This window comes from Harpia harpyja, chromosome 20 (assembly GCF_026419915.1).
Source record: "Harpia harpyja isolate bHarHar1 chromosome 20, bHarHar1 primary haplotype, whole genome shotgun sequence".
NCBI classification, from domain to species: domain Eukaryota; kingdom Metazoa; phylum Chordata; class Aves; order Accipitriformes; family Accipitridae; genus Harpia; species Harpia harpyja.
This window is the reverse complement of record NC_068959.1, coordinates 21,402,791-21,531,742: the sequence shown is the minus strand read 5'-3', so window position 1 is coordinate 21,531,742 and position 128,952 is coordinate 21,402,791. Positions and strand designations below refer to the sequence as shown.

Here is a 128,952-nt window from a genome sequence, read left to right as displayed (position 1 = left end):
CTCCCTTCCCATATGGGTGCTTCTTATCTTGCCCATCACCGTCTTCAGTCAGGTTGGGCTGAGATGGCTGATAAACTCAGCCCGTATTAGCAGGGGACAGGTAGAAAGACAGGTACAAGCCCAGAAGAAACCTGACAGTACAACCTTGTTCCAGCAGAAACCATGCTGCCAGCCAAAGGCTCAGCTCCTGCCACTGCTCAAGGGCAAAGCCAGAGCCAAGCAAACGGCAAGGTGAAAGCCTTTGCTAACAGAGTGAATTGCAGGCAGAGCTGAATCAGAGGCAGGAAAATCAAACCTCAGAAGAAGTGGAAGCTTGCTGCCCAAGCTGGCAAACAGGATAACCAGCTTCCCCTTGAGCTCCCTAACAGCACAAATCAGCTCAGTTTTTGAGCTAATTGCAGCGTTCCACATCAGACCTGACTCAGGACTCGCCAGCTGCTGGGGTGGTTGAAGGTGCTGCAGGGTGTCAGCAGCACAGATGCAGCCTGGCCTACTGCTGGCATGCACCAGCACGGCAGTGTCATCCCACCCCCCCTGCAGCCCCATGCCCTCATCCCCACTGTCCGCACCTCCATGAGGGGAGCAAAAGCCCTGGATGTCCCTGGTCATCACAGAGTGCTCGGGCACAGCCTTGCTTCAGCGATGCCCCATGCTCCAGTGCCATGGCTGCCAGCGGGAGACAGAGGTGTGCGAGGGGCACAGGCACTACCCCAACCTGGAGCCCAATCTGCAGGGACTGCCAGGGCCATGAGGGGTGATGAGTAGATTTAGGGGGCATCTTCAACCTGAGCCCGCCAAGCACAAGCTGTGGGGGACAGGAGCATGGCCCCAAGCCATCACGGAGAGGTGCCTGACACAGGGCTATGAGCCCCAGCTATAGCTCATCACCAGGGCAAGCACAGAGCCACAGGCGTGACTCATGGATGGGCTCAGTGCAGAAATGAGAGGTGGCTGGCACTGCTCTTGCCCTGCCTTTTTCTCTTCCCACTGCTTCTCCACTCGGGGAGGATGTATGGGATGAGGACCTGAGCTTTACAGCCAGCTCTGCGGTGGGATTGCTGGGTCCCAGGCACCCAGGCATCAAAGAGCTAAAGACTAAGCCAGTCACAGCCATCAGTCCCATCAGCAGCAGGGTGCTCTTGCCAAACATTTTTCCCCAACACCCAGACTGCTCCAGAGCCTGAGAAGCTCTTCTCTGCCCTCAGGATGAAGAGGTGTTAGGGAGGAGGAGCAGACCCATACCTGAGCCATAGGGAGCAGCAATGCCACCATACCTCAGCGAGGTGAGCTGAGCAGGTCCAAGGTCTACCACCATCCAGTAATAACGAGGCAGGTCCTAGGCCGAGCAGGGAGGCAGGTTCACAGTCAGGTCTGGGTGAGCAAGGCACAGAGCCAGACAGAGCAAAGCTGCACCCTCCCTCCAGCCAGGGCTTGGGCCAGGGCTGAGCTGGGATGCAAGCAAGGACGAGGCTTCTCACATCTTAGCTGTTTTCCCATCAGGTTTTGTTAGTGCCATTTGGATGTAAATAAGCCCAGCTCCTGTTCATTTGCAACCACAGAGCTGCCCAGGTCAGCAGTCCTTTCTGAGGCACACTTTGGTTTTTTCTCTTTGTGGGTTACCAGAAATCACTATTAACTGCCTGTAGAGATCTATCCATCCTGCTCCATACAGCAAAGAGACTTATTGTTTTAAATCTCAGGGTGGCTGATATGTGAGTTTTCTCAAAGACCCATTGCAGAACAGGTGCTCAGGCTTTTACCATGAACTTAGAAAAAATTATCTTCAGTTTTTCTGCAGGAGATGCATGTGCCTATTACAAGAGCGTCTTTACTCCTGCCCTTGTATGTCTTCTCCTCTTCCTCAAATGAAAAGACATCAGTGCAGTCTGATCTGCCATTTGCACAAATACAGCAATTGTCTGGGTCAGACAGATGGGGAGGATAGAAAAAGAGTGCTCTTGAATTCTTGCCTTTTGGTTTGGGCAAAAGTTAGGAATTCTTTTTATGGAGGTTGTATTCCCCTTACTGCCTAAAAGATCTCTGGAAGGATGTGTGTATTAAATATCGCTGTACTGGAAGTCCCAGGAATTTTCAGGCTAATGCCAGCTACATGGACCAATGTTTCTTTAAATATCCCCTTCTTTAAGGGGATGGAGCTGAAAGCTGCCTTGTCCTCATTAGGATTAGGATGAGAAATGGTTTTGGCCCAGGAGCCATTTCCATCCCACATGGCCATGGTGGATGGCAGAAGTCAGCAGGAGCGCTGAGCATTCATCACCAGCCTGGCGCCAGGCACACGAGCATCTTTTGGGAGGGTGAACACGTTGCCCAGGAGGCCGCAGTCTGCCGAAAGCAGGGCAGTACCTCTAAGGAGTTGCCTTTCCCAGGTGTCCTTTGGGGTTGTTTTTTTTTTTAGCTCTTACCTCTTTTGCACATAACTCCCAACTGATGCTGGCATCTTTGTGACTCTGGGTTTAAGGCTAGGAAGGAGAGTTCCTCTCCTTCTGTTTTACTGCTGGGTTTCAGGGTTGAGAGGTCAGTGTCTGTATGACTACTGAGAGCCTGACCCTGTAAATGACAGTGGTAGCAGGCACCATCATTCAGCTCAGTGCTAAATAATTTCAAGAACAACTATTGGCAATTAAAAGATGCCCCATGCCATCCCGCTTCCTGTACAAAAAAGTGCTGGAACATCAGCAGAGAAATTTCCCTCGTTTTTTCTCTGCTGCTTTGGAGAATCAGGAATGGTCTCATTCCTCTGTTGGCAAATGTTTGCTTGGTGTGGGAGGGCAGGGTTCCCTGCCACCACTGTGAGCCACTGATCTCTGGGAAGTGGCACCGGTCTGTCATTGCTGTTTGACTTCAGCAAACCTGGCCACTCACCTGGGCTCTGATTCATATAAAAGATAGTGAACTGTCATCTTTATTGCAGTTACCTGCTTCTTTTAACTGTGCAGTTTCCACTTTCGATGTGTCATGAACACACCAATAAACCGGAGATGTCTGCCTCCTTTCGCTAATCCCCTCAAAGAGGAGGTGGTGCAGAACTGCAGTTCAGCCTGCACTATGCAGGACCCTCATTGAGAGGAAGAAACTGTTGCTCGTGTGGCAGATGCTCATGGGAAGCAGTATCAGAGCGGTGTCACATGCGGCCATGGGAGTGACTGCATCCAGTCTGCTGTGGACCTATGGCCCCCCTGCTCTGGGATGCTCTCTGTGAGAGACACAATGGTTTGGGAGCAAGAAATATCATCTAGCTCTTCTGGGAAATCTTGTCCATTTTCTTGCTGGTTTGTGATGGATGTTGGCACCTCAGATGCGTTTGGGTTGCTTCTGCTCCAGCGCTGAACAGCAAGAAAACTTTAAAAAGATACCTTGTGTTGCTCATCAACAAAATGTGGCCCTTATTGCAAACTGGTTCCTTCAATCTGGTGACTCTTCTTGGCTGGCTTCGGCACTGACTTTAAGTCCTCTCAAACATGCCTAGATATCAATTCCTTGGCATCCAGCATCACTTAAAGAGTTTGGGGGTGCATTGCTACTTGCCACAGGGAAATGACCATTTTTGTCTCCAGATTTAAGCATTTGCACAGTTTCTCTGGCCCCAAGACTGTGCTTAAATCACTGCATTGCTCAAAATCAGAAGAACTTACTGAGTCATTTAAATTCATTCAGTTTGTGGAGGGAACCAGAGTTGATCCAGTGCTGTACAAAATGCTTATGTACTCATGTATCTTTATCAGCAGCTTAAGGAAAGACATGTGGCTTAAAAGAAGAAGAAAGAGAAAAGATGCAGCGGTCCTTGCTCTTGTCTATACTCTCACTTACTTATTTGTGAATCTGAGCAGCTGATCCAGATGCTGCTTTTCTCTGTCTTGCTGGCTGTGCTTATGGGACCTTGTCTCTGCAAAGGCTGATAAAGAGAGTATTCTTATAAAGTTGGTGGTTAACGACCAGATCGTGGAAAATGAGTTGAGATTTCTCATTTTTTATTACATTCCTGGTAACTACTGTCTGTTGTGTCTTGAAGTCTTATGCCAAGCATACACCTTGGCTGTAACATTTCCTTCTAACAGAAGAGCCAGAGCAAATTTTGACACTTTAAAAATTTTATGCAGTGGCTTGAATATAAATGCTGGCATTAACAAAACAGATCAAGAAGACCCCCAAACCTGACTCACTGTAAGGCCAACTCTGGTGCTGAGAGGCAGGAAGCATTCTCAGCTGTGTTTGTGCTCCCACCCCCGAGAGCTGCAAGCCCATTCTGACACTTGGGCTGTGAAGCCTTTGAGCACTGTTTTGATTTGATTGTTGGAAAAGGTCAAATTATGGAGCCTTGCAAATGCAGGATGCTTCTGTATCTGGGGCAGGAGGGGAGAAGAAGCCAAAAATAACTATTTCTGAAGCTTGACAATAGCTAAAAAGATTCATCAGGACCTACTTTTATTTGTATCCTTAAATCTCATATCCATGTAATTACTGAAGAGCAGGTCAGTTTGGTTGATAACTGTGCAGGTCATCATGCACAAAGAGTACTTTGTATGTGATGATGCTTTACGACCAGCTTGTGCAGTGTTGGTCACTTCAGGAGGCTGAAATAAAACAAGTTATTGGCAAATAGGTGTGCATGTCAGCCAGGGAGCGTTGTGTGCTTCGATGGAGAAAAATGTGAACATCGTCTTCTGCTGAGGTTGGCGATGGGTACACCTTTCACGAGGAAACAGCTACAGGAGGTGAGCGGCAATGACTGTTCAATAGTGCTATGCTGCCCTCAAGTGTTGCTTTTCAGCAATATCCAAATTTTCAGTCAGCCTGCACTAAGTTGCATTTTCCAAGTTTTGTGATTGTGCTCCAAGAAAGGCCTTTGCAATCACACTGATTTTTTTTTTTTTTTTTTTTTACCTGTCATGTAGTAAAAATCCTGCTTGAAAAGTGGGCTTGTTTGAAGTGGCTGAGGAAAATGCCAGGTTCACTAAGTTCGTGCCCGTCTGTGGTTAAAGTTTGGCATCCCGCAAAGCAAGGAAAACAGCAGCTCAGCTCTTCGGCTGTCAGCGATGGTTGGACTCTTACATCTCTTGGACTTAAACTGGCTATTAATTAAATGCCTCTGCACCTGCTACTGACTCCACAGTCCCTTTCAATTCCTCTTTCCAGTGACTCAGTGGGAGCAGTGTAATATATATGGGAAATGCGTACAAATTCGAGAGCCAGAAGCCTGAGAGTCCAGAAGCCTTCACAGAGCTGTCTCGATGCTCTTGCATGCTGCCTGTTTTAGTGCACAGCCCTGCCTGAAAATTCACAGTTTTAAATCCTTGAGCCCTTAAATCCCAGTGTAGCATCCATGGGGGTGACATATATGTAAAACCCAACATCCCAATTTTTAATTAATTTGTTAGCCAAGCATCTGAAACATGCATTTCTCACAATTCCTCAGTCTTGCTCGTAGTTCTGTAATGCCTGTTTCCCAAGCTGAAAGTGCGGCAGTTCATATTTTGCTGGCATTGTCAACGGATGTGTTAGAGTATGGTCCCCAGCACGACCACGCAGTGCTTAGGTCTCACAGAAAGGTGAACAGACAAAGAAGTGGAAAAACAACTTAAAGCCCCAAGTAGGGAAGAAGGGTTATTTCTGGGTGCCAGTCTGGGGTCACAAGTGGCTCAGAGGACCCATACAAGGTCCTTTTTTGTGGCAGCTGTTTACTAAGCCAAGCCTCTTACTAGGAAAGAGAGAACTGCCAGCTCTAGCCTTTAGATAGTAACTTCAAGGTGTTAGTTTTAGGGAGTCGTTTTTGCTCTTTCCTCATCAATTTTGTTCTGGCCTCTGGTGCTGGGGTCTGCAGTAAGAGCAGAAGCCAGCCAGCACAGCCAGGCTGCTGCTCCCATCATAGCTGCGCATCCCCCCAGACCTGGCCAGTATGGCACGTAGCTGTTGAGGGCAGGAGTGACCTGGCTAACCATGGCAGACATCGATGCAGAGAGGATGCCCTGAGTCGCTGTCTTATCCCCAGCAAAACAGCGCTGACATCTGAGCTGCTTTGACCACTGAGGAAAGAGCCCACACAAACACATCCTGCTCATGAAAGGGAGAGGAAGAGGGGTTAATTAGGTTGGGACACATTTTGTCTCTTTTTCCTGCGTTTGGTACTGCTCCTGGGCTGGACACAGCCTCCTGAGGCCAGAGACCGTTATCTCTGCCCTGAAATCAGCAGCAGGAGAGAATCAAGGGGGATTCCCTCCACCCCTCCTATTGGGAAAAGGAAGGCTGTCTTGGTACTATGGCCTAGGGCCAGGGTGAGAGTGGGAGGGATCTTGAGCCACAGGATGAGGCACCACACTTGGGACCAAACATGTCCTGCCACTTGTGCCTGATACCAGCCACAGGACCAGTCACTGGAGCCTCCAGTGCAGCTGTCTTCCAGGCGAGGGCTTGCCATGAGAGCAGGAGCAGAGATGGAATAAGACACAGACTCAAGCCCTTAATATTTTGGTACGGATCATAGAGTCATAGAATGGTTTGGGTTGGAAGGGACCTTAATGAAATTATCATCTAGTTCCAACCCCCCTGCCATGGGCAGAGACACCTTCCACTAGACCAGGTTGCTCAAAGCCCCATCCAACCTGGCCTTGAACACTGCCAGGGATGGGGCATCCGCAGTCTCTCTGGGCAACCTGTTCCAGTGCCTCACCACCCTCACAGTAAAGAACTTCTTCCTTACATCTAATCTAAATCTGCCCTCCTTCAGTTTAAAGCCATTACCCCTTGTCCTGTCACTACATGCCCTTGTAAAAAGTCCCTCTCCATCTTTCCTGTAGGCGCCCTTTAGGTACTGAAGGCTGCTATTAAGGTCTCCCCGGAGCCTTCTCTTCTCCAGGCTGAACAACCCCAACTCTCTCAGCTTGTCTTCACAGGAGAGGTGCTCCAGCCCTCTGATCATCTCTGTGTCTCTCCTCTGGACTCGCTCCAACAAGTCCATGTCCTTCTTATGTTGGGGGCCCCAGAGCTGAATACAGTACTGCAGGTGGGGTCTCACCAGAGTGGAGTAGAGGGGGAGAATCACCTCCCTCAACCTGCTGGCCACGCTTCTTTAGATGCAGCCCAGGATACAGTTGGCTTTCTGGGCTGCAAGCGCACATTGGTGGGTCATGTTGAGCCACCAACACCCAACATCAACCAACACCCCCAAGTCCTTCTCCTCAGGGCTGCTCTCAATCCCTACACTGCAAGCTGCTTTCTACTTTTCTGTGCTCTACATCACTCTAGGCTGGAGGTGCACTAGCACACGTTCACCCTCACACACAGCTTTTCACTAATAAACACGTTGCAGATAGCGATCCCCAGGGCTCAGCTCCCCTCCATGCACCAGGGACAGCACACCCTTAGCCGAGGGCTGCCCCATCTCCTGCACGGGCTGAGGGGACAGCACACTCATCCTGGCCAGCCCTATGGGGTCAACACCCCCCTGACCTGCTCTGGCGGTACGAGGATTGCACACACACATTGACAACTGTTGGCTACATTTGGGGGGTTGCCTTTGGTGGCCCTTGGCTTTTCTCTGCTGGCCTGGAGTGCCTGGAGGCACCATGGCATACACAGATGGAGAGGGGCCCCCAGCTCTGCAGCTTTCTAGTGCTCCCCCTCTGAGGGGGACATGGAGGGGTGCTCAAGTGGTGTAAAGTCCCTTTTGCCTGAAAAGGGATCAAGTCAGAGTTGGTATTTACTAGAAGACCTCTAAGAAGATCCATTAGAAGACTGTTAAGCATTTGCTATTAACGGACTCAAGCTGGTACCAACCACAGATAACCAGCCCCACAGTACCGTCACTGACTCACAGGGTCACTCACACCCACTCAGGCAGCAGCACCTGGAGGCCAACCCAAGCTGCTCCCCGGAGCAGAGCGTTGCACTGACACACCAGTGCCCACCAGGAAGGTGCTCGCAACATCCCTCAGCGGCTCTTCTCTCATCAGATGCTTGTATAAAATCCTGCTGTGTGCAACGTACCCGGCCCAAGTTACACAACCCCCAGCTGACGCTCACCTGTGCCAGAAGCCTCATGGTGTCCTACACTCACCAGCTCCCATGGATTCAAAACCACTGCCAACCCCCAGCCTCTCCTCAGTTCCTGGGGGACTTTCACAGACTGCGTCTCAACATGCACTTTTCCTCTGTGGCACCTATTTCTCCATCCACACCTACAGCATCCATTCCCACAGACTTATACAGCAGGGCCCTTAGGGACACAAGAGCTGGCCCATGTGGGCCTGAAGGCATGGTACCCTGCAACAGGCAACACGTACTGGCCAGGTGCAGCCCAAGTCACAAGGGAACATCTCCCTCTTAGGCTGGCAAGGGAGAAACGCTCATCCATTTGGAAAATATCCTCACTGCTGTGAAGGACAGCCCAAGTCCCATGTCACTGCTGTGCAGGAGCACATCAGCCAAGGCGTGTGGCCCTCTGCTCACCAGCACGGCAAGACACCAGCATCCTCAGGGCACGCATCTGCACCGAGGTGCCAGACGGTCCCCCATGCCACGGCTGCGGGCAAACCAGCAGAGATCTCCTCAGGCCGGTCCCCAGTCGTCCCAGGGAACAGACCCTGAGGGTCGAGGGGCTGCAGAGGGGCAGGTCCTGGCAGTCCAGGGTCACAGCTGGGCCCTGCCAGCCTTGACAGTGCTTCCTTCAAACCCCGGCTCTGGACTTTCTCTCTCTCACCCAGCTGCCTTCACTCCATTTCATACCTTGACATTTTCCTTCACATCCCCTCTTCTGACAGCAGTCCCTGCCCACAAGCGGGTCACGGCATCTTTGGGAGACTGCAGGTAAAGGCAAACAGACCAAGAAGTGATTCCTTCAGCCACAGCTCCATACAACTTGCTGTCACCTCAGCTAACTTCTGAGCTACGCCAAAAAGCCACGGCCCAACACTCAGAGGCATGAAGCACAAGGACAGAAGATGACTGAGATTTCTATCATCAGGGACCCCAAGTACCTCCCTGTTCAGCTCAGGCAGTGGGAGCAAGATGAAAGGCAGTGACCCAGAGGCTGGGCCCAGCCTGCTCCTGTCTCTCTGTCACTTACTGTGCAGCAGACAAGATCACTCCTGCAGTGATCTTTACTTCCCAAAACTGTCCCTGCGGGGCTAGCAGGGGAAGGCTGCTCCCACACCATGCTGCACCTTGTCCTCCACCAGCCGGCAAGAAACCTAAGGCAGCAGCATCCCACCATCACTTCTTCCCTGCACCCCTCACAGGACATCCTGCTCATCTTCTGCTGCTCCCTCCCCAGATCCAAACAAACAAACAAACACTCAGTGTCAGGATGTGTCTGTCCCACTGGGGTGTGACTGGAACCCCAAGGCAGAGCTTTGCCTGGGTGGGGTGTCGTGGTTTAACCCCAGCCAGCAACTAGGCACCACGCAGCCGCTCGCTTGCTTCCCCCCCACCCAGTGGGATGAGGGGGGAGAATCAGGGGGAAAAAAAAAAAGGTAAAACTCATGGGTTGAGATAAAGACAGTTTAATAGAACAGAAAGGAAGAAAATAATAATGATAACAACAACAATAATAAAAAAATAACAATAATGAAGTGATTGCAATATACAAACCAAGTGATGCACAATGCAATTGCTCACCATGCGCCGACCAACACCCAGTTAGCTCCCAAGCAGAGATCCCCCCCCAGGCCAACTCCCCCCAGTTTATATACTAGGCATGACGTCACATGGTATGGAATACCCCTTTGGCCAGTTTGGGTCAGCTGCCCTGGCTGTGTCCCCTCCCAGCTTCTTGTGCCCCTCCAGCCTTCTTGCTGGCTGGGCATGGGAAGCTGAAAAATCCTTGGCTGCGTATAAACACTACTTAGCAACAACTGAAAACATCAGTTATCAACATTATTCTCATCCTAAATCCAAAACACAACACTATACCAGCTACTAGAAAGAAAAGTAACTCTATCCCAGCTAAAATCAGGACACGGGGAAAGAGGGCAGGCGGGGAAAGCAGAGGGGCAATGATACGTGGGGCCACTCCAACACTGCAGCCAACCCCAGCACCACGGCAGCATCTTCTGGGATGGAGCCAAGGGGGCTCCCGAACACTGAGCTCTGACAAATGCTCTGCCAAGGCCTGGCAAGCCACCAGGACTTCTCTCTGCCAGCTTGATAGGCCAGGGCAAGGAATGCCCCGTGATGCCCAGGGTGGATGCTGGGCCAACACTCGGACCTTCGCAACAGTAACAGTCACACGAACGGATACCTCCGAGAACAGAGACACAGGCGTGCGCATCTATCTAGCGCTGAAGGCCCCTATGCCCCAGCTGTCCCAGGACAGTAACAGCACTTGCCCACACGCACGCACACACACCCTACCAGCAGCTCCCACCCACCCGGGACACAGCTGGACCGCAGGCACAAGCAGTTTGCCCCGACCCCAGCCCCACTCCAGGGCCACTGAGACCCTTCCCTCCCACACAGACAGGCCAAACAGTTCCTCTGTGGCTCTCCTTCCCCAGCACCAGCCACCGCCCCCCGGGGCCCCGTCAGCAGCAGCCAGAGCCCCCCCACCCCACCCCGGAGGCTGGGAAGGCAGCTGGGCCCCAGCAGGCCCTCTGAGGAGTCCGCACCGCGCTGGGGGCAGCCGTGAGGCTCAGCTGCCCCTCCCAGGAGCGGCCCCGGAGCTCCCGCTGACTCTGCGGAGCTCGGTACCGGCCTCGGCCTCCGCCCCCGGAGCCGGGCCGGACCTCAAGAGGGAAGCGACGACGACGCCGTCATGGCGGCAGCCACCCAGCCACCCCCCGCCCCGTCTCAAAATGGCGCCGGGCGGGCCGGCGGCGAGGTGCGTCAGGGATCACGTGCATCGTCGCGGCCCAATCAGCGGCGGGCGACGCCTGCGCGGCGGGCAGCGCCTGCGCTAAGATGGCGGACGATAAGGTGAGTGGGGCGGTGCGGCGGGCCGGGCTGGGCCGGGACGGACCCGACCCGACCCGACCCGACCCGACCCGACCCGACCCGACCCGGGGCTGAGGGAGCGCTGGGCTGGTTCCCTGTCCCCGGGCGCTGCCTGGGGGGCCGGTCAGCAGCCTACGTATCTCCCCCAGGACCCTCTACCCAAGCTGAAGGACCTCGCCTTCTTGAAGGACCAGCTGGAGAGCCTGCAGCGCAGGGTGGAGGACGAGGTGCACGCTGGCGTGGGGCAGGTAACGCGCTTCCCCCGCCGGTGTGGTGATCCGTGTGTCTCGGGGCGGACCAGTCACCCGTCTTGAGGGGGCTTAGTAAAAAAAAAAAATTTAAAAAAATCCCCGGGGCACGTCCCTGCTCTGCATTCCCTGCACAAGCCCACCCTGCCCCGTGGCCTCACTCTTTGCTCTTTTCCTCAGGATGGCTCTCTGCTGGCCTCGCCCTTTCTCAAAGGCTTCCTGGCAGGCTACCTGGTAGCCAAACTTCGCTTCTCGGCCGTCCTGGGATTCGTGGCTGGGACCTGCACAGGAATATACGCTGCTCAGAACTACGCCATTCCCAATGTTGAAAAGACAGTCCGGGACTATTTCAGTTCGCTGAAAAAAGGTCGGGACTAGTGAGGAGCCCTTTGGCAGCAGTGACTGTAGGAACAGTACTCCTTAGTTAGCAGGTGCAGAAGATTCCTAGGGCTTTCAGAGGCACGTCACATAGACCATTCTTCTCCACTGGAAAAGGGCTTTACACCACATCATTGCGAGACATCAGCGGGTCTGGTTATGGGGTATTTATTGGAGCATTGTGGCAGCAGTGATCACTCCACTAAACCACAGTAGCTTGGAAGCACCAGTGGCCAATGGTTTGCCAGCTGCCTTTCCCCCTCAGCTCTCTCCCTGTGCCCCTGCAAATTGAAAGGCTGCCTGTGGCATGTCATGACGCTCACCACCTGTATGCCCTTCTATTGAGCACACGCTTTGCCCTAGGAACATGCTTTGTGTGGCTTCCTGGGGAGGCTTGTAGTTCTTTCATTAAGAAAAGACAAAACCATTCTCTTCTACTGCATCAGAAATGTAGCAGGTAACATCCTGTTTTAATCAGGCTCATTAAATTGATGGTATTTGGTCTCTTCTTGAATGTTCTAGGGTGCGAGTCTGTCTGGCCTCTCTGCACTGATAGCAGCTCACCCTTGCTGGCTACCGCCTGAAAATGGTAATGTTTGGTAATGCTGCTGGCTCTGCAAACTGGGTGCTCCGGAGGGGACTGTGGGGACTGATGCTGGTCTTGTCTGTAGCCATATACGGCTCTCATGCTCCCCTCCTGACCCAGTGCAAGGTGGACGGGATAATCCCCTTCAGCTCCACATCTGTCGTGGTTCTTGTCGAGCTGACAAAGCTGGTGTTCTCCCTCCTGTTCCTGCTGACCTGGGACCGGGAGCTGCTGGGAGTCGCCGTGTCGTGGCGCCACATTGCCCCCTTCGCCCTCTCTGCCCTGCTGTATGCTGCCAACAACAACCTGGTGGTTCACATGCAGCTCTTCATGGATCCCAGCACCTACCAGGTCTTGAGTAACTTAAAGATCGTCACCACCGCGCTCCTCTACAGCCTCTTCCTGCGCCAAAGACTCAGCATGCGCAAATGGCTGGCTCTTCTCCTGCTGGTGGCTGCTGGGGTGAGCTACAGCTATGGCGGCCTGCAGGACCCTGGCAGCCCCTCCAAGATGCAGCTGCACATCACGCTGGTGGGCTTGTTGCTGATCTCGGTGTACTGCCTGATATCAGGCTTGTCTGCTGTCTACACAGAAGCCATCCTGAAAACCCAGGCGCTGCCTCTCAGCCTTCAGAACCTCTTCCTTTACTTCTTTGGGGTCCTGCTCAACTTGATCGGCTACTTCTGGAGCAGTGCAGAGGGCGGTTTCTTGGAGGGATTTTCCTCCTGGGTGCTGGTGATTGTGGTCAGCCAGGCCTTGAACGGTTTGATCATGTCCGTGGTCATGAAGCACAGCAGTAACATCACCAGGCTCTTCGTGATCTCCTGCTCTATCCTGGTCAACGCCCTCCTGTCTGTCACCCTCTTCAATCTGCAGCTCACCCTGCTCTTCTTCATTGCCGTCTCATGCATCGGCCTTGCTGTTCACTTGTACTATGGCGTCACGTAGCTGCTGCCTTCCTGCCCTGCGCGCACCAGGGCAGCTTTTGGTCGTTCCTCAGGGGTATTTAGTGCTTGTGCTGGGGCTGGTGTTACAAGCACAGCAGTGCTTTGGCTGTCGGCCTCCCCGCCCTGGTGTTTGCAGGGAGTTGTTACTGGTGAGTGCATGCACGACTAGCAAGGAGCCCCCGGAGGGTAGTGCTCAGAATGAGAGCGCCCTGTCCCTGTTTCCAGAGGGGAAGCTGGGCCCTGCTCCAGCCTAGCCAGGCTCTGTGCCACAGGGTTCCCGTGCGATCAGGTGTGCCCAGCTTCAAGGGTGCGTCCTGACCCCCTTGTTCATGTGGCGTCTCATACTCTCAAGCTGCTTCCCCCATCTTCCCTGCACCAGAGCCTGTAAATGCTCCTACAGCGGTTAGCTCCGCTGTGTTGCGAGCTCATCTGTGTGCAGGCAGCCCTGCTGCACAATCGCTGCCAGGCCAGCGTTGGTCTGACACGCTTTCAACTCCTGTGGATGGTGTTTCCTGCAGCCATCTGCACAAGGCTGGGTGCTACTGCCTGGAGAGCCCGGCACTGCATCCGGGGGCATCTCTCCCACCTCTGCAGTTTTCCAGCCCACCCCTTGCACCAGCCCCTGGCTGAAGGGCTGCTGTCCTTAGGCCCCATTTCCCCTTCTCAGACATGGTGTCACTGCTCTGTGCGGAGCAGATGGGGAATGGGGGGATGTGGGAACTGTTTCACCTGCTCCCCAAAAGGGAGACTGCACCCAAATTTGTACCAATGCTGCAGCTAGTGAGTTCCTGGCAGGCAGAAGTCACTGCTGGCTCTGGCTGGGATTATTAAAGTTGTGGTTCAACAGCATGCGTGTGTCTGTCCTCCCTGCAGGAAGGCATCTGTTGCGCTTGGCAGAGGTTTGGGGGCCAGGGGCATGTCCGAGCCTGACAACACTCATTGGTGAAGGGCACCCACTTTATTCCACATGGCAGCAGCTGGGGAGCCACCAGCCTTCTCACCGTGCCCACTCTGCTCCTGTTGCAGGGCTGTGCCTGAGCCCACGCTCCTGCAGGCAGGTGCCCAGCAGCAGAGCAGGGTTTTTCCCTTGGGGGCAGAGGGGTGAAGCGCTCCCCTGCTTCTGCCAGGAAGCACCCTCCCTGGGGCCAGGTTTCTTCAGGGAGCAGCTCTCGGCAGGCAGGACAGGAGGCCTTGCCCTGTGGAACGGCTGTAGCTGGGGCCGGCCAGTCGCCTGGCATCAGGGCTGGTGGCTCGCTCCAGGGAGGGGGGGTTGAGGTGGCAGGGGTCTGCAGGGACCCCGTCCTGCCTGCCTGCCAGGGCAGCTGTCCCCACCACCCTGGGATGCTGGCTCAGGGTGTCTGTGTGGCGGCATCGGCCGAGCCCAGCCATCTGGTGTCCCGCAACCGCTGATTGTGCGCGGCAAGCTCCACGGCGTCCCAGAGCACCTCCTGCAGCAGCACCCGGTGCCTATGGTCCAGGGCTTCCCTCTGCTCCTCTGCCAGGCGCTGCTGGTCCTGAAGCACCTGCAGGGATGCCTGGGGCTACCTGGCACAGCCCTGGCAGCCTGAAGGTGCATCCCCAGCCCTCCCTGCCAACCTGCAGCAGGTGCTCCCTGCAGGCCTGCATCTCCTGCCGGTGGCTCTGCAGCAAGGCCTCCAGGTCCCACTCGGCTGCCTCCCGCTCCCTCCGTGCTGCCTCCAGGCTCAGGCCCAGCGTGGCCACCTCCTTTTGCCAGCGAACTGCATCCCACTGTGGGGGACAGGGACGAGGACAGGGCAGCTCTGGGGTGTCTTTGCTCCCTTGGGGCTACCCTGCCCTGGGAGAGCAGTGCCAGGGAAGGAGATCCGGGTGCCCACCTCTCTGCTCGCCTCCTGGCCTGGCACTGCCCCATCCCCAAGCTCTCGCTGGAGGAGCAGGCAGTGCTGAGCTCGCAGCCGCTGCCTCTGCGCCTTGGCCAGGGCGTACTGGACCTCCAGGGACGGGCACGGCTGGCGCCAGCTCCCTGCCTGGCAGAGGGCAGAGCAGGCTTGGACAGCATCTGGGGGACCCAGTGCTGCTGGTGCAGAGGGCTGCAGGCCCTGGGCACTGCTCCTTCCCAGGAGCAGCAGGCAGGGACCCAGTGGGTTCCCACTCACTGTGTCACCCCTGGTCATTGGCCACGGCTGTGGTGCTTCGCTCGGTGAGGACTCCTCCGGCGGACCCTGCCCTGCGCTCGCCGGGGCTTGGCTCTCCCCTCCCCGGCTGCTCACACTGACACCCGGTCCTGGGTGGGGAAAGAGAAGGAGAATGACCGTGACATGCTGTGGCTGAAGAAAGCAGTTTAAATGAAGGACTGAGGCCTCTTCCAGCCCGAGCGAAGCTTTTTCCCACCATGTAAAGTGACGCTCCGTGCCCACATGTCAGCCACCCAGGCATGGGGTGTGTGCCTGTCCCCACGCTCCCGACCTGCTGGCTCCAGGCTGGCACTGGTCGGGGGCGTCTGGGTCCCAGGCTGCTGGCCCAGTGCTGTATTTCCTGTGGAGACCCGGTCCTGTGGGAGCAGGAGGAGATGTTATGGGGACGTGGCCAGGATTCAGGGCTTCTCCTGCACCTGGGTTGTCCCTGGATGGGGGGGCCGCAGCCTGACCTGTGCCCACCTTGTCACTGGGCTGATGCATCTGGCTTGTCCTGAGCACCTCGGCCGCTGCCTGCTGCTTCTCCCACCCTTGGCTCTTCAGCACCTGGAAAAAGGGGCTGGGGGTCCTTGCTGGGGTGCTGGAGACCTCCAGGCATGGCAAAGCTCCAGAGACACATCCCACCCCCACTGTCTCCCCCCCCCAGCAGGCAGCCCCCAGCCCCTGCCCTCAGTGCCAGACAAGGGTCTTGACACCAGGATGGAGCCCGGATCTCATCCAACCGGAGGGGTATCGGTGCCATCCTGGTCCCATCTGGTGGCCAGGGGCATTCCCCCACCTGCAGCTCCCGCAGGGCTCTCCGCAGCTGGGCCACAGCCATCTTCTGCTCAGGGAGGCCAGCTCCAGCCAGCAGCTCCATCCGCAGCCCTCGGATCTCCCTCCGACATGCCGCGACCTCTTGCACAGGGTCCCAGAATGTGGCTGAGATCGTCTTGGCCAGCCCCTTCACCCGCTTGGCCAGCTGCAGGGCCGCCAGAATCTCTTCTCTGGAGGTGTCTGGGAGAGCAGCAAGCCCTGGGCAGGGGCCATGGGGGTCCACCAACACAGGGACGTCCCAGTGCCTGGCCTGGGGTTGGGGCTGATGGGGATGAGTAAAGCTGGTGTCCAGCTTCCGACAACTGCGGGTATCCCCGGGCAGCGCCCAGGCACCAAGTGCCAGGTGTGGGGCGGGATGGGGGGAAACTTCAGGGAGGGGGCACCCCAAAGCGGCGTCCCAGTCCGAGGGGCTACCTGGCAGCGTGACACACAGCAGCAGGAACGTCAGGCTGTTCCCCTCCAGCATCCGCTCGACGATCCAGGGCAAGCAGCCAGTGTCAGGTGGGGGGTGGCTGGCAGCCAGTGCCCTGAATGTGGGGCGAGAGACGCCCCAGGAGAGGGATGAGGGTGGGACCCACGCATCGGGCAGGCTGAGCCCCGACCCGTGGCAGCCCAAGGATGGGTTGGCCGCTCTGGGAGCAAGCCCACGTCCCCAAGAGGCGGTGGGACCCCCTTGGCTCCCTTGGCTGGTGTGTCAGGGTCCCTCCTGCTTCACCTCCGGGTACCAAATCCCCCCCAACCCCGCAGCAGGGGTGCTGGAGGGGACGTGGCTCAGCCCCAGTGCAGAAGTGCAGCTGCAGTACGTACGGCTTGGGGCAGGGCCCAATGGCCCCACCGGGTGCCAGGATCCTGAGGGCCGAGCGCTGGTGCCTGCCGCCCTCCAGCTCCCGCTCCACGATGAGAGTGAAGAGGCTGCCGGCACTAGGGAGAGGCCAGCGCAGGAGTGGGGCTGTAGCAGTGGCCGGAGCCAGCCCCAGTGCCCCGTGGCCCGATCCTTCCCGACCCTGTGGGATATCTGCCGAATCCCTCACCCCTGCGTGGCTGAGCACCCGTCTGCGGGGGGCTGCTGTGCACACCCCTGGAACAGTGCCGGGATGGCACCCAGCCCCCACGTGTAGACGCTGATGGCGGCTTGGGCATCAGGCACGGCAATTTCTGTTGCCTCCTCCACAATCCTGGAAGCAGAGGGAGACAAGAGCGAGTGAGGACGGCCATGTCCACCCACCTCCTGCATGCCTGGGTTCCCGGAGGGATACCCCTGGCCATCCTCTGCCTGGGCACTATGTTCCCTGCCCAGCCCCACGCTTGATGTTGGGGTACCAGCCCCCCAGGAGTACCTGCCCAACCATGGAGCATCAGGTACCTACAGGCCCAGGGGTGCAACATCCATCACTTGCAGGGCTCGGCCGTTAGGACGGAGCAGGTCCCAGGCTTTGTCATGGGCGCAGACCTGGAATGGGGCTGCGTTAGGCAGAGGGGCAGGAAGAGGGGGCTGCTGGCATCCCACACTCACTGGGGACGCAGGCTGTTCGTGGCCAGGCACAGGTAAGGCTGAGAAGGGAGAGGTCTCAGGGTCACTCCCAGGTTTTTCAGCCCCAGGGCCAGGGAAAGGCAGAGTCCTGGGAACGTCCAAGTCCTGTGTGGAGATTGGCAAGTCCCTGGCAGCATCCCGGAGCCAAAGGGCAGGGCCCAGCCCAGTGGCAGGAGCTGGCATCGCTCTTGTGCCAACCAAGGACACACCAGAGGGACCTTCAGGCCACAGGGAGCAGTGGCTGGCAGAAAAAGCCCAGCCATGAGGTGGGCAGGAAGGTGTTAGAGGGCTCCTCTGTTCCCACCATGCTGCTGGAGCCTGGGAGACACCCTGTGGGCAGCCAAGGCTTCCCATGCCTGGGAAGTCCTGCGAAGAGGTGAGAAAACCTGGGATCCAAAGGTCTCCAGCCCCCAGTCACCCTCCAGCATAGGGGACTGGATTCCAGTACTGGGGCAACATATGCCCCTTGGCACAGCAGGGTCTGGCCAGTTGCAGAGAGGGAAGGGGAGCCCCCACCCCAGGGCATCGTGGCCAGCCCTGCTCCTACCCTACCTGGACCAGGCTGACCGTTTGCAGGCTCTGCGCATCGCCCCCCAAAGCCTCCAGTTCTTGGAAGATGGTGTCAATCACCTGGGGACAAGCTGGTCAAGCTGGGAGCCATTGGTTCTTGGCACCCGTGGCTGGGTCTCACACCCATACCAGCAGGACCGGGGTCAGCTGGACAATCCAGGAGCCCAGCACTGTGCAGTTGCACTGTCACCTCTCCCCTGCCATGCCCTGTGCCCTCACCTGCCAGATGATGCTCTGGAAGGGTAGCTGGGTCCCAGGGCCATGGGGGTCCCACAGCAGAAGGGACATGCTGTAGCCAAGGGGAACCAGGGCCAGCTGTGGTCTTGCCAACTCCAGGACCTTCTCCTGGGAGGACAGATGTAGCCAGCAGAGTAGGGAAGGCATGGCACAGCCGGCATGGCACAGCCAGCATGGCCTGGCACGGACAGCACAGTGCAGATGGCCAGCACAGAGGGCATTGGCATGGATCGGGCCCAGCACAAGGCTGATGGTATGACACGGGTAGCACAGCACAGATAGCCCAGTATGGATGGCACAGCGTAGATGCACAGCATACATGGCACGACATGGCACAGATGGCATGGCACAGTGGTGCACAGCACACCAGAGAGAGCACGGCACGGGCAGTAAGGCACAGACAGCATGGCAGCCACGGCACAGCACCCAAGAGGAAATGGGGAAGGGGTGAGAAACACCAGCAGACCCACACATAGGACCAAGCCCCAGGTCCCCAGCACTGCCTGTACACCTGAGGAGCCAGCAGCGGTGCCCAGTGCCCCCAGGACCACAGCTGGGTGCCCCAGCCCACAGCTTGGGCCAGCATGTCCCTGCCTTATCTGGCTGGGGACAGGGGCGCAGAAGAAGGATACCTGTCCTGCATCCAAGTGGAAGACATCATCGATAGTCAGGAAGCTGTCCTGGCACAAGGGAGGGAGGGTGATAATGTTCAGCTTTCCCCCATCCCAGTATGACCAGTGCAGGGTAAAGGAGGGACTGGGCACAGTGGGATGGAGATGGCAGGGGTGGCTTAGAAAGCCTGGCACAGGCAGGGGTGGGGGGAGACCCCCCCTCCCTTCCCCTGCAATCTAGTAATCCCCAGGAGCCCCCCACAAGAGAGGGGCCCATAGAGGTGTAGGGCAGGATCAGCCCAAGACCTCAGCACCCATCAGGGTCCCGAGCGTGGCAGGTAGCTGGGACAGAGGCCCCTGCTCCTGTCTGGTTCCCCAGGGACTCTTGTCCCCTTGATGCCCATGTCCCTGTCACTCTCACCTGGACCTCCTTCCCAGCGAAGAGAAGCTGCAGGGGGTCTTCGCTGCTGGCCACCCAGCTTTCCCCCGGCCCTGAAAACACTGAGCGTGGGGTGGTGCGGGGTGGGGGGGGTCATCCCCACCTACCCCAGCTCTGTTCCCTCCACCCCGCAGCCTGGGGCCACGTGGCAGGGCTTCACATCGTTCCGGAGCCCTCCCGCTACGACCATGGTGCTCAGAGCCACCAGGGTGGGGAGGACACCCCCTCCCCATCACCACTGCCCAGGCCAGGCCCACCAGCATGGCCAGCGGTCCCAGTGCCACCACGGCTGTGGCTCTGCCCCAGCCCAGCTCCCTGACATGGGGGTTTGGGCTGAAGGCACTGGGACGCTGCAGGTGTCCTGAGCCCCAGCTCTACCTTCTGCCTGGTGGAGTCCCACAGCTGTTCGTACGCAGATATCCTGCTCAGCCTGCTGGGACACAGGACGGAGGGGGAATGAGCCGGGTCCAGCTCCACGCACCCAGCACCTGCCAGGAGCTGGATGAGCCCCTGGGGAGCTGGGCAGCGCCTGGCCATGCTGCACTGAAGGCAGGGGACAGATCCCTCCAAACCACCCTGTGATGTCCCCCACGATGGCACTCACCTTCCTGGCGTCCATGGCCAGCTCAGTAGCAGCAGCCCTTGAGCTGCTGTTTCAGACAGGACAGGGGATGGGGTTACACGGGGGGATCCTGTTCCCTTGCATTATTAATGGATGTCAGGCACAGTTGTGTGGGCAGAGCCGGGCAGAGCCAGGCCCAACCCAGAGGCACCATGTTCTGGAGGCTGAGCCCTGCTGGACAAGGAGTCAGTGGGACCGTGGGAGGCAAGTGGGCGCCTGGACCCACTCGCACCATTGGCGTGCTCCTGGCTCCAAGAGGGACATCTTTGCAAGCTGGGGACGGGAGATGAGGGACGTTGGACTATCATGAAGGTTTTCTAGACACAAGAAGCAACCACAAACCACAGAATCACATTTATTGGAGATCAGTCATACCAAGCAAGCACAGAAGGAAATGCTGAAGCTGAGGATCTCTGTGGTCTGTGGAAACGCAGACTGTGGGAGACAAAAGAGAGATCCCAGGACAGCCCCTGTCCCTTGCATTTGGACAGGACCAGGCACAATGAGGAGATGCACAGGCGTCCCTCCGTCTGCCACCATTCCCCCCTATAGAATGAGATTACAACGCTGCCCCTGTCTCCCTGAGCCCCTGCCTGCCCAAATGTCTTCAGGCGTGAGGGTGATGCCAGGCTGGACATGAGCCATCATTGCTAATGGAGCAAGCAGCACCTGGGGCTCCATCAGGAGCAGAGCAAGGGGTGGGGTTGTGCTTCACATGGGTGCTGCTAAGGGAAAGCAACTCCTAGGGTTCTGGGACACAGGGATTTCTCCTTCCTCATCCATTAGACAGCAGCTGCTGCTCCCTATTCTCAGGTCCAGCCAGTAGCAAGGCTGAGCACCAATCTCCAAGATGCAAATGCAGACACGTGGTGTACACACGTCCACATGGGTCAACACAAGCTGAGCAGTGCCTTTGCCTGCACCCATCTAACCACCAACGGTGCTCCCACGAACACAAGCACACAGGCAGCACAGCCCCATCCCTCCTCTCCAGCTGCTCAGGGGTGATGTGGGCTGGTGGCACAATCCCACACCCCCACCCTCAACCCACAGGCAGGTGCACACCCGTGTGCCCTCAAACACGCAACAGACCCCAAATCCGTCACAGATCCATGGCTGGACCCAAGGCCCTGTTTAGCCACTCTCCAGCTCCAGCCTTGGGTCTTTCCACACTCTGGTTTCCCACCCTCTGGCTAGTCCCAGCCTGTGTTTGCTCACAGATCACACATGTGCACAAACAGAATAGAGAGTGAGGTGACAGAAAATACCCAGGAATGGATTTTAATGAGAAGGCAGGACAGACCATGGGGACAAAGCACAGGGCTTTGCCAGGCAAGTGTGGCCTACCTACCACCAGCCCCCTTCTTCCCCGTCCCCATTTTCCCATGCTTGTTCCTTCCCTACCCACCCACCATGACCCTCCCTTTGATGCTTTCCATAAACATTCCCCAGTAAGTTTTGCATTCCCCCAGTCTCCCTCAGTATCCCATAATCAATTTTCTCTTTCCTATGAGACATTTTCTGAATAACCCAGAACCCAGAATAAACCCGTCTTCTTCCTACTGGTTAAAAAGTTTCTGGGTGAGCCTCTTCAAGGTCACACTTGAGGGGTTTGTCCACCAGTGCCTTGAGAGCTCAGGTCTTGGTTGCTGTCTGTGTTACCTCCCGCTTGTTAGTGTTTGTGCATAGGGGTGTTTAATTTATTCATTTTCCTGTCTTTTGTGGTTTTTCTCTTATGCTAAACAGCAGTTAAGCAGACATCCTCACAACCCAGGTATCCTCACAGCCACGCCCAGCCATAGCCCCAGGTAAGGAGAGGTGGAGGATCAGCAAAGGGGCCACGGGGGCTGCAAGAACAGCTGGGCTGGGGGGCACAAGGCTACGAGGAGGGGCGGGGGGGGCTCTGGGTGGGGACCACCAGACCCCAGTGAGGCTTGGGGCACCTGAGCACCACCTGCAGCAGTGCAAATATGATGGAGCTGAACATCTCTTGTTCGGGGCAGATGATATCACAGCGGCAATGGGTGCCTGTTGGGGCTTGGGGAGTTAGAGCTGGCCATAAGGAAAACCCCTCTGGGAGGATGCAGCCCTGCGACAGAGCATGGCAAGGAGCTTTGCTTGGGGGTTTCCCTAAAACTTGGACAGGCAGAGCTACAGCCACTGTGGGATAATGCTGGGGACAGTCCTGCTCCACGGGGGAGCCTGGACTGGGGACATCAAGACAGCCCCTCACCAGAACTTGGGGGTCCTGTGAGTCTTCCCACAGAGATCATGGCCTTGCAGCCCCTGGGGCTGAGCCCCTGTGGGGAAGCACTGGTGGGAACGGTCACACATCGCCTTCACACTCTGCGGCAGGGCCGGGCGAGCCCAGGCCTGGATCTGACCAGGCAGATGGCCCCGGCTACCCCAAGCAGGGCGAGGGCAACACAGACAGGGGCAATCACTGCAGCACTGTTACACTGCAGCACCGAGACCGGCACGTCCTTCACCAGCCTGCCCTGGTAGTGAGGTGGGGAGTGACACATGTAGTCCTGGGGCCAGCCCTGCCCAAGGTGCCCCATGCCCGCCAGCGCCTGGAGCCCCCCGGCCCCAGAGCACGAGCAGTTGTAGGGGTTGCCGGCCACAGCCACGTCCCACAGGCGTCCCAGGAGCTTCACCTCATCCCATGGCAGCTCTGTGATCAAGTTGTTGTCTAGGTGGAGGGTCTCCAACATGGGGCAATTCCTGATGGAGGGGGAAGCCTGCAGCATGTTTTGGCTCAGGAAGAGCTTCTTCAGGGAGCGAAGGGAGATGTCTACAGTGTGGAGGTGGTTGCAGCCCATGTCCAACACTTCTAGACTGGGAGGCAGAGGTGTGAGGACTTTATCCAAGCCAGTGTTGGACAAGTTAAAAATTCGGAGGGACGCCGGCCACTGGCAGGAGGAGGACAGGTCTGCCATGAGCTTGTTCTGGCTGAGATCTAGATGCTGGAGCTCACGCAGCAGCTGCACGCTTTCACACACGCTGTGGTAGGATGTCAGGTTGTTGCGTTGCAGACTCAGTACCTGAAGCTGAGGGAAAGCCCCCTTGCAGAAGGCGTGCATCAAGCTCTCATCCCCAACACTGTTTTGTGCCATGTCCAGGGAGCGCAGAGCTCTGAACACCCTTCCGATGCCACAGGGCAGGTTGGTGACATGGGAGCCAGTGACAGCCAGCTCCTGCAGGGTCTCCAGCCAGCTGCTTAGACTAGAGAAGTCCTGCTCACGGCCTGTCAGCGGGGCAGATGTCACGTTGTGGAAGTGCAGGGACAATATGGGCAAGTCCTGGCGGGCCATTTCATCCCAGTTGCCTCTCCCCTCAAAAATGCAGCGCTCAAACACCAGCTCCTGCACCTGGGTGTAGGAGAAGAGCCTCAGGACTCGGGCAAGGAGTATCTCAGGCACCAGGAGATCACCAAAAATTATTTTCCTGATGACAAGGGAGCCCAGCATTTCAATGGCAGAGGGGTCCAGGTTGCCGATTGGGAAGGCTATGTATCTCTCCAGCTCTCCCCCCAAAAACTCCACAACAGAGGCTGGGAGGCACTGGATGATGCTGCTTACGCTTTCCTGGGACAGGTTATAGCACACACAGTGCTCCTGAGTGCGATTGAAGAAACACCTGCCTTCTGCCTCCAACAGCCCCAGCCCCAGGAGGAGGAGAGCAGCCACATTCATGGTGAACAACCTAGAGATGAGGAGAGCAATGGTGAAAGGCAGCACTCTTGTGACAGCTGAGGAGACCGTTCAGATCCAGCCAACTGGAGGGCTGGCTTGGGCAGGTTCGGCCCCAGAGAGCTGCCCCTCAGGCAGACGGCGCTGCCCTTGTCCCTCCTGCCCAACTGCCCTTTGTGTGGGTCCAGCACACCCCACCAGCACCCGCCTGGCTACTCAGCCATGACTCAGGGCAAAGCTCAAATCACCAGTGAAACACCCAAAAGCTACACCTGTGCCACCCGCTCCTCGGCGGGGAGTCGGTGGCAGTGGTCTCACCCCACCCCAAAAGCAGGGTTTCAGCGAAGCAGGGTGGCTCCTCCGGCGGCAGCAGCTACCGGGCTCTGCGCTTTCTGGCCTGGGCTGCTTTGCTGCAGACTCCCATTCCTAAGCGACCAGGAAATCTCATGGATCAGGAGAAACTAGAAATGTTGAGTTACAGACAGCGAAGCCAGTTATATCAGTCTGACCGCAGGATGGGAGAGCCACAGCTCTGTTTGTTTCTCTGCATGGTGCACTCTGTAATCTGGGGCAGGAAATTGCAACACAGGGCTTCATATTTTCCTTTTTCTCACTCAGAGATTTGATTCATTACCAGCCTCCAAGAGGATGGTAGAAAATAATTTCTGAGGGTCTGTATGCATCTCTGTCAGCACCGAGTATTGTTTTGCTGTCCAGCTGACGGGAGAGTCTTATAAAACAGATCGCAGAAAAGCAGCAAGCAAAGATTAAAGGCTCCTAAGAATGTGATGACTTAGCTCTGCCTGAGCACCCAGACGGGGCAGTGGCGAGGAGTCTTTGGGGGTCTCCAATCCAACCTCCCGCTTCCAGCAGGTCTGTTGCCAGCACTAGCCCGGATCAGCCACAGCTTTTTCTGGCTGCGTCTCAAAAATCTCCCAGGACGGAGCTCTCTGTGCTGTCGCGGGGGGCTGCACCACCCTCCCGGGGAGAAGCTCTCCTCCAGCACTTAGGTGAAGTCTCCCTCACTGGGGGGGGGGGGGGGGGGGGCAGCACGAAGCAGGGTGGGTTTGTCCAGTGACTCACCAGGCAACTCACACCGAAATGTTTCCTTGCCCCACGGCTGCTTCCTCTAGCTGCTGCCAAATCTACGGCTTAGGTGCCAAAGGCTCTGCAAGTGCTTGGCTCTCCCCGGCGCCTGAACCTCCTCTGCCTCCAGCCGGATGAGACCTCAGTGCCTGCAGGTGTCTTCCAGCTGCCGTTGGTGCTTCCGCAGCCTGTCCTGCCTGTGTTTAGATCCACGTGTTTGGGGCTGATGGGCACCTCGAGGCAGGCTCCCGGGCACTGCCCCTGCTCCCGCTGCGTGACTTCCTAAGCAGGACAGGGCTGGCTGTGCCACAGGAAGCAACGCTCCACGCAGCAGCCGCCCAAGTCACTTCTGCTTCGCTTCCCTGCAGCAAGGGACTCTTGCGGCTGCCCATGGCCATGGGCTGGGAGGGTTTTTGGTCCAAGTGTCAATTCTGCTTACTTTCCTAGGAAGGATGAGGGAAGGGAGTGCAGTCAAGGTTCCCTAAATGCACTCTCGGGACCAGTCCAAACACACCTTTGCTTCCAGATGCTCTGGGCTTGCTGTGCCTTGGAGCCTACTGGGTGCTGAGCACCCTGCACAAGGCAATGCAGAAGGGTATGGGACTGTCATACCCAGTATCCAGACCATCCCCAGATGGCTGTGTCCCATGTAGGGTGGGGACAGGACAAATTCCCATCTGCTGTGTGCACAGCCCAATGCTGCAAAGGGCACTTCTTCACCCAAGCTCGGCTTCCTTGGCAAGATAGCTACTAGGCTTGGCCAGGGAACTCAGATCACTTGCCCCATGCTCCTTTGGCAGCTGGTGGCTGTGCCTGCACCAAGATGTTAACGCTCTCCGTCAGCGAGCAGAGACCACCAGGCATTTGGAAAGATCTGTCAGGGATTTTTTCTTCCCTGGGGATTTCTCTGCCTGTGTTGGTTTCAGAAAGGCAACAAAACTGCACAGCTAGAAGATGCAATTCCCAGTTTGTTGTTAATGCGGCATTACAGAGAGACACTCTCAGTGCGACAACAGCTGGGGCCGGAGCTGCCTGTCCCACGCACTCTGCTGCTGGGTGGGTGAAGGGAAAGTCTCCTTTTGGTTGTTACATCTACTGCAGCTCATTTTCTTATTCCTGGCATCTCAGGTGGAGCGCTGCACTGCTTTGCTGCCTTTCCTTGAACAATTTCTTGTGTAGAGGGGTTCAGCCATTCCATGATTCCTCTTCTCCATCCTCAGGTTACACAAAACTGCTGCTGTGTGCATCATGGAAAAATCACAGCAGCCTTTCTGAGTTCTCCTCACTACTCCTTTTGGTGAGGTCGGCAGCTCTCTCTGGGCCTGGTACCTTTTAATTGCTCATTCCTGGCCACCAGCTGCAAATTCCCCCAAATGCCTTTCTGGGGAAAAATGAGCTCTTCTATCTCCTCAGTGGCCAGCCACACCCCGCTTCAAAGACACGTGGTGTTGGAAGCACCTTTTGGGTGACGACTTTCTTGTTCTCGTCACCACCGTGGAAGATCCCAGGACACCGAGACCCTGTTGTCTTATGTTTCTGGTGAGTCTCTGGGCTTTTTTTGGCTTCAACAAACATGCACTCCAGCCCTGTGGGGACAGAAACTGTGCCTGAGCCCACAGGCTGGCTGGTTTCAGCCCTGCAAGGCCGGAGGAGTTCATCCTCTGGTTCCCCCCCCCCCCCGCTGTGCACACTCGTGTCTATGTCCCCGCAGCCAGTGCCGTGACCGCTGACCGCACCGAAGAGGGTCACCATGCGCTCCCCCACGCAGCGGGGCCGCCCAAGCTCCCTCCTGAAGCCGCAGCAGCAGGACGGTGGGAGATGCCCCAGCAGAGCCCCTGCCGCGGGAAGGGCTGATCCCGGTCCTGCTGGGCTGGGAGCTGGGCAGGCGGGGGGGGGGGACACTGGGCCTCGGGCCCCGGGGCTCCCCGGGCTGCGGGCGGACCCCGGCGGCCGAGCCCTCAGGGGGAAGAGCGGGGCCCCGGCCTCCCTTCCCGGGGCTGCCCGGCGACCCCTCCGTGATCCGGCCCGCCTCCGCCCGGCCTCCCCCCCGCTGCCCTGCCCGCCTTTCGCCCCGCCCCGCCCCGCCCCGCCCTCCTCCTCCTCCCCCTCCCCCTCCCCCTCCTCCCTCTCCTCCCTCCGCCGCCATGTGGGGCCGGCGGCGGCGCGGCGTCGGGCCCAGCGGCAGTGGCACGGAGGAGCTGCGGGCCCGGCGGCGAGAGCGAGAGGCAGGTCCGCCCCGGGACCGGGGAGGGGGCAGCGCGGCAGGACGGGGCCGGGCCCTGGGCCGAGGTCTCGGGGCCGGAGGGGCCCGGGCGGTTTGGCCCCCCCCGCCGTGGGTGACGGGGCCGCTGGTGGGAGTCCCCACGGCCGCCGGCTCTGCCCCACAGCGGGACCCAAACAGAGCCCCGGCCTCCCGCCCCGTCTGGGGGTGCACAGGATGGTTGGCATCTGCGGGCAGCCTGTCCACTCGGGGTAGCATTTTACAGTGGGTTGGGTTTTTTTTAATCCACGTGAGTTTTCTGCCCTGGATGCCCCATTTCCTCAACCACCTCCCTGCAATTTGAGTTTTCCAAGGTCTCGCCTATGTAAAACCAGCCTTGGGTCCCTCCCGGTGCGGCCGCCCTGGTCCTCACGCCTCTGTCCTGCTTTCATGCCGGTTTGCCCAGCTGTGGCTTTGCCCGTTGGCGAGTGAGTGCCCGACCCGCAGCCCTGCGGCATGCAAGGTCTAAGTGCAGTCACGGTCTCGCGTGTCTCTCCCTGGCTCGCACAAGGAGGAACTGGCAGTTTTTCCCTCTTAAAAGGGATGAGGCTCTTTGGTGGGATGGAAAAGCATCTTGACCTAGGCAGGTGGTGACGGGGACCGATTCGATCACAGCTCTCAGGAAAGCCCGGCGGCAGGAGCAGCTGGTCAGCAAGCGGCTTCTGCGGGAGGACACTGCAGCAGAGGAGGGTGGACAGGATGGAGCAGAGATCGTGCCGGACCCTCTCTCAGAGGATGAGGTGAAGAGCATGACGTTCTCCGTGGTGATGGGGGTCCCTGGGGTCTTCCCCAGCCTCTAGACATGTGGAGGAGCCTGGGTGGAGGTGGGTTTGGGAGTGTTTTCTAAGTCACTGCCAGACATGGTGAGAAACAGTAACGTTCTTTGTGACCATCTTTGCGCCCTGCATTTCTCTGCATCCAGGATTAACGGGATGAAATCTTAACCCTGGCACTGCTTGAAATTCACCCATCTTTTAATTTTCGGATAGGTTCTTGAGCTGCTCAGAGGCGTGCAGAGGGCTTCAGAAGAGAGGAAAAGATCACTCGGCCGTCTCCGCTGGGCTCTGCAGAACAAGGAGACTCAGCAGAAGTTTGTCAGGTCAGCCCAGGTCTGGCACTGCATGGCTGTTACCAAGGGCATGTCCAGAGTGGCTCTTTGTCCCGGTTGTTGTGTGGGTGAGCTGGTGTGTGGCCGAGGGTGGAAGGCAGGAGGTGACAACACCCTTTGGGTTCCACCAGGCTGGACGGCAGCATCCGGACACTCATTGGGCTCTTCACCAGCAGCCTGGCTGACATGCAGATGGAAGCAGCCCGCTGTCTCCATGAGCTCTCCCACTCCAGTGACCCTGCTGTGGCTGAGGCATGTCTGCCAGTGACCTCCTATCTCCTCACCTACCTCTCAGGACACAGCGTTGAGTTCATGGTAAGATCCGTGCTTGCGTTTGCCAGGGCTCGGGCACCTGATAAGCTTTTGGTAGCGGCTGGGTGTTGACCTCTTTTGGCCAGCCTTAACCTAACATGGCTCACAAAGGAGTGCTGGTGGGAAGGGGCCCTCTGCAAGTCTCTAGTCCAGCCTTCCCCTTGGAGCAGGACTGTCCCCGGTGCTAGCCCAGGGCAGCAAGGCTTTGTCTGGCCAAGTCTTGGAAATATGGAGACCCCCTACACTGTGGCCTGTCCCAACACCAAGAGGAGTTTGGATCCATCGTGTTTGCACCTCCTTCCAGGTAGCTGCAGGCTGCTCTTAATGCTCCCAAGCCTCATCTGGGCCAGGCAAATCCTCCTGCCGCAGCCCAGGACGCACTGGTTTGCCCCACTTGCAGTGGGTTCCTCCTCTTGAGCTCCAAGCTCTGTTTAGGGAAGCAGGAACTTCCCTACAGGCTGTGGCAGTTGGACTCCATCATCAGACATGTGGTCTGGCCTCTTGATGCAGGCTGGACCTGGACGGGAGGTACCTTGGTGTCTGTGTGGTGGGTAAAGCAGAAATACTAGATGTGGGCCAGTTTAGGTGTTTTAAAAGATCTTGGAAAAGTGAAAGAGATGGGCAGCAGCAGTCTGGGATGCAGGAACAGCTACTTTGTCAGCTTACCTTCCTGCAACAAGCAGGCAGGCTTTCGGCAAGGTCGGGAGGAAGAGCAGAGCGTCTGTGGCTCCAAGCTGTGCAGTTTGATCTGGGCGAAGGAGCGAACAGTCAGAGTAGCTCTGGAACACCCATGTGTTTTTCCAGCTGCCGAGCAGTGCGCCTTCTGCAGTGCACTGTGCTCCTTTGAGAAGCAGACAGGATCAGAGCTAAGGACCAAGATGGGGAGCAACCCCAAGGTGATGATCACATTTTAATGCAGCACACCAGCAGTCTCCAGGAGAATACTGTGGAATTAGAGGTGTCTCAGAGAAATGTTGTAGCAATAATTAGAAGCCTGAAAAACCTCCAAAGTAGAAGTGATCAGATCCTGACCTGAGCCAGATAGAAAAAGAATAAATTGAAGCTGATACAGCTGGGAATGGGGTAGCTGGAGAATCCAGCAGTATCTGTCTCTGTTTACCCCTCTGGAGACAGCTTCTGCCCTGCTCAGGGGAAGTGTGTGCCCTAGTCCCAGGGTGCAGGGACCTAGAGGCCTTGCTCACTGGCCACAGTCCCCCTGTGGAGTGCAGAGGAGGTAACTTGCTCTCTTGGGCATGTTTCAGGAGCTGTGTTTGTACACGCTGGGGAACCTGGTAGTAGAAAGCGAAGCTGTGAGGAAGCAGCTTCTGCCTCAGGGCATCATTCCAGTGCTGGCATCCTGCATCCAGGTGGGTGAAATAGCTCAGTCACACTCTTCCCCTGCCCTGCCCCAGAAAGACGTCTTTTCTTATGCCCTTGAGATGCTGGCTGACAGTACTGAGTTACCAGCCCTCCTTCCAGCTGTGGCCACAGGCAGAGACCCCTCTGCAGAGGTCTGTTCCCTTGCAGGTGAGGGTCTCTCATGGGCTCTCCTGCACTCCATTTTTGGGGTCAGGTCACCACCCTGTGCTCTTCTGCAGCTGAATGTCTCACATCCGTAACTGCGGCTTGCCAATAAACAGTCTGTAACACGGGGAGCTGGAGGCTTCTCCCCTCTGCACGTCTTGGGTCCAGCAGGCATATGAGACCAACACAGTGAGCAGGGCTGTCGTTTGCAGATCTGAATGCTCAAAGCAGCACTGCTGCTGTGTTTGGGTTCCTGGATCCCTACAGCTGCAGCCCATGTTGAGTGTGGGGAGGGGGAACAGCTCAGCTTTGGTGTGGCCACAGGTTGCTCTGTCACCCCCAGTCCCCTGCTATGCCCCCTTTTCTCCAGGCATGGAGAGACTGCACGGATCAGCTGCTTGGTTTGGTGTGAAAAAGAGGTATTGCCCTCTCACCAGCACGGCAGCTGGCACCCTGGGATCCCCTGGCTGTGGCATGCAGGATTAGCTTTGTTCTGTTTGGTTGCAGTCCCCGCATGAGGCTGTGCTGGAAGGTCTGGGCTATGTCCTCTCACAGCTCCTCCAAGCCAAGGAAGCCCCCACAGAGATCATACCGTGAGTCCAAGCCTCTGTCCTGGTTTTGGCTGGGATAGAGTTAATTTTCTTTCTAGTAGCTGGTATAGTGTTATGTTTTGGATTCAGTATGAGAAGAATGTTGATAACACACTGATGTTTTCAGTTGTTGCTAAGTAGTGTTTATACTAAGGCAAGGATTTTTCAGCTTCTCATGCCCAGCCAGCAAGAAGGCTGGAGGGGCACAAGAAGTTGGGAGGGGACACAGCCAGGGCACCTGACCCAAACTGGCCAAAGGGGTATTCCATACCATGTGACGTCACGCCCAGTATATAAACTGGGGGGAGTTGGCCTGGGGGGGGATCTCTGCTTGGAAACTAACTGGGCATCGGTCAGCGAGCGGTGAGCAATTGCATTGTGCATCACTTGGTTTGTATATTCCAATTCTTTTATTATTATTGTAATTTTATTATTGTTGTTATTTTCTTCCTTTCTGTTCTATGAAACTGTTCTTATTTCAACCCACGAGTTTTACTGGTTTTTTTTTCACAATTCTCTCCCCCATCCCACTGGGTGGAGGGGAAGTGAGTGAGTGGCTGCACGGTGCTTAGTTGCTGGCTGGGGTTAAACCATGACAGCCTCTTAACCCTGCATCAGGATGGGCCCTGGGGCCCAGCATGGTATTTGCGTGCCAGGGACAGCGACGCCTTTCTCATCCCAGTAATATTAATAGTTCAGAGCAGAATCCTATCAGAACTATGGAGGTTCTGTTGCAGATCGGGGTGCGGGGCTTGACTTTTTTCCCTCAGCCTCATCTGAGCAGACAGCTCTGGTATTTCGGTAAAGGACAGTGTTGAGCAGAGAAGGCTCACAGGGGAATTCTGGCTGTATTCCTGCTGCGAAGGAAAAGATCAGCTTGACAGCCCCCAGTGCAAAAAATGTGACCCCAGCCAAGGTGTCCTGAGTGCCTCCAGGCCCTGCCATGGGCAGGGAGAGCTTGTGCTGGGCCTTAGTGGTGCCTGAGGCTGCAGCCCTTAAGTAAGAGTCTCCTCCAGGTGTGTTTTTTGGAGCATGTGGCCCCCAGTACAGGCGAGAGCAGCTCTCTGCTTGGTGGCCAGGGCTAGTGTCTTTCTGCCAGTTGTCTGTCTTGCTTGTGCTCTGGCCTGTGCCTCCATTAACTCTGCTGTTCTGACCCCAGCTTGGTTCTGGACTCTGTTCTCCCCCAGCACATGCTTCGACTGGTTTGCTCTGGCCTCAAGGCTGGGATAGGAACAGCCGTGGAGTTTGCATGGTGTCTCCACTACATCGTTTGTAGGTAAACATGCTTTTCTCCTCATTTTGAGTTCCCTGGGGGCAGCCAAAGAGAGAGGCATGAAGGCTCAGGGTCCTGTGAGGAGACCAGGATTGCCTTCCCTTGCCCCTTTCCCTTGCCCCTTTCCCTTGCCCCTTTCCCTTGCCCCTTTCCCTTGCCCCTTTCCCTTGCCCCTTTCCCTTGCCCCTTTCCCTTGCCCCTTTCCCTTGGGAAAGCAATTTCACTGCCATCCTGGGCATTCCAGCTCTCGTGTCTAAGCGCACACGTGCTATTTGCAGGATCACTGAGTTCCTTTACAGGGTAATAACAGGTGATAAACCTGAGAAGGCTGTTCCTAGTCCTCCAAAACCCCCCAATCGCCTCCCCATATCTGGAGTTGTCCCCTGCACTGCCCAAGGCAAGCTCCCTGAATCCTTGTGCTTCTGGGGTTGGCTCAGTGTCACCTGGCTGGGCTGGCTGCTGCCAACAGTCTCTGTCTGCCTTGGCATGGCTGCTCCAGTGCCATCTCTTTCAGCAGCCCCAGCAGAAAGGAATGTGTAGGTACTCAAAGAAGGATCGGGGCTGTTGTTTCCAGACCCGCACAGATAATTCCAGTGGATCTGGAATTTTTACCATGGGCTTTTAAACTTTCTCATAAACTCAGAAACAAGCTGCTATTCAAACATGAAACAAGCCCTGTGGTGGTTCAGGAGATTGCTCTGAATTTCCAGGCCCCATTGTTTGGCGACAGCTGCAGCAGTTTTCCCTCTATGAGTGCTGAAAGCAACCATGCTGTCCCTTCCCTTTGCAGCCATACAGCCAATGCGGCATTGCTGTCGCTGGGGGCCTTGCCTGCCCTCACCTCACTCTTGCTCGACCTGGCTTCTGAAATCCCCCAAGATGCTCCCGAGGGCCTGGAGCTGGTAAGACGCGGGTAGGGTGCTGGCTGTTCTCGGCACTGCTGTGGGGATTTGGTCCGGCTAAAGGGTTCTGTGTTTCCCACCGTCACAGCTCGTCTGTCCAGTGCTGCGGTGTCTCAGCAACCTGCTCGCAGAGGAGACTGGCTGTGAAGTCCAGATCCAGGACGAGCGCCTGCTCGTCGCCCTCTTCCTCATCCTGCAGTGCTTCCTCCAGCAGCACCCGTTCATCGTACAGGAGTGTCTCTGGCTGCTGAACAACCTCACAGGTGAGTGTCCCACAGGGCTGTCAGCAGAGCCGGAGCTGCTGCCGGGACCTGCCTTGATTGCTGGCAGACTCATGGCATCTTGTCTACAGAGACGTCCCTCAGAAACCTTGATTTTATTGACACGTTCCTTCTCTGCCCACCCTAGCAGACAAACCCTTCTTCTGCTCCACTCTGCTCTCCCTCGACTTGCTCCCGGCCCTGCTGCAGCTCCTGCCATGTTCCCAGATGGCCAGTGTGTTGGTAAGACCTCGCCTCGTGTCCCAGGTCTGGGGGGAAGAGCTGGACTTTCAGGAGCATGAATCCTGCATGCACAGTGCTGAAGTTGGAGGTTGGCTTGGGGCAGTAGCAACAGCTTGGCAGAAGGTCTCGTGTTGTGGTAGAGTCACCATCCGCCTCCCCTGAAGTCACTGCGTCTGTTTTTACCCTTCACGGAGTCCTGCCCCAGCAGAAAAGGGGTCCCAAGGCAGATGTTAACTTGGGGCCAGGCCTGCCAGCAGCTGCAGCAGGCCCAGGGAGGCTGCTGCCACCTTCTTTTGGAAGACCCTAAAGCTTTGACACTGTCTCTCATGGCATACTCCTTGAGAAACTGGCGTCTCGTGGCCTGGATAAGTGTACTCTTCACTGAAAAACTGGCTGGATGGCCAAGCCCAGAGGGTTGTGGTGAATGTGGTGAAATCCAGTTGGCGGTGGGTCACAAGTGGTGTTCCCCAGGGCTCGGTGTTGGGCCCTGTTCTGTTTAATATCTTTATTGATGATTTGGATGAGGGGATTGAGTGCACCCTCAGCAAGTTTGCAGACGACACCAAGTTGGGAGGCAGGGTCGATCTGCTTGAGGGTAGGGAGGCTCTACAGAGAGATCTGGACAGGCTGGATCGACGGGCTGAGGCCAATCGTATGAAGTTCAACAAGGCCAAGTGCCGGGTCCTGCACTTCGGTCACGGCAACCCCATGCAGCGCTACAGGCTTGGGGAAGAGTGGCTGGAAAGCTGCCCGGCAGAGAAAGACCTGGGGGTGCTGGTTGACAGCCGGCTGAATATGAGCCAGCAGTGTGCCCAGGTGGCCAAGAAGGCCAATGGCATGCTGGCCTGTATCAGAAATAGTGTGGCCAGCAGGAGCAGGGAGGTGATTGTTCCCCTCTACTTGGCACTGGTGAGGCCGCACCTCGAGTACTGTGTTCAGTTTTGGGCCCCTCACTACAGGAAAGACGTTGAGCTGCTGGAGCGTGTTCAGAGAAGGGCAACCAAGTTGGTGAGGGGCCTGGAGCACAAGTCTTATGAGGAGCGGCTGAGAGAACTGGGGCTGTTTAGTCTAGAAAAGAGGAGGCTGAGGGGAGACCTTATCGCTCTCTACAACTACCTGAAAGGGGGTTGTAGTGAGGTGGGTGCTGGTCTCTTCTGTCAGGTGTCTGGAGATAGGACAAGAGGAAATGGCCTCAAGTTGAGGCAAGGGAGATTTAGGTTAGATATTAGGAAAAATTTTTTTACTGAGAGGGTTGTCAAACATTGGAACGGGCTGCCCAGGGAAGTGGTTGAGTCACCATCCCTGGAGGTATTCAAAAAGCGAGTGGACGGGGTACTTCAGAACATGGTTTAGGGGGCATGGTTGATGGTTGGACTTGATGATCTTGAAGGTCTTTTCCAACCTAAATGATTCTATGATTCTATGGTTTAGGGGGTCCTGGAGGGATGCTTTGCCAAGGGGTGGGTGGTACAGCTGCATCTGCTTGGCACAGGGATGAACAGTGCCTTATAGTGGCGATGGAGGAGGCTTTTAAAGACCATTCAAAATCCAGCTGGTTGATGGGCATGTGGCTTTGGGGAAGCACCTGGCAGGACCTCCAGGGAGAACATGGGGAGTTCTCGAGAGCCCTCCTAAGCCTGTCAGGAATCTGCCCACTAATGAAGTGTTCATTGCTCACTCTCTCTCATGGCTTCTCTGTCCAGGTCCTGACAGTTCTGTGCAATATAGCGGAGAAGGGGCCAGGCTACTGCCAGCAGCTGCACCAGCAGCCTGCCCTGCCCCTGCTGCTGCCCACCCTCACGCTGCCCAACCCCGAAGTGGTGGGGCAGTGCCTCGAGCTGCTGCACCTCCTCTTCCTGCACTGGCCAGAGGTAAGAGCAGGGGGGTACCTGCCCCAGAATCAAGCATGACATCATAAAGCTGTGGATGGGGATGATTACCATTATTTAAATAATACTGTTTTCAGTCATTGCCACGCTAGCCCCCCACTCTTCAGCACCCAAACATGTGCCTGAAGGGGGGCACTTGTGTGATGCAGAGGGTGGAAACCCTTCTTGTTTCTCTGAGGAGTTCCTTTTCATTGACAATGACTGGTTTTTGGGCAGGTTGTTTGTACCCTTTGAGATTATTATGGGGGAATTATTTTGATTCAGTTGTACTGACTTCAAGCCCTGTGCACTCCCAGCCAGCAATCAGCATGGCTGGATTTACCTGGCTTGGGAATTTAGCATCTGGTAGGGCTCTGGGGAATTCCTTCAGCTCCGTTCCCTGGGCTGTACAATGGTGGCTCTGGGCAGACAGGATCAGCTGTAGCAGCTATACTCAGGTGGCAGGCAGCCAGGTCTCACCCCACCTCTCGCACAGGCTGCTGCTGACTTTGTCAGGCAAGGCGGGCACCGGGCCCTTGAGCAGCACCAGAGCACCCCAGAACTCCAGGAGCGGGCACGAGCACTGCTGGACATGGTTGGGCAGCCCCTGGGAGCCTCCGCCTTCAGTCCTTGCCATGCCACGTTGTCTGCCTTCTCCTAGGCCACACCACCTCCCTTCCCTCCCCCTGCACTCCAAGGAGGAGTAAACTGTTTGTTCACCCTGTGCCCTCCTTTCCCAAGGGCTGGTTACGGGTCTAACCGCCAGCTGTAAGCACCAATGCTGGCTGCATGGGGACACTGGTCCTTGGCAAGATATGGGTGTTTCCATCCTTGTTGCCACCTCGTAGCTACCAGCAGGCTGCCCCGTGCCTCCCCAGAGCTTGCTGCAGGAGCAGAGCTGAGCTGCAACCTGGGCAGATGGGCTCTTGATGATGGGGAGATGGTGTATAAACCCTCCTGAATTGGCTGTTCCCTCCAGCATCTCCTCTTGGCTTTAAACCCAACATGCGAAGCTCAGGGTAAGCACGTTGCATTTATGTGATTGATAAGTTAAAAGATACATGTTTTACATTAAAGATCATCAGTCAAGTCTCCAGCGCACACATATTTACTGTCTGTCTTCACACCTTGCTTTTCACAATGTTCTCCAAGGCCTTGGCCACTTCATCCACGGTAAGGTTGTTCAGCGGCACGCTCTTCTCCTTGCCAAACTCTGCAGGAAAGACAGAGGGTGAGAGAGGGGGCAGGTGCCTCGGTCCTTTTCTGGAGCAAGGGCAACCCAAAGCCCTGGTTTAGGTTTCCCAAGCGCTACTGGTGTCACAGCCCAGGTTCCTATCACCACCCTTTTGCACCCACCACTCCCCAGAGTGCCTCCCTGTGCCCAAGTTATTGTTTCCACCTTCTCTTTCTCAGCCTTTCCATTGGAGAGAAGCCAGTGCAGCCCAACACATTTCCTTGCCTCTTTTTGTTAACTTTTGCTGCGCAGCAGCTGGGCAGAGGCCACCACCACATCCCAAACCAACCTGATGGCTTTCAACCTGGTCACATCAAGATGCTCACCAACACTTCAGTAAAATTGTGCTGAAAAACTTGTTCCTACAGCAGGTCCTACCCAGGGGTATTATTTCCCAGCAAGTCACATACACACAAGAGACAGGCGCTATACCAGCAGGCCCGACTGGCCTGTGCACTCGCACTGGGAAACTTGTGCTTAAAGAGTCATTGCATCTCTGAAAGAAAGTTTCTAAGCTATTTTTGTCCAGCCCAGATGGCTTTAGGAAGAAAACAAAGCCTTTACAAATGAGCTTTTCTGCTCCCTCCTTGGCATTCCACTGAGAACGCAGGGAAAACAAAAACAGAAACATTTTTCTGTATAGGAATCCTACGGGGTGGGAAATGGCAGCCACAAGCTGGCAAACCACCTTCTGAGCCGCAGGTCCCTTTTTTACCTCCCACCAGGTCACGCAGCTGTAACACACTTCTCTGAAGTCAGTCTCCACCTTGCCTCGCAGACAGCTGCTCCCTCTCTGCCAATGTCCCTTACTGTAATTGCTGAACCCCCCCATTTGCTGCAGACCCGGCGGTGCTTCCCAGCGGGCGGCCCCCACTTACCGTATCGAGCCCAGAGCTTGGGCTGGACACCGGAGCACTCGCGGATCAGGATGGGGAAGTCGGGATTTGCCTTCTTCAGGGTCACGTAGTGCTGCTCGATGAAGTCTCTGGGGAGGGAAGGGGGAACGGTGGATCCCCGTGGCTGAGTCCGCTGGGACCGGGTAGGCTGAGAGCAGGCCGGTACCTCACGCTCCCCCCTCGCCGGGCCCGCCCGCGGAGCAGCCGCCCGGCCCCGACTCACCTGACGCCGCGGCTGCCCGGGGAGCGCTGGCACAAATGGATGCGAAGCTCCCGCAGGCTGCGGCCCAGCCCGCCCCCGATGCCCCTCACAACCGCCGCCATCTTCTCTCTACACCTGACAACAACACGGGGGCGCGACTTCGACGCCCGCCAATCGCGGCGCCCGCCAATCGCAGCGTCCGCCAATCGCAGCGCCCGCCGGCCAGCGGCCGGCCAATGCGGGCGGGGGGGCGGGCCGGCCGGCCGCGGAGGGTACTGGGAAGGGGAGCGGCGGTGCGGAGGGGCTGTGGTGTGGGGCTGCCGAGCGGGGAGCGATGCCGGAACGCGACAGTGAGTGGGGCGGGGGGACAGGGCACACCGCGGGGCTCCGGGACACCCCAGGGGCCGGGGGGTCCGACCCTCGGGGGAGCGGCATGGGGGGGGTGGTGTTGTAGGCCCACCCTGGGCCTGGGGCACCGGGCTGCGGCGGGGGAGCGGGGGGACCCCCCCGGGGGGGGGGCCCGGGCACACCTCCAGCCTGGTGAGAGGAACAGCCCTGCTAGGGGAGGGGGTACGGTGGCGGCTTTAGGAGTCGGAGGGAGGGGAGCTCCCGGGATGGGGCTCTGGGGCAGCTCAGGGGGTGAGGAGATGCTCGGGGGGGGGGGACTCGGGGATAAACTGGGGGTGTGTTTGGGGGTAAACGCCTGCGCGGGGCATTTACACTGTGGTACGCTCGGGATGGGGCAGTAGGGTGTTTCTGGGGGTGGAGGGGACGGGAGACCCCCGGGGAAGCACGAGAACAGCCACCGGGAGGGTGAGGAGTCACTCGGGCTGGGAGGGCAGCAAGGTCCCGTGGTGGGCAGTGACACCAAGACCCTTTTGTCCCATGCGCCCTGGTGAGGCTACCCCCGGGTGTCAGTAGCCCGGGCTTGGCAGAGGAGCGGGGTGGTGGGTGACCGCTGCTCCCTTCCCTGTTCCTGCGCAGGGACTAAGCTGGGAGGATTGTGGGGGCTGGAGGGGGGTTGAAGCCATGCAGGCAGACTCTGAGCGCTGTCTTTCCTCCTGTTCCCCAGATGAACCGTTCTCCAACCCCCTGGCCCCTGATGGCCACGATGTGGACGACTCGCACTCCTTCCACCAGTGAGTATGACACTGGGGCGCTGGGGCGGGACTGGACTGGGGCTATGGGGCCCAAGGCCGATTCCCCCTTCTAGAGGCTGGGAGTGACTGGTGCAATGCAGCCTTTGGGCTCCCTCCATGGGGACCCGGTATCCGACTCCATCGCACAGGACGTGTTGGTAAACCCTCTGCCTCCTCAGAAGCAGTCAGGCTGCCGAAGCCTATTGGGGGATGACAGTTTCTGTTTCCTCTCTTCCTTGCAGGTCTAAGCTGACCAATGAAGACTTCAGAAAGCTTCTCATGACCCCGCGGGCTGCGCCAACATCTGCGCCACCATCCAAATCTCGCCACCATGAGTGAGTAGGACTCTATTTCACAGGACTGGGGGACAAAGCATGTCCGCTTTCCCTCTGGGGCTCCGTTCCTGCCTGACTTTGCAGGGGGGTATCTAAAGGGGCTTTTGTTAGCAAGTGTGCAGACAGGGCCCGAGGAGCAGACCTCAGCCTTGCTTTGTACTTGGGTCCATGCAAGCTGTACATGTCTCTGTTAAGTGGAGAAACAGGTGGGTCAGGACTGCTGTAAATAACAGAGCGAGTCTTGCATGCCTGTTAAGATGCTTTGCACAAGAGGGAGATTTAGTTTTTCTGTGAAAATCAGTGCTTTCCCCTCATCTCCCTGCTGACAGAGTGGAATTAGGGAGAAATGGGACTGTACTGTTCCCATCTTTGAGCATCTCGGTGCCCTGCTGTGTCTGCGGGACTGTTCTGCCTAGCTGCCTGTGTTTGTATGGCTCTGCAGACTGTACATGTGGTTTCTCGCCCTTTTCCAGGATGCCCCGGGAGTACAACGAAGATGAAGACCCAGCTGCTCGCAGAAGGAAGAAGAAAAGGTAAATGGGGAAAGCAAGGCATCAGGACTTGTCTTTGTACATCACGTCCCTCCCTTGGAAGCAGCTTCTGAGCTCTTGGGCTACCTGAGAACCCCGAGTGGCCTGGATTATTTTGGGGCTTCAGACCCAAGCAGAGTGAGAAGAGCTCAGACTGAGTGACTGTCACTGCTTGTGGGAACAGATGTGAGAGGGTGGCAGCAGGATGGGGGTGAAGTTTCACCTCCAGAAGAAGTGGGAGAGGCTTTGCAAGTGTCTGGCAGAGCAGGGCAGTGGTGGGACATCTACACTGATGACTGTCTTTTGGGGCACGTCTGTGCAGCAGGACTGCGCTTGACCTCTTCCCTTTGGACGGGAAGACCAAGCTCCTCTTTAGTTACTCTCAGTACAGCAGTTTCATCTTGCCTGGTGTCCTCCAGGCATGTTGTGTCCCATGGTGCTTTAGTACGTTTTTGGGGAAGGGTTTGGGAGCAGAACAGGCATGTGTGGGGCCTTGGGGGCTGTTACTTGATGGGTGCATCAAAAGTGTGAATGTGTCACTCTAACACTGAGCTGTTTTTCCAACCCTAGCTATTATGCAAAGCTGCGCCAGCAGGAGATAGAGCGTGAGAGGGAGTTGGCCGAGAAGTACAGGGATCGAGCCAAGGAGAGGAGAGATGGTGTGAACAAGGACTATGAGGAAACAGAGCTGATCAGCACAACTGCCAACTACAGGGCTGTGGGGCCGACAGCAGAGGCGTATGTGAACCCGCGGCATGGCCTTGTCTAGCCAGTCTGCTCCAGAGGGGCTGTCTCGTAACTGGCTCTATTTTTGTTGCACAGGGATAAATCTGCTGCGGAGAAGAGGAGACAGTTGATCCAGGAGTCCAAGTTCTTGGGTGGTGACATGGAGCACACTCACTTGGTGAAGGGTCTGGACTTTGCGCTGTTGCAGAAGGTGAGCACACCTATCACTATGCTGCTCTTCTACCCTGTCCGCTCCCACAGGCAGAGGGGGTGGGCAGAGGGTAGCAGCTGCCACTTATGGGTGCTTCAATCTTGTCAGTCTGGGAAAGATTTATGAAGGATTGGGGAGTGTCATGGTTTAACCCCAGCCAGCAACTAGGCACCATGCAGCTGCTCACTCACTCCCCCCCCCCCCCCCCCCCCCCCAGTGGGATGGGGGAGAGAATAAGGAAAAGAAGTAAAACTCCTGGGTTGAGATAAGAACAGTTTAATAGAACAGAAAAGAAGAAACTAATAATGATAACACTAATAGAATTACAATAGTAATAATAAAAGGATTGGAATGTACAAGTGATGCACTATGCAATTGCTCACCGCCTGCTGACCGATGCCCAGTTAGTCCCTGAGCAGTGTTCCCCTCCACCCCCACTTCCCCCAGTTTATATACTAGATGTGACATCACATGCTATGGAATACCCCGTTGGCCACTTTGGGTCAGCTGCCCTGGCTGTGTCCCCTCCCAGCTTCTTGTGCCCCTCCAGCCGCCTTGTTGGCTGGGCATGAGAAGCTGAAAAATCCTTGACTTAGTATAAACACTACTTAGCAACAACAGAAAACATCAGTGTTATCAACATTCTTCTCATACCTAACTCAAAAAGATAGCATTGTACCAGCTACTAAGAAGACAGTTAACTCCATCCTAGCTGAAACCAGGACAGGGAGCTAGTGGAAGTGGGCTTACTGGTTCTGATGGGCAGCAGTAGCATGGATTTGTCTGTAATGCATGGATTTACTCTGTGGCCAGGTACGAGCTGAGATTGCCAGCAAGGAGAAGGAAGAGGAGGAAATGATGGAGAAGCCCCAGAAAGAAACTAAGTGAGTGATTGAGGATTTTGCATTCCTGAGTGCAGCTGCCTCACAGAGAGGAGGATGCAGGGGAGGCATACACTTAGCATAATGCTTCTGTTTCTTTTCTGTTTCTGTTCAGGAAAGATGAAGATCCTGAGAATAAAATTGAGTTTAAGACCCGGCTGGGTAAGACTGTGTGGATGTGGCTGTTCCCCACCTTGTGTTGTGCCATGTATGTGGGAGAAATCCTGGAGGGTGAATGGACCTTTAGTCATTGGAGAGGGAGAGTCTGAGGTATAGGCATCCTGAACCTGAGGGCTGGAGGAAGCATGTCTCTTAGGAGGTGATTCTGATAACTTAAATATGCTTCACTATGGGTTTGTCCATTGCTCTCGTAAGAGTAGCTCTCCCACGCATTTCCTTCCCCTCCAGGTCGCAACATCTACCGCATTCTGTTCAAGAACAAGGCCTACGAGCGGAATGAGCTGTTCCTTCCAGGGAGGATGGCCTATGTGGTAGATCTGGATGATGAATATGCCGACACTGATATCCCAACCACGTTGATCCGGAGCAAGGCTGACTGCCCCACCATGGAGGTACCCAGCTAGTGTCCAGACCGCATTGGTCTGAATTGGCCAGAGCAGGTCTTGCCAGGAGGGGTTCCCTGTCAAAGGAGTTGGATACTTCCTCGAGGATTTCTCTTTCAGGCACAGACCACGCTGACCACCAATGACATTGTCATCAGCAAACTGACGCAGATCCTCTCCTATCTCAGACAAGGGACCCGCAACAAGAAGCTCAAGAAGAAAGACAAAGGTAGAGCTGAAGGGAACAAAGTAGTAGGAGTTAATGCCTGAAGCATATACCAAGAGAATGAGATGTGTTCTGGTTTGCTGCATTCCCCTGTGCCATGAGGCGGTAGACTTAGAGGCCAGCGATTTCCTACAGCTCCCTGAGCACTGCATCCTGAAGGCAGGCTGTTCTGTGGCAGGACCACAGGGGACTGGCTGCTGAGAAATTACAGCTGTGAAGGTGCCTCGTGCTGCTCTACTGTTCCTGGTTAAGGCCCAGTTCCTTGGGGAAATGTCCCCTGTAGGGAGGGACAAAATGGCTTCCTGAGGGGGCTAGATATGATATGGTAAGCAAAGAGGAAGTCGGGACATCCTCCAGGCCTGCCGCTCTTGGGGCTTGGAAACCAGATTTGGGACAGGGAAACGGTGCATGTGGTGGAGTCGTTGATGTGCCTCTCACTGCTGTTGTGTCCTTGCAGGGAAGCTGGATGAGAAGAAGCCCCCTGAAGCTGATATGAAGTAAGTGCCTCCCTGCCCACAGGTTGCGGGGTCACAGCTCTCTGCCTTGAGGAATGTCTTTTGGGCCCACCACATTTGGAGAGGGCTGGGGTTAGTGCTTCTGCAGCAAGGTGCCTTTTTGGACCTGCAGTTTGTAGGACAAGGCTGGAGGCATGCTCTATTTTTTGATTTCAGGCTTGAGACAGGCAAGGGCTCTCTGTTGTCCTGGACTACAAGAAGCAGGTCCAGTCACAGAAGAGAGCAGAAATGCATCAATACCTCTGACAGATGTAGAGGCCAGTTCTACTGGGTGTCCTTAGCTCTCGGTGTTGGTGCTGTGTGCTCCTTTATTAGGTTCCAGTTCAAAGGGAGGTGGTTGTAGTCTCATCTCTTGCAGCACCTGTAACTGCAGGCTCTTTTCCGCTTCTAGCATCTTTGAAGACATTGGGGATTACGTGCCTTCCACTGCAAAGATGCCACGGGAGAAGGAGCGGGAGAGGTACCGTGAGAGAGAGCGTGACAGGGACCGGGAGCGTGACAGGGACCGGGAGCGTGACAGGGACCGGGAGCGTGACAGGGACCGGGAGCGTGACCGTGAGCGGGAAGAGGAAAAGAAGAGGCACAGCTATTTTGAGAAGCCCAAGGCTGATGATGAGGTGAGCCGCTGCTCGTGAAGCCTGGACTGTCCCACCTGGTCTCTGCCCCTTGGGGAGTGCAGCTGTGGGGTTGGTGGGGTCACCTCAGTGGCTTTGGGTGTCTCTGGTTGTGCTCCCACACATGTCAGTTGCTGAGCTCTGTCTCTCCAGCTAGGGGCTGGTGGGTGGCTGGGTGCTTGTTCTCTCCTTCAGCAAGTAAGGCAGGACTAGCATGAGCTAGCAGCTTTTATGGTTCAGCTGTGTGCTTGCCACAAAGAGTCTTAAGGTGGAGCTGCAAGTCTTGCAGTACTGTCAGTTGCCTGCTTTCAGCCCTCCTGGGTGACATGGTATCTCTCCCTCTTCTTTGCAGCCCACCGACATCGACAAAGGTGAGTCGAGTGGTGTGGACATTTGAATGAGGCTGGACGGTCTTGCTCAGATGTATGGGGTTGCAGATTTCAGAACTGCTTGGCTCGCTGGCCTGTGTGAGCTCCCTGTTCTCCCAGACTGCTATGACAGAGAGAATTGCCTGCTGTGAGGGTTTTGGGGTGGTCTTGTGCCTACAGGCTGCTGCATGCCAGCCTGGGTTGAGTGTGTGCGCAGATCCTTCCCTGGCAGCAGACCAGCTCAACCGTCCTTATGCTGGCTGTAAGCTGAGGAGGATTCAGGGTCTCCTAGGATCAGCCCAGCCCTGTCTATACTCAAATTGGTTTGCTGCTCCTTGGTGTTCTCCTGGCTCCTCCTCTTCTACTTCATATGCAGCCTGTCCTTCTGCCTGTTACCCTGTCCCAGTGAACTGGTCATGCAGAAGGGGGCTCTGCCCAGCCCCATGTGTATTGCGGTGAGCTGTTCCTCCCCCAAGCTCAGCCTGCTGCTCTCTGTACCCCAGGACCTGGGTCAGCCAAGGAGCTCATCAAGTCCATCAACGAGAAGTTTGCTGGAGCTGCTGGCTGGGAAGGAGCAGAGTCATATCCTTTACTGTCTGTGCCAGCCTTGGCCAGCTGTGGGGCTGGGCTTCTCTTGCAGGCAGGCCTTGCCTGAACATGGCTGCGTGGCTGTCCTTCCTTACTTGGGAGGGCTTTTCCTCTTGTGGCAGAGCAATGCCACCCAAACGTTGCTGCTCGTACACCAAATAAAAGCTCTGCAGACTCCAATTCGGTTGTGTTAGGGCAGGAGATGGCTCTTTGGCTGGCTGTGCTCAGCCCTTAGCTGTAAGGCTACGTGGTGGTGCTTTCCTTGACTGTTGTCACATTGAAGAAGCCAGAAGACAAGAAGCAGCTGGGAGACTTCTTCGGCATGTCAAACAGCTACGCCGAGTGCTACCCTGCTACGTAAGGAAGCAGCAAGAAGCTGCGGGATGGGAGCAGGGTGTGCCAAGGGAGCTTCTGTTCTCTGGCAGCAAGAACTTGAACATCAGCTCCGCTGCTTGTTGGGAGGAGCAGGCCTGGCTTTGTCTGGGGTTGCAACCTACTGTTAAAATGCTCCCCGAGTCCTTGGTTCTGGTAGACCTGGCCTTTTCTTAGCTGGTCTCTGCTATAAATGGCTACCTGGAGTCTGCTGCCCCTCAGTGCCAGGGAGAGGCCGAGGTGGCTGGGAGTCTGCTGGGTTCCCTGGTAATTCATGTGCTCATTGAGCTCTGGCCACAAAGCAGTCCCTTGGTGGAAGAGGAACAGCTTTCAGGCTGCAGAGTCATGTTAGGAACATTTGCAATCTTCGATGCCCTTGTGGTGCAGCTCACCTGCAGGGCTTGCAGTTGGAGGAACTTCTCTCTGGTCCAGGAACTGAGTGCGTTCGGTCTGAGGCCATGAGAGATAGCTCCCAGCCTGGCTCTGATCCATGTCCCATGGACCCACTCCGAACCTTTTCCTTGCTTTGCTTTTCTTTGCAGAATGGATGATATGGCTGTGGACAGCGATGAAGAGGTGGACTACAGCAAAATGGATCAGGTACGCCATCACCAGCTTTTAGGACCAGCCAGTGAACTAGGCATCAGTGCAGGCTGAGAGGATCCCACTAGAGAGAAACAGGCTTGTGCAGAGGCACTGTGAGTGCCTTGGAGCTGGGTGTTGAATGTGTTCTGGGGTTTGCTGATCTGCTGTGTGCCTGGGTCTGGGTGGGATCTGTTGTCCCAGGCAGCAAATGTGTGACACTCTGGCACTCGACCAGGAGATGTTGGGGAGGTGTGCTAGTCCGTCTCGACTCCCTCTTCCGTGGAATCTCCTGTCTGGGGCTTCTCGGGGAGGGGATCTTGGAGCCAAGGCCAGACGGGGTGCACAAGCCCATTGAACTGGGGCCACTGGGAGATTGAGATCTTGCCTGGGCATGTGGGGCTGCATGAGAAGCCCTGGTCAGCGTCGACTAAGGAGCTGCTCTCAGTCGTTCTTTCACTGCAGGGTAACAAGAAAGGACCTCTGGGCCGCTGGGACTTTGATACCCAGGAGGAGTACAGCGAATACATGAACAACAAAGAGGCTCTGCCCAAGTGAGTGCAGCCCTTGAGAAGGGTTGAGCAAGGATTCTGGGTTCAGGTGGCCATCCTGGCCAAACCTGGGTGCTGGGGGAGCTTAAAGCAATAAGGGGGTTCCCTGGTGAGGACCTGAGGAGGATCTGTGGATTCTGGGCCTGGTGGCTTGTCTTTGCTCTTAGTATCACTCTTGAGGACTACTGCACAGCCGCTGCTTTCAGGGGCCCAAGCCAGCTCTGGAGTATGGGCTTGTGGCTGGGACAGATGTGTCCGTTCCCCTGGCAGGCTGTGGATCCCCTGCAAGCGCTGAGCTCTTGTCTTGCTCCTTCCCCAGGGCGGCCTTTCAGTATGGGATCAAGATGTCTGAGGGACGCAAAACCCGTCGCTTCAAGGAGACGAATGACAAGGCAGAGCTGGACCGGCAGTGGAAGAAGATCAGTGCGGTGAGTGCCCAGTGCTGGGCTATCATCTGTTTGGGCTGTGAGCTGCCAGCGCAGCCCAGGAGAGCTCCCACCTAGTCCTGCCCTCACTGTCCTAGTCATGGCTCTTCGGTCCAGCCCACGGGCTGGCTCTCTAGAAGCTGGATTTGCTCCTGGTGAGAGCATCAGCCAAATACTTGAGGCTTCAGGACTGCAGAGGCATCTGGAGCTGCATTCAGAGCTGTTGCCCTGGGAGCAATCCCAAACGGGGGCTTTTTGCTGTAGGCTCTGCAGCAGATGAATGTGTCCAAAACCGGCAGCTCAGAGCCATCCAAAGGGGCTTGGAGGGGACAAGGCGTATTTAGCGGCTCCCTGTTTTCTAACTGGCAGAGCTGGGGGTTGTCCTGGCAGGATGAGCTGGCTATGAGCACCCCAGCAGTATGGGAGGGGCTAGGGGAGGGTGAGAACAAAGGGTCTTTGGTGGCCAAAATGGAGCAAAGGGGGAACAGCCCAAGCTTCTCCAGACTTTGGGCAGCTTGTGGACAACTTTAGCTCACCTCAGCTTGCTCTGGCCTGGCTACAGCTCTCACTGGGAGTATCTTGCACTCTACAACCTGTCTGCTGTGGCTGTGGGCAGCCAGCTACCCTGAGGGTAATGGGACTTTGTGCTTTCTTTGCAGATCATTGAGAAGAGGAAGAAGTTGGAGGCTGATGGGTTAGTAAAATTATCTCTGCTCTTGGCTCAGCTGCAGGGCAGTGCTGGGACCTGGCTGCCTCCTGCCACCTCACCCAGGGACTGCAGGGGGCAGAGACCTCCCTGCCGGCTTTTGGCAGTGGGGCTTGAAGGGGAGTGAAGAATATTTGGTTCCTTCGGGGTGCTCCTGCCCTGCTCAGCTCAGCAGAGCCTGCAGGGCATGTCTCCCCTGGGCCATGGGCGGGTGCTGAGCAGACCCCGGTGCCCTGTTGGGGCTCTTCCTTGACCAGACACTTCTGCCCCATCTAGCTGGGTGCCCTGAGGAGCTGTTGGGCCCGCTGCCCACTGTTCTGTGGGGTGAAACTGTGGACCTCAGTGCTGAGCTCTGGATGGGAGAGTGATGGAGCTGTCTCCCCTGCATCCTCACCACCATCCTGCCCCTCTGTCTCTTCCAGGGTTGAGGTGAAACGTCCCAAGTACTGATGTCTCCAGTATCTTCTCCTCCAGCTCCTGGAACCCTGGCCTGCTGGCTGCTGCCTTCCTGGAGATGGCTGGTGTGTTCTCCTTGCCCCCTAAGCCGTCCACTTTCTGCTCTGTGCTGGGCAGCACGTGTCCCTCCAAGCCGTGTGCTGTGGGGCTGTGCTGAGGCTCTCCCCTCCAGTGTTTTGATGTATAGCCCGTGATGTGTAATTGTTGTAGCCGTAATAAAACCACATTAAATTTGCGTGTTTGTATGGGCAGAGAGAAGGTGCGATCAGCAGGGGGCCCAGGCCCTTTTGGGTCTCATAGGGTGAGCCCTAGCTAAGGATGTTTATTGTGGGAGCCTTTTGTGTTGGGGGGTAGGCACCCCATGTCAAGCCCTGGATAAAAATAGCAAATAAGCCTATTTAGGGGAAATAGTCCCAGCTGAGCAGCCTCCTGTGCCTCAGTGTGTGGGGAAGAAACGGGACCTTTGTGTAGGGTACAGCAAGAGGAAGGGCCTGAAGCAGAGGACTCGTACCACTTCCCCTGCACAAGCTGCGGTGACGGGTGGCAGCGGTGGGGCTGCGTGTGGTGTGGGGCCGGCGATCGCCTCCAACCAGACCAGCAGCAGGGTGGGTGCGATGGGGCCAGCACCCGGCAAAGCTGAACGGGGATGTCACTGGTGACCCCTGGCTGGGCTGGGGCCCTGGGCAGGACCTCGGGGTGCCCTGCCACCCCCAGACTTTGAAAGGGGCTGAAGTGACGCCAGGTCCCTGGCCGCCCCCTCCCCTGTGATGCAGAAGGAGGAGGCCACGGTGGTGCAAATTCGGGAGCCCGTGGGGGCTCCCGCTGCTGAACAGCTAAAAAACAGGAAAAAAAAAATGAAGCGGCCGGGCCGAGTCCCGGCAAAATGGAGCCAGAGGCGCCGACGGGGCGAGACGCGACGAGGTTATGACGCAACGAGGTTATGACGCAACGAAGTCGCCGCGCGTCTCTGGCCGGCCCACTCGTGACGCCACCGCCGCGCGCCACTAGGGGACTGCGCGGCCCCGGGGGGGAGGGGACAGCCATGCAAATGAAGGGGCGGTGCTATGCAAAACGAGCACAGCGCCTGCGCCCAGCCGCCATGGCGGCGCCGGGGGAGGTGAGCAGGCGTGGGGGCAGCGCGGCCCTGGCCCCCACCGGCCCCGGCCCCACTGCCCCGCTCTCCCCCAGGGGTGCTCGGAGCCAGCGGGGAGGGAGCCGCGGCTGCGGGACACCCCCGAGGACATCTGCTTCGAGGCGACGGCCAACGCCATCGCCCTGCACCCGGCCCGGCCCTTGCTGGCGGCGGGGGACGTGGACGGCGACGTCTACCTGTGAGTGGGGCCGTGGGGGCTCAGCCGGGGCCTGGGGGGATGTCCCGGGTATAGGAACCACTGGGAACCGACCGTCGGGGCTGCCCGTCCTCCTACGGGCCCCGGCGAGCCCGACCCGGTGCTGGCAGGTACTCGTACTCCTGCACCGAGGGGGAGAACCGGCAGCTCTGGTCTTCGGGGCATCACCTCAAGTCGTGCCGGGATGTGGCCTTCTCCCAGGACGGGCAGAGTAAGTGCGGGAGACATGGGGTGGCACCGGGACACAGCGGGGGATGCTGGGGCTGGGGGTGCTGACACGGCTCTCCAGAGCTTTTCACCGTGTCCAAGGACAAGTCCGTCCACATCCTGACGGTGGAGGAGGGACGGCTGGAAACGCGCTTCCCCAAGGCCCACAGGTAGGTCTGTACGGGCGGCTCGTCCCAGACAGCGGCTGCCGGGGCAGTGTCCCCTTCCCTCCCCTGCTGGGGCCACACAGCCCCGGGCCGGACAGGCAGAGGCTGGAGCATCGTCCTTGATGTCGTGGGAGCCGTTGGCCCGTGGCGTGAGCCGTGACTGTGCCGGTGTGGGGCTGGGGTCTCTGCAGCTCGGCCCTCAACTGCGTGCTGCCCATCGATAACCACGTCTTTGCCACGGGCGACGACGGCGGAGCGCTGAAGGTGTGGGACCTGCGCAAGGGGGACGCCATCTTGGAGGCCCGGCAGCAGGAGGAGTACATCAGCGCCATGGCCGTGGATGGTAATGGGAAGATCCTGCTGACTGCCAGGTACTGGGGGCTCCGTGGGGTCAGGCTCCCCCATGCCCACGCAGGGCCTTCCCTTAGGGCTGGGGGAAGCGCCCTGCGCCGTGTCCCATGCTCACGACACACCTCTTCCATCTCCCGCAGCGGTGATGGCACCCTGGGCGTCTTCAATGTGAAGAGGCGGCGCTTCGAGCTGCTCTCAGAGCCGCAGAACGGGGACCTGACGTCTGTCGTGCTGCTGAAGGTTGGTGCTGGGCTCTGCCACGGAGTAGGACCCTGCGGATCCCTCCCCACGCCCCAGGTTCCTTCTTCTGCCTCTGCCTTACTGTCCTCCATCTTGCTTAGAGGGGGAAAAAAGTGGCGTGTGGCTCCAGCGAAGGCACCATCTACCTCTTCAACTGGGACGGCTTCGGGGCTGCCAGCGACCGCTTCGCTCTGAGGGCCGAGTCCATTGACTGCATGGTCCCCATCACGGACAGCATCGTATGCGTGGGGTCCCTGGACGGAGTCATCAGGTCAGGGGGATGGGATGGGGAGGCTGTGGGACAAGCTCAGCCTTGGTCAGGAACAAGGGGAGGGAGGGCACGCCGAGCCTGCGCTGGTGCCCGCAGGAGGGCTCGTGGTGGACCGGGGCCCTGCCTCCCTGCAAGGTCCTCAGTGGGGCCCGTCCCCGTCCCCAGGGCGGTGAACGTCCTGCCGAACCGGGTGCTGGGCTGCGTTGGGCAGCACCTGGGGGAGCCCATCGAGCAGCTGGCGGTGGCCCCGGGCGGGCAGCTCCTGGCCAGCTGCGCCCACGACCAGAAGGTGAAGTTCTGGGACGTCTCCGCCCTGGGGGGGCTGGTGGTGGACGACTATCGAAAGAAGAAGAAGAAGGGGGGGCCGCTGCGGGCCCTCAGCGGCAAGGCGGCGGGCAGCGGGGAGGATTTCTTCGCCGATCTGCGGGACGAGGCCGAGCCGGAGGCGGCGGCGGGGAGCGACAGCGACGGCAGCGACTGAGGGGCCGGGGCCGGCAGCGTGGCCCGCGCTGGGAGCGGGGGCGGAGCTCTGGTAGGCCACGCCCCCTGGGTGGGCACAGCGGGAGCGGGGAGTGGCGCTGGTCGGTCGCTCCCGCGTGGGCGGGCCCTGCTGCCACCGTGGGCAGGCCGGGAGCCGGCGTTCTGATTGGTTCTCAGGGTTGCCGCTCAGGCTGGGCTGTAGGCGAGCTCTTAAAGGGACAGAGGGTGTCGGGGTGGGGGGTTGGGCTGGCGTGGGAGGGGGGGGTTGCCCCACGGTGGGTCCCTCGTACGGGGTGGGCAGCGCTTATGGGGTGTCGGAGGCCCGGGAGGAAGGAGCCCGGGGGTAGCCCCGGGTTGGGGGGGGGGGGTTGGAGATGGTGTGGCTGAGGGTCTGGTGGGAGGGGGGGGTGTCTCTGACATAGGAGGGACCTGGAGGGGGGGGTCCCGGTATGTGGGGGGGCCTTGGTGGGGAGAACTTGGCTGCGGGGTCCCGGGTGAAAGGGACTGGGGGCGGGGGGGTCGTGACTGAGGGTCCCTGGTATGTGGGGGGGTCCAGGGATGGGGGGACCTGGCTGAGGGTCCCTGGTGGAGGGCTTGGGGGGAGTCATGACTGCGGATCCCGGGGGGGGGGGGGGGGGGCTCTATGGGGGGGACACGGCTGGGGGTCCCTGGTGGGGATGCAGCCTGGGGGGGGGCAGGCAGAGGGGGTGGTGTGGATGTGGCTAAGGCTGGGGTTTGCTGGTGGTGTATTTGGGGGTCCTGGGGGGAGGGGGGAGCGAGGCAGGGCCTTGCTCGGGGTGGGGGTCGGGTGACATGGGGTCCATGGGGGTGCCTGGCCTGGGCAAATGGGTCCATTCCATTCCTGAGGGCCTGCCTGGCCCTCACTGTGCCTGCACCGCAGTCCAAGCAGGTGTGTCAATTAGCCTTTGTTAATTAATTTAGTCATCAGCTCTATTACAAATAAACTCGGTGCCTTTCAGTTCTTAGCGCCTTGTGCCGATGGTTCGCCTCACCCCATCTTCCCTGGCACCCCTCGGCACGTCCAGGACCTGCCTGCAGGGTGCTGGGGACACGGGGTGGGGAGCGGGGGACACCGGGTGGTGGTGGGGAGAGCACCCTGTGCCTGGGTGTTGTGACTTAGGAGGGAGCCAGGGTTTTTTTTTTTCCCCCCAGTGCTCCCATGGGGATGCCCGGCTTGGCCGTGGGCAGAGCATCAGGCACTGGCTGGTCCCCACTGGGCAGGGTGGCTGGTGGCCTGGGGGAGGCTGCAGGCAGCGTGGACCGGGGCAGGGGACCGGCAGCATCTTCCCCTGCCGTGTGGGAGCCCGTGGGCTGGGTGACATCCGCACCCGTGGAGTGGCCCTGGCCAGAGGCAGCACTTTCCTGACAGCCCCTCAGCCGTGGCACACTGCCTTTGAGCGGTGCCCTGGGCTGGGGAGCCAGATGTGCCCAGCAGTTGGGCATCTCCAGGTTAAGCGAGGCTCTGGGTACAGCAAGGGGGTCACTGCCAGCACCCAGCTCTCCTGCCCAGGGGCCAGACCCTGCCCTCTCCCCTTCTGTCGCAGCCCAGCCCTGGGTGGCATCGACTTCTCGACTCAGCAAGGGCCAGGTGGTTGACCCATGTGGAGAAGAGCACAGTGCTGGTGTGAGCAGCGAGAGCATCCAGTGGCTCTTCAATGCCAACACTAAGTCCAACCTGTCCTGGTGCAAGGCAGGAGACTGTGGGTTAGGGGGTGGCAGAAGGTGGCCCATGTATCTCACTGGTGGCCGACAGGCAGCATGGACCAGGAGAAAGGGGCATGTGGGTCTGCAGCGTTCCCATGCCATCTTGTGCCCCCCCCCATCCTGTCGAGGTCCTGGCCGAAGGCATGGCCACCTCTGACCTGAAGTCCTCCTTGGTGGCAATGAGACACCTGAGGGGACAAGCATTGCTTACGTGCACTGGGTGCCCAAAACCCAATGCGTGGACCTTGGGGCTCTCCAAGCTGCTATGTGCTGGTAGAGGAGGTGGGGTTGAGGGTCCCACACACTGCCCTTGCCCAGGCTGCCATCATGTTCCTGGCTCAGAGGATCAGTAGCACCAATTCCATCAGTGTCCTGGGTGAGGTGATGGCGGCCAACATGGAGGAAGCAGCCCATACCATCGGCATGGACCAAGGGCAGCGTGGGTGGGTCCTGCACCCTCTGTCCCCGTGGGTGTCCCCTCTGGGGCCTGCATGCTGCCTCAGGCTGTCCCTGCTGCTTCATCCTGGGAAGCACAAGGAAGGTCCCTGGGTCCACACCAGCATCCAGGCTGGGACACCACCTAGCCTGGTGGGACAAATCTACCTGGCAACTGGCTTGTCCCTTATCATCCTTGGTGGTCCCTGGGTTTGTTCCAGCTTGTCACCTGCCTCTGGATGCTGGGGGTAGAGGGGGAGGCTTGCAGTGTCACCATCCCTAAGGGAACTTGTGGTGTCCCCAGCTGGCACTGTCTGGGACTGTGCTCTGCCAGAGCAGCTTTGGGGGGATGCAGCCATCTCTGGAAAGATGTCCTCAACCTGGTCTGTCTCTGGGGTTCTCAGCCCACTGGAGGTGGCTCAGCAGTGGCAGCTCAGCTCCTGGCCCAACCTGCTGCCACATCTCCTGCCAGGTCCTTGAGCTCAAAGAGTGCTGGTGCTGCCACATCACTGCCTGCCTCTTCAATACCATCACAGCCAAGAAGATCATGCTGTTGGGCTTTGCCTTCCAAATGGACATGGAGAAACACAAGGTACTGGCTGGGCAGGGTTGGGGATGAACAGCTGAGCTGGACCATTCCCCTGCCTGCAGTTGTTCTTCAGTCACGTAAGTGATGAGTGGCCCCATCACTGCAGCTCCACCTCGAAGCACCAGCAGGAGGAGGATTTACACCTCGGGGCCCAGTGCAGCTCACCTTTCTCTCTTGGCCCAGGTAGTCATTCAGCATCCCCATCAGCAAGTACCAGATGGATGAGGGTGCCCACCTGCACACTTACAGCCTCAGTGTGAAGAATGAGCAGATCGTGCCAGCCATGTCCCAGTCCATTGCCTCAGCTGAGGGGTAGGGCCAGTGCACCCCTGGGGTGGCCAGGACTACAAGCCATTGGTACTCCCCAGCTCCAGACTTGGAGCAGGTCCCTGGTGCCATTCCAGGCCTGGCAGTTGTGTCCCTGGGAGCAGCACCCTGCTGTGACTGTGCCGGTTTCCCTCTTGCGTAGTCTCTATTGCCCACCTGTATCACACCTGGAAGGACAAGTTGGACTTGGTGCTGGCGCTGAAGATCTGCTGGATGCTCTCCTCCTGAGCCCTTGCTCAGCCTGTTCTGCATTGCCTCAGACCCCTACAAAACCTGTGGCAACACCCATGCCATCATCTTCTGCACTGGTGCATCTGCAGATCGACTTCAAGGTAAGATGCTCCAGCCTTGGTCATGGTAGCAGGAAGGACTTGGTGCCCTTGGCACTAGTCCTTTCAGATGTCAGCTCTGCCTGTTCCTCGCCCTTTGGCTCTGATCTGCCCCATGGAGTCTCTACCTCCACGCAGGTGGCCACCAGGATTTCCCATTGGCAGAGCCCCTCAGCTACTGCAGTCCAGGGCTACTCTTGGCCCCAGTTCCCACCCTTGGCAGCTCCCCTCCAGTGTTTTTCCAGGAGCTAGACTATGAGAATATCTACTGGGCCATGCTGGTGCCCCTAGGCTCGTGGTGGCTTGTGCTCCAGGTGGAGACCATCAGCAAGAGGATCAGGCAGTGCTGCCCCTTCACCACCACCAGCACCATCACCCAGCTGGACATCCAGGCTCCTCTTGTGAAGAAGATGAAGCAATGATGTTTCTGTAGATACATCTTCAGATAGCTCTGAAGATGTAGTGTATCCATATGTGGTGGATGCAGATGGGTGGGCTTCCCAGGAAGGGGGATTCCCTCTCTCCAGGGTGCTCACCAAGGCCAGGCTTGTGTCTCATTCCAGACATTCCTAATAAAAAGATCTGGCTGCTTTGGAAGCTGGGGTGACCCTTCTTCCAGCCCTGCTTCTGGGCAATCACAGACTCCCATGTGGTCCTGAGCCACACCGAGGCTGGGACACAGCCCCAGGGCCAGCACAGCCCCTGAAGCCTTTGGTGTGGCTCAAATGTTAGCGGTAGACCTCTGGTGGGGCATAGAATGGCCCCATGGAGGTCCCAGAGGAGGGTGTCACAAGAAAAAGCATATTGAAGCCCCTGCAGTGCAATGAGAAACACTGAAGACACCAAAATTCACTCAAGAGGCTCTTGCAGGTGCACAGAGATGGTGAGGGTCTTGGTGTACAGCAGAAGGAACAGACAGATCTTCAAGGAGTACAAAAAAGGCACCAGGCAGCACCTGAGGGTGCACCAAAAGGCTCTTGGAGGATTCCCCTGGGGATCTCCAAAAGGAATAAGGATGGCACTTGGGTGCTGCCAAAGGGACTTGGTGGGTCCAGACGCGCATCAGAAGGTATTGGTAGAGCTCTGGGAAGCAGAGATAGCGTGCGGGGCCATTTGAGGTGCACCAAATTGACTCGGAGTCCCACGGGGCCACATCCCAAAGCTCTGGGAGGCCTTTGGGGCACTACAAAAGGCACTGGTTCATCAGTGTTGAGCGCAGAACAGCCACTGGAAGACACCTGAAGGCACTTCAGAGTTGCCTCCTGCTGCACTGCAAGGCACCTGGGCAGCTTAGAAAGGGAGATGGAGTCCCCTTAAGTGCACCAGAAGTCACTCAGGACCATAGTGAGCACAGAAAGGCCCTTGGAGGCCACCACAGACTAACAGGAAGGCACCTGGGCCCTTTCCACAGGAGAAGGGACTAGTAGAGCTCTGTACTCAGAGGCACTCAGGTATGCCCTGAAATGCACGTGGAAGCCCCCGGTGTTCATCAGAAACCACTTTTAGACTGCTGGGGATGCTGAAAGGCACTTGGAGGCCCCGGAAAAGAGCATAAAGGTGCTACAATGTCCCAGATGCGCACCCAAAGGCAGTCAAAGACCACAGGGGCCTCATCAAGAGGTGCTCAAAGGAGGCTGGGGCATACTGAAAGGCAGTCAGAAAGACCCCGGTGAGAAGCTGGGGACACAAAGCTCTCAGTGCCAGGGACTGCTGCTTCCCACAGGAGCAAACGCTGCTTTCAGGGGGCCCAGCAGGCTGTGGCTCCAGAGCCCGGGGGCTACAGGATAGATCCAAATCACACCCCATCCCTTCTGCCACTGGAGAAGACAGGCTTCCTGCTGTGAGGGGAGAGCACCAAGATGGCACTGGATAGGCAGGGAACTGAGGATGCAGGAGCAAAAGATGACATGACACAGCCAGTGCTTTCCAGGCTACTTTAATACCATTTGAACAACATTGTGGCCAGACCTCCTGGTCCCAAGGAATCATTCATAGACAGCCGGTAACCCCACGGCTGCTTCCCCGCAACACAAACAGCCCTGCACCTCCCAGAACCTGCAGACACTTCCCTCATTAAAAAGCAGCTCCACATGCCCATGGAACATCCCCCGTTCACCAGGACGGCCAGCATGTGTGGCCTTGTCCTCACCTGAGGCTGTTCTTCAGGAACCAGGCATGCCAACAGAGGAGAGACGGTCCTCCAGTGAGCCCTGGCAGCCCCCAGTGTCCCCTCCGCCTCCCCAGCCGACACTGGCAGTCTCTCCAAGCAGCTGCTGCTTCTCCCAAAACCTGCACCGACCCCCTCCACTGCAGCAGAGCAACACAAACCAACTTAAAAGAAGCCAAACTGGGCATGTAAACCTACATCCCAAAAAACCAGAACCGTCCCCAAGGGCCGGCCGGGGACAGGGGAGCTGTCATGGACCAGGCCAGCAGCCCTATCCTCCACAGCCAGCTCTCAAAACAAACCCAAACAAACTCGAACAGGAACAGGTCCCCAGCAAGGCTCGCACGCCGCTCCTGCGGCCAGCGGCACCGAGGCTGGCGGCTCAGGTTCAACTCATGGTTTGGGCAGAACGGCTGCCTACGTCAGCTGGCATCCTGCAGTGGGGAGGAAAGCGTGAGGCTCTGTGCAGTGCTGTGGGGAGCAGCACCCCAAAAAGCCCTCCCCTTGTGTCCTCTGCTTCCAACCAGGAATCCCACCCAGAGCTCAGAGCCACCGGGGTCACATCTGGCGGGGTTGGCAGTGACAGTGTTTCAGCCCTGCCTGCCAGGCTGGGTCCCCCCATGCACCAGAAACACTACAGCTCCACACTCCCAGGAAATGCTCCAAGACTTTGGGAAAGGCAGGGGGTTGGCACCGACGCTGTGCAAGGACTCACCTAGCATCCGGAGAACCTGCAGCGCCAGTGCAATCTTCGCCTCCTCATGCCCGCTCCTGCCTGTCCCATCCTGCCGGACCCATGCGAACCCACTGAAGGGCACAGGGCACCCTGGGATTACCACCCAGCACCAGAACCACAGCCACCCGTTGGCGTTTGCCTGGACACACTTGGTGAGGAACAGGGGGGTCCCCAGGTACTGCCTCTGGCACAGGGTGTTCAGGCAGTCCAGCACATTGTGCAGCACTGGAGACTGGGGCACCTGCTTGGGGACCCCCAGGCACTTGCTCCCTTGTACCCGGCTGGACGATGGCTTCTTCTCACACGACTGCAGTTTCTGCTTCATATCGGGGTTCAGCCAGTCCACCCGCATCTCCAGCCCACCGAGCCTCACGTTCCCTAAGAGAGACCAGCGGCAGCTGGCGGGAGATGATCACACACCAGCCCTCCAGTATCACCCCATCCCACCCCATCCTATCCCCCAGCGTCTGGCGCAGTGACCCCCACAGGTGGTTTGGCACTGACCCACAGTGCATGAACTGCACAGGATCCTTTCCCCTGCCTCCACAACCCCTCAACGCAGCCACAGGGCAGTTGCTTCTCCATCTCCTTTTGCTAACGAGGCGGGCTCAGGGCTGCAAAGCTCAGGGGATTTTAGGGACAGGTGCAAAGACATCAAAGCCAAATGCTTCTCAGCTGGGGCAGAAATAAGTACAAATCAGGACTTTGGAGGTTCCAGTTGGATGTCTGGGATACATGTCCCATCAGAGGGCAATGCAATCACTGGACGGGGCACTGAGGGGTAGAGCGTCTCCATCAGGAGGGTTTAACAACTTGGTCAAAGCTCTGAATGCCCTGGATGCTCCTGCTCTGAGCAGGCAGCTACCTGAAGACCTCAGCAGCCCCTTTACTCCACCACCACTAGGTCAGCACAAGGACTGCTCGGGATTAACCCCACTGAGGACAGCTGGCCTCCCATGGGACACAGGGAGAGAACAAGGGATGTCTCAAGGCTGAAGTCACCTCACAGCTGAGTCTCGAGGTGGGATCAGTCCTTCCTTAGGGACACCAGGAAGACAAGCCCAAGCAGCATCCCACAGCACCCTGGCCTCCCACTTACCTTCCATCAGGGTTTTCTTGGCCATGGCAGCAGCCTGGTGCGACGTGTATTTCAGCACAGCGAGCTGGGCCCGTTTCCGGCAGGGGCTGGTGTACAGGGTGACACTGAGGACCCCCTCCGTGACTCGCCGCAGCACAGCCTCCAGCTCTCGCCGGCTCACCGAGGTGGCCAAGCCATCTATGCTCAGCTCACACTTCTCCGTGCTCTTGCACACCACAATGGCGTAGCCCTCCCGTACCTCAAAGTTGTTGAAGGCAGCGATGGCCTCCTTGGCACTGTGCCGGTTGCTGTACTTGGCGTAGGCAAAGCCCCGGTTGAGCCCGCTGAATGTCATCATGAGGCGAAACTCGTAGAGCTTTCCCACTCTCTGGAAGAGCGGGATCAACGTGTTCTCGTACATATCCTGCGGCAGCTTCCCGATGAACACCTCTGTGCCAGCCGGTGGGGGGTCGCCCACCCAGCCTGCAGGCACACAGCAACATGGTGCACATGGGTGAGACCCATCTCGCCTCCATGCCCACCAAGCACCCTATGTGCCAAGCTCCCAGGGCACCATGGCACTGAGATGGTCTTCTCGCATACCTGGGGGGGGGCCACCATATCGCCTCTGCCCGTTGATCTGCACCAGGTCGATGCCGTTTTCTTTTGCCCAGGCAAGCAGGGCCACCTTATTGGTCTGGTTGATACTGTTGGTCCATGTCTGAGGAGGGAGATGACGTTGGTGCTTGTCCAGGCAAAGAGTTTCCAACCTCCCAGCTGGAGGCATCCCAACCCCAGGAAGCAACCGCAAGGCCTAATACCAGCCAGCACGTGGACGAGCAAATGCTGAAACTCTCTGCCCTCAGTAAACCTGAGGAGCCTCTCAACACTGCACATCCAAAGGACTACCCGGCTCTCTGTCCAAGCCTGCTCCACATGACTAAGTCCAGCAACTTCGGTAGAGCACAAGGACACCAACAGTTCCCCCATGGATGCCTGCAAGGGCTTTGAAAGCCAAGACACAGGCAGCAGCTGGCTGGCACTGCAAGAGGAGGCTGGAGCACAGCACCAAGGTGACCCATCACATCGTGAGATCCCAGGCAGGCTGGAACCCCAAGACAGCCAACTGTCTTCTACCACCGTCTCCTCAGGCTTCCGAGGACATCAAAGAGGATCTGGAAATGCCATCCATGTGGCAATATCATCAGGTTTTAGCTCATTAAGTACTGCGAAGTCTCATTAGGGCCTCTGAAACCGTACACTGAGTGGGACTAACCCCAGCTCAGGCTAAAATGCAGTTTGGCTGCACCTTCGCCTCATGCACCTCCAGGTGCATCACCAGGCGGTGCCACCTTTCTGTCTCCAAGGGGTTTCATCTTCCCTGAAGACCAGGAAACACCTTTGGATGAAGGCGGGGACCCGTACAGGGGAAATCTCTGCTGAGAGGGCACAGGAAGACCAGCCACGCACACCACAAACCCTCCTGCCACGGCTCTGCAGCTCCCAGGGCTGGGTCCCAGCACAGGGCACCTCCTTGCCCGCCCCGCTCCGGGGAGGTGCTCGGGGAGGGGGGGGGCTCTTGGGAGAGGCGGGACCCGGCTCTTCCCAGCGGAGCCCAGCTAAGCCCGCAGCCCCCACCGATTTGGTGCTAAGTGGGCTCGTCGTCACCCCCACGGTCTCCACGGGGGCCGCCAGCCCCGGCTCACCGCGGGGGGGGGGGGGGGGGGGGGGGAAGGCGTGGGACTGGGGCGGCTCCGCTCTGGGGCTGGGACCGGGCTCGGAACCGGCACCGCCCGCCGGGGCAACGCACCGCGACGGGTCTCGGGGGCTCCGGCCCCGGCGGCTCCCCGAGAGACCCCCCCCCCGGGTCCCCCCCGCCCCGGGAAGGGACGCACCGAGGCGAGCCGTGCTCCGCACCGGGGCTTCCCCCCCGCGCCCCCGGCAGCACCGTGCCCCCCCCCCGACGGCACCCACCTCCGCCTCCATCGCCGCTCCTCCCGCACCTCCTCGCCGCCCGGGCCGAGCTCTGGAAGGTTCCAGCGCCGCCGCTCCGCCCATCGCGTCGCGGCCGCTCCGCCCCGGGCGGGGCGGGGGGCGACCGGCCGGCAGCGCCCGCCCCGCCACCGGGGAGCAGCGATTCCCTCCCCGTCCCGCCCCGGCGCTCCGCCGTCGCGGCATTTCCACGCCAGGAAGGCGCGGGGCGTGGATTTAAAAAACTACCTGGTTTGGGGCACCAAGCTGGGCGAGACGCGTGGGTCAGCGGCGAGGGGATGGAGGGCACCCCAAGTCACCCGCAGGAGATCAGCGGGGACCCTTTTCACCCGTGACTGGGGCACGGGGAGCCCACGCAGGGCTGCTGGGGCAGCTCCGGCCTGGCTGGCGGGGGGCTTTGCTCTGCACATGGCGCAGGGGGTGGCAGCAGCGGTCGGATGTGGAGGCAAGGAGGGGGCAGCACAGCTGAAGAAACGTCCGTGACCTTTAAAAACCAGCTCTCACTCAGCGAGGCAGGTGAGCAAATCCCTGCCCCGAGCAGAAAGTAGGGACAGGAGTCACAGAGTGGGAGAGACAGATTTATTATGTTTCTGGGAGCAGCGCCTTTACATTTTGCTTGGGATAAGGTCACCTCCCTGCAGCCAGAGCAGAGAGATGGGGCGGGATGTTTATTCAAAGCGACGGGAACAAGAAGCTGTAGCCAAGACCCCAGGGTCTGCTGACAGCACGGGGCTCCACATGTCACTGCAGCAACAGCAGACGGGAGGCCGGCGTTTGCCAGAGCCACTTGCAAAACATCTTTGCAGCGACATACTCGAGGGCCAGGGCATGTTGTAGGAGTCAGCGCAGTCTCCCTGCTCTCGCCAGGAAAGGGAGGGCACAAAACAAGAATAAATACAGCTTTCAAAGACTCCCCCCAACTCCGCACCCACAGCCATGTGGCCTGGCAAAGGCATTTACAGGAGGAAATCTGTCAGCCAGAATCCAACAAACAAGTAGACGTGTCCGGGAGGGGGTTAAGGCCGGCTCGTTCGCATCCTGATCTCCTCAACCAGGCTCTCCCTGCGAACGTTGACCTACACAGGGGGAGCACAAAGTTGCTTCAATACAACACAAGCAGCTTGACATATTGTGACCCTCTCTGGTCCCAGAGGGATGGCCTGCACTGCCATTCGTGGCCCTGTGTCTCAAGAGATCACACCACGGTGCTGTCACCAGTCCCTCCATGGGGATTGAGTGGGCTGCAACACATGCAGAGCTGAACCTGTGAGAGCAAGCACCTGCCTGCAAGCCTGCCAAGCCCTCTCCTAGCCAACTATCATGAGAGCAATGCTCTTCCCACTCTTTCCTACCAGTTCCAAAGCCAAGACCAGTGCATAGATCAGCACTGGTCCCCCTCATTCCAAGAGGGCACCTGCAGGACCTTCAGCAATGGTCCTGTGCCCTGGATGGAAAGCGCAAGCAGCCATACAGCCCACTGAATCACCCCTCCATGTTCCAAGCTCCTGAACTGAGGAATAGCTGGGAGTTCAAGGAGGCCACATGATGGGAAACTATCCAGAGCTGGAGACAACAGTACTCCACAGCTCCAGGAAACAGCATGGGATGAGGAACCAGAACGTGAGGTGCCCCTGGAGAGACCACTGCTTGAAAAGATCTAATGAGGAAGCCAATGTATAAAATCCTGATAACCTGTTATAGGGGTGTTGGTGGCAAAGTGACACCAGGGCACGTGCTCCACAGCAAGTCAAGAGGGGCTGAGGAAAGTCACTGCACCCAGTCTCCAAAAGTGCACCTGCAAGGCCACCACCATCAGTCCACAGGCCTCACCTCGAGTCTGCCAGCCCTGGCTTGTGCTCCTCTGCCTACTGCGTGTGGAGAGCCTTCCCCTCACCACACCTTCTGCGTAAGCAGCTTTGTTAAGCCTTGGAGGCTTTTCACCTCAGGTGGAAGTGCCTTACTCCTCTGATCACCCCTTTGGGCACTACACTCTATGTGGGCCAGCGAAGCCACCTTGCTGCGTACAACCCGACAGCACCACTGCAGAGCAGGGTACAGACAGGTCTGGAGGGCTGGCCTGAGCTGAGATGAAGGGTCAAGTAGCCAATGCCTCTCACGCCAAGCTACCATGGGCCTCACCTCCTCCCTGGTGGCCACGACTCGCAGCTTGACAACTCCATCCTTGAGCTCCTGCTCACCCACAATGGCAACAAGAGGGATGCCCGTGTCCTCGCAGTACTGCAGCTGATTCAGCAGCTTGGGGTTCTTCTTGTACAGCACTTCTGCCTGGAAGAGAACCAGAGCACACCACCACGATCAGCACAGGCCTATTTCTCTGCACCCCCTCAACCAGGCATTACTGGGCTAGACTGCTAATTGCCATCTGGTAAGCATGGGAGTGTGTGGTGGGGAAGATGGTCTACTGGAGAAGGCTGGGCATTACAGCTAAGGAGTAATGCAACAGAGCTCACAGGTACTCACGAGACACTGCTTATCCTGGGAGAGCACCAGGTCATTAGCTCTAGTCTGTGTCAGACCAGGGCCGACACCTGTGGCGTCCCTAGAGGGTCAGAAGCCCGGCAGAGCACCCAGGCAATCTCATTCTCCTCCACTCAGCCATCAAGGGAGTCTACCCACAGCAGGCAGGGAACAGGGCCCTGCCACACAGCTTGCCTTTGGCCTGCTGAAAACAGCCCAGGCTGCTCCCTGGCCCCACTCTCCCCTCCTTGCAAGGCTCCGCAGTTCTTTGCGGCATTGGAAGCGGCATGGTATCCCAGCTGCCATGCAGCAGGGGCTGGAGTGTTGCCTGCTCTGAGAATCTGTCCTGAGATAAACACAGAGAAGCCCCTGCAGTGTTACAGGGCTAACCAGGTCATGCTGCCCAGCCCTTCCTGGAGAACACCTGAGGCAGACTTCATTCAGGAAGGTAGTCTACTGCCCACCTTCTCCCTATCACTCCTTCCAAAGCAAAGCCAGATCTGGTCCATTCCTGGCACAGAGTGGACCAGGCAGCTCCTGACTTTGCCATCACCTGGTCATACCTTGATTCCAGCATTCCACAGCTCAGAGATGAGCTTCAGCCGCTCTTCAAGGAGCTTCTTTTGGGCAGAGGCTACCAGCACCTGCGTCTCTGTTGTCCTGATCTTTTCCTCAGAGGCCTACAGAGGGGACAAAACTCAAATGCCATGGACATAGATATCTGAGACCCTATAAGCAGGATGGGTCACCACCCCAGGCCCATCTATTCAGCAGTGAAGAGGATCAGGCTCGGTGGGATGAACAGCATAAACTCAGGAGAGTCAGGGAGGTCCCACAGACCCCATCCTGGAGCAGTATCTCATCTTCTGCAGTTGTTCCATGATGGGGGCTTAACACAGCCTCTCTCCTGCGCTGCAGGTGCGCACAGACTGGAGGATGTGCTGAGAATGAGCAATTTCCCTGCCAGCTTCTGCCTAGAGACTGTTCCTCCACACCCAAGGGCCTCCTAGAGATCTGCTCCAAGCAGCTCAGGAGCAGCAAGCCCGGCAGAAGCTGGACAGAGGCAGCTGCTTGCTCTACAGCTGAGCTGGTAACTATGGGTTAGATTAACAGCAGCAAGCTGAGATGCTCCAGTGCTGTCAGGAGACACCTGCTCCTGTGGCAGATGCTGGATACTCAAAGTGGCATTTTCCTGCTGCTGCTTTTGCTGAGGGGAGAAGCCTTTAAAAGGTCACCTGCAGAGGAACAAATCTGGCCAGGACTGGACATGGTGGGGGAAGAATTCAATTTCCACTTAGAAATCCCGGCTGTGTCTGGCTGCCAAGAGAGAACTCCCCACAACAGGCCTCTGGGGCAGGGAAATGTGTGGCAGTGTTTTCGGAGCCTACAAAGACCTATTTAACACCCGCTGATTGGGATGGAGGACAATACATTGGTACAGCAACTCTAAGGAGAGGGGGAATGGGAAAAAGGTATCTGGGAAACCCCCAGAGGCACTGCACTTCCTGCCCTGGGATATCTGACCGTTATCTGGTCTCTGTAGTGCCTTGGGCAGGATGAGTAGACGTCCAAGGCTGTTGTCTCCCTGCCAGCCTTGCAGAGTAGTGCCACCTTGCCAAGGAGGACGTGGAGTTACACTGATGCCTAATGCAGTGGGGAACACTAAGGCACCTAACCTGCGTACCCGGTACTACTGAGGATTAAAGTGCCCCCTCCAGCTGCAGCTGAACAAGCCATGTCTGAGGGCCACTGGAAGAGGGGTCTTGTCTCCAGTGGGAGCCCCAAAGATCATCCCCAAGACAGAGAAAATTGGAGATTATGTCCTGGTTCTGACTCCTGCTGCAGAGCACAGCAGAGGCCTGGCTGACTTCTCCATCAGACTGCAGCAAGGAAGACTCACTTCAGCATCTGCTGGACTGGGGGTATGTGGGGAAGATGTAAATCCTTACTATTTCTCCATGCTTAGTTGAGCACCAAAGGCACTTACCTCCACTCTCTGCTCTAGGATGGAGAAGATCCGCTCGATCCCAATGCTGACTCCCACGCAGGGCACCTTCCGTCCCTTGGGATCAAACATCCCCACCAGCCCGTCATAGCGACCGCCTCCAGCCACGCTCCCAACGCTGACTGGCTCCTCCACATGGTCATTCTCCGGCTGCAGCAGGACAGCCTCAAAGATCACCCCCGTGTAGTAGTCCAGACCCCGTGCCAGGCTCAGGTCGAAAGAGATCTGTAGGACACAAGGGAAGGCCCGTCACTGGGTGCACTTGGCGGCCCAGGCTGCCCGGGAACAAGGGCAGCACCTGCTCCTGCCTCTGCACCTCCTCACCTTCCCCGTGATGCCAAACAGGGTCAGGTACTCAAACAGCAGCTTCATGTCCCCCAGCCCCTCCTTGGCCAGCTTGTTCTGGGACAGCTTTGGGTCCTGGAGAAGCTGTTCGATCAGGTCCAGGCCACCTGTGGGAACGAGCCATTCCTCACATCTGCCAGTGCAGCAGCACCAGAAACAATGGGCCTGGCCAGCCGTGTATGTGCCCTGCACCCCTCCGTCGCTGGCCCTCCCTGCCTGGCCTGGAAGAACAAGAACAAGGGCTCGACCCCACAGTGCTCACCGTGAAGCTGGACATATTCCCCGATGTGATCCGCAGCCTCGGGAGAGAGCCCCTTCTCTCCTACCATCTCGCTCCTCACTTCTTCCCATGGCATCTGCAAGGCGAGAGAAGAACATCAGCCACTGCTCCAGGGATGTGGTCTCTCCTGCAGAAGGTCGCTGGTGGTCCTGCCCAATACAAATGAACAGACATATCTGCCCTCAACATATCTTTACACTGCACAACCCCGTCAGTGTCAGCGTGGTTAAGAGGTGCATGAGAGAAGCAGCAGATCAGATGCTCTCAAGAGCATGGTCATACAGTCTTAACTCCATTTCTTGTACCTCTGCACAGTCTGTTTGTATCCCAACCAGCAAAGCTGCCCCCAGACTTGAAGCCCCAGGACAATTACTTTGGTTTTGATTTCTGGCCAGAATCAAACATTGGTACTGTAAAAGCACCGAGTCTGAGAGATGTCTTGCTGCTCTGGTGTCCCTGGTTAGGTACTTAGTCATAAACACCAGTCAAGAAAGCATTGCTGGTCATGCCTACCACCCAGAAAGGTGTGAAGAGATGGCTGGGTCATGCAAAAACCCAATGTAAGCAGAATACGCTGCAGTTTCCCACTGACCGAGGTGTCAAAGAGAACCAGAGTCTTGATCATGTCCAGCTGCACTGAGATAAATCACAGCATTTCAGTACAAAACCAAGGAAATTATCCCATTCTAAAAAAGCCCTATCCTCCCTTCCTATTGCTTTTCCATGCATACACAGCCCCAAAACCTACACTTTGGTCATGCCTTTGCGATAGATCTCACTGCTAACAGGACTTTAAGTGAGCCTTCCTCTAGTTGACTTCATTCGACCATCAGACAAGGCCTCCAAAGGAAAACATGGCTCATCCTTGAACAAAGCAACGTGAACACACGAGACAAGATACAAGGCTGCTTTGTTTAACTGGGTTTCACAGGAAGATTAGGAGCACTCCTTTAAGCAGTCAGCCCACAATGTCCCCCACATGACTCTGAGCACACACAGAAATTCACCTCCAAATTCTACTTCAGATCCCGAGGCCAAAAAACCAAGTTTTTAGATTGCACTTTATTTTAAGGTTCCTCTTCCTTCACTATTAGTGGTGGACTGTATACACATTTATAGACTGATCTCCAGCATCTTTATATCTGACTAGGGCCTACAGTCAAGACAATCAGCTGCAAATAAAAAGTTGTACCTACACTGGCACCTTTCCCTCCTCCCAAAGGGCCACATAAAGGCCTGAATCCCTTAGAGACCTTCACAACAGCCAGCACTCCTGAGGCAGTTTGCTGAGCACAAACCTATGGGTACCTCCTGCCTTGTGTCTTACAGGAGCAGCTGCACATACAGGGGGTTGTTCTGTGTCACACCAAGCCTGAGTAAGCCATACAAACAGTGATGTCTACATACGGGATGTTCTATAAAAGTACCTGTGCTACATGCCCAAATCAGCAGAGGTGTGATGAAGTGACCAGGAGACATGGGATGGGCTACCACCATCTCACAGCACTGGGAAGAGAGATTACAGCACTGAGCAGCATGTTGTTCCTGTGACTGTGTCCTTCCTGCGAGAATGCTGCACAGTCTAGCCCAAGGAGCCCTGTTCCTAGCAAAACACGCTCGCACTGATGGACAGCCACAGATGAGTGTGAAGACATGCTGTGGGGGCACACAGTGCAGCACAACACCAAACAGACCAGCCTTCCCCTGCCTAGGAGGCAGGAGTGTGCTGCTGGGTTATTTTTCAGGTCTGCGTTTCTGATCTCTTACTCCTTCTCACTCCAAATCCTTTTCTCTACTTCCAGGTAAAATATAGAAACCTCATCCATACATGTCCACCTCACTTCTCTTTGCTGTCTCCCTGCTGCTGCTCACCACTTCCTGAGGGTGCCACAAACAGCCAGAGGCACACACTGTCCAGTGGTGCCCTAATCACGCTGAAACAGTCTGGCCAGCAACACACGCATGCTGCAGACTCCACGTCCTCAGCAGGGATGCTAGATATCGCATCGCCAATCAAGAATAGCACCAGCTTGCAGGACAGTATTTATGAATAGGGTCCTAGACAACACAACAACTCTGGCAGCCTACTCACCTGTAGACTTCCATTTCACTCAGCCCTGTCATCTGCAAGCTAACTGCCTTACAGACTATGATCACAGACTATCACTTATGATTGCACTTCTCTACTCCTGCATTACCACAGAGATTTACCGTTTATGTCATGCTCGCCTTGCAACTGAGGTCTGAAATTTTCATAAAGGTTGGACCAGATGATCTTTTGAGATCCCTTCCAGTCTGGGCTGTTCTATGATTCCAGGACACACGTGTGATTCCTCACACCACCCAACAGAACCTGATGCATTTGAAAAGGCTTTTCAATGCCCTGACCCATTCTGGGGGCAGGTTTTCATGATCCTGGTTCATAAGTAGCAGCACCTTAGGAAGGTTAAGCTTTGGGATGTTGAATCTCCCATGTGAATAGCATTTTTCCCTCCCTCCTTTCTGTTTGTCAGGACCTCGTGGGATACTGGAGAAGCATAGGATCCATTTTTCCTATGCGACTGCTGTGCCCTGTATGCCTCCCCTCCAGAGAAAGGGGGGAACAACTCAATGTTTATCAGCATTTTCCAGCCAGTTCTCATGGACCATGGTAAGAGCAGCCCAGAGGGACAGAGACTCACAGAAACTCCAGCAGCAGCAGTTGCAGCCCAGGGCTCCAGCCCATACCTTATCCAGTTTGTCAACACTGGAGCAGATCGTTCGGAACTTGCTGTCTGGGACACCGCAAACTGCGAACATCCCATCAAGGATGCGCCGATCGTTGACCTGGGGGAGAGGGAGCAAGTCATTAACTATGAACTCAAACAGATGCTTCAGCTGTGTCCAGTTTGTCTCCTCTCTAGTTTTAAGCATGGAAGAGAAAGTTGCAGATGTCTGCCAAGATTTTTTGTTGTTTGCAGTTTCTGTCTCTTTCCCATTCCTAGGGAGCTAAGCTGCCTCTCTGCCCACAGCAGGCCAACTAGCACAACTGACTCCTACCAAGCTTGGGTAGAGCTATCATGTTCTCCTTCTACAGCAACAGACACCTCCACTCAACAGAGAAGAAAACCCAATGGGCCCTATGAGTCCTCTCACGTGGACGCATAAAAACAGCTCAGAAACAGACCATGGACTAAGGAGATGAATTCACTGCGTTACCCTGATCTCTCAGCATAAGAACAAAGGGACATCTGATTATGTTAAAACCTCACTAAGGAATTTTTTTTTTTTTGATAGTATAGTGAATTCCATAGTTTAATTATGCTCTGTAATAGTAGGTAATTGAGGCCAAAGGCTCAGCTGGACTCAACATTTCCATGGGTAGTGAGAACATCTACAATTAAATTAGATAGAAACAAAGACTGCTCAGGAGTTTGTAATCCTCCAGCATCAACATGAACCAGACAGTAGCTCATGGAAGACAAGAATAACTGCAGGCAGGTTATTCTGCTGTCCCCCATTGCAGGGGTGCCTTCTCATCTTCAAAGGCATCCGCTTTCACCACTGCCCAAACACACAGTAGTTGGACAGGCAGTTCCTGTGCACAGCTCTTCAGCTCATCTCAGACAGGTTCAAGGGCAGGTAACTGCTCCCCTACCCAATGGGGGCTGCACATAGGAGTGCAACACCCAGCCCACACTGCTCACCTCCTCTGCAGAGCCCAGCAATGACCCAGATCTGGGTCCCTTTCAGAAATCCCACTACCCTCCTGCACATCAGGCACTCCTACCCATGGCTCTCCTACTGCTGTACAGCCTTCCCCATCCTGCCTGACCTGCACACCTAGCACCATTTGCTACCACACCAAGATAACAGAGGTCTTTTGAAGCAAATAGCAAGCTCAACCTACAGTAGGGCATGACTCTTTTTCTCAAAAGAAAGGCCTCAGCCCCAGGAAGGACTTGGTGGGAAGGCAGGAGTCTGCAAACAACACAGTGCACACATTGAGCAGATGTCCCTACTAAGGGGGCATCGGGAGCTGGGACAAGGGCAGGGATCCTGGGCCAGAGCCTGTGTTTTTACTGCAGGCAGTGAATGACAGTCACCTGGTTAGTTGACTGCTGGACGTTTTGCAGAGGACTGTAGTTAGTGCTAGAGAGAACTCTGCTAACTGCAGCCTCAGGAAACCTCCTTGTACTCCCAGCTAAAGGCAAGTCTGAGCTGAGGTCCAGCCTTTTAGCATATATACCGTGAGGAGGCAGAGAGGCAGGATGAACTTCTGGATCAGGCCTTGGCAGGTGTTAGAGTGGGAACAGGCGCTGCTGCGTAAAAACGCAGGAACAATGACCGCTGCTTCCCACCGTGGCACAGAGAAACCCACCCGGACTCACCTTAATGAGAAAGTCCCCGAGCTGCAGGTCACTCAGGATCTCGTGCACGATCTTCAGGCACTCAGCATCGGGAATCATTGGGTCAAACTGGCCAGCGATGTCAAAATCCTGGGGCACAGGAAAAGGCAGTGAGCAATTCAGCACCACTGGTATGGCTGCAGCAATACAGCTTCAACTCTGCTTTTAACAGCAGTTTGCTTACAAAAAGCAACAGAAATGGGATGTAAGGGAACACTAGCCCTCGCAATTAGGATCCAGAAGGGACAGGATGTGGGTTATGACCCTCTTTCATCAAAGGCAGCAGTGCTTTTGTGTCCACTGCATTGCAAAGTGTTTGTATACTGTGTTGTGGCCAGTACAGACAGTCTGCAATAAGCCATTCTGCTTCTCCCCGCTTTCTGCTTCTGGAGGTGCATGACCTGCTCCCTGCCTCTGACAGATCAGATTACTGTGTGATACACTTTGAAACAGAGATCCTTGAAAAACAACAAAAAGGAGACGACAGAGTGATCATCAGCTGTAAATAAATAGAACAAAGGAACCAGGAAGGGGAAGAAAAAACTACTTATTAGGTGGTATGACCTAAATGCCAGATGTTTCGCCTTGATTGTTAGGATGTTCTTTTTTTAATACATATGCCATTCAAGTTAATGATCAGGGAAGAAGACAAGAGAAGCGATCTCAACAGAGGCAAAAGCAAAGTTTCAGCTGCCAAGACAGAAAAAGAAATCAGAATGTCTGAGTGGTGTCCACCAGAGATTACCAGATGAACTAGCATGTAAAACTAAAGCCCAACAGCAAGGTGTTTTAATAGGCTGGTACACCATGACTGGAAAATAGCAAAGACAACATCAGCATTCAGAGAGAAATAAAACACAGAAGCAACAAGAGACCTCTTATTCGGCTCCCATTTATGAATCCCCAAATGCAAAGTCTACAATGAGATTTTCAGTACAAGAATAATTTTAATTACGTGGGTAAATTTCAACATGGCTTTACCAAACTTCCAAAATAAATGGGGGCAATGGAGGAGGAAAGAGATGAGATCACATCAGTTAATCCCTGATCAGCTGAGTGCAAGAAAGGCTGATGCAATCCCCGTGGAAGTTGGGCAAGGTCTGGTACAGTCAGAAAGCACCGCTACCACTGTATGTGGCACAGGTGAAATCTCACTGAAAAAAAACCCAACCAAGGGCTGGTGAATTATATTTAAGAAAAGATGCAGAAAAAGCCACCAGGCTGAGCAAAGCAGCAAAGCATCTCTAGGGAGAGAAGGTAATAGAGCTTGATTTACGTTGCCTAAGGAGAGGAAGATTTCTCTAAACATTTCCCAAATGTTTATCTGGGAAAGGGGAAGAGTCCATATGAAGGGATAACAGTTACCGTTTAAAGAGCTGCACTAGCACAAGGAGAAGTAAACTATCAGACACAAGGAAGTTTAGCCTGGATATTAGAAGACTATTTCTAGCTATTCTAGGAGTGAGATCTTGGAACAGTCTTTCAGACGAGACTGCAGGTAAAGACCCCAAGTTGTCTGGAAATGGGAATTCACCAAGCTGGAGCTGCAAGGTATCCACAGGGGTTGTATGATGAAATAGGAATATTCTCAAACAGGAATTTGTTTGCAATGAGGCCCTGGGGACTGTGTTAGTACAGCAGAACAAAGCCATTCCTCGGGGCTACCACACTCATCTGAGAAAGCCACAAAGGAAATTGCTTTCTTACCTGTTCTGTAATTTGGCCTCTGGGTTTTTTCCCTTCCTTTGAAATAAAGACTAACTAAGCACAGGGACAGAAGTAACATATGCTACAGCCGAGTCACTCACTCGCCTGGTTCATGTGTCCTGCTAACACACCCAGGAGTTCAACTGTTGCCAGATTTGGGATCAGAATGAAGTTCTTCCCCTCCACCAGGCTGGCAAGCACTGTGGGATGGAGCAAGAAGCTGTCCTCCTCCACAGTGCAAAGCAGGCCAGATAGCTGCGGCACCTGGGGGCTGTATTACAAAGTTCCCTGATACACCAGCACCCTGTGTCACAGCCATCATCCGCACTCTCAAGCTCTTTTTCACACCGATAAGAGCATGCTAAGGATAAGATTAGTGGATCCTCCTGAGCTTTCCACAGCCGCACAGGGTAACACAGCCTTTGGTCCTACATCCCCACAAGCGCTGTCCAGCCTACAGCGTCACTCAGCAGCATCCCTGTCAATAGCCAAACTCACACACTGGTAGAACTCCCTGTAGCGGCCCCTGGTCATGGCCGGGTTGTCCCGCCTGTAGACCTTAGCAATGTGGTAGCGCTTAATGTTGGTGATCTTGTTCATCGCCAAATAGCGAGCGAAGGGCACCTGAGACAGTAGGGTTAAGGATTCGAACAGGGAGGGATCACCCCACCCAGTTATCAGTCACAGGCAGTGCTGGGTCCTCACTATCTCCCCAACACCCAGCACGCTGTGGCACACACCCGTGGGGCAAAGCAACTGCTAAGAGATGGCTGGACTTGCTACAGCTCCCCAAGGTCTCCACAACTGTCCAAGACACAGCCTACACATGCTGCCATTAAGTGTCCCTGCAGGCATCTTCCAGCAACACCTTAGGTTGGATCTCAGTCTCATACAGGCTGTGTACTGCAGCAGCCTAGTCTGGGTACCCTGCTGTAGGACAAACCCTACTCAATGCAGATCTTCCTTACCTCCACGTACAAGAGTTACTTTGCCGAACAGAAGCAACATACAGTAAAAAACTAAGCAAGGGTTCCGAACCACAGTGTCTGCTCACGCCCCCCCTGTCGGTACAGGATCAGAGCCAAAAGACTGTCTGCCCCCCTCCGCCCTTGCCCTCTGGACAGCACTGGCCCAAAAGGAGGGCTGCAAAGGTGACAAGACCCCGCAGCACTGGCTGTGGCAGGATACTGTCAGGTCGTAGCGCAGGGACAGCAGCTCTCCTCCTTGATCTTTCAGATCGTAGATAAGCTTTGAGTCTTCACCGTATTTCCCTGTCAGCGTCTCCTACAACAAAAGGACACACGAACAAACAGCATCTTCAGTGACAGGGGATCAGGCCTAGAGCACACTGAAAACAAGGAGATAAAGGGAGGACACCTAGGAGATGGAAGAAGAAAACTCAGCCCTCAACACATGGCACGCTTTCAACTGCAGGATCCTCATCAGCTCAGCCAACTTGCTGTGTCCTCACCCACCTTCAGCTCAAACACTGGAGTATCAATGACTTCTGCTCCGTGGCGCTTGAAGCAGGTGATGATCGCATTGAAGACTCTCTCACGAATGGCCATTTGCTTGGGGCTGTAGTCCCGTGTGCCCTGGGGTGAGATAAGGAAAAGAAGAGTAAAGGACACATTGGGTTAGAGGCATGCAGTGGAGACAGACATGGGAGGCAATGTGAAGAAGCTATCATAGTGCTAACAAAACCAGAGAGATCAGGTCCAGACACCACATATCGGGAGAGGTGGTAAAAAGCAGCACCAAAAACCACTCAAACACATCAGGACACAGCTCAGACCTGATCTGCTATGGTCTGCAGAGCTATATCTAAGTCAGGAGTTTCACAATGCAGGAAACACAGGAGCTAACACAGATCCAACAGTGAGAGAGTTCAGTGCTTTTAAGCATGACAGTGCAGCTGGGATCTGTCCACAGCTCTGATTCAGATACATTAGCCAGACCCCAGCACAAGAAGCCACTCTGAGAGGTGGAATCAGAGGACAAGCATGCTTTGAAGCTGTGGAACAACCAGCAGCTCTACAATTTCCAAACACACATACAGAGAAAACATCTTTGAAAAGTGCAATACCTGTGAAGTGCCCATCTACTGTTCACTGGGATGTGCTCCCTTTTAATTTCTTCGCTGTTAAGAGTCATTGAATTATTTCCATGACCACCTTTAGTCTCTCAGCAACACATAAATCACTGTTAATTAACTAGACCTCCCACTTTCATTTTCTATGGACTGGCAGTTAGGCAGGAGGAAGCAGAGAGAGCAGGCACTTTGTAACACCCCACCTGCAGGTCGCACAGCAAAAAGCAGCTTTCAGCAGTACACTGACGTGGCTCAGGCTGGAAATCCAAGCAGTGTTCCCCTGGCACTCAGAGAGCTGCAAAATCCTCTCTCCACATCTTTAAACAGTGAAATACCCTTCCACTTTCCAGGTCTCATAGCACAATTACATTTAACAAAACATACAATAAAGGAAATGGACAAGGGAGACAGTTTTGATACATTTCCTAAGTCGGTGGCATTAGCATAACCTGTTTGTGAGCAACATTCATAACTGTCTCCACGTCACAGCATGGAAGCACAGCTGGTCTCTGGTCAGCTGCTAGTGATGAAACATTCAGGTTACAAAAAACTTCAGCATAAATTGCATTATGGACACTATTCTCAGGGGCCTGGAGACTGCAAAGCTACCCCTGAAGGAAGGGTCCTTCTGCAGGAGGACACAGAAATGTCAGCAGCTGGCCAGACCTGCTCAGTAAACAGGACTACGCACCCCCACAGACTAAGACAAGATCAAAAGCCATGAGATCTTTCTTGCTCCCTACACTTCAACATGTGCTGAACATTCCTGGCAAACACTGACAGGCATCTGGGTTTCTTTGGCTGGCTTAAGCTTTGCAGTTCCCCCACAATGAGCCTCACACCAGCAGAGCTTCACTTCACAGCACTCCGTGCTCACCCAGCCTACCAGCAGCTTCATCCACTCTGTCCAGGTTAACAGAGAACAGGACCAGCTTGAGGATCCTTGATCCGTGAGAGCCAATGTCTGCAGGTACTAGTGGGGTCAGTGCTACAAGAGCTGAAGAGTCCCAACCCTAAACTCATCGGGGCAATGTAAGTCATGACCTTACTTCAAATAGCGCAATCCAAGCAGATATGAGACCTCTCACGCTGGGCAGCTACGATAAAGCTCGACCAAAAGGGAATTTAATTTCCTGACCACACCAGCTAGTGGTTGGCTTGTCACAGAAGCACCAGAAAGGCTTTAAGTTAGTAGGGTATTTGGGTCAGATGCTGTCAGGGATGTTTTCACCCCTCTCTCCCCTGCTGCTAAAAGTGAAAAGGGAAACAGAAATGAGAAAAAAGACAGGCAAGTCTGTCCTGAGATTTTGCACACACAGGTGTGTGGTGCTGTGCGTGCGCATGGGAGTAGGTTGTGCATACAGACAGGTGTGCAAGTGTGTGTGCCGGGGGTAGTTACCTTCGGGGTCTTGAGCACAAACTTGTGTTTCCCCTCATCTCCCCCCAGCTGTGCCTTCATCTCCAGCAGTTTCGCCACCTCCTTTGCAATCTGGTGAGGGAACAAGGAAGGAGCTGGGAATAAGCCTACCTGCCAGGCCCAGCCCACAGGCCTTCCCCAATACCTTCAGCCTCAGCATTCCCAGTACACCCAGATTCCCCAACCACAGTACATCCACTATTCCCAGTCTCACACAACAACCAGAGGAGCACTCCCTGCTCCTCTCCAGTACTCCCCACTTCTGCCACAAGCACCCCAATCTCAACACCCCCACCACCCCCACCATTCTCTGACTCCCACAGCCTCCATTACCCTCAACATCTGCCTCCCCAGTCCCCACACTGCCTGTCCTACCAGCCTTCGCACCACCCCCAGGCCCAGCACCACCAGCTCCTGCTATGTGCATCCCAGCATCAGCAGTCTCCAGCATCCTCCTCCCGATCCTAGCACCTCTAAGCATCCTTTTCTCCAATATAACACCAGTATCACCAGTTCCCACTCCCAGTCCCCCCTTCACCCTCCCTCCAGGCACCTCAGCCCCTCCACTCTCCAGCCCAGCCCAGTACTCCCACCCTCCCCAACACCTCTCTTCCCAGTGCCACCACCCCTAGCCCAGCAATACCTACACCAGTATTCCCAGTTCCCCCCAGCACCCTGCCCCTAAGCCCAGCAACCCCAATCACACCCTAGTCACCTCAGCAGCCCTCTCTCCAGCCCAGCACCGGTACCCCCAGGTCCCCCGAGCCCCTCTTCCCCATCCCAACACCCCCAGTACCCCAGTCCCCTCTCCTCAGGCCAGATCCCCTACCTCCCAGGCACACCAGTCTCCCAGCACCCGGCTCCCAGTCATACTGGTCCTCCCCCAGCCCCCCATTCCCAGCAATCCTCGAGCCCCTCTCCCCCCCCCCCCCCCCAACCCAGCCCAATACCCGAAGCCCCACCAACCCCTTCTCAGCCCCGCGGGCGGGCGCTGGGACCAGCCACACCTCGTCGGGATCGGCCTTATCCTGCTTGAGCCGCCGCACCGCCTCCGCCTGCGCCCGCACCGCCGCCTCCTCCGCCGCCATTACCGGCCCGCGCCTGCGCACTGCCGCCGCCCCGGGGACGCGCCTGCGCACTGCCGCCGCCCGCGGGTTGCCGTAGCAGCGGCTCCGCGCCTGCGCGCTGCCCCGTTCGCGCACCGCCGCCCCTCAGCCGGGCGCGGGGGCGACCGCGGGGAGAGGTGCCGGCGTCGCGGAGCTCCAATAAATGCCCGAGGGTGGGTGTCCCCGTTTCCTTTTGGTTTTTTAATACATGAAAATACACAGCTCCTTCACGCTCGCCCCAGCCGGAGCCGGCCCGCGCAGCTGCACCAGCCCCCCGTGGTGTCCCTCCCCGAGGGGAGGCCCACGCTCCCCTCAGGCCGCCTGGCTCCACACCCGCCCGCAGAGCCCGGCTGCAGGCTGCGGATGGCCCTTGTAGTCCTCAGAGGGGTGGGGGTGGCCTTCCACTGCCACCCTCTCTCTACATCCTGAGCCTGCAGACACCCCACGCACCACAGATTTCCCCCCCCCGACAAAGCTCAGCCTGATCCTGCTTGAGCTGCGCCATGTCCATCTTTGGCCCGTGCCACCACCACAACCACCTACAGTGGATGGAAATGGCTGTACAGTTACAGGTACTGCAATATTGGGAACCCACAAGCTTGACCTGTCTTTCAGAGCAGTTAACCAGAAGGTTAACCTGGTGACTGCACCATCCGTAACTTTTAAAACGCGCTTGCTCCTTTCCAAGCAGATACCCCACGTTGACACTGCCTTAGCCCAGGCAGATAAGCCTCAGGCCAGTAGATGGTGACCAGACTTCAGCAGGAAGTGAATGGCTAAGGGTGCTGGAGGGTTCCAGTTGTACAGCAGTTCAGTCAAGCACCTCTGGCCAGAAGTCCTAGGGCTCCAGCCGCCTTCTGATCTCATCAACAAGCTTTTCTCGTGGGATATCAACCTAAGAAGCAAACAGAAAGGAGGGAGGTAGCAGCACTGGAACTCTGAGCAGAGCACAGTTCAATCTGGCCCTAAGGACTTGCTGTGGATACCAACACAGTTTGTGACTGGTTTTCCGGAGCAGTCATTCGACAGATCTGTGCTACAGCTCCGCAAATGAACAACGTCACTGAAGGAAAACCCAGAGCCTTTCAGTAACATCTAGATTTTGGAAGCACTTTTGAAACCTGGTGTAAAAAGGCATTCTCACCTCCTCTCTTGTTGCGACATCTCGTAGCTTGACAACTCCATCTGTCAGCTCTTGCTCTCCTATAATGGCAGCAAAGGGGATCCCCGTGTCCTCACAATACTGCAGCTGCTTCAGCAGTTTAGGGTCCTTCTTGTACAGCATCTCTGCCTAGGAGGGAATGGAAAAGGTGAATCATTAATGCAGCATTTGCTCTGATGGATCTTGGAGCAAAACAGCCAGCACCAAAACCTCACAGAAAACTCTGCCTCATTATTCCTGCAGCAAGCGGTTGCCTTTAGTGCTCTCAGCTGTTCTCCTCTGCCTGCTAGATCTCAGATAGGCCCAGATCTTGAAGAGACACACAACTAATGGAGTTGGTCTTGCTGTGCTACAGCTCCCTGCAGACTCTCCCTCCCTCACCCATACCAGTGCTGAGCCCAAGTCCTTACTTTACCTTGATCCCTGCGTCCCACAGCTCAGAGATGAGTTTCAGTCTCGCAGCGAGTAAGTGTTTCTGAGGTGTAGCCACCAGCACTTGTGTCTCAGTTGTTCGAACCTTCTCCCCAGAAGCCTGCAGGGACAAGGCACTGGTGGGAGTGACTGGCTCTGAGGGAATCTGCAGCTCACAACAGAAGCTCATCTCACCTCATCTTCAGACCTTAACTTAGCTCCCCAAAACAAGTACACTTAAAAGCTAACCATCACCATTCAGTGAATGTTACTGAGCAAGGCTAACCTTCCAGAAGCAAAAAGAGTGCACAGATAAGACAACCTGGGCACATTTAATGAGTCCCCCAGAGAATCTGCATTGTGACACACTACTTAATGGTGTGCTGCTGTTCCCGTGGGACCTTGGCCTGCTTTCCTCCCTCCCTCCTGGATGGGACCTGGACAGCTTTCCAATGTCTCCTTTGATTCTTCAGGTACAAACACATTGCCTCAGCCTCACTTGCTATGAATCACAAGCTCAGAACTAAACACAGAATGATGAATTTCCTCAAAGCCTTTCTCAGGGTGCTCTTCACATTGTGAGTGCCACAGCTGTTACCGAACTCATCACTTCACAATCCCCAGGACAGAAAACTTCACAGGCAAGAAATGAGAACAAAGTGACTGGGGCACAAAGTTCAGAGCCAGGACCAGAGCTCAGGGCCTGTCTCCAATGCTTCCTTGGCGTCTGCTACAAAATGCTGCTCTCAGCTGCCCACACCTGCATCCTGATGGGCTGCAGAACAGGGCTGTCTTCTGTGCATGGACATTTAGGCAAGGGAGGAGCCACCCTCTCCCCCCAAATTCTTTCCCCTCGAACACTGTGGAGCTGTAGAGCTCTGTAATAAACCATAGCCAGCTTCCTAGAGCCCTCCCCCCCTGCACCACCACCTGCAGTACCTACCTTCACTCTCTGCTCTAGGATGGAGAAGATCCGCTCGATCCCAATGCTGACTCCCACGCAGGGCACCTTCCGTCCCTTGGGATCAAACATCCCCACCAGCTCATCATAGCGACCGCCTCCAGCCACGCTCCCAACGCTGACTGGCTCCTCCACATGGTCATTCTCCGGCTGCAGCAGGACAGCCTCAAAGATCACCCCCGTGTAGTAGTCCAGACCCCGTGCCAGGCTCAGGTCGAAAGAGATCTGTAGGACACAAGGGAAGGCCCGTCACTGGGTGCACTTGGCGGCCCAGGCTGCCCGGGAACAAGGGCAGCACCTGCTCCTGCCTCTGCACCTCCTCACCTTCCCTGTGATGCCAAACAGGGTCAGGTACTCAAACAGCAGCTTCATGTCCCCCAGCCCCTCCTTGGCCAGCTTGTTCTGGGACAGCTTTGGGTCCTGGAGAAGCTGTTCGATCAGGTCCAGGCCACCTGTGGGAACGAGCCATTCCTCACATCTGTCAGCGCAGCAGCACCAGCAACGATGGGCCTGGCCAGCCGTGTATGTGCCCTGCACCCCTCCGTCGCTGGCCCTCCCTGCCTGGCCTGGAAGAACAAGAACAAGGGCTCGACCCCACAGTGCTCACCGTGAAGCTGGACATATTCCCCGATGTGATCCGCAGCCTCGGGAGAGAGCCCCTTCTCTCCTACCATCTCGCTCCTCACTTCTTCCCATGGCATCTGCAAGGCGAGAGAAGAACATCCGTTGCTGCAGGACGTTCTCATCACCCACTGTCTCCACCAGCCCATGTATTTGCAACGCATGTGGGAAGACAGCAGTCAGCAATGTCACTAACGATCTGCGTCTCTCTCACAGGAACTGTTAACAGAAACCACTGGAAATGCCAGACTTTATTCTTAACCACACCCAAGAGCTTCCCAAATCCTTTACAAACACCAACGGCTTTGCTGCCATGAACCTCTTTGTGATGAGAGCAGCCATGACACTGCCCAGCCTGAGGCACCCGCTCCCTGAGACTTGAAGCAGTCTCCCCACCAGCACAATGCTTACCTTGTCCAGCTTGTCCACAGTAGAGCACGTAGTTATGAACTTGCTCTCTGGGATGCCGCATACAGCAAACACACCATTCAAAATCCGTCTGTCATTGACCTGGGGGTGGGAGAGGCATGCTTAGCTCAGGGGAGATCCCCCGCCACCATTTCTTCTTGCCCCAGAGGTGCGGGAAGCTGCAGCTGTTGGCGTTTCCTTGTGCCTTTTCACCAGCGCCTCAATCCCACGGGAAGGGAAGGCACAGAGGTATGAAAACCACACGGCTCTGATCTCACCTTAATGATAAAGTCCCCGAGCTGCAGGTCACTCAGGATCTCATGCACGATCTTCAGGCACTCGGCATCAGGAATCATCGGGTCGAACTGGCCAGCGATGTCAAAATCCTGGGGGCAGAAGCAGCAGCAGATACTCGTGGCACAGCTGAGGTGCTTCAGCTCTGCCAGACATGCCACACGGCCCCGCAGCAGCTGAAGGCAATCCAGCTGGTAAAACCCGCGGCAGCAGCCACCGCAACACTCACGCACTGGTAGAACTCCCTGTAGCGGCCCCTGGTCGTGGCCGGGTTGTCCCGCCTGTAGACCTTAGCAACGTGGTAGCGCTTCATGTTGGTGACCTTGTTCATCGCCAAATAGCGAGCGAAGGGCACCTGGGGGGCCGAGAAGTTAAGGACAGGAACATGGAGATCCCCTGAGCTGCAGAAAAGCGCCCCGGCCCCCCATTTGCTTTGCTAGCTGCTCCCTGATCTCTAGGGAGATCATCAGCCCAGGCTGACGAGGAGTACGATGAACCATGCTGAGCTCCTTCAACACCGGGACAACTCCATCTCCTTCTTCCGAACCACAGTACGTCAATACCTCACAAACACAGACGTTTGCTAGGTCATTTCACCCTCTTATGGTGCAGAGAGAATTCAACATATGGCACAGACATACGGACATTAAAGTGGAGAGGTTTTTGGTGAGACGTGGAGGCCTGGGATGGACGCCTGCTTTGTACCCGCAGCAAACATCACTGCTCTTTCAGAACAACTACCGAGGCACTGGAAAGGTGGGACGGGCAGGACAGGAAAGCATGGAGGTGGGGACTGTAACTGGGAGGAGGTGAAACCAGTACGGTGGAGCATACTGGTGCACGTTTACAGCCCATGGAAAAAAGAGCCACTTTGCTGCAGATCCTGGACTGGCTGTGGGGTGGTTTGAGGTGAGGTCATGCCAACAACAGCCAGACCAGCTGGGGCGTCCACCGCTGGGCGGGATGGGGGTTTCCCATCACCCCGCTGGGACCCACGGGCAGGGCAGGGCAAGGGCGACCCGACAAGGCGGAGGTGGCAGCGACCTCGGTGTGCCACCATCCCCTCCGTGCGTGCCGCAGGGTGGCAGGGGCGAGCGCAGGATACAGTCAGATCGTAGCGCAGGGCCAGCAGCTCCCCTCCCTGGTCCTGCAGCTCGTAGATGAGCTTCGTGTCCTCCCCGTACTTCCCCGTTAGTGTCTCCTGGGGAGAAGCGAGGGGGCTGGTGGGGCGGCTCTGGGGCACAGGGCCCCCCCCCCCAGGACAGGGGACAGAGCAGGAAGCCCAGACCCCCCCTCTGAGCCCCACAAGTCGAGCCGCGGGCGGGGGGAGTGGCATGACACACATCTCCCCTCCAGCCCCATCTGACCTGGGGCAGAAAGGGGGGCCCTGTCGTCCCCACCTCAACGGGGACCCAAGAGGGACGGTCACGGCTGCCCCCCCGCCATGCCCCACACGGAGCGGGGGATCCCCTCAGCCCCGGAGAAAGGGGGTGCTCCGCAGTCCCGCAGGAGGAAGGACTCCCGGGGAGCTGAAGGGGGGGTCCCACAGCATGGGCGGGGGTCACCCCCCCACCAAGGGGACCCCCCGGCGCCGCCTCACCCGCAGCTCCAGCACGGGGGTGTCGATGGCAGCCGCCCCGTGCCTCTTGAAACAGGTCACCACGGCGGCGAGGAGCCGGTCACGGAGCGCCACGTGGGCGGGGGGGTGGTCGCGGGTGCCCTGGCCCGGGACGGAGAGCGGCCGTTAGCGGCGAGGACCGGGGGAGGCGGGGGAACAACGCCCGGTAACCGCCGGCGCGGCCCCCGCTCCCCCCGTTACCTTGGGCGTCTTCAGAGCCGGGCTCCGCCCGCCGCCGGCTGAGCCCGCAGCCGCCCGCACCTGCCGGGCCAGGAGGCCGCGGTCACCGACCGGCCCCGGCGGCCGGGACCGGGAGAGGCGTACCCGGCCCCCAGAGGGGCGCGGCGGCCCGAGGCGGGGACCCGCGGGCAGCAGGCGCCCGGCGGCGGCGAGCGGACCCAGCCGCAGCATGGCCGGTCCCGGGGAACCCGGAAGCGGCCGAACTCCACGTGACCACCCGGCGCCGCTGCCTCGCGGCGCTCTAGGCCACAGCGGCGGGCACTCGTTGGTGCTCGGGCGGACTGCCTCGCTTTACGGCCTGGGCGCCACCGCGCGACAGTTTCCGTTCCCTCGTCGCTCGCACCCTCAACATGGCGTCGGGCAGCGGGGTAGGTGCTGGCGGCGGCGGCGGGGTCGAGCCCGTCGCTTTCTCTTCTCGGTAGGCCCTGGGCCGTGCCGGGGGCAGGGCCGCGGCGGCTGGGGCCGCTCTGGAGGAGCAGGCGGCGAGAAGGGCCGCACCGCTCGGCCCGGCCGCGCTCGGGGCCTGCTGCCAGGCCGCGGGGTGAGGGACCCCTCCGGGGGGACGTGGCGGGGCCGGGGATACCCGGGTGAGCAGGGACCCCCGGGGGAGGCCCCATCCCTGCTTTTCACACCGCTGTGCCCTCTGTGTGTGGGCGGTGGGAGATTTGGGGCCCTCCTGAGAGGCCCCGATGCCTTCCGGGCTAGAAGGGGGGTGGACCCCACCCCGATCTTCCCTTCCTAGGGCCAGGCCACCACCGTGCGAGCCCCTGTTTCAGCCAGGCTGCGTGAGGAGATCCGAACCTGTCCCAACCCCCCGGGGTGGGGGTGCCCACCCGCCTTCAGCCCCCCGGGGCGGACCAGCCCATCCCAGGGGCCTCCTGGGGCTGGGCGATGGTGCACGCAGGCAGCTCCCTCCTTCCGTTCCCTTTCTTGTCCTGCCCCGTTGCTTCTCAGCTCCTCTGGAAAAGGTTTGCTTGTTTGCCGGCTGTCTCTCACGCTGTCCTCCTGAAGTTGCTGCTTGCTGCCATCTGCCTTGCACGGTGAAACCGCCCTTTCCGTGACTGTCATTCTGGAATCTCTGATGGCTCCCGTGTAACTTTATTATTTTATTGGTGTTGCTCGGTTTGTGTAGTGTGGCAGTGAGGTCTTTCTGCCTTTGTGGATCCCACAGGATTTGGTGTTGGGAATCCTGAGATCGGATGAGTGAGGTGGATGCCATTGGTGTAGCCTGACTGGAGAGCCACGCTGGTTTAAACACCACCAGTAATACCCCAGACAGCTGTCAGCACCTCAGGGACTGTGTTTTTCTGCTTTCTTGGCTGATCTTTCCTTCACTTGAAGCCACTTGTTGAGAAGTGAGTGGTGTTGAGAGGTCAAGAGCAGGATGTCTGCCCGGGACTGAGGTGGGGCCTGTGGTTTATTCTCAGCTGCTGGCAGTTGTGTTCCTGTTAGATTGAGCCAGACTTGAGCCTCCTGTGTTATTTTACAGGCTTTGATGCTGATACTGGCCAGATCGTTCAGTGTCCACCTCCAGAGGGAACAGGAGGCTGTGGGACACTTCTGGTTTTTAATTGTTGTTACTTATTTGGGAAATACTCTCTGTTGCCCAAAGAAGTTCTTAGATAAAAATTTTAGGGCTTGCAGCCACCCTCACCTCCACAAGACTAGTTAAGAAAAGTTCCTTTGGATAATGTCTAGCCAAGATCTTGTTACACAGTTGGGTTAAATTTCTTGCCCTGTGCCTTGATGAGGGAGATTGGTAAAAGCTGCGAAAGACTCTTTCCCTTTTATTACAAGAGGAGAATGAAGCAGCAAGTAAATTGCCTCCTCCCTGGGCTCCCACCAGCTATGATTTGTGATAATGTGCTGGTATGCAAGAGAGTCTAGATTCTGGAAAATACCCCCAAACGTTAATTTACACTCCGTGATATTTTCTTTTCTTTTGCTCAGGGTGGTTAATAAAACCTGTTATGACATGCTTAAAGTGCTTAAGAAGCTCTGGGAATAAATGAGAATTTTTCTACGCCTCCCTAAGGCATTTTCATTCCTATCAGTAGTTGTTCGTTCCATTTGAAGGATTGCCAGAGGAGAAAACGTTAAATGACTGTGCTGCTGCTATAGCTTCAAATGGGATTTATTTCCTTTGGATTGTGATTGAATTCTTGATTTGGCTGAACAGAGAAGGCGGTGGGGTGTGGGGGGGTCCGTCTTTCCCGGAGGTGTTTTAAAATACATACATCCTTTTTTTAATATGAAACCGAGAGCCTCTCACTGCCATGCTGAGTGAAAGGCAGCTTTCTAACCAAACTAGAGTTACCTCTCTAGAAAAAAAAAAGTGACTGAGTTATAAGCCGTGACGGTTACCAGGTGCAGGGGCCTTAACTGCACATGAGGCAGGCACTGCGAAGAGGCTGTCCTGGTTTCGTGAGAGTAGACTTGAATGGAAATGGGATTCTTGCCCAGTCAGTTCTACCCTCAGCGTTAGTGACTAGGTAAAAATCCCCCCTAAAAAGAATAGGTTTTGTATTCTTCAGTGCTGGCTTCACCTGAATTCAGCTTCTCTTCCTGCAACTTATCCTGTCGCTGCCAGTGTAGAGCACTCTGGGGAGCTGACAAAGGGCCAGTCTGCCTCAGAGGGGTTTTTTCCCTTCCCTGTGAAGCTGCAGGAGTGGGACATCTTACCCTGCATTTCGTACAGGTGCTTCCATGGTGTCTCCACGCCCTGCCTTGACAGATGGGCATTTCAGAGCTTTTTCTGGTTTGCTTGTACGTGTGTCTCACTTGAAAAACTCATACTGGTTCCTATGATTTCATAGCAAACTCAGCGCCTTGATTCCTGTAATGCATAGACATACTGCTGATCTCTTTGAGAGCAGGTATACGCAGCCTTCCGTACTCCTGCATCTTAACCAAACTCTTTATAGCTCACGTTGTGTTTCACGGCTTCCTCATCTGATCTTTGCAACTTGGGTTTAATTGACTTTTGGAAGAAGTATGTGTAATCTGCTAATGACTGTGCTGTGTTTGTCAGGTGGCACTTCTGTGGTCTTAGATCAATGGGTTTAAATCCCGTTTGTGTCTGTTTTTCAAAGCGAAAGCCTGGGTGATCATCTCAGGAGCTATTAAGATAAACTCATTACTTTTCTCTCTGCTTTGAAATCCTTGTAGAAGAAGTAGATATAGGCATGCTGAGTGTTATTCTCTTAAGCTATATCCTTAATTCCTAGATATGAAAACAGAGGGCATGGGGATATAACGTAGTGCCCCTAATTTACTACTGTGGCCTCACAGGCCAAGTGATTCCACCTCTTTCCCCAGTCTCCCCTCAGAGGTAGTCAAATATATAGCTAGTATAATAAATGTTAATACACTTTGTTTCCTTCTCAGACTAAGAACTTGGACTTCCGCCGAAAGTGGGACAAAGATGAATATGAGAAACTTGCAGAGAAGCGGCTCACAGAAGAGAGAGAAAAGAAAGATGGTGCGTAGTGTACTGACTCCAGGCAAGCTTTGCTCATTTGGCAGTGGGTCACCCAAACCCTTTGAGTTTAAGAGGGAGAGAGCAGCTAGAAGTGAAATCCTGGAGGGAAATAGCAGCAATTCAAGGCTGGCTTGCTCCGATCCTTTTTCCTGTGCTTCCCACCGAATATATTTTTTTGACAAAAGTAATTACTGAGAACCTTTGCCTCTGCCTGCCTGTTCTTTGGGGAGGGAGAGGAACAATCAGCCCTTGGACACAAGATCTCAGAGTATGACCCAAGTCAGAGCTGGAGATACCTCACAGATCTACCTGGTTCTAATAGGAACCAGAAATAGTGAGGAGGAAATTATATCCTTTACTGATTTTTAAAAAAAAGGTGCAATTTCTGCATGAATCAGGTAGTTCCCAGGTTCCTGGCAGGCCCCTCTTCATCACGGACAATGTGAAATCCAGCATTTCAAGCTTGAGCTTTTCTGATAAACACTTCGTTTTTTTGCGTATGTTCCAGGCAAACCAGCTCAGCCTGTCAAAAGGGAACTTCTGCGGCACCGAGACTACAAAGTGGACCTGGAGTCAAAGCTGGGGAAAACCATCGTCATCACCAAAACTACCCCTCAGTCAGAGATGGGAGGGTAGGTCATGGTCTTTTTGTTTGGAGTCTCAGAGTTGTGCTGGTGAGACCAGGGGCTGTGATACGGCAGCGAGCCCTTACGGTGCACCAGGTGGTGATTTCCTCCTGTGTTTTGAGCCTGGTGCAATGGTGCTGCACAGTATTACACTGAAACTGGCTCTTCTGGGGTAACGCATGGAAGAGATGCAGCAGGCTGAGCCCCTTCCAACACTGATACTTGATATCAGTGTTGCTTTGCCCACCTGTAGAAACAACTGAGGCAGATCTCTGCTGCCCACTTGGGTTTTGTTAGCCAGGAGGCCTGCTTGTAGTGAGACCCTATTTGCTGTTGATTTGAGTTTCTAATTTGGATATCTGCGCGCTGGGAATGGGAGAAACATCCAAATACCTGTCCTTAGGAATGGTATTTGGCCACTGCTTGTGTGGATCATGTTTGGCCGAAGGCTGAAAGATCCTTAGCTCATCCTAAGCTGTCTAGAGGTTGAAAAGAATACGTTAAGTTTGTGCCATCGTAAGAGTAAGCCTGTTAGTGTCTCACTGTTGTAGCCTAATAGCCAGCAGTGCCAGTGAGATGCGCAGCCCTGAACAGCATCCAGGGATGGAAGTGCAGGCTCTGACTGGGTTTTTGCAACAGCTCTTAAGATGGGCAGAAAGCACTGCTGTATAAAGCAGGGAGTTGCTGCTGTGAGGTGATGGGGATGGGAGGACTTACCTTGCAGCCAGGTCAGAGCCTTCAGCAGGCTGCAGTCCAGAAGCCTGAGCTGCATGGCCAGTCCTGCCTTGGAGGAGGGCAGCCAAGTCCTGTGGTGTCACAGAGTCCATCCCACCTTGTTGTGGCTGGAAGGGGAAGATGCTGTGGCTGACATATTACAGATCAGCTCATAATTTGGTTTCTGTCATCTGTCAGAGTGGCATCAGCATAAGGGTTGGTACCTCCAGTGTTAACTGGGGCAGCTCTGTCAGTCTGGGGTATGCCCTTGCACATTTCTTTTCACTGGGGCTCTCTGTAATGGAAGTAGCTTGCCTCTTGCACTGGAGAAGGGACCCGTATCCCAAGTGACATGCAGATTTCACACTGTAGATTATCTCAAATAGTTGTTCTGTGAGATGAGGTTTGTCTCATGCTTTGTAGTTAATTTTTTCTCTCTCTCCTGCCAGATATTACTGTAATGTATGCGACTGTGTGGTGAAAGACTCCATTAACTTCTTGGATCACATCAATGGCAAAAAACGTAAGGATAACTTTTCTGCCTTGTTGGAGTGTTGGTTGAGTTGGAGGGCTGCTGCAAGGCTCTGGGCTGTTCCCTTCGTGCATCCCTTCATGCCTGAGGGCTGAACACTTACACGTAGATCAAAGTGTGCTTTGGAGATCAGGATGGAGGCAGTGTTTGCTCATGAGAGCTGTGGAGGTGCTGTCTTTATCTCCTGGCACCTTCGAGGCTGCTGGACCGTTTTCGTGGAAAAAGCCCGGTAGAAATAGTGGTTGTTTTACTCAGGTTAGAGTATGTATTTTCTCCACTCACAGTGTCTGCACTGCGAGAAGCTAGGCTTAGCAAATCCTGATGTCTGCTCTGAAAATCTGGAGAGAGGCTTTTTTACAGCACCGAAACTTTAAAGATATTCTTAGATAAGTAAAAGGTATGGGACTAGCCCATTTTTGGATCGGAAGCTTCTCTTTGTCGAAGTTGAGTATGAAGCTCAAAACTAGCTGGTCCCTGAGCTCCAGGGTACGGATCAGAGTTTAGAAGGGTGGAGGCTGTGGTTTGCTGAGGATGAGCAGAGGCAGGAGTGGGGCAGTTTGACCCTGGAGTTGGGTCCAGCAGTGTGCTGGTGTTATTGTCCTGTACCTATCTCTAGTTCTTCTCTCCATTGCTGTAATGATGCAGTTAACTTAGGCCAAGATGAAGACAAGAGAAAAGAATTCCCAGTTCATCAGTCTGTTCCCTTACTGTGTTTAACTTGAAAAAGAGGACTGTGACCTTGTTGAACTGACTCTCATTTCATTACTGTGGGCATTGCTTGTCCTTAACATCTTCAGCGAGTGGGGAAAGTGGAGAAAGTAAAGGAGTAGCAGGACATACTGACACACTCTTGCCCTGTTGTTCTGCTCCTGAAGGTGATTTTGGCTCTCTGTGGAAGTCAACAAATGGCCCCTTTACAAAAAGGCAGCGGTGAATGTGATCCAGACCTGCACACTTGGCTGCTTGAACCTTTGAGAAATGGGGAGTTCAGAAGAGGACCTGAGGGCCAGTTTTCTGTAGCTAGGAGAAGAAAACCCAACGCGTTAAAGCCCTGTGCTTTTATGTGAATGGGAGGAGGACACTGAAGTACCATGTTTGGCATGTTGGGAGATTACCAATAAGCCCATATGAGAGAATCTGGAATCAAAAATCCTGGCATGACTTTGTGCGTGGGCCTGAGATGAAGGGTTGAGCTGGGATTGGAAAGTGGCTGATGCATAGCTCTTTGCTACAATATGCTTTACAGAGTAAGTTTGGGAGCTTTCGATCTGGTCCATAAACCTGGCTGAAACCTGCTTGTTCTTGGCAGCCCTTTTACTAGTTCCTGGTGTGTAGTTTGAGCTTCCAAGTGCTGCTGCATCCCTGGGACAAACCTGTGCACAGCTGCTGGGGTCAACAGGCTGTTTGGATCCAACAGGCAATGCAGGTTGGAGGCATTGCCGGGGGCAGCCCCTTCAACCTAAGCTCACTCACGAGCAGAAACTTGGGAATCTGCTCTAAACAGCCACTGAAACAGAGGCCTGGCTTAATATTTCTTGTCTCTGCTTTAGCTAGAAATGTCCTATGCAAGCATGAACTCTTACTGAGAGCCACTGATGTCTTGTTTAGCTTCTGCCGCAGCGGAGAGATGCCAGCTTGCCAGTTTTATTCTGGCCCCTTTTTCAACACTCCAGCCTTTTTTTCCCACTGGTCCAAGCTTAAATTTCCTGAAGTGTCAGAACACCAAGGTGATGGGGAGCATCCTAACAGGGAACCTTAAAAGAATAGACTGCGTCCTCCTTCTTGTAACAAGTAATGTACGGATTGTTGTAGTCACTGGCTGGTTTATGTCATGGTGTCTCCCTAAAGCCCATCCCCTCTGACATAAGAAATCCCAGTCTTTTTAGGAATATGGGACCAGATGAGGACAGAAAGTGTGTTCCTCTCTGGGGGAAGAGGCACTGCTGTGTCACACTCCCCAAGCTGTTTCTGGGTTACCTGGCATGTCTGTGGTGAGACGTGGTGTGGAGAGGAGTGCCTGAAGGCTGGGCTGTGCCAGACTCTGCCACTCAGGAACACGGGGATAGCGCTGCTCCCTGTGCTTTGAGTGGTGGGTGGCCTGCGAGTCAGGTTGGAGCACTGAGCCTTGAGGGCGTATGGCCTTGTGCATGAGTGTAGTCTGGCCCTGGAAGCTGCTTTGAGGGGATGGATGACAGGTAGGAAGAGGCTGCTGTGCTGAGATATTTAAATTGGGATTGGGGACGGGGACTATGTGCAGACTGTCAAAGGCTACAAGTGTTGCTGAACACAGCTGATTCCACTCCTGTTTTCTAGACCAGAGAAATCTGGGCATGTCCATGCGGGTGGAGCGCTCCACACTGGACCAGGTGAAGAAACGCTTTGAGGTGAACAAGAAGAAGATGGAGGAGAAGCAAAAGGACTATGACTTTGAGGAGAGGATGAAGGAACTCCGCGAGGAGGTGAGTCTGGGCAATGGCTGGTGAAGCAAAGCCCCCCAGAAACATGTTTTTGTGAGGAAATCAACCCTGGTTCCTAATCTTGTTCCACAGAAGCCTTGTTCTTGGTGGCATGGGCTTCTCGTCTGCTGCTATGAGTGGGTTTTTTTCTTCGCTGTTTGCTTTTTAAAAAGTTTTCTGCTGCTGTCCCTTTTCCCCTCTTCCGGTGTGAGGATAACTTCTGATGCTTCAGGTTTCCATTGAGAGCAGCACAAGCCTGACAATGCACCCATTTTTTGTCTCCCATGAGTTGTGTTTGAACTTGTGTGCTCTGATAAGCAGATCTGTGTCTTTGTCCCTTATCTTCCATGGTTCTCAGGATTGCTGGGATCCTTCTCCATGTGGCATAGTCATTTCTATGTGGCCTCCCTGACCGTGGAAGGGCTCTGTGAGCAGTGTGCTGTGGTGTGAGATGTGTGTGGAGGCAGTGAAAGACAGTAGATTCCTCTCAAACCTGGGCTTAGGTGTCAGATCCCTGACACTGAGATTGAGTTTATTTGAAAACCTGTCAAGGTTCTGACAGTCGAGGAGCTTCTATGGATGCTTCTCCTCCATCAGCAGTCACATAACAACGAAATGTTAAAAATTGCTGCCCGTTTAAGTCTCCCTGCCCAAGTCCTGAGCTTTGCTTCACCATAGGGGTGCTCTGTTGGGGTGCACACAGAGCAGCCCTGTGCTCTGCTCTTGAGCAGACTTGGTGCTGCTGAGCCTGATCTGTTTGGGGGAGGTAGGAGACAGGTGCCCCAGCAGTGCAGGGAGTGCTGTGGGTTGAAAAGCTACTGCCAGTCAATGTATGGCAAAAAAGAAATCAGCAGCAACTTCTGGTGTAGCTTTCTCCAGGGCACGGCTGTCTTCAGTAGCTGCAGCACAGCGGATGGTGATGGGAATGGCAGGAGCAGTTGCTAAGTTGGGAGCCGAAGCCATGCTTCTATGTCGCCCGGTACAAGCCTGGCACTGTTCCAGGGCTTGTGATCCTTGCAGAGCAAAACACTTTGATTAGAGCAGTGCAAACTCTTTGATGCCAAAACCCCCCAGAGCTGCTCAGAGCTTCAGCTTCTGTTCCAGTGAGCAGCTGTCACTCTGCCAGGCTGAAAGCCAACAGGCAGCAACATTTGGCATCACAGTCACGGGAACGGGGCATCGTACGAAGGAAAGGTCTCCTGCTTTAAAAACAGCTCCTTCTTGCCTCAGTCTTCTAGATGAAATTTCGACGTTTATTCAGAAGAGAGAGTATCAGAACACTTCTTTTTGGCTACATCTTGTGTGTGTGACTCTGCTCTTGGGGTGGTAGGTGGAGTAGTCTGGAAACAGTGGGAAACTTCCTCCTGGGAGACTGCAGGCCAGGATTTCTGCCAGCTTTTTTATCTTCTCAGACGCAACTTGGGTGCTGTTGGTAGGACTTGGGTTAACTGTGCAGTGCTTGGTGTCTCAAAAGCTTACTCAGCTCAGGAGGTTCAAATTACTTTGCTGTTCTGTTCCTTGCTGCAGGAGGAGAAGGCCAAAGCCTACAAGAAGGAGAAGCAGAGAGAGAAGAAAAGGCGGGCAGAGGAAGATTTGACATTTGAAGAGGATGATGAAATGGCAGCTGTGATGGGTTTCTCTGGTTTCGGCTCAACCAAAAAGAATCACTGAGCAGCTCTGGACTCTCCTCTTTCTTGAAACAGATTGTTTTTACCCAGGGGACTCTGGATAACTCTTAAAAGACTTGATTGAGGACTTGTATGTAAATCTCCCAGTAGAAGTTGGCTGGAGGAGTCAAAAAGCGATTCCATGCTCTACCTGTGCTGCAGAGCAAGCTCCGCCTGTCATTAGCTTCCCATCTCCTTCTGTGTCCTAGATCTGGCTGCTCATCACTGCTCTATGGCCTTGTGTGTGCAGGGAAGTGTTCTGCTGGGTACGTTTTTGTGTCAATAAAGTGCAACAGTTCTGTACAGATGGCCTGGTTCAGGATTAATCTAGTTGTCAACCAGGCATCATTGTTCTGGGCCCTAGTTGTTTTAATTGTCAACCGGGCTGTGTGTTTGAGATGCAGGGAGTGATTCAGTTTCTTTTTGGACCATGTAACTGAAGGAAATGTGCTGTGGCAAGCGGTGTTGAGTGGTACAACCTGCATCTTTATGGCTTGTGCTGAGCAGAGCTGGTGGCTGCATGGAGTCTGGGTTGCCGACACTTTCCTGTGTATTTTATCTGCAAGGGATACTTCCCTGCTTTTCTTTGTGTTTCATCCCATAACTTTGGTATCTTTAAGGCAGGGGAGAAATTCCTCCCCACAACTGATCTAGGATAGAGCAAATGAAAGAAAGGTGTGTGCAATTTGCCAGAAATAAATGGATTGTTTTAATGGGTCCTTTGGTGGGAGTTTGATTCCTTCTTTGTTTCGAGAGCTTCTGCCTCCCACTGAGAAGAGCTGCTTATATCCCAAGCTGCGCAGAGCTGGTGGTGGCTTTCTGGGGACCTCAACAGAGGCCAAGGCAAGGCTTGTGCCCTCCTCTCTTGTGGCTCAGCTGCCCTATGCAGGCAATTGCCATCATTATTGGCTTTTTAAAGTAATTCTGGAGATGGGTGTAAGAACACGAGAGGGGAAAGGGAAAGGGAGGACAGGACTGGGGACCTGCATTTCCGTCAGGCAATGCAAGAGCAGGCTGGGTCGCATTCCAGAATTTACCAGCCTTAGTATATTAAGGGCCATTTTTTTCCTGTCTACTGGCTATCAGTGTCTTTTCACCTCTGCCCTCCCCTAAATCCACTTCATTTCTGCTTTTATTTACTTCAGTCAAACCTTGTGTGACTCATTTCCATCTACAGTTAGGATTTATATTTTGCGTGGCTGGGCTTTCGTAGCTCTGTCTCACTCTCCTCTCTCTTTTTATGTATATTGATGAAATCCTTGCTCTTGCCCTTCTCTGTACTTGTATGAAATTTCCAGCCCGAGGAAGGCTGCAGTGTGTTTAGCCTGCTCTTTCTAATACGTCTAGAACAAATCCTGTAATGTTGTGCTGCTGTTTTAATTCCTTAATCTTAGACTGCTGACAGCTTCATTGCCTCAGGTCTTTCCGCTTCAATTCAGATTATAATCCCCGTTGAAGATGCTATTGAAATGATATATAGCCAGTCAGATACAACTGTCCTTGGAGGTTTGACCCTTTTAACTTGGCAATCCTTTGACTTCGGCAAACGCTCTCTGAGCACACAAGCTGGAAGGGCGACTTTCATTCCAGCCACGTACCTAGCGCTGTTCAGACTGCAGCACGTGGCTCTGGCCGAATGGGAGAGAGGAGATGCTTGTGCCTTTGTGCCCTCCGGGGTGTGAAAGGGATGCTGCCGTGGTTTCATACACATTAAAAGTTTAGGACGTTTCAGAGAAGATTTAGCAGCAGCCATTTAATCCCAGCCACCAGCTCTGCAGACAACCAGACCCTCGCTGCAGCCTGAATTTGGTTTGTGCTTCTGGGGTAGGGGCAGAGACTGCCCTGCACCCTCCCTCTTTCTCAGGTTGTGACCTTGGAGCCAGTGACCTTGGTTTCCCCACGGAGCATCCAGCCATTCTTGTCCATCCTGGTGCTCATAAGGGGCGAGGTGTGAAATGGGCAGCCCCTGAAAAACCTTCCCGGGGAGGCTGCCCGGGTTGTGCAGCCTCCTGCCCCCGGGCTGGAGCCTGCCCAGGCCTGACCCAGCCTCTCCGAGCGCCCTGCTCTTCTCTGCCTGCTGCTCTCGGTCTGGGGAGGAAATCCCTCCGCGGCACAGCAGAGTGGTAGAGGGCTTTCATTAACGAGATTCCTCTTTGGTAAAAAGCCTGTCATACCCAAACTCCATCCCGAGGCCATCTGCATCCTCTGGGCTGAAGCCCCAGCCCCAGCATCTCTGCGCTGCTGCTTCCGCCTGGTCCCAGCGCTGGGGCTGCTCTCGCCGGGGGAGCCCGGCTCTTTGTCTCAGCGGCTTGCTGGGAGCAGTGGTGTGTGCGGCAGCAGATACAAGCTCTTGCTGGATTCCCAGCAGCGGGAGCTGCCTCTAGCCAAGGATGAAAAGCTGGTTTCATGGGAGGAAATAATATTTAGAGAAGAGACAGATAAGATTCCCTGCACCCGCCACGTTAACCCTTTGCTCGCTGCCCACAACGCTGGAGCAGTGGTTCTCTGTGACTTCATTACTGCTTGCGATCTCCATGCTGAATTGTAAGGCTGCTGGTGCTGGATGTGCCCGTGTATGTCAGTGCTTGGGGTTTTAATTGGAGAGAGGGAGACCCCAGCTGTGCAGCTCTCCTTGCTGCTTCCCCCACCAGCAAACAGGGCTGGGGTGCTCTGCACCTGCTGATTCCTACTTCACTCTTGCCAAAAGGGGATGCAGCTCTTCCACGAGTTAAAACTGGGATCTGGCGGAGTAAGGAGGGGTGTTTCTCATGGTTCTTGCATCCAGGCTGGGGTATCCTGCCTGGTCTCACGGTGAAAGTGTTTTGAGGTGTCTGGAGCCAGCTTGGTGCTTGTTCTCAGTGCCTGGGCAGAGGATGCAAGGCTCTGCCCTGGCCACAGAGCAGTTCCTCGCAGCATGCAGCTCTGAGGACCTGGGGGAAGGATCTCCTGGTTCAGCAGACCTGCCTGCACCCCCTCTGTCCCAGCCGTGCTGGGGACTGTGCTCAGCCTGAGCCAGACTGCTATGGCTCCATCCCATTAAATATTGATGGCAGTGTTTGGAGAAACACTCAGGCACCACCGCAGACCCTAGAGAAAACACAAATCGATCTTGCCCCCACCAATTCTTCTCTCCCAGCCATCTTCTTCCCTGGCCTTCTCCTGGGAAGGAGGACTGAGCCTCATGGAGGGGCTAAGCATCAACACCCAGCTGCTTTTCCCCTTTCCTTCCTTCAGAGGGATGTAGGAGACTGTTGGGCACCCTCTTAACCCTGCCCTCTCCTGCTGGCCCACCTTCCCCTCAGTCTCTTCAGGTCCTGCTTGGGACTAGAGCAGCAGCAGCTGGATCCAGCCCAGCATTCCCACTGTCCCAGTAAAATGACTGGGATCAGGGACCTGGAGTGATTCTGGAGTGGAAGAGGTCCCAGCCTGGCCCCATGTGTTACTCTGCCTGGGCCAGCTGAATCATTACCTGCTTCAGTGACTTTATTAGCAAAAAGACCCAGCTTTTTAGTGATTTACACCAGTTTTACATCCCACTGTCCTGAAAGAGAGGTTTAAGAGCTTGGCAGGAGCTCCAGTCCTCCCACTGCTCAGGCCATAAGCTACTGCTGCCCCAGTTAGGCAGCCGTTCTTGCCACTTGCCATCATTAAGCTAAACAACATCCACAGGTACTATCCCTGGAAACCCCCCTCTCCTGCTTCGCTTTCACCTGGTATATGGCAGTGCCAGGAGGATGTTACCATCAAACCCCTGCTCTGCTGGGGACAGGCTGTGGGGCTCCTGGGTCTCCCACACCCCGTCCAACGACCTTCTGCTGTGGTACCATCCCATGCAACCCTGGAGCCAGTTTTGCTCTGCCCTCCTCTGCCCCCGGGCTCTATGGACACCCTGTTTACTAAGTGCCACCTCGATGAGTCAACCCTTGGCCCAACCTGTAACCTGTCCTGCTTTCCTCACGTGGGGGGACAAGGTCTCCCCAAGGAAGAGCCCGATCTGTGCAAGGGCAAAGGTCCAACCCCTGTTTGGAGGTGGTGTTTCTGCAGAAGGGAGTAGGAAGGGATGGGGTAGGAGAAGGTAGACTTGGGGGGGCTGTCCCTGGGCTGGGAGGTGTTTGCTTCCCATCTGGAGCTTGGATGGGAAACTTGGACACCTGTTTTTTTCTAAAAGGGCCAAGCAAGGAGCGGGGGACACCTACAGCGAAGTGCTGCTTGGCCTGGAGACCTCGGCAAGTTGGGCCACTCTCCACACAATATTCGCAGCTGACCAGGTCAGGCCACAGATGGGACCAAGAGGGAACAGTGTTCTTGAATGCTCCAAACTGGGAGGAAGGAGACAGGCCCAGTGGCTTCCCCCCATCCCTGTCAGATCTGCTGCCGTAGTCAGGCTGGGCTGGAGGGTTGTTGGAAGGATGGATGGTTTCTGCTGGGCTCAGTGGTGGGGCTCCTGAGCAAAGGGGAGGTATTGCTTTGTCACAAGAAAAGTAAAAAACCATCATCAGCCAGAGAACAAACAGCTCCAGGCTGGAGAAGGATCAGGGAGAGGGCGAGATGGGGAGGAGCAGGGGGAGCATGGGGACAGGGCGTCTGCAGGAGGTTTTTTCGGGGACTTGTGATCTCAGAACAAATTCCTGCTGTTGGCTGTGCACCAGCGGCACCATTTCGCCAACTCACGCGTACCTCCCCATCGCCAGCTTCGCCGTGCTGAGTGCCTGGGGGGACCAGGGCCGCTCTGTGGAGGGCTGCGGGAATATGGTCCCTGCTCGAGAGCATGTGATCTGCCAGGCAGCCGGGGAGCCCCGGGGGCACTGCCATGCCTTTGTTCCTCCTTCTCTTTCTTTTCCACCTTCAGATTTTTTTTTCGCCTCTGCTTCCAGCCTGATGCGTATGCAGCACTCCCCCCCCCCGCCTTTCCACCCACAGTTTCTGTCTTGATTTTCCTTTCTCTCTACAAATATGTGTTCCTTAGGCTCCTTATCCTCCCTGCCCAGCACCCCTCATCAGCATTGCCTCCCCAAACTTGTCAACTTGTCCTTTTTTTTCCTCCCTTGCCCCATCTCCCTGTTTTCCCACAGGCCCTCCTTGTCCCTTCCCCTGCCCGCTCCTCTTCCTTCCCTCCAGCTGCTTGGGCTCCCGTTCGCTCACTCTCTGTCTCCCCTTCTCTGACAGTTTGGGGGAAATCTGTCTGTGTCAACACACAAATTCCATTATTTATTGGCTGAGTGGAGCGAGGTCCTACACTCGTCTGTAATTGTCTGTAGATCAAAGCGCCTGCTGATGGCAGCTTTGCCTTCTTGCAGCAGAACACCACCCCCAGCTTCACGCTCCCCATCCTCCCGGGGGAGTCGGGTGCGTGCGTGTTGACACCCTCGATGACTGATCTCCCAGACAGAGAGGAAAGAAGTAGGGCTGGTGGGGGAGAAAAGGGAGACCTGGAGGATCTGCAAAGCTCCCGGGAGCAGATGGGGATGTTGGGGGGTGTCTCAGGGGCCACACAGTCCCCTGCAGGGGCTAGGGGAGGGTGGGAAGGTAGAGGTGGTCCCTATCCTGCGAATGGGGACAGAGAAATGAAGTGAAAGTGGGGACAGGGAAGCAGGATCCACATATCTGTCCAGGACTGGAAGAACTGGAATTTCTTCTCCAGAGATGCATCCCCAGAGATCCAGGATGGCTCCATAGAAGCAGATAGCTAAAAACCAGAAATGGGGACAAAGGAGAATGTGCCTTTTTCTACCTTTCCCTTCTGAAACCACCAATGTAGCCCAGAGATGTGGGACTTCAAAGTAAAATGCAGGCACCCGTTTGTTGTTTGGGCATTGATGCAAGGGTATGTGTGTGGGGAGAGGACAACAAAACATCCACCCCAACTCCAACCCCTTGACGTCCTCTTTGGGGTCCCAACTCCAACATTTCCAGCTGCTATTTAGCATGCTGCGAGAGGAGAGGAGAGGAGAGGAGAGGAGAGGAGAGGAGAGGAGAGGAGAGGAGAGGAGAGGAGAGGAGAGGAGGAGAGGAGAGGAGATACTCCCTTGTGGCTACAGGACCTTCTTCTCATAGGAAAGAGCAGTTCAAATTTCTTGTAGCATCACCCAGATGGAGCGGAGAGCTGCAGTGGTTTCTCTGCTGAAGGAGGTGAAGTCAATTGGAACCCCTCTTCCCCGGGCCAGTCTTCCCATTTCATCAAGATACACTGGGGAACTTGGGCTTGATGAACTCACACCTTCTGTTCCACATGGATTTGCAGACACCAAGAGACATAGACACCATCAACAGTTCTGACAGCTCGATCCCCTCTCACTGTCCAATGCGTGAAGCTGCTTGGCTCAAGCCATGGGTCTGCATGCCTTTAACTGTCCTGCTGCACCCAGCTTTTCCTCCTTGTGACACCTCCCTGGCCCTACCATCAGACCTCTTCCGACTTCTTTTTTGCACAGAGTTCAGGCAGTTTCACTTGCACTTCTCCCTGTAAGGTATTTTTCCAAGCCTTAAATCAGTTTTTTAGTCTTCTTTCAAAACTTCAGGCTCAGGCACTGCGCATACTATTCCAAGATTAGTCACACTGGTGCCTGACAGAGGAGAAGTGTTATCTTCTCTGTCCCAAAGCCTCTGCTCTTCCCCCATGCAAGCATCACACCATTGCCCACCCTTACTTGCCTGCTCACTGACCCCTCATTCCTTCTCAGTCCTTCCCAGAGGAGAGGAGACATTCCCACAGGACATTTTAGGGGAGAGCCTCTAAGAGGATGCCTAGGGCAGTACAAGTCCCAGCCCTCAGGATAATGGGGACACAGCCCTTCTTCTGCTTTGCGTCCAAGGTCTCTTACTTCAAGAGGAACAAAACACCAGCCATGAAAGCAGGTCCCTTTGTGGGCTTGGGTTTGCAAGAAAATCTCCCCCCTCTGAAGCAGGAGTAGAGGCGTTGGCTTCCTGAGCTGCTGGTGAAGTCTGTGTCCTACAGGGAGCCAGAACTGGCTCACCCAGAAGCTGAGTGGGACTGACCCCCCATGTCCTGAAAATGCTCAAAAGTAGATGACGGCTACAGAGGGTCTGCTTGGAGCTGAGGCCATGTTTTGGCCTCCATCTATCACAGGCAGAGGGGTTGGGGGATTTGTTCCTATGTGTTGCTGACCAAGAGAATCCAATGTACTTTACCAGTAGTAGCCCTTGAGTTGGTCACCTCGGCTACATCTTGTCACCTACAAATCACATGGAACTTCAGGAAAACTTTACGGACACACCCTGGCTCCAAACCTGCCCGGTGCGAAAGGTCTACCTGCACCACTGCCAGGGAATATGAGGGTGCTGAGCAACTCAAGCACCTTGCAGGACAGAGCCCATGGACTGGGACTTCCAGTGGGAATGGAGCCCCAGAATCCTTCATTGTTCCATACCACACATCTGGTCTGTGAAAAGAAATGTCTCCTTGACAAACACAGGACCTGTGCTTTCTTGAAACCAAGGCCCTCTGGACAGCGGTCTCCCTCGCCTTGGTGACCACTTCACCTCTGCTCAGCGTGGGTTGCTACAGATGGGGGCTTTCCAAATCACACAATAGTTTTGATCAGTCAGGAGCTCTGGAGGTCCCTGGTGCATCCATGCTCAGAGCGGGGCCAGTAGATCAGGTCGCTCAGGAGGATCTCCAAGGATGGCAATTCCTGCCACAGTCTGGTCTTTGTGCCAGTGTTTTACCACCCTCAGAGTGAAGATTTTTTCCTTAATAGCTACTAAGAATTTCCCTTTTCCAGCTTGTGCTCATACCTTTTTATCCTGTCCCTGTGCGCCTCTGAAAGGAGATTGGGCATGTTTCATGTTTTGCATCCCAGCACCCAAGGTCAGGCAGAGTGCCTCACCAGCCCTGATAAACACGGCCACCATCCCCTTCAGGGCACTGGTTTTTCCTCTGGGGAAGGCAGGGAGCCAAAGCTTCGGAGGGGAAGGAGCACTGATCAGGGCATCCTGCTGCACAGAGCTTTGTGGCTTCAAAGACTGAGCCCCCAGCATCTGACCCTGCACAAGCAGCCCAGGACTGACTTACCAGCTGCGGGGCCAGGGCTGCTCTCATCTTCAGCCAGGAGACCCCCCCTCCCACTGTGGTTGTCCTCTTGGGCACTGCAAACTATAAGTGCTCTCGCTTTGAGCAAAAAGGGAGCAGCGAACCCACATGCACGGCTGGGCAGACGGACGCCTTGGGGAGCTGGGGGAAGGGATGTGCGGTCTGGCAGGGACAGCATTTCTGGCAGACCCTTCTGCTGCCCTAGAATGCAGCGGGCAGGAAAACAGAGTGACGGTGGTGGCTGGGCAAGGTTTGGTGCCTGCAGGCAGCTGGGTGACGGTCCCCCAACCCTTTGCTCTCTGCATGGCTTTTCCAAGGCGGCTCAGCCTGCGGCATCTCCCACTACTTCCCACCCTGATCTCTCCGGCTGGCCTTGCCAAGGCACATCAGTGCTGACCTGCGGCAACCGGCCACCCACCCGCCTGTGCCAAGACATCTCAGAGAGACCCCCCCCCTTTCTTCTAGCTTCCAGCATCTTCCAAAAACAAGCTTCTAGCTGCGTCCTGATTCCTTACCCCGAGAGAACAGGGCTGGCAGCTGAACACTGCCCTGCATCACAAGAGGGGACTTAAAATCTACAGGACATGAAGTGGGGTGTTAGCTGGGGTGCTGGACTGTCCCCATGCCATCTCCCCCATCCTGCTGTTCAGCCTGCTCTGCTGTGCCCCCCCGAACAAGGCTCTTTTTTGGATTCCCCATCCCTCTGCAGCACCCCCAGCCTGTGCCATTTCCTTCAGGAAAGGGATCCTTGGAACAAGCCTGTGCCCCCTCTGAAGCCCCCCACTTTTGACCTTGGTCCCCTGGACTCGTGGGGGCTGCGGGGGGGGCAGCAAGGGACTCCAAGGTTTGGGGAGGTGAGGAAAAGAAACAGAATGGGACTATTCCGTGACCTCCCTTAGGGGAGGGAAGCAAGGGGGTGGGGGATGGACAGATCCCCCCCAAGGAAGCGACGATGGAGAGCTGCGGGGCGGGGGGGGGGCATTGCTGAGCAGAGCCGAAAAAAAGCAGGCAGGACTGGGCAGGGGGCCGGGGGGGCACGGATCCTGCCGGGAACGGGTTGCACTTTTGGGAGGAAGGGAATGGATATTTTAATCTGAATCAAACAAAAGGGCGAGAGCCGCTCCGAGGATTTCCTGGAACGCACTTGGTCGGAGACGGGGAAGGACTGGAGGGAGGGAAACGAGACCCCCGAAAATCTCTGTGTCCAGTGTCCCCCTCGTCCCCCCCCCATCCCCCTCTGGCCTGAGCCGCCCTCGGGGGGGTCCCGGAGCAGCCCTACCCCAACCATCCCACCTCCGGGGTCCCAGCCCCGGGCAGGGCTGGGCGGTGATACAGGGCGGGGAGGGGGGGGACAGATCGGGGATTGGGGGGGGGGGGGGATGAGAAAAGAAACAGATCGGGGCGGGGGGTGACAGCGACGACGGCAGGGGTGGCCCTGGCGTGGGAGATGGTGCGGGGGCCGGGCCGGTCGTGATCGGCGCTTCCGATGCAGCCTGGGCTTCGCTTACCGGCTGCCGTCCCGATTCCACCCGTGAGCGGCCCGAGCCCACGCGTGACCCAGCCGCCCCCCTCCTTCCACCTGCTCCCCGTCCCGGCCTCCACCCAACCCCTGCCCGCCCCTCTCCCCAACCGGCGGCCCCACGAGCGCGGCACGTCCCGCGTGGGTCGCGCTGCCCTCCCAGGGACAAAATCCCCTTTCCCCAGCCCGACAAACCCCTCCAGCCCCTCCGCCTCCTGCTTCCTCCGGTCTCCCGGTCGCCTCTGGATCCTGCCTCCCACGCGTGTCCCCGTGGAGAGCGGGGGGGGGGAGGCGGTTGGGGCCGGCGGTTGCCTTCCCACCGGGGACCGGGAGGCAGAGACAAAGGCGGTGAAATATCACCGCACGGCTAAAGCCGCTCCGAGCCCCGCCGAGCCCTTAACTAGATCGTTAGGGGATTATCCGCACCCTAAGTAGCCGCGGGGCGGGGGGGGGCGGCCGCCCCGTCCCGTTACCGAGCGCCCCCGGGGACGGCGCCGGTGGGAGGCGACGGGCGGAGCTGCCCGGGCGCGGCGGCGGCTGGAGCCCGGTCTGCGGGGAGAACGGATCGGCCAGCGGAGGGACCGTGATCGGTACCGGGGAGGGGAGCGGGGAGAGGGAGCGGGGGGGTCGCAGGGTGCTCCGTCTGTCGCCCTCCGGGGACCGGTGGGGGACCCGAGGCTCCGTCCGCGCCCGCCTCCCCCTCGCCTTCTGCGGGGGGCGGAAAGTTTGTGCCCGCGGGGGGGAGCAGCCGCCAGGGTGGGGGCGCAGGGGTGGGGGGACCGGTCCTGGGGTGTCCGGCGGGATCGTGCCCCGAGAGCCCGAGGGGGCTGACGCTGGCGTGCCCGGCGGGGGACCGGGATTAGGGGCGCGGGGCTGTGGGCAGGCGGGGGGTCTGGGGTGGGAGCAGGCAAGGAAGGAGCGGGGGGTGGGCGCTCTCTCTGTGCCTCCGCACGGATGGGCTCAGCATTATCCAGGGCTGTAATCCCCCCTGCTCCGGTAATTAAAAACTCCGCATTACAAGGAAAACGGTGTGCAGGGAAATGTAATCAAGTCTGGAGGGGCTTAACCATCTGGTAAAGGTTAGGACCGGCACGGCGGGGGACGCGGCCGGGGGATTTGGCAGCCGCCGCGATCCAGGCTCCTCTTAATCTACCACGGGGACGAACGCAGCATCTGCGGGGTAATACCGGTGCCCCGGGCAGCGATCGGTCTCGCTGGAGCTCCCACCGCCGTTAACGGGACCTGCCCGGGGCTAGCCACCTTCCCAGGTGCGCCCGGCTCCAGTAGACCGATTCTGGTGTGGCACCGGGGCCCGGACTGCGTCCTCTCCCCGGGGCCAGCAGGGAAGGGGTTAAGCGGCCGCCGGTGGCTGCGGCTCGGCCCCCCAGCTCCGGGCAGGGCCCTCCCCCGCCGCCCCCGGGAGCCCGAAACTCTTTGGAAGTGCAAGGGATGAGCAAAGGTGAGGGGGGACCCGGCGGCGCGGGTGGGACCCCGCGTCCCCGGGAGGGCTGCGGGGCCATGGGGACCGGGCCAGGGTCCGGGCCGTGGGGGCAGCTCTTCCTCCGCTCCCTCCTCTTCCTCCTGCTGGCCGGGGCCCCGGCACCGCGCCCGGCGAGCGGGCAGCTGCGCTACGCCGTGCCGGAGGAGCTGGAGCATGGAGCCTTCGTGGCCAATCTGGGCGAGGACCTGGGGCTGGACGTGTCCACCCTGTCAGCACGGCGGTTCCGCATCGTGTCGCGGGCCGGGGCCAGGCAGCACCTGGAGGTGAACCTGGAGAACGGGATCCTCTTCGTGAACGAGCGGATTGACCGGGAGGAGGTGTGTGAAGCCAGGGGAACCTGCCTGCTCCACCTGCAGCTCCTCGTCGAGAGCCCGCTGGAGCTCTACCGCGTCGAGGTGGAGGTACTGGACATCAATGACCATGCGCCCACCTTCCCCTGGCAAGAGTATGTGCTGGAGGTGGCCGAGTCTGCTGTGCTCGGTGCCCGCTTCCCACTGGAGAGCGCCCAGGATCCTGACGTGGGTACCAACTCGGTGCACACCTACCGGCTCAGCCCCAACGGTTTCTTTTCGCTCGAGGTGCAGACGCGCAGTGACAACAGCAAGTTTGCAGAGCTGGTGCTGGAGCACGCCCTCGACCGCGAGCAGCAACGTGTGCACCGAGTGCTGCTCACCGCTCTTGACGGCGGTGTCCCCGAGCGCTCAGGCACAGCTCACATCCTCGTCACTGTACTGGATGCAAACGACAACGTGCCTGCCTTTGACCAGCCCTCGTATGGCGTGAGCCTTCCTGAGGATGCCCCTGCTGGCACCCTGGTCATCCAGCTCAATGCCACTGACCTGGATGAGGGCCCCAACGGGGAGATCGAGTACTCCTTCAGTGGGCATGCACCACCGCATGTCCGGGAGCTCTTCCACATAGAGCCCCAGAGTGGGCAGGTGCTGCTGAAGGGCTCCCTGGACTATGAGCGGGCAAGCCTCCACGAGCTCTATGTGCAAGCCAAGGACCGTGGACCCTCAGCTGTGGCCGTGCACTGCCGGGTGCTTGTGCACCTCCTCGATGTGAATGACAACGCACCAGAGGTGACCCTCACCTCTGTGTCCACGCCTGTGCTGGAGGATGCCCCACCAGGCACCGTCATCGCTGTCATCAGTGTTCTGGACCGGGACTCTGGGGACAACGGGCGTGTGAGCTGCGAGGTTGGCCCCGATGTACCTTTTGAGCTCCGCTCCTCCTTCCGCAACTACTACACGCTGGTCACCACGCAAGCGCTGGACCGGGAGGTTGTGCCCGAGTACAATGTAAGCATCACAGCACGGGACATGGGCTCCCCTGCCCTGCTGACCCACAGCACCCTCACTGTCCCGGTGTCCGATGTGAACGACAATGCCCCACACTTCCTCCAGCCCTCCTACAGCGTCTACGTGATGGAGAACAATGCGCCAGGTGCCTCCATCTGCTCCGTCAGTGCATTGGACCCTGACTGCCAACAAAACGCCTACCTGTCCTACTCCATTGCTGATGGGCACATCCATGGCATGCCTGTGGGCACCTATGTGTCTATCAACTCAGACAGTGGGCACATGTATGCCCTGCGCTCCCTTGATTATGAGCAAATCCGCAGCTTCCAGATTGAGGTACAAGCACAGGATGCGGGTTTCCCCCCACTCAGCGCCAACGTCACTGTCCACATCTTTGTGCTGGACCAGAATGACAATGCTCCGGTCATCGTTTCCCCCATGCCCCGCAACGGCTCCGTGGCCACCGAGCTGGTGCCACGATCAGCCAGGCCTGGCTACCTCGTGGGCACAGTGTCGGCGGTGGATGCAGACGCAGGGCTGAACTCCCGTCTCTCCTACCAGCTCCTCCAGGCCACTGACTTCACCCTCTTCAGCGTGGCACCAGACACGGGCGAGCTGCGCACCCTACGCTCCTTTCTGGAGCAGGATGCAACCCAGCAGCGGCTGGTGGTGCAAGTGCGGGACGGTGGGCAGCCAGCCCTCTCTGCCACCGTGTCTCTCCTCCTTTCGGTGGTGGAGACCATGCCTCAGACTCTCTCTGACTTCAGTGAGTTCAGCCTCCCCCCAGAGGCCTCCTCATCCTCCCCACTCACCCTCTACCTCCTTGTTTCCCTGGGCTCCATCTCCTTCACCTTCCTCCTCGCCATCCTCATCCTCACGGCCATTCGGTGCCGCAGAGAGCAGCGCTCCTGCCAGGGTGACAGCTGCTCACCACCCTGCTGCCACTGCTGCCCCGGGTCCAGACCCTCCTCTGATGGCCTGAAGACATCCAACCTGATGGTGCAGCCCCCCGCAGGGACCACAGCTGCCACCTGCCTCGATGTACCCGGGGGCGGCCCCCCAGGCTACTGCTACAAGGTCTGCCTTGGTCCTGAGTCTGCCCAGAGTGACTTCATGTTCCTCAAACCCTGCAGCCCCCCCAGGAATAACGAGAAGGGTCCCGGGAAGCTGTCCCAGCCGGGACAGCATCTCCAGGTCTCCAAGCAGGTAACACCGTGCCCGGTAGTGCTTACTGTCGCTCCACGGGTCCCCCCCGCCCCCTCCCTCAGCCTCTGCCGTGAGAGAAACCAGGCACGGCTTTTCCCAGAGAATAACGGGCGCCTTTGATCAGTGCAGGAATTAGGAGCCGTCAGGCAGCGGGAAACTCTCCACCGATCTAATTACCGGGGGAGTGTCAGGCTCAGCTGAGGCAGAGGAAATCCCTTCCTGCCACCTTTTTGCACCCATTAAAGGGGGTGCTCTGGTGCCCCAGAGGGGTGGGATGGTGGGGGTGGCATCTCCTTCATGTGGGTGAACAACTCACACTGGGACAGCCTGAGCATCGCTGCGGGTCTGCTTTCCCTGTGCTGGCGGGGGTCCACAGTGTCCTGCTGCTGCACCTGGGGCTGGTCCCAGCCCTGCCAGCATTGCTCATGCCCCCAGTTCTGGCACCCAGGCCTGGCCGCTGTGCTGCACTGGGCTGCACCATAGGGGAGGGAGCGGGGTATTAGGGGTGGGATTTTGATGTCAATATTTGTTAGGTATTGAAATGAGGAACGTCTAATTTTCCCAATGAAAGACTCATTCTGAAACACGATTACAAGGATGGAGAGTGATGAGGCGTCTAATCCACTTACGTTTGACTTCTTTTAATAAAACAGCCCTTCCAAGGAGAGTCCAAGACTCCCTGCCAAGAGGCTCTCCCTGCATGTGTCCTTGCACCACTGGACTCACTTCTCTAATACGCTAATGGGATTTTCCCCTAGTTGTTTGCAACCCCCCTGCAACATTGAGTATGCAGCCAACTTCTGCACCTCTCACCCTCTGGTGTCTGAGACCTGGGCTAAGTTACCATCGCACTGGCAAAAAAGGCTTTTTAAAATTAACAGAAATAGGAAAAGCTCCTCTTTCTTCCCAGAAGGACAGACTTTGGCAATTAAACTCTCAGAGACAGAAAGCAAGCCCCAGACAACTCCGATGTCTCAGGAAGGTAGGGAAGTTCCAGAAGGGAGCAGGCTGGTTCAACACTGCCTCAGTTTCCCTAAAATGGGAATGTGCTGCTTGCTTCTCTGCACAGAAGGAGATGGAGTCCTGCATCCCTGGCTACTGAAGCCTGGTGCTGGCAGGGCTGGGCTGATTAACAGAGGGTCCCAGGGCTGATTAACAGAGGGTCCCGATAACCAGCCTTGCCTTTCCCTGTGTTTTCCAGATCAAGCAGCCCAACACAGACTGGGTGCCTCCAAGCACGCAACGACCTGCCCTGAAGAGGTACTAAATCCGGCACTGTGGGAACAGAAGGAGTGGGTGGAAGGGGGATGTGGGGAGGGGAGGTTATCTCCAATGCAGCTTTGAATTGATCTCTTCTCTTTAGCTCCCAGAGCCTGGAGGACGTGGGTGAAATCCGCAGGGCCCTCCAGAAGGAGCATGAGAGGCTGTGCACACTGGTGACCCCTGTCTCTGGTTAGTATTGGGTTGCTGGGCTGGGAAGACCAGACCCTCTTGTTGCTTGGTGGAGGTGCAGTGAGGGGGACACATCCCTGTTCCTAGCAGTGGCAGAGTTTTGTGGGATGGAAGGGCATCCAGGCTCCAGAAGGAAGTTTGGTGACACATGGCCACGGGCTTGCACCCTGGGACATGGATGTCACTGTCCCACTGAGCTATGGATATGACCTCCCCTGAGCCAGTCTCACACTCATCTTTCCTCCAGAGTTTCAGAAGGCTTCAGCAGGCACCAACAGCATCTGGACACCACAGTACAGCCCCTTGTACCCAGGGCACATCCCAGCCCTGGATTATCAGCACAATGTCTACATCCCTGGCACCCCCACTCTGCTTTCCAGCAAAGATGGGCCCCTCTTCCTGGGCCGGGAGAACAAGAACAGCTTCTCCACCTTTGGCAAGAGGAAGAAGATGACAACTTACTGTGACATGCATGACAGTGTGGTTATCAACAACGACCTAAAATAGTGACCAGTGCTGGGCCTGGATGGCTCTGCCCAAGGCCCTGGGAATCACTTGCATTATTTCAGCTGCTAGGTCCACCAGCAGCACACAGCTTGCTGTATGGATCACTCGACTTTGTGGGGCTGCTGGGATAGTGGCTCATCAGAGTGTGGGGAAAGGATTTAAGGAGCAAGAGACTGAAAAGTGATAGGGATGGGCAGGGGAAGAGGGGAGGGGGCATTTCTCCCATCTTATCCTGCAGAGCTGTGTTGGCAGCAGGTGCTGTTGGGGGTCCATATGACCAGATTTAAGCAAATCTGCCTTGAGTTTACCCATTCCCATGTCCCCTTAGGGACCATCCATCTCTGTAAACATTGTCACTTCTTTGTCTTGTCTGGCTGTGTGAATGTACTGAGCTGCATGCCTGTATTTCTGTCCCAGTAGGCATGGAAAATGTATGCAGACCAAGTCTGGTTCAGTCAAACCTGACCCTGCATACTGGGGCAGTGACCATTGCTCTGTCCCTGAGATCCAGTGGGTTGTGTTGCATGCCTAGAGCAGCTGGTGGTGTCTGTCTTCTCCAGGAAGTGAGTGCAAAACCCAGCCATTATGGGTGCTTCCCTTCAAACCCTGACCCAACACTTGCAGGGCTGGAGACTCGAAGTCCAGGACACAGCCCAGGTCCAGGACACAGCCGGTCTTTGCTTTGGGAGCAGCATGGGCTGGAGCACATACAGATTGGATGGCCAGAAGAGCTGTTAGCTTAAGCAGCTGAGATGCACAAGGTGAGGCCCTTCTGGCTAACTCTGTAGCCCAAGGCAACATCATCTGAATGAAAGACAGTTTCCAGCCATCAGAGGGGCCCCAACACAGGTGGCAGTCCTTTTCCCTCCTCCCCCTGCCCTCATAGATTCTCTGTTTTCCCCAAGTCCTGAATGCCTGGGGGAACCCCTGCACTGGGGGCCCCACCTGCACAGGACAGACATCTCCCACTGTGCCCTGCTTCTCTTTGAGGACTTTTAGCTGGCTCTCAGGAGCCCTCAAGGGCAGGACTCCAGCCCTGGAACAGTCTCTCCCCTGCCCTGCTCACCCTACACCTGTCCACCCGGTCTGTCTGCCACCATTGCCAATCGCTTCTGTCACGGGACAGTTCATTTCCAATCCATCTGTGCAGAACATGACAGCTCTTTCTAAAGCAAGTTTGTTTCACAATGTCTGATTTGTACCAATAAATTGTATTTTAATAGCTCACTCTGGCTCCTGGCTGTCCCTGAGCTGCACATGACAGCAGCAATTGCTGCTCAGCTCTTGGAGCAGAGGTCTCAACTCCAGGAGACACATGTGTCCCTCTGGCCTCCTTAGTTGCTGGAGCAGCCCAGGAGAGCTCATTTTATTCACTTCACCTGGATGCTGTGGGTTCAAGGTCCCCTTCCGTCCTTCCCTGGACTCAGGAGCACTTTGGGGTCATGGCCAGGAGGAGCCGTGTGCTGGAGATGTCACACAGCTCCTTGCTCCATGCTCCAGCTTGGGGAGAGACTCTGCAGGGATTTGCACCAAGGCATGGACATAAAGGTCTTTGAACTGCTGGGGAGAGGGGCTGGATCTGGCAGTAATGGCTTATTGTTGTTATCGTGCATTGCTTTCTATGGTTCATTTAAGCTTTCCCCTGGATGCTCGCCACCCACCAGCTTGCCTTGAGAGTCGCAGAGATAACCTGGATGTGTGCCAGGTGTAGGGACCAACTGCCTGGGAATAGGCAAGCCTGTATCTGCTGGTGGGATGACTCTTGACTTGATGTGGGAAGCAGTTCGCTTCTGGATGAAGTCCTGAGATGGCCACGCCATGGCTGTCCTTCTCTTACCCTCCCACTTGCTCAGCGACTGGCTTGGGGAGGCTGCAATGCGGCTTTTGGGATTAACCCAGGAAAGTCCTTGTCTACAAGTGGGTAACATGCTCTTTAGTGGAAGCGGGGGGGCAGGGAACACTCAGAGGGACCCCATGGGAGTCAGGACCCAGGAGGACAGTGCTTTGGACATGAAGGGGACCTCACTGCTTCTGGTGACTTCAGTCCCTGCTCACATCTGCCTGACTGTGAATAGATGAAATATTCCCTGTCCCAATCAGATGGTAGGATGGAGGATTTTATGCTGCTGAATGCATTCTTCAATGGTCTCTACAGAGCATTAAGGTTAAAAAAAGAATCCCAAACAGCCACTGCCTGAGACCTCTGTACAGCATTAGCTTGTTTCACTGCTTCAAAAGAACAAAAGAATTCTGTAAAGTGATACAATAAATTTAATAACAGCCTCAAGAAGTAATAAAAGCATCAAATGGACCTGGCTCCCTGTGGGGCAGCAAGCATCTCCCTTTCCCGGATTAGCTCTTGCAACATCTTCCCTGCCATTTTCAGGTGGTGTTGGCCAGGCATCAGGAGAGGACTGCAGCCCGAGTCCAGCAGAAGCGCTCAGCCACATCCCTCTGCAGCAGGGCCAAGCTGTTAGCTGTGTTTTAGCTCACGCAGCAAAAGCACCCAGTGCATGTGCTTCATGGTATCCAGAATCTACAGGAATGCATGGAGCTGGCACTTTGTATCAGATTCCCAGGTGAGGCTTCCCAAAGGGAAATTGATCTCAAAATTGATCCCCCAAACCGTAGGCATTTGAAAGTGACACTTTGTATCCCTGTCTTTGGAATTTTGCAGGGGTGAGCAATCAAGTGGCCAGCTTTTGCCACATCCCCGCAAATGTGTCACTCTGCAGTGTATTTTCTTGGCATTTTTTAACCCCTACTACTAAGGCTCAGCTGACACCCAGTAAATTGCCTCCCTTTCCTCTCCATTACTCCTGGCTGTCCTCAGCCCAGGAGATGAGATAGATACACACACGTCTGCGCCTCTTGCTGATCCCCAGGTTTGCCTGTTCGTGTCAGGCCTCTTCCAAAAGGGATTTGAGGGTCAACGCAGTGCCCAGCCCAGGCCCCAACACCCCACATTCCCTGAGGATCTCCTTTTGCTTAGTTGAAGGAAACCCTGCACTGACAAGAGCTCAGTTTCAATCTTTCTTCTCCATCAACATAGTGAGAAAAAGGACAATAAAAAGGGACTTGCTTTAGGGGAGAGAGCACTTGCTTAAACCTAATTCAACAACACTATCCCTTCTTCAAAGGGCATGCCTGGTCAGAATCGTCCATCTAATAGATGAGATCTCCCTTGAAGATCTCCCGCAGGGACAGGGTGTCATTAAAAATGCAAGGTCTTTGCCCTACAACCAGTTATTTTTACAACTCTTCCTGTGCTTACACTCCTGCACAGTTCATGAGCATTAGCTGGTTTCTGTAGTCTGGTAATGCACTGGGCATGAGAGCTGCTTTGGAGACATACTCAACAGAACGCTCTCTATATGCTCCTCTCATACATTCCAGCTCTCTCAGAGATCCAGAGGCAAATCTGGCTTTCAGGGACCTGCCAGCCAGCTTGAGATTTGCTTCTACAACAGCAGGAAAGTTGCCACGTGGTGCAGTTGGCTGCAAAATGCTGCAGGCCGTGCTAGGCAGGCACATAGCGCTGCTGGGCACCAGAACAAATCGGGGGTTTTTTGTGTGCTCTTGCTATTGCTGACTAGACTCTTTGGATGGAAACATTACTTACATCTCTGTAATGACTTGAAAGTGTATACCAGAGAGACAAAATGAATCCAGAGGTAGAGAGAAAAGAGACCAGAGAGAAGGACCTAGAGGGGCTGGTGCTCAGCTCTATTCCAGTCTGCCATGCATGGAGTCAAGTAGCAGCCAATGAAGCCCACAGGAAACCTCAGCGGGGATGCAGCACTCTGCATGTGGTCAGGTTAGGCTGGGTAGAGCCATGAATACAGGTGGTGTCAGCTCCTCAGAGGGGTCAGTATCGGCAGGACAGAGCTAAAATCCATGGGGACCAGTGGGAGTCTGCGCATTGACCTTGCAGGGTTCTGGATCCAGCCCAAAGTCTGTGGCACTCAGTGGTTAATTAACAGTGAAGTCTGTGGCACTTGGTGGTTAATTACAGTCTCTGAAGATGCTAGGGCTTTGTTTTCCTGTGTTGTCTTCTCACTTGAAGATGATGCTGGAACAAACACATCTTAATTTAGCCAAGACTGGGTCAAGGTCCATGCTGATTTCTTTTCAAATTGCCTCAGTGTCTTAAATATGTCCCTAGACTCACCCTACAGAACAGCCTGCTGTTCTTGGCTGGATCCCCTCCTCCTGCTTTCTTCTTGATCTCAGTAGGTGTTTTGTAGAAATAAATATCCTTTAGCTTTTGTCATAATAATTTAACCTCTGCTACACTGAAAAATGGTCTGCATGATTGTCACATGCTCATTTTCTCTGTTCCTTTGCACCTTTTCTTTTTTTACTGCTCTGAAAACATTAGTTGCCAAGTCCTCCACAGAGATCAGAGGAAGAAACAGGCCTGGGCTAAGAGAAGCTTTTGCCTCCCCAGTTTGCCTATAATGTGTTTTCAGTCTAAGTGGTGGAAATGTCACTGACTCTGTTTGTAGCATTCACTCAAGTGGAATTAATGCTTCTTGTTAGTGATAATATGACTTAATCAGCTTAATTTTTGTAAGACATAAGTAGACACCTTTGTGTATTGGATAACTTACGACATACTGGACGAAAAAGCATGAGTGAAGGCTTTGAAAATAAATTAAATATGACCTCTAGTGCAGCCTACACTTTGACTCATGATTCATCTCCCATGAAATTCAATGATTTACAAATCTTACATTTGAATAAATGATACATTTTTGCATGTTTTAAATAATAGCAGTGATTTTTATTTCAGCATTCAGAATTCAAAGTGTTTCTCCAATGCCAGGAAGCAGGGCAAACAAGTTCATGTTAAACGGATTGAAAAATAAAACATTCGTGCAGTCAACCATCAGAAATACATCCAGAGGATCTGCAGGCATTTGTGATGAGATACTTATTTTAATTCATTGCTAGGAATATCTGCAACAACAGGTGAAAAAAATGCATCAGAAGAAATGTAGAGAGAGTGAAGATTCCCAGAAGGGTCACTAAGGTCTTCATATCAAATTCATTCATTTCAATAATGCCTACAACAGAAAATATCATTAAATAGCTCCAGAAATGTCGTATCATACATTTTGCCTGCACAGAAAATAAATCATACTTATACAAAAGAAGGAGAAGCAGGAAAAGCAACCATCAATCAAGAATATTATTATGAGCATTAGTAACATTTCTGATAGGCCAGGATGCAGAGACTCTGTGATAGCAGGCTGCATGTGAAATAGAAAAATTGGGGTTAAATTGCTATGTGAACCCAGGGAAAAGATGAGCTGTCTGAATTTGTTCTGTTCTGTTGCAATGAGTCACTGAATTTCTGTATCCAAATCTTCCCCTAAAAAGCACTGGAGTTCATCGTGGTGCAAACAATAACGCAGATCTCTACACAGGGATTTTTGAGACCAAGCCTATCTGAAATTCAGAGGTTAGTTTAGATTCTAACATCACAGGGAAGCCTAGCTGGATTGATGAGTCTCCTCATGTCCATGTCCATATTTCTTGGTGTTTTAACTAACAGAAAGTTTTTTTCATACTGCCAAGGGTGAGGGCTGAGGGCTCTAGGCTTAATTTTTCTGTCAAAGAGCTGCTGCTGTTTTGCACCCAGTTTATCACTGCTCTTGCTCTGCAGTCATTCAGTCTGGATTGACTAAATCTCCAAAGCTCCCCTGAGTACAGACGGAACATATCCACCCAGGTATCAAAATATAAGGAGTTTGAACTGGGGCTGAATCCCACCTGCAGAATCCCTCTTGTCCCCAGTCTCCTCCTTGATCTTCCTTTAATATCATTTACCAGAAGTGGAGATAAAGCCCTACGTCCCCAGCACCTGTCTGTCAGTGGCATTTTATCAGAGACCAGAGGAACAGATTTGCTGTTTGCTTTGAGTCTCCCCTAGAAGACCAAACATCAGGAATGTAATCCTGAAATCAGATCCTAAAACTGAAGCTTAATTTTTCTGTTGCCAGGAAATGTAGTGTTATATTCAGTTTGCTTACCTGAACTATCTTTTCTTCCTCTTAGTTTCCCCCTGCAAAATAGTCTGGTAGTCCCAGTACGTAAGGATATCTACCGGGGGGGTTGAATCCTTTTCCCATGTTCCCCAAGAGTCCTCTTGGCTGGTTGTGCCACATGACATGAGCCATCTGACTCCTGCAGTACCTATCAGATGGTGCTCACCGTGATGGTCATGTTCCTTTGATATGTGAACAGACTTCAGTTTGCTCCTGCTGTTGCTGCAGGGTCCACCCTCATGCCCTCTTTTCTGCCTCTCTTTTGGCTCAAGTTTTATATCCTCTATAGTTTCCTAGTGAAGTTGGATCAAATCTGACCCTGCTTTGAGCAGAAGCCTGACCCAATCACTTCCAGGCATCCCTTTCAGTCTCAGTCATCATATGAATCTGTGAAGATCCCATGCTGCAACCTCCCAAATCCTTAGTGAAATTGTGACCCCTCCATGTTACCCACACGATGCACACCACCACCAGCACCCAGCTGGGACAAAACCATCCTATCTGCTGTGCTTGTGTCTACTGAGCCACCTTGTGTGCAGCGCTGTGGTGTCCGAAAACCAGGGTGGATCTACATGGGATATCAAGGCTGACCAGCAAGACACTTCCAATCTTGCAATGGAGGAGTTAGAAGATAATTTCTGCTCCTCCTATCTTGGAGACCAGCAGGGGCAAGTTACAGACTTTGTTGTAATGTTATATCTTCTTAAAAAAAGATAAAAAATAAATTAAAAACATGGATCTGAGCTGCAGGGACAAATCACAGCACAGAGCTTGGGAACACAATGGGGACCCTTGTGTTTTCCCCCAAGCCTTTTGCTAGTAAAGCACAGTCTGTCTGCTGAAGGAATGAGGAGGGAAGACCACTCTGGGACTCACTTGTGAAAAGCTTGATCCTGTTGGTATGGAGAATTTTCTTCACAAAGGACCACTATATGCAAATGGGAAATTGAGATGGAGTGGGAAATGAGCCCAGCAAAAAATCACGGAAGTTTTTTGCTGCCTGCAGGTGGAATTCAAGTGAAAAAGGGGGGTGGGGGAGGGGAAGAAGAAAGAAAAATGAAACACCCTCTCTGCATAGATTGCATTGCTGGAGAAGCTCTGAATCTTGCAAGGCATAACAGTTGTCTGCTCAGAGGTTCCTTCCCTTGGGACTGCCTGGGATAGTTTCATCCATTTATCCCTGACTCCTGGCATCTGCATAACATGCTCATGGAGAGAGTTATTAGTTTAATTTTCTTGTGAATTACAACAGAGGCAGAGAGAATTAGAAAAGACTTTTTTTTTTTTTTATTATCATTACTTTTTGTTTTCCAGTTGAGAGATTGTAAATGAGGCTATTCATCCTGCTAACATCAGTAGGGACCCAAACCCAAGCCTTTCTGGGGTAATTGGTTTCTGATGAGCAATCACTTGTAAAACCAATAGCAAAGGCAAGAAGTGAAATATAAATTCTCCCTTTACACGCCAAGCTTTTCATTAGGATTGTGTCTGGGTTCTTTCTGGGATTCAGTAGAAAAGCCAAGAAGTGGTAAACAAGGCAGTGGACTAAGACTGACAGGGAGTTTATATTAGCAAAAAATTGGGAGAACAGCATTTCCCGATGTCCTTGGGAACAAATAAAGCAGCTGCAGAATCCCTCAAGCTACAGTTTTCTAGTGAGCCCTTTGGCCAAACTAAGGCCTTGGGCAGGAACCAGAGACAGCAGATTTTCTCATAAGCAGGTGTTTTCATGTGGGGTGGGCCTGAGTGTGCTTCTGCCCAAAAGAGACCGAAAGGTTGAGGAAAGCAAAAAAATTAGAGACCAGGGACAGGTGTCCATGCTGCAAGTCTAACCAGGGTAGCTGATGGAAATTTGCAGTCCCTGGTATCCTGCAGTTTGCAGAATATAGTGGACCTTGTTATCTGGATTTGTTACAAGGACTGAGACTGTGAGTCAGGCTTCAGTTAGCCTTTTTTTTTATTTCCTCAGTTCCAAGTGAGAAGGCTGCTAATCTGCACTAGCTTTTGTTTCCCTGATGAACGTCATGGTGCTTAAGGCTTGATTTATTTATTTATTTTGGTGGCAAATTAAGTATCAATCTAGATGCAGCTTTCAGTGTTTTCTAAGTTGGGGTTGCTGTGCTGTCATTCATTGGCTTAACTGGATTGCTTGCTGCGTTATGGGGTTTTTTTTCAGTAAAACCTTTTGGCACGCATACAGCTGGTTGTTGCCTTACAGATGAGTAGAGAACAGCAGGCTTGACAAAGGCAGAGAACATTTTTAAGCTCATGTGCACGGAAAGACCTCCAAAACAAGAATGATACAGACATATCTCTAACAAAACAAACCAAGCAAAATTCTTCAAACAAATCCACTTTTTCAGCTTCCAAACACTGAAAGCTGAAACCAACATGCAGAGTAAAATCACTGATTGGACTCAGTCCTGGGCAATCTGCTTTGAGCAGAGGGGAGTGGACGAGATGTTGTCCAGAGACCTCTTCCAAACACAACTATTCTGTGATTCTGTGATCACAGCTTTTTCCTTTCCTTAACCCAAAAGAGACTGACATGTCACTGTGGCCACAGCAAGAAAGGAGACAACTGGGACATTTCCGTATTTGCATCACATTTGGTTACAACACATAGCCCAGTGCAACACTCTGCATAGCTATCAACCAGTTTCTGTTTCTCTCATTTGGAGCCAAGCTTTCCAGAAGCCTCCGAAAGCCTGGATGTACCCTGAACTAACTATGCCTTGCTACTGGTTGCACACCAGCTGGCCTCTGCTGACTGCCCCGGCTTTTTGGCCTCCCACCTCAAACATCAGGCAACCTTGTAATTTTGGTACAGCTTGAGCAGAAGTAAGTGTCTTTCCATGACAATGCCCAGGATCATTCACCTAAGCTTAAACTTTGGAAGTTTGGGGAATATAAAGCATTGAGAAGAGAAGAGGTTTTAGCTAAGACTGTGGTGTGACCTAGGAGAAGTGGAAGAGGACCAGCTGGTCCCAGCAGTTTCCCAAACTGCCCAAGCCCCTGGAATCAGTGATGACAATTCAACCCTTTCTGCCTGCAATGTGGGCAGAGGTTTGTATCAGATTTGTACCTTAGAGAAAACTTGTGTGATGGGAGGCTTGCGCCTTCCTCTCAGACTGTACAAGGACAACTCCCAGGGCCCGACACTGCACTCTTGTCACTTCTGGTACCTGTTTAGAAATCTGTACAGGCAAAAGCCGAGTCTGCAGGTAATGAATGTCTTTTCCTACTTTGAATAGCTGCCCCATGAGCCCTGGTTCACCATTGCTTTCTCTCTTCCCCAAACATTTCCATATGCCCTTGCTCTGGGGAGAGCTGAAGTTCCCCAATAAGTTCTCTTTTGCATGTATATGCTGGCTGATCATCAGAACACACTTCCATTTTGTCTTTATTGGGATGTCTGTCCTCCAGGTGATGAAGAGTATGGCTGATCCTTTCACTCTCAAGGCAATTGCAGTGGAAAAAAAAAGGGAAAAAATGAAGGAAGTGAATCCTTCTGACTTTTGTTTGTTTGTTTGTTTGTTTTGTTACAAGGTTCTAGTTTACAACTTTTGTTCTTTTGGATTTGCCTCATATTCCCCCTTTTCTGAGTTCAACAAGGAGGAGGTTGGGACTGAAAAATTAGCAAAACATCAACAGATCACATAATTCTATATATTGCATAATTCTATATTGCTTTAAAATGTGTATGTTATTTAAGAAGATTTACTCATTGTGGTGACAATTTGTCAGAGGCACAAAGTGGTAAGTGATTGAAGAACTTTTATCAAGCCAGAAAATATTTTTGTTGCTGTTGCTCGTTTTGCTCATTCTCTGATTTATTCTGTGACCTGGCCTAGGAAACTCATTGAGGACATATGTATTTGGGAGGTCTGTGAAAGAAAAAAGAAGATGGCATTCAGGACCTGCACAGCTGATGTGCAGCAAAGGAAAGTGAAAGAAAAAAATTATGGTGGGAGATTTGTCTAATTTAACAGCCTATGAGAATTTCTGCCATGGGATAATATTTGCAGTTGTTGTTACAGAAAGAAGGAAGAAAGTTAGGCAGAACATTGAAAACTGGATAAAATAGCCACTATCTGACCAGGAACCCTGTACCAGCATTGGAATTTCCCTCCATTCCCTTTCTGGTGGACATTTCAGGGAATCTGTGCTATTAGTGGAACCTATGGGTAGGAAAGAAAATTGCTATGTAAGCAGGGTGCAAGATATTAGATGGTTTCCACCTGAAATCACAAAAAGCTCGGTGTCTGATAGCCCACAACGCCCCTTCACCTCATGCTCACTGGCCATCCTAACACAACGTCCCCAGCTTTTACATCCTGATTCTCCTTTTCACAGCAAGCGTGGCTGACATCATTTCATGCAGTTCTTCCCTATTGCTGTAGAGCAAGGAGGAAGGAATTCTTTTTCCTGCAGCTGCATAATTCTCTCACTTTATTTACAGAGGCTGAAATTAAGAAAACTCACCCTTGCACTAAATCTGTTGGGCATGGGGAGCATGGTGAAAGCAAGGAAGTGGAATTATATTGCAAATGTCAGGAGCTATGAAAAATGTAACAGACTTTAATATTCTTCTGCTGTTACTGCTGAGAGTGTCTCTCACCTGCATTCACAGAAAGTGAAGTGCCTTTTACTGAGCCCAGCTGCCACTGAGCAGAAAAGATTGCCACGCTTCCTATTTTTATTTAAAAAATACACTATGGTGTGCATCCTAATAATAAATGCACTTTCCCTCCAAATTCTCACTTTAACGATTAACCTTCAGCTCCAAGACTTAATTTAAGCCCTCAGCCTTTAAAGTGAAATCCATCATGCTCCACTAAACTTCAACCCCAAATATCCTGCTACTTATACCTTACAAGCAACTTCTACATTGCGAATTACAACCACATCCCCTACCTTCCGTGATACCTAATGCTAACTGGTGCTGAGCCAGCCACTTGGATGTTGTTCTGAAGATGTAAAACATTAATGATGCATCTCTCCATAGCTCACTTTCCCGTGAGGTTGTGTTTCAAGGTAAGTGGTTTGCATAAGATGCCTCAGAGACCTGCATTTAGTTTATTCAGTAGTATAAACAACCTGCTGCTTTTGTGCTTCTCCCTACAGAGCAAAGAAAAGCCCATTTTATACATTAAAATTGAACGTAGCGTTTCTGAAAGATCTGTGATGGCTTTTTCTGGAGCTCAGAGCAGCTTATTTAGTTCCAGAAGGGGTCTCACAGGGCGTAAGCAGTTTCTCCCCGTACACCCCCCTCCTCACTTAAGACCCCGTGTCGGGCAGGGAGATGAGGTCACCGCCCCTCAGCTCTGCCTGTCTCGCTGCCTGTACTGCCCAAGGCTGGGGGAGTTCGTGTCGAGGGCAGTATCGCTTTTCTTCATGGGGTTGTTTTAATTTCACCTCGATACAGCCATCCCCACGGTTCGGACAGCAGCTCCGGGGGCGGAACCTGACTCTCCGCGACCCAATTGGCATAACCCTGGGAAGTAAAGGGCGTAAGTCCCGACTCCTGCTGTTTTACTAGGAGTCACGGCATGTCGCTCCCTGCCAGGCACCGGCGAGACGGGCTGCTAACGGGCTCCTCGGCTTCCAGCCCCGCCGCGGAGAGCGGCACCGGAGGGCCCCGACGGCTCGTCCGTGCTGTGCCCGCGGGGAGCGGGGCAGCCCCGGCAGCACGCAGAGGCGGTTCTCTCCGGGACACGGGGGCTGGGAGGGCCAAACTAAGGCTGGCATCAGAGCTAGTTCTGCTCCCGGACCCTTATAGGCAGGATCGGGGCGGGGAGGACACGAACTTCACCCTTTCCCTTCTTGTCAGGTCGGTGCTGGCAAGGCACAAAGAGGAGCGGCGGCAGATAAATGAGCAGCTCCCCCGGGCCGGGATTTGAGCAATCAGGAAATATAATCTGAGCTGGAAAGTGCCCGAGCATCTGTTGGGTTATTAATAAATTGTATGCAATCTGTCCGGGATGAACCTCGGAACGGAGGGGAACCATCTGCTCCCGAGCGGTAGCTCTAATGGTGTCTGGGGAATGAATTTAGCAAATGAAAATCAATGGGATCGGCCAGCCGGGCTCCCGGGATGCCTGGTGTCCGCACAGCTTTTCCAGGGTGGGACAAGACGGGGGGTCCCCCATCCCCGGGACAGGATCCCGCACGGATGCGCAGAGAACTGGGGTTCAGGCCGAGCGTGGGCATCATCTGTCCAACCTCACAGGCTCGGCCAGCCCCCGGGGAACTCGCCCTCACTTTCGAGAGCCGTTCCAGAAATTAAAGGGTCCTGAGCAAGGGAGAGCCCCGCTCCCAGGGGCTGCCTTGTGTCCCCACCCCCGGGCGGGGAAGCCGATTTTACCCGCCTTTCCTCTCGGTCAGTGCTAATAGCTGCCCATAAATATTATTCTCCACGTTTTATCCTCCACTTCTAACGATGCCTGATGTGTGTTCTCGGAGCAGCTGGCGAGGATTTCCAGTTCAGCTCCTCCCAGCGCTGGCCAGCCTGAAGGGAAAGGCTGGGCTGGCTGTAAGCCAGCGCGGTGGGCAGGGCAGCAGCAAACTTGCAGCCCACCGCCGGCTGTCGGTACCCGCTATCCCCCGGCAAAATGGGGGCTCGTAGAGTGCTGCGAACGCCTAGATGTCAGTTATGTTAATTGAGGAAGGCTGGGGGCGTGGAGGGGTTATCACACGAGCTCTCCTCGCGGGATGAATAGCCAAAATGTTTATTGCTGGAGGGTATCCCCGCCTGACCGCCATCGGAGAGGGGGGGGGGGTGGTCCGTGTCAGCAGACATGCCTGCCTTTAGAGGAAGAACCCACGATCGGGCAGCCCGCGGGCATCGTGCCCCTAAACGCTTAACACATGAGAAAACCCGGGCTCCCATAAATCCCACTCGGAGGAACTCCAGCCTAAATTAAAGGCCAGTTGAGGATAAAACCTACAGCGACGGGACAGAGAGACAGAAAGGGAACAAGAGCCGCCGCCGCTCCGGCGGGCTTGCTAGCTCTGTACAGCCTTGCCCCACCGGCGGCCGAGAGCGGGCAAAACCGTCCCTTCCCCCTTCAAGGGGGGGGAAGCGAGAGCCTAGACCCGCTGGGGGCGACAGCACCCGCTGACCGGCTCCCGGGGGGTGGCCGCTGGCCGCTCGCCTGGTCGCTGTCGCCCCGCTGGACCCTGGAACCGGGCCCGGCGGGAGGAAAGGCTGCCGGGTACTTCCGGCGGCGGGGAGGAAGAGGCGGGAGGCTGGCGTGGAGAAGCGGCTCCGTGCCGCTCCCGGGGACAGACGAGCTGGCGTGGGAGCAGTTTGGAAGTGGCTTTTTTTTTTTTCTTTATTTTATTTTTAATGCGCTTTCCGACCGGGACCGCTATTCGCTTCCCGAGGATGGCGGCGGGGGAGCCCGACCGAGCCGGGAGCTGGGCCGCTCCCCGGGCGAGCGGCGCCAGGCCGAAGGAGCCGGGCTCGCTAAGGCAGGCGCTGGGCTTGTCGGGGAGAGCTGGGCGGCGTGGGGCCGGCAGCAGGACGCCCGCGGGAAGGTTTTTGTGTGACCCCGCGACGGGTCCTGTCACCGCCCGGGTGACAGCCTGGGTGCCAGCAGCGGTTGGGGCCACGGCAAGGGACGTCGCCGGCAGCTTCCCCAGAAACGCCGGGAGAGGGAGGCTGCAGCTCTGCCAGCGTCCTGAAGATGGAGGTGGAATGGGACGGGTTTGGTGTCCGTTCCCCGCTCTCTGAGCCTGCCCCCGTTATTTTCGGTGGTTGCGGAAGGTGACGTGCAGAAGCGGGGACTAAACCCCGCGGCGGTGTGTGCTCCGGCCGCTGAGTGACCAGGTCACCCCCTTCACCGGCCTCACCGCCGGCACCGCCCAGGGCGGAACGTCCCGCTGGAGGACCGCCGAGGTCCCGTACGGGCGGTCCCTCCTCTCTCGGTGATTAGGGCACTCTTGAATGGTGGGAGAGGCTGTTTTGAAAGCTTTCGGTCTCAGGAGGGCTTTGAAACCAGACCTCGGCTTTTCTGTGCCGTGCCCTAACCGCTAAACTGCCTTAAAGAGGCGTGAAGGACCCGCTTCGCGGGAAGGCAAATCCGACGATGTGAGCTCGGTGCTCGCCTGCCCTTCAGGAGGGGACGGGCTCTTCCCTCCGCATCCCCGTCCACGGGGACAGTCGCCCTGAGCCGGCTGATCTGGAGCTGCCGTGCGGCCCTTTCCACCTCGGGGCTGGTAAAGCTGGAAGCGTCCTGTGTCACGGCAGCGATTCTGCCGGAGCTGCTGCTTTTCTCCCTCTTGCCGATTCTCCCATTCTTGTCTCAAAGTGTAACTGAACTCATGCTTTGAGTTCAGCGGGGGTCGAACTAGAGCTTTCCAAATACGCCTGGAAAAGTGTGTTTGTCCCTCCGCTGTCTGAGGAACGACAGGAGACGAACCTTTTGGGTGGTATCTGCTATTGGGCTGTACTTGCTTTTCTAAGAATCCGGCATTCACTCCGTGAGCTCTGATGGATGAACTGAACTTGGGATGTCGAAACTCATGGTTATTTTTTTGCAAGTTTAACTAGGCTTTCACCCCTTCCTGTCTAATGAAGGAGGCTCAAAGTAACACCCGGGCACTTGGTGGGCTGTCGGGGTGTAAAGGTGAGTAGCTTTTACTGGTTTTCTGTACAGATTTTTTTCTTGATGTGGATCACCACTCCTCACGTCTTGCTGCTTAGTCAGAGGCATAGGGCATACTCTGAGAATGACCAAAGTTGGGGTAGCTAAACTAAGCCTTCCACTAACTCGAGTGCTTTTTGCAGGATCATCTTGGCTTTTTCTTATGACCTTTGTGGCTTCTCATTATAGATACAGGTGCTATAAAGGGCAGTTTAGTTGTACATCTGTGATAGCAGTGAAATGCTACAATGCTTAAGGATTTGCCAATGCCACCGACTCCCCTACTGCTGCTCAGGTTGTAGCTAGATTTCATCAGAATGTGAGAATTTCACATGGTCTAGATTTGAGCAAGCAAGAAACAACTCTTTCAACATCTAGGTTATCCTGGATTCTTTAACTGTTTCTTTGCATACAGAAACACCTTTATCCCTAGCTAAGCTCAAATCGTTGTGGGACCATTTATTCCAGCTGCTGCTTGGTGGATGTAGAAATAGTGCAGACAAGCGTTCAGACCACAGGAAAAGGGGCACTAATGTCATCTATCCTTGATATCAGTGCTTGTCATCTCATTAAGAGCTGTTTACTGATTTAAAACATCCTACTACATTTTACAGCAAGCTTAACTTAGACCCTAGCATGGCTCTAAGACATTTGAAAATAAAATGGTGCTCTTTTTGCTGACATTGGCATTATATTTTCATTCCTATGAATATGGCATGAAATATTCCTCCAGAGAAGATCTACTTATTCCAGGTAAGTGGATTAATTTAGCAAGTGGATAAGTAGAGAAAACCAAACCAAACCTATCCTGCTTAAACACCTCTCATCCTGGACTCACATGGAGTGAGCGTGATGAATTTGTTGATAGAAGATCTGTCCTGGCATCTCTTCCCATCCACGAGTCAAGACAGTGATCTCTACCCAAACCTTTATTTCCTTTTGCTACAGGAATTAAAACAAACTGCCAGAAAACTCCAGGAAACTCAGAGGTCGGGAATGTGTCTCCAGATTAACTTGGCAAAAATCGTGCCTTGTAGAATCTTACTTGTTGGTCCTCTATTATCAAAAAGATCAATTCTGTCGCCTGCAGCCGGAAAAAGTTAACAAATGCTGTTCCAGTTGATAGGATAGATTTGTCTGTTTACCTGTGGTCTATGGTAATGACAGTGTGAGACTGCAGCAAATCCGTGTGTAGACCTAAATAATGGAAGAGAATGACAAAACTGATGTGGGTGTTATGAATGGGATAAGATGCTAATGGGCTTAATAAGTCCAAGTCCCTGACAGCGGCAGTGTCTGCCAGAGGTCCCTTTTGCTGTTTACCGTGGGCTGCTCTGCTCGAGAGCAGCGCTGGAGGGAAAGACCAGTCTTCATCTTCAAAGGCTGAACTTCCACAAGGATTTGGGATATGAAACGTGATCCGTCTGAATGTCTTCCTCGGGGAGAAAACCCTGTCACTGGTCGGGATGAGGAAATGCAGGTAAGTTACAAAGACGGAGTAGGAAGAGTTCGTCTTTGCGTTTTGATGGCATAGGCCATACAGAAATGGCATTCGGGACGGATCTGGAATGAAGACATCATTGCTGTCCACGGAAAGCCTGACTACCTTCAGCGGCAGATTTCCATATGAATCGGCGGCGCTGTGGAGATCAGTCGGGCAGGAATACAAAAAGGTCGGTAGGCACAATCGTGTTGAATCATCTTTTGAACTGTGGTCTGTGTACGTGAGCTGCAGAGGTAACGGCAGAAGTTGCTCTCATCCTTAGTCCTGCTGCGGGAAGCGCGGTGGCCGCGGGGCCGGTGGTGGTGAATGCAAACGGGGGCGGACGGACGAGAGCTGTGTGGGCAGGCGGCGGATTTTACGCTGAAGCTTCAAATGGTGGTCGAAAATCCTCCCGCAGCCGCGCACCCGGCTTTGCTGGGGTAGGGGAGCGGAGGACGGTAACATTTATTCCAATATCCTGTGACACAGACGAGCCTCCGGCAGGAGGCGAGCACGAATGGAGAGCACAGATAGAAAAACTCAGCCCCGTCTCATTTAAAGGAAGATCTCGCCCGTGACTGGGCTCTTTGCTGGCTCCTCCCAAGGGACTGGAGTCACCACGCGTGTTGACTGCGTCTCCTCTCACCTCTGCCCTCCCGTGTCCCCCTCGGCTCCGAATAGAAGGAAGTGTGGAGTAACCCGCGTTTCTCAGTCTGCTCTGCTTCTGTGTCCCCTTTCCGCTCAGTGTTTCATAGTAGGGTGGTCACCTGCGCTGTCAGCAGAGCTGATGGGTTACAGGGAGTATCTCCTGTGGAGGAGTTACCACCGAACCATTTGACCCTCTTGTTCTCTCAGAGGAATGCTGGGGGGGCGGGCAACGACCGCAGGAAGGGGATCTGTTTCCCCGTTTTCCCTCTTCCTTCTACCCTCAATCCTTACAAGACTTGCTCACAGCACCAACGTGTGAACGCCCTCATCTCGGTGGCTTGGTTAGGAAACACTTCTAGGTATAGTTTGTTGCAAGAAATATATAGAACTGCACGTGGAACGCCCCTGTTTTTGGAAACACTTCAATTAAACCTCAGCGTTTCTAATAGAGGAAACCCAATCACGGTCAACTTGGGACCTATCCCATTAATTGAAAAATATGTTCAATATAACTTATGGCAAGACCATTTCATTAGGAAAACAAGTGTGACAGATTAATTTCTGGCCACTTAAACTGATGACAGGGGCTACAACTCAAGATGAATAGAGGTGACAATAAACACAAGTTTAAAAGAAAATAAAGCGTCTCCGAGAAGAATTAAAGTTCGATGGGATTTTTCTGCCTGTTTTAACTGAAGAACAAAATTCAGGCCTCAAAATTAGTGGCAATTAGCAAAAAAACACCGTGTTTCAAACTGGCAGAAGGGTGCTCTACGAAGAAGCTGAGGGGAATCCTATGCACTTCTCCTAAACCAATACAGTGAAAATGCTGGGGATAAGATTTCGGAAACAAAGCGAGAAAGAACTTCAGTGCATGGAATGGAAAATGACAAAGATGAAGCAAAAGAGCACGATACCGTAAGAGGCAATTCGTCCAGAGAGCCACATGATGCCGCTCTGACCTAAAAAACCGTATGATAAAAGCGAGCGAAGGGCGGGGAAAACGCCTCCCAGTACACATAAAAAAGAACGCAGATGAAAAAAAGAGCAGCGGAGAAGAGGATGTGCAGCCCCTGAGAAAGCATTACTGCACACTGCACAACTAAACCCGATTCCATACAAAGACCCGTAACGAGGCGGTGGGGAGAAAAAGGAACCGGTGACGGCGATGGGCATTTGTGGACCACCACGGCAATGCTGGGGGCCCGTGGTGCGGGTGCTGGTGCTGCAGGCGGCCTGGGCGCTGGGCGGCGGGCAGGTGCGCTACTCGGTGCCGGAGGAAGCCAAGGCCGGGACGGTGGTGGGCCGGCTGGCGCAGGACCTGGGCCTGGAGGCGGGCGAGCCGGAGGCGCGTCGGCTGCGGCTGGTGGCGCAGGGCCGGCGGGCGAGCGTGGAGGTGAGCGGGGCGAGCGGGGCGCTGGTGGTGAGCTCGCGGCTGGACCGGGAGGAGCTGTGCGGGAAGAGCGCGCCGTGCGCCCTGCGCCTGGAGGTGCTGGTGGAGCGGCCGCTGCGCGTCTTCCACGTGGAGCTGGAGGTGACCGACATCAACGACAACGCCCCGCTCTTCCCCGCCGCCCGGAAAAACCTCAGCCTCGCGGAATTCACCACCCTGCCCGGTTCTCGGTTCCCGCTGGAGGGCGCGTCGGATGCAGATGTCGGAGCCAACGCGCAGCTCTCCTATACCCTCAGCCCCAGCGAGCACTTCTCTCTGGACCGGCAAAAAACAGAGGAGGACTCTGAATCGTTATTTCTGGTGCTCAGGAGACCGCTGGACCGCGAGACGATGCCTGAGCACCGTTTGGTGTTGACGGCGAGTGACGGGGGCCGTCCGTCGCTGATGGGCACGATGGAGCTGGTGATCTCGGTGCTGGACGCCAACGACAACGCGCCCCAGTTCAACCAGTCGGTGTATAAAGTGCAGCTGCCGGAAAATACGGAACGCGGGTCTCTTGTGATCAGAGTAAACGCCACGGATTCGGATGAGGGGTCGAACAGGAATATCTCATATTCTCTCCAGAATTTGTTCCCTCCAAATGGAAGAGATGTTTTTGGGATCGACAGGAATAGCGGGGAGATCCGCCTTAGGGGTGACTTAGACTTTGAGGTTATTGGTCTCTATCGCCTGCAAGTGGATGCGGCGGATCAGGGAAACCCCCCGCTGTCGGGTCACTGCAAGGTGTTGGTGGAGGTGCTGGACGTGAACGACAACGCGCCGGAGGTGTGGGTGACGTCGCTGTCGGTGCCGGTGCCGGAGGACGCGGCGGTGGGGACGGTGGTGGCGCTGCTGAGCGTGTCGGACCGGGACTCGGGGGCGAACGGGCGGGTGCGCTGCGCGGTGTGGCCGGCGGCGCCGTTCGGGCTGGTGGCGACGTTCGCGGGCTCGTACTCGCTGGTGCTGCGGGAGGCGCTGGACCGGGAGCGGGTGTCGGAGTACGAGGTGGAGGTGCGGGCGGAGGACGGCGGGGCGCCGGCGCTGCGCGCCAGCCGCGGGCTGCGGGTGCCGGTGTCGGACGTGAACGACAACGCGCCGGCGTTCGCGCAGGCCGTGTACACGGTGCTGGCGCGGGAGAACAACGCGGCGGGCGCGGAGCTGGCGCGGCTGTGGGCGCGGGACCCGGACGAGGCGGGCAACGGGCGCGTGAGCTACTCGGTGGCGGAGGGCGTGGGCGGGGGCGCGGTGGCGGGCGGGGGGTGGCGGGGGGCGTCGAGCTACGTGTCGGTGGACGCGGAGAGCGGGCGGCTGCGGGCGCTGCAGCCGTTGGACTACGAGGAGGTGCAGGTGCTGCAGTTCGAGGTGCGGGCGGTGGACGCGGGGGAGCCGCCGCTGTGCGGCAACGCCACGGTGCAGCTCTTCGTGGTGGACGAGAACGACAACGCGCCGGCGCTGCTGCCGCCTGCCGGGGGCGGGCCGGGTGGCGGGGCGGCGGGCTCGGCGGCGTCGGGGCCGGGCTCGGGCTCGGGCTCGGGCTCGGGGGCGTTGTGGGCGTGGGCGGCGTGGGGGGCGCCGGCGGGGCAGGTGGTGGCGAAGATCCGCGCGGTGGACGCGGACTCGGGCTACAACGCGTGGCTGCGCTACGAGCTGTGGGAGCCGCGGGGGAAGGGCCCGTTCCGCGTGGGGCTGTACAGCGGCGAGGTGAGCACGGCGCGGGCGCTGGAGGAGGCGGACGGCCCGCGGCAGAGGCTGGTGATCGTGGTGCGGGACCACGGGGAGCCGGCGCGCTCGGCCACGGCCACGCTGAGCGTGTCGCTGGTGGAGGGCGCCGAGGCGGCGCTGGCGGCCGCGGGCTCGTCCTCGTCGGGGGCGGGGCTGCGGCCGGCGGCGGGCGCGGAGGGCGGCGCGGCGGCGGCGGCGGCGGCGGCGGCGGCGACGAACGTGTGGCTGGTGGTGGCCATCTGCGCGGTGTCGAGCCTGTTCCTGCTGGCGGTGGTGCTGTACGGGGCGTCGCGGTGGGCGCCGCGGGCGGCCGTGCTGTCGGGGCCCGGGCCGGCGACGCTGGTGTGCGCCAGCGAAGTGGGGAGCTGGTCGTACTCGCAGCGCCAGAGCCGGAGCCTGTGCGTGGCGGAGGGCGCGGGCAAGAGCGACCTGATGGTTTTCAGCCCCAACTTCCCGCCGCCGCCCGGCCCCGCGGCGAAGGAGACGCAGCCGGAGCCGCCCGCTCTCGTGGACACGGTCAGTGGCCCTCCCTTTGTCGCCTCTCGCCCCTTCCCCCTTCTTGTGGCCCTTGTCGCCCGGCCCCTGGGCAGGCGCTGGTGGGAGCCGGGCTCAGCCGCCGGGGCCCGCGGGCGGCGGGGGCTTGGCGGGTGCTTCTTAAGGGTGTTCACGGGACCTTCGCGTCCTTGCCGGAGCGCCCGGGGTCTCGCTGTGGGGGAGGAAGCAAGCAAGGTGTTGCCGCACCCCGCAGCGGTGGCCGTCCGCAGCTGAGCTTTGTGGTCGTGGCTGTGGGCTGTTGTCCCGCGGAATGAAATCCCTGCCGACTGCGATGTGAGGTGCCACGACATCAGCTTTGCGGACGCTTGGGCTTGCTGCTGTGCAGCATTTCCACCCGAGCTTGCTGAAGGGGTGCCAGACACGCAGGCTGTGGTGGTGGCAGTCCCGCAGGCACTATGTACTGCTTCTTAGAGTTGCTTTTTGCTGACCGTGCTGGTATCCGCTGTGGTTTCCTGTCGCAAACTCTGTCCTCGTCCTTATTTGATTCCCTTCTGCGAGCGTTGTGATGGAAGGTGACAGATGGGTGTTCAGGGTCTTCTCTCCCCGTGGTGTAATGTCTCCATTTTTATTTGCCTACTGGAGGAATTATGAAAGTAGGGGAGGCAATACGGACTTTTCCTCTGTTTTTTTTCCAAGTGTGTTGTAACGCTAGTTGCTAGTGTAAAGTGTTGAGGGAGAAGAGTGTCACCCATCAAGGCAGGTATTAGAGACGGGAATTTCCTTTTTATTTTGTTGTTTCCAGCATCCCCCAGGTTTTGGTCTCTTGTTCGTGGCCAGAGAAGTCATGTGACATACACTGGTCTGTTTTGATGTTCTTCTAATATTTGAATCAACAGCCTCATGGTTACAGAAGCCCTGGAAACATCTTCTTGGGGAAAACAAACAAACAAACAAATAAACAATCGAAACCGAACAAGCCCAAACAAAATAAACCCAGCAAAACAAAACCCAAACCAGATTCTCCTACGTAGTCAATATCATCTGTTGCAGTAGGGTGCTCATCAACAGTTGGGTTGCTTTTTCAGAGCAAGAAATTGATGCTGTTGCCATTTAGAGCTGTCACAATGTCACACGTAGAAATAGTCTTGCTCCCAGGTCTGCAACATTTCCCTTGGAGATAGCTGAAGCATTGCCAGACGTGATGGGTCATCAGCAGAGAGTTTGCTGACACTGTGTACGTGATACCTCTGTGTGTTTTCTACAGTGGTCTCATTGATGGGAAGCATAGGCAAAAGTTGGATTGAGCCGGGAAAGGAAACTGTGTCATGTCATGGAGGTGATTCTGGCACTGGCATTGAGTAGGGCCTGGGCATTTCCTGATGTGAAGGGTGATTTTGAGCAGTGGGAAGACCTGTCTGTGGGAACCGGAAATCCTTGGGAATTCCATGGCCTATGCCATAAGAAGACAAGAATGGGAGATGCGTGCTTTTCTTGAGAACGCATGTTGGAGAGTGAGGAGTGGAGGCTGCCTAGAGGAAAGCATGAGGCAGGATGGGCAGAGAGTGTTCCCGCCCAGGATTCTTCTCCAGGCTCCAAGAATCTGGAGCTGGAGGCCTTCTGGGTCTTGAGGTAGTTACATGGTACTGAAATGCCCACAATGTTGTACTACTATCTCCCAGGAGAGACAGTCCCTTGTGCTGCTGCCTGATTGCCGTAGGCAATGTGTTGGTAGGAGGGGGTGACATGCAGACTGCTGAATACTGTCTGATGAACCTTTTTGCTCCTGTTTTGGGAAAGATGTTGTTGGAGGGTAGTGTTTCAACTTGCTGTCCTTGTGTAGCGGTGGGCATCTATAGCAGCTTCCACAGCTGTTGATGCTGCCATGATCGTAGAATCACAGAATGGTTTGGGTTGGAGGGGACCTTAAAGATGATGTAGTTCCAAACCCCCTGCAATGAGCAGGGACATTTTCCAGTATATCAGGTTGCTCAAAGCCCCATCCAACCTGGCCTTGGACACTTCCAGGCAAGGGGCATCCACAAGTCCTCTGGGAACCTGTTCCAGTGTCTCACCACCCTTACAGCAGATAATTTCTTCCTAGTATCTAATCTAAAACTACCCTCTTTCAGATTAAAACCA

At 55.4% G+C, this 128,952-nt stretch overlaps 13 protein-coding genes across 29 annotated transcripts; 8 read left to right on the top strand and 5 right to left on the bottom strand.

Moving 5' to 3' along the window:
* Positions 1-10,836: 10,836 nt before the first annotated feature.
* LOC128154895 (SLC35A4 upstream open reading frame protein-like) lies at positions 10,837-12,084 on the top strand. The gene is made up of 3 exons (XM_052816092.1): positions 10,837-10,926; positions 11,094-11,192; positions 11,373-12,084. Exons 1-3 carry the CDS (start codon positions 10,912-10,914, stop codon positions 11,568-11,570), a joined length of 312 nt encoding a protein of 103 aa, XP_052672052.1. The 5' UTR covers positions 10,837-10,911; the 3' UTR covers positions 11,571-12,084.
* Positions 11,415-13,952, top strand: LOC128154894 (probable UDP-sugar transporter protein SLC35A4). The gene is made up of 2 exons (XM_052816091.1): positions 11,415-11,559; positions 12,093-13,952. The coding sequence occupies exon 2, from the start codon at positions 12,157-12,159 to the stop codon at positions 13,102-13,104; it is 948 nt and encodes a 315-aa protein (XP_052672051.1). The 5' UTR covers positions 11,415-11,559; positions 12,093-12,156; the 3' UTR covers positions 13,105-13,952.
* Positions 13,953-14,061: 109 nt separating this feature from the next.
* LOC128154893 (uncharacterized) lies at positions 14,062-19,913 on the bottom strand. Of its 3 annotated transcripts, none has more exons than XM_052816088.1 (14): positions 19,860-19,913; positions 19,464-19,534; positions 19,064-19,111; positions 18,414-18,539; positions 17,461-18,254; positions 17,125-17,268; positions 16,901-17,014; positions 16,056-16,620; positions 15,740-15,823; positions 15,474-15,633; positions 15,239-15,366; positions 14,960-15,109; positions 14,700-14,852; positions 14,062-14,626 (listed from the first exon to the last, which is right to left on the bottom strand). In XM_052816088.1, the coding sequence occupies exons 5-14, from the start codon at positions 17,976-17,978 to the stop codon at positions 14,453-14,455; spliced, it is 2,190 nt and encodes a 729-aa protein (XP_052672048.1). In that variant the 5' UTR covers positions 17,979-18,254; positions 18,414-18,539; positions 19,064-19,111; positions 19,464-19,534; positions 19,860-19,913; the 3' UTR covers positions 14,062-14,452. The 3 variants fall into 3 exon arrangements, with proteins under 3 accessions (XP_052672048.1, XP_052672049.1, XP_052672047.1); XM_052816089.1 differs by having other exon boundaries at positions 14,960-15,366; positions 16,056-16,273; positions 16,508-16,620; XM_052816087.1 differs by having other exon boundaries at positions 14,960-15,366.
* A 529-nt stretch (positions 19,914-20,442) lies between these two features.
* Positions 20,443-29,569, bottom strand: LOC128154891 (toll-like receptor 2). Of its 2 annotated transcripts, none has more exons than XM_052816084.1 (3): positions 29,228-29,569; positions 24,879-26,467; positions 20,443-23,808 (listed from the first exon to the last, which is right to left on the bottom strand). In XM_052816084.1, the coding sequence occupies exon 3, from the start codon at positions 23,796-23,798 to the stop codon at positions 22,443-22,445; it is 1,356 nt and encodes a 451-aa protein (XP_052672044.1). In that variant the 5' UTR covers positions 23,799-23,808; positions 24,879-26,467; positions 29,228-29,569; the 3' UTR covers positions 20,443-22,442. The 2 variants fall into 2 exon arrangements, with proteins under 2 accessions (XP_052672044.1, XP_052672045.1); XM_052816085.1 differs by having other exon boundaries at positions 24,891-26,467.
* TMCO6 (transmembrane and coiled-coil domains 6) lies at positions 27,002-37,277 on the top strand. Of its 4 annotated transcripts, none has more exons than XM_052816079.1 (12): positions 27,002-27,110; positions 27,757-27,881; positions 28,131-28,240; positions 28,381-28,564; positions 29,824-29,928; positions 30,593-30,678; positions 31,835-31,951; positions 32,739-32,850; positions 32,939-33,113; positions 33,259-33,353; positions 35,057-35,224; positions 35,718-36,322. In XM_052816079.1, the coding sequence occupies exons 1-12, from the start codon at positions 27,026-27,028 to the stop codon at positions 35,880-35,882; spliced, it is 1,527 nt and encodes a 508-aa protein (XP_052672039.1). In that variant the 5' UTR covers positions 27,002-27,025; the 3' UTR covers positions 35,883-36,322. The 4 variants fall into 4 exon arrangements, with proteins under 4 accessions (XP_052672039.1, XP_052672043.1, XP_052672040.1 ...); XM_052816083.1 differs by lacking the exon at positions 35,718-36,322 and adding an exon at positions 37,181-37,277 and having other exon boundaries at positions 27,024-27,110; XM_052816080.1 differs by having other exon boundaries at positions 27,024-27,110; positions 33,262-33,353.
* Positions 36,236-37,725, bottom strand: NDUFA2 (NADH:ubiquinone oxidoreductase subunit A2). The gene is made up of 3 exons (XM_052816086.1): positions 37,575-37,725; positions 37,334-37,440; positions 36,236-36,434 (listed from the first exon to the last, which is right to left on the bottom strand). Exons 1-3 carry the CDS (start codon positions 37,673-37,675, stop codon positions 36,343-36,345), a joined length of 300 nt encoding a protein of 99 aa, XP_052672046.1. The 5' UTR covers positions 37,676-37,725; the 3' UTR covers positions 36,236-36,342.
* Positions 37,726-37,784: 59 nt separating this feature from the next.
* IK (IK cytokine) lies at positions 37,785-47,586 on the top strand. Of its 2 annotated transcripts, none has more exons than XM_052816078.1 (20): positions 37,785-37,903; positions 38,626-38,692; positions 38,935-39,027; positions 39,501-39,560; positions 40,128-40,295; positions 40,380-40,494; positions 41,308-41,378; positions 41,491-41,537; positions 41,784-41,947; positions 42,059-42,167; positions 42,622-42,661; positions 43,071-43,296; positions 43,646-43,664; positions 44,165-44,241; positions 44,524-44,606; positions 45,164-45,221; positions 45,669-45,757; positions 46,074-46,182; positions 46,839-46,873; positions 47,308-47,586. In XM_052816078.1, the coding sequence occupies exons 1-20, from the start codon at positions 37,888-37,890 to the stop codon at positions 47,333-47,335; spliced, it is 1,674 nt and encodes a 557-aa protein (XP_052672038.1). In that variant the 5' UTR covers positions 37,785-37,887; the 3' UTR covers positions 47,336-47,586. The 2 variants fall into 2 exon arrangements, with proteins under 2 accessions (XP_052672038.1, XP_052672037.1); XM_052816077.1 differs by having other exon boundaries at positions 44,165-44,245; positions 44,528-44,606.
* Positions 47,587-48,391: 805 nt separating this feature from the next.
* WDR55 (WD repeat domain 55) lies at positions 48,392-50,632 on the top strand. Its single transcript, XM_052772134.1, has 8 exons — positions 48,392-48,458; positions 48,530-48,672; positions 48,801-48,901; positions 48,980-49,067; positions 49,256-49,435; positions 49,556-49,655; positions 49,757-49,926; positions 50,092-50,632. Exons 1-8 carry the CDS (start codon positions 48,441-48,443, stop codon positions 50,405-50,407), a joined length of 1,116 nt encoding a protein of 371 aa, XP_052628094.1. The 5' UTR covers positions 48,392-48,440; the 3' UTR covers positions 50,408-50,632.
* Positions 50,633-55,731: 5,099 nt separating this feature from the next.
* LOC128134467 (histidine--tRNA ligase, cytoplasmic) lies at positions 55,732-75,626 on the bottom strand. Of its 5 annotated transcripts, XM_052772170.1 has the most exons (16): positions 75,504-75,626; positions 74,479-74,568; positions 72,463-72,582; positions 72,176-72,271; positions 71,486-71,611; positions 69,263-69,370; positions 67,620-67,718; positions 64,875-64,968; positions 64,592-64,719; positions 64,250-64,492; positions 62,826-62,942; positions 61,924-62,070; positions 58,396-58,513; positions 57,814-58,275; positions 56,694-57,092; positions 55,732-56,412 (listed from the first exon to the last, which is right to left on the bottom strand). In XM_052772170.1, exons 1-16 carry the CDS (start codon positions 75,582-75,584, stop codon positions 56,396-56,398), a joined length of 2,445 nt encoding a protein of 814 aa, XP_052628130.1. In that variant the 5' UTR covers positions 75,585-75,626; the 3' UTR covers positions 55,732-56,395. The 5 variants fall into 5 exon arrangements, with proteins under 5 accessions (XP_052628130.1, XP_052628129.1, XP_052628131.1 ...); XM_052772169.1 differs by having other exon boundaries at positions 55,732-57,092; XM_052772172.1 differs by lacking the exons at positions 55,732-56,412; positions 56,694-57,092; positions 57,814-58,275; positions 58,396-58,513 and adding an exon at positions 60,350-60,860.
* Positions 75,627-75,786: 160 nt separating this feature from the next.
* Positions 75,787-81,537, bottom strand: LOC128134468 (histidine--tRNA ligase, cytoplasmic-like). Of its 4 annotated transcripts, XM_052772174.1 has the most exons (12): positions 81,279-81,530; positions 81,060-81,179; positions 80,565-80,660; positions 79,689-79,814; positions 79,444-79,551; positions 79,169-79,267; positions 78,744-78,837; positions 78,461-78,588; positions 78,119-78,361; positions 77,180-77,296; positions 76,747-76,893; positions 75,787-76,497 (listed from the first exon to the last, which is right to left on the bottom strand). In XM_052772174.1, the coding sequence occupies exons 1-12, from the start codon at positions 81,486-81,488 to the stop codon at positions 76,441-76,443; spliced, it is 1,545 nt and encodes a 514-aa protein (XP_052628134.1). In that variant the 5' UTR covers positions 81,489-81,530; the 3' UTR covers positions 75,787-76,440. The 4 variants fall into 4 exon arrangements, with proteins under 4 accessions (XP_052628134.1, XP_052628136.1, XP_052628135.1 ...); XM_052772176.1 differs by lacking the exon at positions 77,180-77,296 and having other exon boundaries at positions 81,279-81,537; XM_052772175.1 differs by lacking the exon at positions 80,565-80,660.
* Positions 81,538-81,573: 36 nt separating this feature from the next.
* On the top strand, positions 81,574-91,508 carry ZMAT2 (zinc finger matrin-type 2). Its single transcript, XM_052772178.1, has 6 exons — positions 81,574-81,685; positions 84,705-84,798; positions 85,307-85,430; positions 86,588-86,661; positions 88,984-89,129; positions 90,654-91,508. Exons 1-6 carry the CDS (start codon positions 81,668-81,670, stop codon positions 90,795-90,797), a joined length of 600 nt encoding a protein of 199 aa, XP_052628138.1. The 5' UTR covers positions 81,574-81,667; the 3' UTR covers positions 90,798-91,508.
* A 9,766-nt stretch (positions 91,509-101,274) lies between these two features.
* LOC128134466 (protocadherin-10-like) lies at positions 101,275-110,986 on the top strand. Of its 3 annotated transcripts, XM_052772167.1 has the most exons (5): positions 101,275-103,164; positions 103,270-104,370; positions 105,572-105,630; positions 105,734-105,822; positions 106,070-110,986. In XM_052772167.1, exons 1-5 carry the CDS (start codon positions 101,812-101,814, stop codon positions 106,327-106,329), a joined length of 2,862 nt encoding a protein of 953 aa, XP_052628127.1. In that variant the 5' UTR covers positions 101,275-101,811; the 3' UTR covers positions 106,330-110,986. The 3 variants fall into 3 exon arrangements, with proteins under 3 accessions (XP_052628127.1, XP_052628126.1, XP_052628128.1); XM_052772166.1 differs by having other exon boundaries at positions 101,275-104,370; positions 106,070-110,985; XM_052772168.1 differs by lacking the exons at positions 105,572-105,630; positions 105,734-105,822; positions 106,070-110,986 and adding an exon at positions 105,024-105,555 and having other exon boundaries at positions 101,275-104,370.
* Positions 110,987-124,185: 13,199 nt separating this feature from the next.
* Positions 124,186-127,371, top strand: LOC128134424 (protocadherin alpha-6-like). The gene is given in 3 exon segments (XM_052772115.1): positions 124,186-126,845; positions 126,847-126,942; positions 126,944-127,371. Coding segments are annotated over 3 exon segments (2,793 nt in total). The 5' UTR covers positions 124,186-124,332; the 3' UTR covers positions 127,128-127,371.
* Positions 127,372-128,952: the final 1,581 nt, after the last annotated feature.

What these genes read in the sequence shown, in the direction of transcription:
- LOC128134466 (XM_052772166.1), top strand. Translation starts at nt 101,812, where the DNA reads ATGAGCAAAGGTGAGGGGGGACCCGGCGGCGCGGGTGGGACCCCGCGT. An exon ending in CAACGACCTGCCCTGAAGAG is followed by an intron (nt 105,631 to 105,733) that starts GTACTAAATCCG and finishes TCTTCTCTTTAG; the next exon opens with CTCCCAGAGCCTGGAGGACG. An exon ending in ACTGGTGACCCCTGTCTCTG is followed by an intron (nt 105,823 to 106,069) that starts GTTAGTATTGGG and finishes TCTTTCCTCCAG; the next exon opens with AGTTTCAGAAGGCTTCAGCA.
- NDUFA2 (XM_052816086.1), bottom strand. Translation starts at nt 37,675, where the DNA reads ATGGCGGCGGTTGTGAGGGGCATCGGGGGCGGGCTGGGCCGCAGCCTG. An exon ending in CCGGGCAGCCGCGGCGTCAG is followed by an intron (nt 37,441 to 37,574) that starts GTGAGTCGGGGC and finishes TTCCCTCCCCAG; the next exon opens with AGACTTCATCGAGCAGCACT. An exon ending in CAAGCTCTGGGCTCGATACG is followed by an intron (nt 36,435 to 37,333) that starts GTAAGTGGGGGC and finishes TCTTTCCTGCAG; the next exon opens with AGTTTGGCAAGGAGAAGAGC.
- LOC128134467 (XM_052772169.1), bottom strand. Translation starts at nt 75,584, where the DNA reads ATGGCGGCGGAGGAGGCGGCGGTGCGGGCGCAGGCGGAGGCGGTGCGG. An exon ending in ACAGGGAGTTCTACCAGTGT is followed by an intron (nt 69,371 to 71,485) that starts GTGAGTTTGGCT and finishes CCTGTGCCCCAG; the next exon opens with GATTTTGACATCGCTGGCCA. An exon ending in CAAGAAAACCCTGATGGAAG is followed by an intron (nt 57,093 to 57,813) that starts GTAAGTGGGAGG and finishes GGTCTCTCTTAG; the next exon opens with GGAACGTGAGGCTCGGTGGG.
- ZMAT2 (XM_052772178.1), top strand. An exon ending in CCTCAGTCAGAGATGGGAGG is followed by an intron (nt 85,431 to 86,587) that starts GTAGGTCATGGT and finishes CTCTCCTGCCAG; the next exon opens with ATATTACTGTAATGTATGCG. An exon ending in TCACATCAATGGCAAAAAAC is followed by an intron (nt 86,662 to 88,983) that starts GTAAGGATAACT and finishes CCTGTTTTCTAG; the next exon opens with ACCAGAGAAATCTGGGCATG.
- LOC128134468 (XM_052772174.1), bottom strand. Translation starts at nt 81,488, where the DNA reads ATGCTGCGGCTGGGTCCGCTCGCCGCCGCCGGGCGCCTGCTGCCCGCG. An exon ending in ACAGGGAGTTCTACCAGTGC is followed by an intron (nt 79,552 to 79,688) that starts GTGAGTGTTGCG and finishes TTCTGCCCCCAG; the next exon opens with GATTTTGACATCGCTGGCCA. An exon ending in GGAATATGTCCAGCTTCACG is followed by an intron (nt 78,589 to 78,743) that starts GTGAGCACTGTG and finishes TCGTTCCCACAG; the next exon opens with GTGGCCTGGACCTGATCGAA.
- LOC128154891 (XM_052816084.1), bottom strand. Translation starts at nt 23,798, where the DNA reads ATGAATGTGGCTGCTCTCCTCCTCCTGGGGCTGGGGCTGTTGGAGGCA.
- LOC128154894 (XM_052816091.1), top strand. Translation starts at nt 12,157, where the DNA reads ATGGTAATGTTTGGTAATGCTGCTGGCTCTGCAAACTGGGTGCTCCGG.
- IK (XM_052816078.1), top strand. An exon ending in CTGACTGCCCCACCATGGAG is followed by an intron (nt 41,948 to 42,058) that starts GTACCCAGCTAG and finishes TTTCTCTTTCAG; the next exon opens with GCACAGACCACGCTGACCAC. An exon ending in AAGAAGTTGGAGGCTGATGG is followed by an intron (nt 46,874 to 47,307) that starts GTTAGTAAAATT and finishes TGTCTCTTCCAG; the next exon opens with GGTTGAGGTGAAACGTCCCA.
- TMCO6 (XM_052816079.1), top strand. Translation starts at nt 27,026, where the DNA reads ATGTGGGGCCGGCGGCGGCGCGGCGTCGGGCCCAGCGGCAGTGGCACG. An exon ending in TGCTGGCATCCTGCATCCAG is followed by an intron (nt 29,929 to 30,592) that starts GTGGGTGAAATA and finishes GTTTGGTTGCAG; the next exon opens with TCCCCGCATGAGGCTGTGCT. An exon ending in CTCCACTACATCGTTTGTAG is followed by an intron (nt 31,952 to 32,738) that starts GTAAACATGCTT and finishes TTCCCTTTGCAG; the next exon opens with CCATACAGCCAATGCGGCAT.
- LOC128154893 (XM_052816087.1), bottom strand. Translation starts at nt 17,978, where the DNA reads ATGGGAAGCCTTGGCTGCCCACAGGGTGTCTCCCAGGCTCCAGCAGCA. An exon ending in GAGCCCTGCGGGAGCTGCAG is followed by an intron (nt 15,824 to 16,055) that starts GTGGGGGAATGC and finishes CCCTTTTTCCAG; the next exon opens with GTGCTGAAGAGCCAAGGGTG. An exon ending in ACGGAGCGTCACTTTACATG is followed by an intron (nt 15,367 to 15,473) that starts GTGGGAAAAAGC and finishes TTCCCCACCCAG; the next exon opens with GACCGGGTGTCAGTGTGAGC.
- LOC128154895 (XM_052816092.1), top strand. An exon ending in TGCACGCTGGCGTGGGGCAG is followed by an intron (nt 11,193 to 11,372) that starts GTAACGCGCTTC and finishes TCTTTTCCTCAG; the next exon opens with GATGGCTCTCTGCTGGCCTC.
- WDR55 (XM_052772134.1), top strand. An exon ending in CGCTTCCCCAAGGCCCACAG is followed by an intron (nt 49,068 to 49,255) that starts GTAGGTCTGTAC and finishes GGGTCTCTGCAG; the next exon opens with CTCGGCCCTCAACTGCGTGC. An exon ending in TCCCTGGACGGAGTCATCAG is followed by an intron (nt 49,927 to 50,091) that starts GTCAGGGGGATG and finishes CCCCGTCCCCAG; the next exon opens with GGCGGTGAACGTCCTGCCGA.